Raw genomic sequence first — 142,496 nt, forward strand, 5'->3', positions numbered from 1 at the left:
CTCCCTTTGCTGGTACAGAGAGACCTGCTTTACAAGGGTGATAGATGGGAGGCAGAACAGGTTCTTGCAAATGTATGTTTCCGAAGAAAAGGGGAGGTGGGTGTGAATGCAAAGCCGTCATTCCCGGCAGGAGGGTGCTGGCCTGGATTGACTGTTTCCTCTCTGCACACCTGCGGGGCAGGGAATGTCTCCTTCTCGGGCTGTGTGGCCCCGCGGAGAAGCCCAGTGATTGATTCACCCCGGGGCAGTTGGGGCGAGAGGGTAGTTTCAAATCCAGGTCCTCTGCCTTCAACACCCAGAGTCCTTTGTCCCTTGCCAAGTTGGGGACATTAGAGGAAGGGGACAGACACCCGTAATGACTTGGTGCTACCTGTGAAGGGGAGGGAACATAAAGATGGATTTTGATGTCTCTGATGTCCAAGTTCTCTGAGAAGTCGTGTTTGCAATTTTCTCCTCAAACATGGCAATCTAGTGGCGATCTCACACACACACACACACACACACGCACGCGCGCGCGCGCGCGGACTCCACTTCTGAGAATGGGTTAAATAAGGTGACTACGAACACCGCCAGCACACATTCTCTGTAGCAGGTCTGTTTCTCCTTGCTGTTCCTCCCTCTGCGGGGAAAGCAGCCTTTCACGCAGACACCCTCCTTGGAGGCTCACTTGGGGGGTGAGCTGCTAGCCTTTCTGTGGGGACGTGCGTGACACACATACACACTTCCAGGAGTCCACTGTAAGAAAACAGCTCCTTACTCTAACACGTGTTGACATGCATAAAACCCCTCTAGATTCGGCAGCCACGGTTTTTATAAAGTGGTTTTTAAATTCAGCTGCTTGACAGTGTTTGCAGACCAATGGGGTAAAACGGGGCGGGGGGTGGGGGTTGTAATACGGGGACTCACCCCGCCTTCCTCACCTCCGGAACACAGAAAATGGGAAACGGGCTGGCACAGGGCGACGCTGTTTGCCCCTGGCTTTACCACCTGTACCTTTCCCCTTGGGGCACCCTCTCCCTCAGGGTGCTCTGCCCCAGGCTGGCGCAGGTCCCTTGCGGCCTCAGGTCCTCGGGCGGGACTCTGGGACAGCTCTGAGAAGCACCCCGAGAAGTCCTTGCTGGAACCCAAAAGAAGGGGAGTTTCAGGTACCCAAACCCGAAAAGCACCGACGGAGAGCTCTGTTCTCTTCCATCTAACTAGAGGGGAGGCTGGTTTTCACAGCAGGTGGCAGGGACCGCCTAAACCTTTGTGACACTCACTAGGGGTGACAGCGAAAGAATCCAGAGAATGGAGGAGGGGCAGCTTGCTCCTGAATCGCACTTGTGTTGAGGAGCACAGGGCGTCTGTCTGCCCTGGAGACCTTCTTCCCTCCTGCCCGGAAAACCCTAAACTCTCTCCACAACCTCCCTGCCAGCATTAACCCTTTCTCTGGGAACCAGCATTTTGAGTCTTTAAATCCTTTCCATCTTACAAGCCCTTGGAAACTGCTCCAAAGCTCCAGATGCCTCCAGGCAGTAAGGCAGCTAAAGCCACGATTCATCCTATGTTTCCACAAAACAACCAGGAACTAGCTGGGTAAATGAGAAAGCCGCTGTCTGGTTATTGAACACAATATTAAAAGACATTAAAAGAAAAGAGTCCAGGGACGCCTGGGTGGCTCAGTTGGTTAAGCAGCTGCCTTCGGCTCAGGTCATGATCCCAGCGTCCTGGGATCGAGTCCCACATCGGGCTCCTTGCTCAGCGGGGAGCCTGCTTCTCCCTCTGCCTCTGCCTGCCATTCTGTCTGCCTGTGTTCGCTCTCTCCCCCTCTCTCTCTCTGATAAATAAATAAAATCTTTAAAAAAAAAAAAAAAAAAAAAAAAAAAAGAAAAGAGTCCATTTTCCCACAGAGATAGTCGTCCTTGGTCGAATGCTCTCCGGGAATTCTAAGGAGCTCGCAGGAGGACAGGGGGCGCTCACAGGGGCGGTTCTCACGGTGCTGTCCCCGGACCGCCCTCCAGGAGCACGTTCGAGAGGCAAAAGCTCAGGCCTCTTCCCCAACCTACTGATCCAGAAGCCCCCGGGACAGCGCCCTGCAGCCCACGTTTGAACAACCAACCCCCCATGTGGTTCTGAGCTCCTCGAAAAGCTGACAGCAGCTGACTGAGACGGAGTTTAGGGCCGGGGGGAGCCTGCCGGGCTGAGGACGGAGAATGTGGGAGAACGCCAAAACCGAAAATCCAGAAATACAACACAACAAAGGGACGGGTCTGCAGGGTCAAACTAGTGGAACAGAGTCACCGGCATGTCGAGATGTAGGTGTAGAGAGACACACAGATAAAAATAAGTAGATGCAGATGTGGCTTCCAAGACGGTTATACGTGAACTGAATCCTATCCTAATCGGAACTGGAGATGATTTGTGTGTCAACGGAGAGGAAGCGGCCTCCTTTATTAAGTAGCTGGGTGTAAGCTCTATGAGGCAGTTACCGCGGTCTCCATCTATCCGATGAGGAAGTGGAAAGGCACAGAGGTCAAGCACCCTGCCCACGGGCTTGCGCAAAGGACGGGGAGGATTTGAACCTGGGTCCCCGTAACCCCAGAGTCCGTGTTGATTTCTCTGCACAACACCGCATGCCCAGACCCGGGGGGGGGGGGGGGGGGGCATGCATTTGGAGCACATAAAGCAAGGATCACCTATGTTTTTCATAACTGTCGGATAAAATAAACTCGAAATTTTTAAGATGTAAAAACAAACAACAGACGAACAAATCCAGCTGGTTTCTTAAGGGAAAGGAAAAGGAAGGCGGTAGACACATGTGGAGTGTCCAGGAAAACCCCAGGCTTCTAAGGAACACCTGCCAGGTCCGTGTGCACGTGAGGCCTCCCAGGATTCTGCTTTAGAGAGAGAACGGGGCTCGGGTGCTTCCGGCTCAGCTCTGGCCCCATCCCTTCGCAGTCTGAAGAAACTGGGAAGGCAGCATGGGTTCGTTCCCTCTCTGTTTCTGGGAAATGACCTGCTGCAGGTCATGTTGGCGATGATCTGCAGAGCTGAGGCCAGCCCTCAGCCTCGGACAGCCTGCTGCCCCCCCACCTCTGCCTGTCACCACAGAAAACAGAAGGATCCTGTGCTAGTCCAGTCTTCTTTCTGATCCGTAGTCAGACGCGTTATGCATGGCACCACTGGCCCACTAGTCCAGCCTTCTTAATGCCCAGAAGGACCCCATGTTGATTTCTTTATCCAATTTGTTTCACTTCCTCAAAAACTACCTTATAGGAGCGGCCCCCCAAGTTTGACAGCTAACCACACCTTTCTCGCTTTCTTTTGTGAGAACCAAGGATGTCTCGGGCAGAAAATAAACTCCAGGTTCAGGTAAAGCAGCCCAAGGGCAACCCTTCACTCTTTGTGCCTCCTGGGAGGGGGTGAGGGGGTCAGCATGTCGGGGTGCCCAGCACAGCCAGCGGTCCTTCCTGGGGGAGGGGAGTCGATGAAATCCCACACCTTTGACCTCACATTTCTTTCTCACGCTTCAGAGAGGGTGACAGTGAAGTCAATGAACCTTGCATCCTTGGTCCAGAGCTGGAGAGCGCGCAGACAGGACAGACCACGGGGGCTGTGGTGCAGGGCAGGCTTGGTCCTAGTACGCAGGAGGTGAATTCTGTCCCCTTCACCATTTGCCTGAGGCCCAGTGACCACACCCAACCCAAATTCAGATGGTCAGCGGGGAGCTGTTGCTGCAAAGGAGGCAGGGCAGCAGGGTGGGAATGACCCCGCTCAAGCCCATGTCCCTGCTGGGTTAGCACAGTGCCGCAGTGGCCCGACAACCATGATGGCTTCAAACCCGAAGTCCAGGGTACAGGAGGGACACCGAGCTGGACGTTGTCATGGCCACACATGCTGCCTACACTAAATTTAGGGTTTTTCCTTTTCTTTCTTTCTTTTTTTAAATAAAAGACTAAATGCATCCTTTCATGCCTCTGAGCATCGCTGCTGGCCCTGGACAACAGCGCGACCTCCCCTGCTTTTGAAGGCACGGACCCACTCCCGGAATGGCACGTCCTCGGACATGGGTGTCCCTGGATTGGCTCTCAAACCATGTCTCTCTCACTCAGTCAAATAGATAACCAAGAACTTCCATATAATAGAGACAGCCGATCGTTTTAGGACTGAGGTCACATCAGTCTTCGACACTAGAAAACACAGGTGTTTTTTGTGAAGTACTTAATATCTCTACACAGAGACCAGACTGAATTTCACTTCATAAATTCTGTGGTAAAACCAAACAAATTCACAACTGTTTGCTCCCGAGGAATACTGATAGCCCAGCAGGGGGACGGGTCTTAACGACCAGCCTCAGACACACTGACTGGACCACCCACCACAGTCTTTAAACAATAGGGATGCACTGAGTCAGCAGCACTAAGGACAAGAGAACTAAAAGTCATCAACCCCAGTAAGCCCCGGAACGCTCCCCTGGCACACTCGCCATTCATCTCGCAGGGCCAGCAGCGGCCAGCAAAGCTGGACGAAACAGAAGTCATCAATACCAGCCGATCAATGGCTCTCAGACTTTACCGACCATCAGAATCACCTGAAGACTTGATTAAAACTCAGATCCTTGGCCCCGGACTTTTGGATCTAGTCATTCTGGGGGCAAGACCTGAGAATTCTTTGCATTTCTCACCAACTTCCCGACGCTGCTGCTGGCCCCGAGTCCCCACTTTGAGAACCGTTGTAGACTATGACCAAAGCCCTACTGAGTTTGAACCCCTGTCCTCCCGAGCACTGAACCTTCTCACACCCCTGTTCTCGCCCCCAGGGAGAGATGCTGAAGCCAGCCCACCTCCTGCTGTTGCTGCTGCTGTTCCCAGGGGCCCCCCGGCCGGGCCTCTCCCAGAAGCTGTACAGAGCCAAGTCCTTCTTCGGCTGTATCAACCCGGCCCTGTCGGAAGCCAGGAGGAGCTCGCTGGAGGATGTACCACCGCTGAGCAAGAGAGGCTTCCCCTACCTGCCCAGCCAAGACCCCTCCTCAGGAGAGGAGGAGGAGGAGGAGGAGGAGGAGGAGGAAGAAGGCAAGAGCAAGAGGACCTTCCCAGGCTCCGGGGGCAGCAGTGGAGCGGGAAGCGCCCGGTACAAATACCTCCCCCCAGCTCAGCTCAAGGGCAGGCCGCACCAGGAAAAGGCCAAGAGTGACCGGCACACCAAGCTCACGCTGTCCCTTGATGTCCCCACAAATATCATGAACATCCTCTTCAACATTGCCAAGGCCAAGAACCTGCAGGCCAAGGCAGCTGCCAACGCACTCCTGATGGCACAGATTGGGCGTAAGAAGTAGAAGCAGAGACCAGCAGGAGGGCGGCAGCACACCAGGGACCGGGACGAGGTCTGGGTGGAGGGCGAGGAGCTGCCCATTCAGCCGGTTTGTATTTCGAGGGCTGGATCCTATTCTCGAGGCTGCTTCAGTGCTCGGCCCCCCTGCTCCTTCCTGCCTCCAGCCCGGCACCCTCCTCTGCACACACATGCACACAGGGCGTACCGTCCTACCCACACAGACACGAGCCCCTTCATGTCTCTCCCTAGATTCTGCATCTGCTTTCTTCTTCCCTGCTACGAGAGGCAAAATCCCGCTGTCCGGCTCGCCGCGCTCTTCCTCCATGGTCCATGCCTGGGGAGAGGGCGGGGAGCACTCCTTCCTGCCCACCCACACCCACGGCTCACCATCCTGACTTCGGACCCCATCTCTTCCCTCTCTCAATCCCATTAAAACCAATGGCTTCTGCAACCCTTGGGCTGGTTTCAGCTTCTTTTCCTTCAGCCTGTGGCCTTCACGTCTCTGAGCATGGAAAAGTGGAGGCGGACCAGGGAGGTAGCCGCGGAGTCCGTGCCTGGTCTCTTCCGGGGTGGAGAGGTTCTCGCAGTCCTAGGAGGGGTAAGAAAAGGCTGGGAAAAGCCAAGCTGGCAGGACTCTGGCGAACGTTGCTTAGGTTAGAGCCATGTGCACGGACTGGTCCAGCCCAGGAGGCCTAGCCGAGGGTCTGCTCTCGAGTGGGCACTGGGTTAGGTGGGGAGGGGGCTTCCAGTTACTCCCCTGTGCTGCCCTGAAGTCCGCCACGGCTGGGCGTGGGGGCCCATTTCTTGGCCCCTCAGCGATGGCCCAGCCGATGCCGGGCCTGGTGGCAGGGGCCGGTGGTGGGCGAGGCAGGTCCTCTGCTCTCCTCGAGTCTGCACACCGAGTGAGGATCAAAATAAATACACCAAGGGCTGTCTGAGCGACCAGTGGCTAAGCGATGGCAACCGGCGTAAAGAATTGTATGAGGGATTCGGAGATGAGAAGGTTTAACACGAGTGAAAGTCCAGTAAAAGGGGACATTGGCAAGAACTCGGATGGCCTCTGGCTGCAAAACCCAAGGGCCAGATTCCCGAAGAGGGACTGTGCTTCTACTCCCTCCTGCGGGGGGAGAAGTCGTGAGTAACAGGACAGGAACCTCCACATGTCGCCATTACTTTACGATAAGTGACGACACGCGGGCAGCCAGTGCTACCACTGCCCCCAGAGGCAAAGTCCAAACCCAGATGCAAAACAGATTAGAAAAATGCTTGCAGCTCATACAAAAGACCAAGGGCTTACCAATCAAATGCATAGCTGCTCAACACTGAGGAGAAAAGAACCGTGCCCCCAAACAAGCAAGGACAGGGACAGATTTGTCTCTGTTCTCTCTCTCGCACACATATTCAGACGATCTTTACACCTGTAAGGAAAGGCTAAACTTCATTCCTCTGAGAACTGCACTCATATCCAATTTCCCACCTATCAGACCAGCGAAAGTCCCCAAGCGTGACGATTAACCTAGACTCCACAGAGGATGATGGGGGTAATAATGAGTTCACGTTAGTGAAAATTCCCAACACAATCTCTGTTGGATGATTTGTGTTGATTTGAGCTCCCTTGAAAAAAATCATTGAAACTCTCTTTTAAAAATAAAACAAGGCTCGGGGCGCCTGGGTGGTTCAGTGGATTAAGCCGCTGCCTTCGGCTCAGGTTGTGATCTCGGGATCCTGGGATCGAGTCCCGCATTGGGCTCTCTGCTCACAGAGGGCCTGCTTTCCTTCCTCTCTCTCTGCCTGCCTCTCTGCCTACTTGTGATCTCTCTCTATCAAATGAATAAAGTCTTTTAAAAATAAAACAAGGCTCAAAAGCCAAGTGAACCTCCTCCAATAGACAAGAACAGTGGATGCACGATGTGACCTCAAACGTCCCACCACATAAGAAGCAAAGGGACCTGCTTTCTGACAGTGGCATGACTTTAAAGCTATAACTAAATAATCAGGGAAAGCTGAGCCCATCCAAAATTCTATCAGATATTTCATAAAATTCAAAAAAAAAAAAAAAACTTGTTCTGCTTTTGCTTTGTCTTATTGATGAGAGCCTGGTGAATTCACCCCACTGCTCTGTCCCTACACTCTGAAGCTAAACACAACTTAACACGTACGCACACACTCATGCACATGTACTCATCCACACACGCACGCACACAATCACCAATCTCACCTTACAATCCCGACAAGCCCACCATGGACAAAGCCCTCAGCAAAGACACTGCCACTCCCACTCTGACTACCCGAGACGTGCACTCATTTTCTTCTCTCCTCAAACTTCACATATTTCCTCCCCGTGTTCCCATCGTAGCTGGAGACCTCGCTTTTCATTTCACCAAGAATATCAGATGCTTCTGAAGCAAAATTTCACAAACCCCAGGCATCGCCATCCACACACTCTGCCTTCTACTCTAAGCTGGACGCACCACTCGTGGGCCCCGTGTCATGCCCAAAGTTCCCATCTGCGAGACACTGACCCAACAAAGCGTTGGGTCCTTTCTGCCGCGTCATCAGCATTACCCCCTCCACCGCACCAGTCATAGCAGCACACAAACCCACTTCACTTTTCCTGTGTTGAAAACAAACCCCCCAAATCCTTTTTTTTTTAAAGGTTTTATTTATTTATTTGACAGACAGAGATCACAAGTAGGCAGAGAGCGAGAGAGGAGGAAGCAGGCTCCCTGCTGAGCAGAAAGCCCGATGCGGGGCTCGATCCCAGGACCCTGGGATCATGACCTGAGCCGAAGGCAGAGGCTTTAACCACTGAGACACCCAGGCACCCCAAACGCCCTGAATCCTTAACTGTCACTCTTTCCACATCGTAGTGGACCACTCTGCTCCTCCTATGACCATCCACTGTGGGCAGTTATCTCTTGGGACTGTCTCTCACACTTTCTCAGGCTCCCATCCCTACCATTTCTCTGGATGGTCTTTTCTGAGTGTGTGCAATCACACACACACAGGCACGCATGCGCGCGCGCACACACACACACCCACACACACACACACACAAATGTCCTTCAGAATAGCAAAACAGGGACGCCTGGGTGGCTCAGTTGGTTAAGCAGCTGCCTTCGGCTCAGGTCATGATCCCGGCGTCCTGGGATCGAGTCCCACATCGGGCTCCGCAGGGAGCCTGCTTCTCCCTCTGACTCTGCCTTCCACTCTGTCTGCCTGTGCTTGCTCTCGCTCGCTCTCTCTCTGACAAATAAATAAATAAAATCTTTAAAAAAAAAAAAAAAAAAAAAAAAGAATAGCAAAACAATGATAGGAACTGAGGGGTTAGTTAAGCGTTCACTTGTGCCCTCTGGTGTCTGAAGAGAGAAACAACACATGCACATAGAACTAGTAAAAGTCTGCTAGTTCAAAACTCAATATAGGATATGCACATGAAAATATATATGTAATTCATTAATGACTTTTTTAAAAAGATTTTATTTATTTATTTGAGAGACAGTGAGAGAGAGCATGAGCGAGGAGAAGGTCCCATGGGGAAGCAGACTCCCCATGGAGCTGGGAGCCCGATGCAGGACTTGATCCTGGGACTCCGGGATCATGACCTGAGCCGAAGGCAGAGGCTCTAACCGACTGAGCCACCCAGGCACCCCTCAAATGAGTGTTTACTACATTATTTCCACTGCAGTGAGAGATTTCACAGTGTATCCCAAATGCCTCTAATCCTGGGGTGGGCGCAAATGGATACCCAAGAAGCTTCACAGGACAGGTGCACTGGGTTTGAAGGAAGTGTTCTATCACTCAGCCACAGAAGGAAAGAAGAAAGAAAGCAGCAAGAAGGAGCAAAGGCAGAGGCGAGAGAAGAAGAGGTGCTAGAAGTAGTGAGCTCCCCAGTGTGGATGGAATGCCGGGCAGCACAGGGAAGGATGGGGCTGGAAATGTAAGTTGGAACTAGTGGGGACAGGGCTCTGCATGCCATGGGCAGGGATTTAGACTTCATACTTAAGAAGATGGGAATCATTAAAGCTTTGAGCAAGGGGGCAAAATAACCCAAGCTGTGCTGTGGAATATCATCACAGGTGGGCTGGATGGGGCAGCAAGACAAAGGGAGAGGCAGAAAAGCCTTTGGGCACTAGTGTGCGGGCCTGAGCTAGGATGGCTTCCACAGGAAGACAAGGAAGGGAACGGATCCTGGAATCACCACCGAAGTAGAATTGCTAAGACCCCGGCTCTGTAGAAAGAAAGGCAGTCAAAAATGACAGCGTTGTTTAGAATCTGGGATGATGACAGAAATAGACAAGACAAAGCACTCAGGGAAGAGCAGATTTCTTTGGAGGTATAGTGGTAAGCTTTTCTTGGAAGAAGCTAAATTTAAGTGCAGGCAAGGCTATCTGAGAAGATAGCAGAGAGGCGGAAGTTTCGGTATAGAACTCCAGAGAGAAGGAACACTTAGTGTCTTCTCGGTCACTCACATGAAGCGAATGTGGTTGTGGACAACGGAAGTGAGAGCCAGAGAAAGGCACCAAGAGCATCTCCACCAGGAGCAGACATGGTGCAAGAGAAGGCTGCACAAGGCTATGTGATGTGAATGGAACTCTTGAAGCCACATCCCAGGGCAGTGATGTCAGTACGTAAGCGCATCGACCAGGAGGCCATTAGAGGTGGAGTCCCCATGCCAGCCAGGTCCACGTAAGAAGAAGGTGTCGCACTACAGTCTGGCAAAGCTCCCAGTATGACCCTCAGCTTGATGCCTTCAGCCAAGGATTTCGTGCAATTACCCTCAGATTATCTACCTGAACCCAACACCCTGACCATGTTAGGCAAAGAGGGTACAGATGGAGGACTAGGGCTGCAGGGGAAACACCACAGCTGAATGAGGCACCTGGAAAATATCTACCATCAGCTCAAGAGCAACACGTAAGGCCAAGCGAGTACCTTTGCAGGGTCTAGTTCACCTGAAGGCTGGTGACTAGTCAGACTAAAATAAACATCATGGATAATAAAAATGTGGCTGAAGGCTTTAATGCATTTATAACTACTTCTTCCACTTTAAGTTATAACTTGTTTGAAAGGATAGTTTAATTCCAAAAATGAATTCCTTCAAGTGTGTGTGTGTGTGTGTTTTAAAGATTTTATTTATTTATTTGACAGAGAGAGATCACAAGTAGGCAGAGAGGCAGGCAGAGAGAGAGAGAGGAGGAAGCAGGCTCCCCACTGAGCAGAGAGCCCAATGTGGGGCTCGATCCCAGAACCCCGAGATCATGACCTGAGCCGAAGGCAGCGGTTTAACCCACTGAGCCACCCAGGTGCCCCCAAGTGTGTTTTTTAAACTTCAGATTCTTAGGTCATGCCCCCTCCAATCCCCAGAGCTTCTGTACCTCAAGAATCTACATATTTTTTTAATTTAATTTTTTTATTTTTAAGTAATCTCTACAACCCCAAGATCAAGCATCACACACTCTACCCACGGAGTCGGCCAGGTGCCCCAAGAATCTGCTTTTTTTTTTTTCCTAAACCTCTCCACTGGTTCCAATGCAGGGTTCTGCTGGCTACACTTTGAGAACATCTCTTCAAGAACAGGGAGCTGAGAGAGATCCTTCTCACCTTCTGACCCACAGGAATACAGATGTAAATTTTTGAAAGACCCAAAAATATTCTTGCTTTTTGTTTGCATATAAAAAAAAACTGAGACTTTAAAGCCTACCTCTGAAAGAAAGAAAAGAATGATACTGAAATATTCATTATTTAATCAATGTACAAAACATAGACATGGGGGAAATAACATTAATAATTAACATGTGCTCCTTTACACCACAGGAAAGGGAATGGGAAAGCACTGACTTTAAGGTTTCATCATTTTTTGAAGGAGCAAAGAATAAAGCTAGCTTTCCATTCTAAGAAAAAAAAGAAAGAAACATGGACATGATCCAGAGGCTCAAAGGACCCCAAACCTAGGGGGTCCACAGGTAGCTAGGCTGAACCAACAGACAAGATACTGACCCATTTGACTGAGAGCTGAGCTTAGGGTCTTGTTTGATTGGGTTTCCAGTTTCTTCCAATCAGGGGGAACCCTACCCTCCAAGAGTACATAACGTCTTGAAAAAAAGCAAGACACTTCAACTTAACACTCATTCTCCTCGGCCATATTTCCATCAGGAACTTTGCTCCATTTCTTCATAATCCTTCTCCAGAGCGGCCAAGTCTTCCCTGGCCTCTGAGAACTCGCCTTCCTCCATGCCTTCCCTGCTGTACCAATGCAGAAACGCCCTCTTGGCATACATGAGGTCGAACTTGTGGTCCAGGCGGGCCCAGGCCTCCACGACAGCCGTGGTGTTACTCATCATACACACAGCCCGCTGGATCTTGGCCAGGTCCCCTCCTGGCATCACCATGGGTGGCCGGTTGTTGATGCCCACCTTGAAACCAGTCGGACACCAATCCACAAACTGCACAGAGTTCCTGGACTTCATGGCTGCAATGGCTGCATTCACGTCTTTGGGGACCACGTCCCCTCTGTACAGTAGGCAGCAAGCCATGTACTTCCCCAGCCGAGGGTCGCACTTGACCAGCTGATGGGAGAAGTCAAAGCAAGCAGCGGTGATGTCAGACACAGAGAGCTCCTCATGGTAGGCATGGTCAGCAGAGATGATGGGGGCCAAGGTTGTCACGGGGAAATGTATTCTTGGATAAGGGACAAGGTTGGTCTGGAATTCAATGAGGTCCACATTCAAGGGCCCCTCAAACCGGAGAGAGGCAGTAATGCAAGATACCGCCTGGCCTATCAGCCTATTAATGCTGGCGTAAGAGGGACGCTCGACACCGAGTTTCCGGTGGCAGATGTCATAGATGGCCTCGTTGTCCACCATGAACGTGCAGTCTGAGTGCTCCAGGGTGGTGTGCGTGGTGAGGACGGAGTTGTAAGGCTCCACGACAGCAGTGGAAATCCGGGGGGCTGGATAGACAGAGAACTCCAATTTCATCTTCCTGCTGTATTCTATCGAGAGCTGCTCCATTAGGAGAGATGTAAATCCTGATCCAGTGCCTCCTCCAAAGCTTCGGAAAATCAAAAATCCCTGAAGTCCACTGCACTGCTCTGCCTGGGGAAGCAAAGGAGAGGTGAGACCTGGGCCACATGAACCCCACAGTGGCAGTGGGGAGACAAGAATTTCCCCCGGACAAAACTTTCAGAAAGGACGAGTGTGCCTTTATTAACGCCCCAGGAACACACGTGAGTGGTTACCTGTGGGGTAGGGGAAGCACTTTAGAATTTCACTATAAACGAAGCATAAATATTCAACTGTCTTTAGCTGTCCTTCACAAATGTATCAGCTTGTGAGCTACAGTCTTTCTCAGTAACAAACAAAATGGCCAAATACTGAAGCAACCTACGCCTCCCGCTTCCCCCAGGAGATGAAGTACCTCTCACTTGTACATCCAGCCTACTATGCAGGTGTAAAAGGCATTGTGTGATTGAAGAGAATGCCAGACACCAATATGTGTACTAGACAAAGGATTCTCCAGATGCAGGTCCGTAAAGAAGAATTCAAGGTCAGGAACTAGAGTAACTAATCTCCTGGTGGGATGTGTCACCTGTTAACTTCACGAATAACGAGACTACAGGAAAAGGACAGGTGTCAGGAGGCTTTGGAGGTCTGTGAGAAGGTGAGCCATGTTGAGTGGGCAGTTGCAAGACTAGAGGGAGGCTAGTCATTAAAAAGAAGGCCACCCTGCCCTCTGTCACAGCATGGAGGGACCTTAAGGCCATTAGGCCAAGAGAGATAAGTCAGACACAACAGGACAAATACTGTATCATCCCATTCATATAGGTGGAATCGGAAAATGTCCAACTCATAAGAACGGAAAGTAGCACAGTATCTGGTGGGGGCTGTGGGTGGGGGAAACTGGGAGACGTTGAAGGACACAGACATCCAGATAGCAGATGAGTCCATTCTGGGAGCTAACAGACAGCACCGTGCTCTGGTTAGCAATTCTGTGCTGTAGGCTTCAAAGTTGCCAAGAGAGTGGATTTTAAACGTTGTCAACACACACACACACACGTTAACTGCACTGTGGCCATCACTGCGCAGTATCTCAATAAAGCAGTGGAAAAACCAAAGTCTTTCCTCATAAATCTAAAAAGAAAGAGAAGGGACGCCTGGGTGGCTCAGTTGGTTGAGCAGCTGCCTTCGGCTCAGGTCATGATCCCAGCGTCCTGGGATCGAGTCCCACATCAGGCTCCTTGCTCAGCAGGGAGCCTGCTTCTCCCTCTGCCTCTGCCTGCCATTCTGTCTGCCTGTGCTTGCTCTCTCCCCCTCTCTCTCTCTGATAAATAAATAAAATCTTTAAAAAAATAAAAAATAAAAAAATAAAAAGAAAGAGAAGACGAGGCTGCAGTAAGCGAAATGGAAATGGTTTCTTCCATGCATCCTCCATCACGAAGTGTCGTCCAAGCCTACACCAAGGTGCCTCCCAGCCTTGAGTGTCTGCGGGAGAGGCCGGGGGCGGTGACCCGGGTGTTGTGTGGAAGGCGGATCCCAGGCACTCAGGCACGGGCCCCCGCTAGGCAGAAAGGGGCCACTTGCCAGCTTTCGGATCCTCTCAAGCACCAGATCGATGATCTCGGACCCCACAGAGTAGCGACCGCGGGCATAGTTGTTTGCGGCGTCTTCCTTCCCGCTGACGAGCTGCTCCGGGTGGAAGAGTGAGCGGCGCTGGCCGGCCCGAATCCCATCTGCAGAGGGGACATGAGGTGAGCACGCTCCCTCCATTTGACGGCTAACCCTTTGCCAGTTCAACTGCCAACCTAATGCTGATTTCCCCAGTGTCACGGTAAAGAAAGGGTTTTCAACTGCTGAGCTGGCCTTCCTCAGTCTAGAACAGTATCATTACTTCCAGACAAATGGGAAGTACATTTTCCCAGTGTAGACCCTTTATTAGTTTCTCACAGCTGCTGTAACAAATTACAACACACCTGGTGGCTGAAAACAAGAGAAATGTTTTTTCTCGCAGTTCAGGAGGCCAGAAGTCCAAAGTGAAGGTGTTGGCAGGGCTGGTTCCTGCCGCAGGTCTCAGGGAGAAGCGGGTCCTCGGCTTGGGGCCACACACTCGAGCCTACCTCCATCACGCATGCCCACTCCCTGGGACTGGGTCCGCTCTTCCTCTCATAAGGACACAGACCCTTGGTGTTATGGTCAACACCAATCTTGTAGGACCTCAACTTAGAACATCAGTGGCAAAGACCTTATTTCCAAATAAAGGCATATTCTGAAGTTGTAGGTGGACACATTTTTAGGAGACACTCTTCAAACCCATCACACACCCTGTGATGCTCCGGCATTCTAAGGCCAGTATTTCTATCTACAAATCGCCGAATGAGTGCCAAAATAAGCAGGAAAAAGCAAACTGATCTAAATTATTACTAGCCCACTTTAAAAGAGGCTTTAACAAAGAAGGTGTGATGAGCTCAGATGCCCTCCCCAACTCAAATGCGGCTGATAAAAGCGCCAGTAGCAGGGAAATTGGGGTGAGCATGCTGGCAGTCTTCAACACAGCCAAGGGCAACTCCTGCCTGGTTTTCCTCCTTTTAAAAACCTGCTCAGGGGCGCCTGGGTGGCTCAGTGGGTTAAGCCGCTGCCTTCAGCTCGGGTCATGATCTCAGGGTCCTGGGATCGAGACCCGCATCGGGCTCTCTGCTCAGCAGGGAGCCTGCTTCCCTATCTCTCTCTGTCTCTCTGGCTGCCTCTCCGTCTACTTGTGATTTCTCTCTGTCAAATTAATAAATAAAAGCTTTTTAAAAAAAAAAAAAAAAAACCTGCTCAGCTTGAGAAAATACCAAACACACGTCCTCAGGCCCAGGTCCTGCTCCCCAGGCCGAGAAGTACCCAGATAGCCCAATTCCTACAGAATTACGCATCGGTGTTTGAGGGCCAAGCAGGCTCTGGGAACGTTGCCCAGCTTACGGCAGGATGCCATGCGGTGCAGCATTCACGAGCACGTATCTGAGAATCTGTTTGCCAAGTTCACGGTTTCCTTCCTCACTCGGCTTTCCAGCAGTTCCTTAGCATCCTTAAATCCCAATGACGTCACCTCACATATAAGGATAATGTTAAGACCTACCCCCTTGAGGTCCTATGAGGATTATGTGAGTCATAGAGCACAATGCACGGCCCATATGACAACAATTATAAATAATAACGACACAACTGGCTTCACGACACGTACATATGCTAACGCTGTATTGACTCATCACCAGATCCCTACAGATAGCCCTAGAAGCTCACTGCCTGAGAGGAAACACGCTCCATTTCTAAGAACGAGATGGCTCTCTCAGTTCACCTTGCTCTCCTGCCCATAACCACGATTTTCTTTTTTTCATTTTTTTTTAAAGATTTTATTTATTTACTTGACAGAGAGAGACACAGCGAGCAAGGGAACACAAGCAGGGGGATTGGGAGAGGGAGAAGCACTGAGCAGGGAGCCCGAGGCGGGGCTCGATCCCAGGACCATGGGATCGTGATCTGAGCCGAAGGCAGACTGAGCCACCCAGGGGCCCCTTTAACCATGAATTTCTAACCACAATTTTGCACACCACCAAATGTTTAAATTTACTAAAACTGATTTAAAGGACTCTTAAGTAACATACACACACCCAAAAAGTAACCAAAAGACAAATCAAAAAACCCACCAAAGTGAAGAGCTTTAAAAGATAAATTTATAAACAAGATGTAAGTGGGCGTATAATTCTGTGGACTATTTGCTTCTCACTTACAGCTATAAGGCTGAGTTCAGGCAAAGAAGGGAATTTCTGGAATTTTGGAAGCCTGCTTCTTCATGTCAACGTTCAGTGGAGATCCCGAGGGTCACTCATAAATTCTTTCGGTAAAAACCATTCTTGGAGATCAGTGATTACAGCACTACCATTTAGTGCTACCAGTAGCTCTGCTACCCAAGCTGTCCACTCTCACTTCCTGGCACTTTTTCTACTTTCCTGAATGACATGAGCATCTGACCCAGCATCCTGAACCAGCACCCTCACGGCGTTCAGTGGTTTTTAAACACGATTATTTGGCAATCCCGTGCTTCCTTACTTCCAATGCTATCAGCCCCATTCCTCTTGAAATCACTCACAACTGCCCCCCCCCATCCAAAACCTTAAAGTTGTGAAATCCTTTCTCCAACCAAACTTCCTTACTTCCCCTGCTCCCCCAAGACCCAGCTCAACAGTCTTGCCAGATTCCTGTCCCCATCACTCTCCTACCCACACCCTGTTCCTGTTCAAGGTGCACGCTCCTCCACGCCTCTGGGAAGCTGCCTTTGCTGCTCCCTCAGCTGAAGATGTCTGATGGCTCCCCAGCTGCTCACTCCTTCCTGGGGATACCACTGCATCTCATGGGCATTTCTATTGCTATTAGGTTGCATTGAAGGACGCTGGCAATTTTTAGGTAAGAAATAACCAACCATGGACAATTTCATATGCCTCAGATGAACACGTGTGTTGGTGTTGCTACGACCACTTACATTTTCTTCTCCACTAGCTTATGCTGCTCTTTTGTTGGAAGAGAATGGCTTTTTATTAGTTGGCAGACCTAGGGTCAACCCAGTTCTCCCCTCAACAGTTCAACAACCTAAGGCCAGTTCCATGACCTGCCCAAGACTCAGCTTCTTCATCTGTTAACGGAAGATGGCAACAAGGTTTCCTGACAGAATTGCTGGAAGGATTATAGGAAAACACCCGTGTGGTTTTTTGCTAATAACAGTGGCTTCTGCAGACTGAATGTTCGTGTCTCCCCAGGAGTCACACACTGAAGCCTCCCCTGAGGGTGTTAGGAGGAGGGGCCTTTGGGCGGGGGCGGGGCCAGGGTGGGGCCCTGGTGAATGGGGTTAGTGCCCTTGCAAGGGGCCTGATGTGAGGACACAGTGAGAGGGCAGCTGTCTGCACATCGGGAAGAGCGCGCTCATCCGACACCAGCCAGGCTGCCACGCTGGTCGTGGACTCCCGCCTCCAGACAATGAGAAATAAATTCCCATAGTTTAAGCCCCCAGTCTGCAATATTTTGTTAAAATGGTCTGAACTCACTAGGACAGTAGGAGGGAAGAGATGGACATTCGTTCCTCTCGGTGCTCGTCTCTACCTAGCTGGAATGAATGTTCATTGGATTCACTGAAAGATACTAAATTCTTTCTCACCTCAGCCTCCCCTTTCCACCCCTCCTCCCTTCGGGCTGGCTTCACCGGTCTGCTCGGTCTGCTCGCACAGCCTGGCCCTGGGATTAGAAGCAGACGCTTGCCGCCAGGCCCACATCCCTGCTCACCTGTCCACATACCACCGGCACCGCCCACCCCAGCTGTGCTGCCCGCCCCTCAGACCCACACCCTGCGCACCCTTCACACTTCCCTTGACCTTCGGTCCTCTTCTGCAAACGTGGATTAAACCTCCTGACCTTTCTCTGAGTTCTCACACAGCATCACCCCATTATTCCGATCACAGAACTCCTCAATGAGCACCTTCCTCCTTGACACAAAATCCTCAGTCTCTACCTCAGAGAAGGAGAGGCATGACCCACTCTCTCCATGCTTCGGGTCCCCTCACTCACCCACCCCGAACCCTCCTGCCCCTCCCTCTCTCCTTGTTCTGCCTACAAATATCTTCAGTAGAATTCTACTCTACAGACACAATAAAAACTCACCTTTCCTTCATTCTAGAACCATTTGGGCTGGCTTTGAACAAGACCAGCTACTACCACAGCTTTTGAGTTTCTTCTCTATAGGATAACTTCTCACTGAACCCCTCTGGTTCCCCCATCTTTTACCAGGACCAGCCTCTTCACATGCAAATGGAACTTACCTACTCCCACACACCTAGAACCCCCTCTGCAATTCCTACCTCATTTATCAATCTCATTATTCAAACAGTGAAATCTGACTGCCATCTCTGAATTCTCTCTAGAACATTCACTGACACATAATCTGTTGCTCTTGTTTTAGATGGAGGTCTCTCAAATCTGGGTTCTCTTCTCCATTCTCCCTCCACACATCACAAAAACCTTGTAACTTTCTCCAGTTTACTCTCTTTCTAGATTAGTACCTGGCACATAGAAATGTTGTATACATTAATGAATAAATCTCTGTGATTAACATTACTGAAGTATAGTTCTCAATCTGTCTTTTCCTTGCTCTTAAATCTTCACTGGCCCCCTATTTGTGATGAGTTTCACACCACACAAATTATTCAAAGAAATCCCATAGCCGGCCTCCACTCCAGTTGACGTCTTCTGTGAGTCTGCTGTATCAACATCTTCTCCCTTTTCAAGCTGAAACAATATGTTTTCCATCCTCTCTCACCTGTGAACTGTTAAACAAACTCTTACCCAGCCTTCAAGACTCAGATGGAGTATCACTTCGTCCATAAAGTCCTTTCTAGGCTCTTCCGGAGAGGAAGATGTCCTCACTTCCTTCAGATCCCTACATGTCACCCTCTCTACAAGGCCTTCCTTGGCATCCCTTAGGAAAAAAGCACCTCCCCCCACTCACACAACGTTCCCTATCCCTGTGGCCCTGCTTTTATTCTTCTCCATTCCACTGATGACCATCAGGCATCCCACTAGAATGGAGGGTCCATGAAGACTCAGAGTATATACACCTCCAATGTCAAGAATAGTGCCTTGCACGCATGAGGCTCTCTTATTTGTTGAATAGAACAAGATAAAAACAGTGCCTTCTCCTAAAGCCTGGAGCTTATGCCTCTCTGTTTGGGCCAGTTCCAGATCCTCAAAACTGCCCTCTCTCTATGCTGTTTTCTAGAGGACTGGGGAATTTCTTCTGGTCTCTTCCTGCCATGTATCTCTGCCCTGACATGCTTATTAGCTTCTGATTCCAGATCCTAAGCTGCCTCTTTGCCTAGCATCTTCAGATAGGCGCAAGTTAAAACGCCTGCCACAACATTCCGGACACCGAGATGTGGTCTCTCACACTACTGCTTTAGCTACATTCACCAAAGTCCTCTGGGGACATATTCTACTCTGCCCAGGTTTCTAGGATACGAGACTCTAGCTAATGCTCACAGCTGCAAAGCCCCATTTGTCTGAAACAAAAATTCAGATATTCTCTTCAGGCACTTAGAGCTCAAGTCGGAAGACAACATAACTGCCTCTCCTAGCCTCCATGCGAATCTCCCCAGTTCCTGAAGCCACCAATATTTCCTTATTTTCATCCTTTCTCACCCAGCAAACATGGAAGCGGCACATAGGAATCCTGGCTGAGGCGGTTCTGACCCTCCTCTTGTACTAACACTCCATCTTTTCCTTTCCTTGGTCGTTGATCTACCTGATCAGTTACCTGAGCTGACCTGGTTCCAATAAGGAAATGAAATCCAATCCACTGTGTACAGATTGCATTCTCTGAAGATGGCCACAAGAATGTTTTCCATTTCTTGTGTGCTTCTAGAACCTCGCTCTTTCCACATCAAGAGGTGAGGTCCGCTATTCCTCCCCTGGGGGGATCTCTGTAATGGTTTCAAGCCATCAAACAGCAACAGTGACACACTGGGACTACCGAGGCTAGATTACAAAAAATGCCACGGGCTTCTGCCTTGTGCTCAGGTGAGGCTTCCTCTTGGAACCGAGCTGCTGAGCCATGTTTCTGGACAAGATACTACAAAGTCTGCTATTAATAATCATAAAATTGTGCTGATTTCTCAAAGTTAGATTTGTCTGGTTCCTTGCCTCTTCAGAGTCATGGTCAGGTAATGCCAAATTTCAGATTCTTTGCTGGAATCTTCTAGCAACTGGCTTTCAAATCCAAAAAAAGACTTAATCTTCTGCGACCACAGACGTGTGGAGAAACTAAAAAGGTTTGAATTTGTTTCATCACACAGAGAAAGAAGGCTAAGCGAGTACTCCCTTTGGATATGTTTCATGCCGATCGCCATAAGTGGTCACGAATGAACTTCTAGGTCTGAAAAATATCCCCATGATCCTATTCAGACAGATTCACACAATCTGGTGAGCCCATCTCTAGCACTGGATTTGTTTGCTTGGAGTGCGGACCTGGTTATGTACAGTTGAATGCAAGCCTTACATTACCTATAACAGCGGGATCCAGATCCATGAGGAGTGCTCTGGGCATGTGCTTCCCAGCTCTCGTCTCACAAAAGAAGGTATTGAAAGACGCATCCATGTGCTCCATGTTCCCACTTTTCAGCTGATCGTGTCTACTACTGAGAACAACGCCGTCTGGCTGGATTCCATGTTCCAGGCAATAGAGTTCCCAGCAAGCATCCCCAATCTGGACGCCAGCTTGGCCAATGTGGATGGAAAGGCACTCCCTCTGAAATAAGCCGTAGGAGGTTAGAACCAACAGCCCCTGAAGATCACATGAGCTTGGTCCCTCAGTAATGCTGCTCACAGTCGATAGAAACCAAGCTTGCAGAAGCCAATGAGGGAAATGTATGATAAGGCTAATTAAGTGTCTCATGGAAACCAAAACCCAGGGCACAGGTACGCTTTAAGAACAAATGAACCAAGGACTCCCATTTTGCTGAAAGATTTCTTTCAGCATCATAATTTAAGGACTTACTGAATAACAGGCTAAGCATGTGAGTTAAGAATATATATCCATAATATATTATACATGTATAAAATCAAGCTGCCTCACCCAGAAAAATCTTAGCTAGTTACTGGAAAGGAAGAAAACCAAAAATCAATGTATAACCTTGACCTATATTAAAACCCATTACACTTAAAGATGTTACTTTTTCACATCTTGAGGTTTTATATTTACTATGCATATGTGTTCTAAAGAAGAAAGGATGTTCTCAGCAAAATTTACCAAGGAAACATGTAATAGATTTCACAACCCCAAAATGTAAAAACTCAATACTGCAATAAGCAAACAAGAATAATCGTTCATAAAAAATGATTGATATGTAGTTCTTCATATTAAGGGCTATCAATAGGGCAATTTTACATACATCAATTAAAAAAAACTTGCAGAAAATCTGGCTGGCTCAGTCGGTAGAGTGACTGTTTATTTCAGGGTTGTAAGTTCAACTTCATGTTGGATGAAGAAATTATTTAAAAATAAAATCTTTAAAAACCCAAACAAACACTTGAGATAGCCGGTAGAGAAATAGGCAGATGACATACACAAATGAATTATTAAAATTAATAATAAATGAATTATTTTTAAACATTGAAAAATGCAAGGATTTAGGCACAAGGGAATTCACAGTATTATTTATAAGAGTGAGAATCAAGAATCAATCTACATTCATTTATTGTTGGGCATTTGAAGAAAAGTTATGCAACCCTTAAAAGTTTACCCCCCAAATTTTATGACATGGGAAAAGCTTATGATAAAACTGAGGTAAGAGGCATAGAAGTTGTATAAGTCTATATAAAGTATGACATCAAATACACTAAAAAATAAGCAGAGAAAAAGAACCTTAAAATGCATCAAATATTAACTATCTTTATATCTGGGCAGTGATTATGTTCCCTTGTCCGAACTCCAGTGTTGTCCCTCACCCTCATCAGCCTCCACTCCCCCAGCCCACATTTCAGTCACCATTCATGTCCTTCTTTTTAAAGGCCAACACCTGTTTTGGTCATTTAAACAGACTCCTCTAAGAGAAGGAAAGAAAAGACCCAGAAAAACCATGAGGGCAGCATTGACACATTTGAATGCTGTGGGGTTTTGACGGCCAGCGGGCATGGGACAGGTCTGTGCAGGGGGGCATGGGCTCCCCTTCCAGCTGTTAGCCTGGTGAGCCCATCAGCAGCCCTGCCCTTGTCCAGGCTGCTCTTCCGCTGGACAAGGTCTGAGATCAACCACGAAAAGACCACTCGTCCAGGGAGGGAGGGAGTCACAGCCCTGCCATCCGACCTGGACTCTGTTCCTGCTCCACCACATCACGCCCTTGTACTCTGTCTCCTCGATTCACAAGGACTAACAGCCGTCTCTGCTTTATGAGGAATTCAAGTTCACTACTTGAGTAGAACTCCCCCCACCCGTGCCTTTTCCATGCAACTACGAGTCTCTCACGACAAAGTCTGTGAACTCAATTCAGGAAGCACCTCACCCAGGATCCCAACCTCCGTCCAGCACAGAAAAAATCAAACAGCTCCGTCATAAACGAGCTTCTAACGTGCTTGTCTGCAAAGCACAGCTTCCTTCCTCCCACACCTGCTGAACTGCAAACGATCTCAGTACAGTACAGCTACTGTCATCAGATCAAAACTCCCTAGATTTAGGTAAAAATGCTGAACGGGGGGGGGGGGGGTTCATTTCATGGTTTCCCCATCTTTTGAGCCACTTACATGCCGATTTCTCTCACAGCACCCCAGCTTACCGCCCAGGCTATGGCGGGTGCACACGCATCTGCTCCAAGTACCCAGAGAAAAAATAATCACCAACGTGGAAGAGCAGTTGCTGCTCTTTACATAGTCTGTTACCCAAGGGGTTCAGACATAGGCCTGGTATGGTCCTTTTCAAACTTGACAGGAGCACTTGGCTCAAGAAGGACCAGTCACGCCCTTCCCAGTTTGAGAAGCAGCTGAGTTTATGACTTAACTGTGTCATAAGAGGGCACAGAAGGCTATTTTCACCTTCTTCTCTTAGCCAGTCCCTCCTTTCCAAACTATCTGTTAAAACATTAGCCACACTAGGGGAGCCTGGGTTGCTCCGTGGGTAAAGCCTCTGCCCTAGGCTCAGGTCATGATCTCAGGGTCCTGGGATCAAGCCCCGCATCAGGAGCCTGCTTCCCCCCTGCCTGCCTGCCTTTCTGCCTACTTGAGCTCTCTCTCTCTGTTAAATAAATAAATAAGATCCTTTTAAAAAATAAATAAATAATAAGACATTAGCCACACTATAAAATGATTGTAAACTGCCAATTCAATATTGATATTATCAGCTGCTACAATGTTTATCTAAATTACTAGGAAGGCACAGTTTTCTAATTAACTTTTTATTTTGAGATAAAGGTAAGTAGTAGATTCATACACGTTTTAAGAAAGAATGAAGATCTCATGTAACCCATACCCATTTTCCACCCCGTTAGTATCTTGCCAGGTGATCCTGAAAAATATCATCCCCAGAATACCGAAATTTGGTCAAGCAACAGAACGTTTCCATGACTGCAGGGATCCCTCATGTAGGAAGGCATGATTTTTAAGAGCAAAATAACTTCAATATCCTTAAAATGTTGGAGAGAAAGAGTCAAAGGGAGTGAGACTATCAGATGAGAAAGCAGTATGAATTTAAAATTCTAAGACACCAAAAACCTACAGGGACTAGCACATAAGACATTAAAGGGAGAGTGGGTCTTCAGAGATGATCCCCAAACAGGAATTACTGTAAGTAACTATGTTCATTGTTGTCCCCCAAGAACGAAACCCAAGAGAGGACAAGGAGATGGCCATGCACTTTACCCTGTCGTACATTTATGAGTCTAGCCATGATGACTTGGGTCTGAAGTCCCCAGAAACTCTAAACGCATAGCTAAAAGTGGAGCAATTGGTTTCTACAGAAAAATCGGCACAGCAGGTCCAAAACAAGTGTAGAACCAAAGGAAGGAAGGGTTCCTGTTTCACTACTTCGGTTAAAAGCAGGGAACAAACTGCAAATTCACTAAGCTTTTCCTAAAAGCAGCAAAACCACAGGTGAACAGACCAGAGCTTCTCCAAGTCTGCCTCACACACAGTTACCAAAAGAAACAAATGTCTCCTTAAAAATTATTTCTCTTGTACTAAGAATATATTAAGGATGGTTGGGCAGGGAAGAGGGCCAAATACGGTTAGTAAAATTTGCTACAAAACCACAGCAACACTGATAACCACGTCCAAGAACCCCAGCCACTTACCATGCTGATCTGGAGGTGCCCCTGCTGGCCCTCGGTAATGACCAAGCTGCAGGCCCAGGTGGACTTTATCACCGGGCAGGAAATGACTCCAGCTGAGGAGGTGAAGACACCTGCTTCACTTAAAGCAGTACAGCCCCTTCCTGAATTTCCCGTTCTCTGCCCCAAAGCAGCGATGCGGGACCCGAACAGCCTGAGATAACTCTTGTACAACTACAGGTGATGTCATTAGAGCGTACCCAAATCTACTTCCAACTTAAACCTGTTCTGGTTAAAAATAACAACGGTCTTCTTTCAAAGATCCTCCTCCTGGATTAAGAATGTATTAAGCATGGATGGGGAAAGAGTAGGAATCAAATTCGCTGCAATAGCAAATAGCTTTTTCTAGCACATAAGGACTACATGAATATCTTCCCTTTAAATAAGATTCAAACAATTCCTGGGACAGAGAACCAAGAAAGTGTCTTTTTACCTCTCACCTCCTACTCATGTGCCTTGACTGTCACCACCACTTCCAAATGTATGGGGATTTCTATGTTTTGGTTATTCCTAATTTTATTATTTGCTCTATTTTAAATTGTGATATTATTATAGATAACATACACTTATACTGTTATTTTTGGTTATTTGAATTAAGATCAGAGAACATACTCTAAATGATTTCTCTCTTTATATATTTGTCAAGACAACCTTCATGTTCTGCTATATGGTCAATTTTTGAAATTGTTCTGTGAATGCTTCAAAAGAATGTATTCTGTAATTTGTTGGATGCAATGCTTTAGATACACATTTCAAACTGATTTACTATGTAGTCTAAACTTTGAGTATTGATTCCTTTCAGAGATGTGTTAAATTTTCCCATTATGATTGTTGATTTGTTTATTGTTTCTCTCTGACAATTTTTGTTTTATATATTCTGAGGCCATGTTAATAAGAACATGTAAATTTTAAATTGTGAGATTTTCTTTTTTTTTTAATTTTTAAAGATTTTATTTATTTATTTGACAGACAGAGATCACAAGTAGGCAGAGAGGCAGGCAGAGAGAGAGAGAGAGAGGGAAGCAGGCTTCCTGCGGAGCATAGAGCCCGATGCGGGGCTCGATCCCAGGACCCTGAGATCATGACCCGAGCCGAAGGCAGCAGCCCAAACCACTGAGCCACCCAGGCGCCCCGAATTGTGAGATTTTCTAAGGAACAAAATATTCTATCACTTTAAAATGACTATATCTATGAATGATTTTGTCTTAAATTCTTTATTACTGAATAGTAATATTACTACTTCAATATTATTTTCTTGGTTAGTGTCTGAATGATGTATTTTCTAGCATTTTGCATTCTTAAGAATTTAAAAACCTTTCAGAATTCTCACATTTTTGATGTGTCCTTTGTAAGCTTACATTACAAAAATTATGGGAAAATATTTTCTTATTTACCTTTTAATTGAAGAATTTAGTCCATTACATCTAATGTAATAACTAATAAAGCTGGGTTTAGATATCTTATTTTGTGCTTTTATCTTATATCTGTTTGTCCCCGTGTTCTAAGTTATCTGTTGGCATCCTTTCTTTTGTGCCAATGACATGTATTTAAGCCAACACGGCCTTATTGTTATTTCATAAAAATCAATGTTTATTTTACCACTTTCTTTGCTTTTCATTCCTTCTGCTACTTTTTTTTTTCCTTCTGTTTGAAGTAAATCCTTCAGAATTCCTTGAGTGAGGTCTTTCGATTACCTTTTTTTCCTTTTGTATCAAATGCCTTTAATTCACCCATCTTCCTGAAAGGTATCTCATTGGGTATGGAATTCTGTGCCAGCATTTCTCCCTGAGTCCACTGGCTTCTGGCCCCCACTCCTGCCTACAAGAAGTTGTCAGTAGAAGAGTTGCTCTCTTTAAGGTCTCTCTGGATGCATTAGAATTTATCTTTGTCTTTGGCTTCTTTAGTTTTACCGTAATTGTCTTTATGTGGATTTCTTTACCTGTCTGGCTTTGGATTTGTTGGTTCTAATGATCTGTAGATTCATGTCTTTCTGAGTTTTAGAGTTCTCAGCCATGATCTTCTTTGAGTATTGCTTTCCTCCCATTTTCTTTCCTTTTTTTTTTTTTAAAGATTTTATTTATTTATTTGACACAGAGAGAGATCACAAGTAGGCAGAGAGGCAGGCAAAGAGAGAGGAGGAAGCAGGCTTCCTGCTGAGCAGAGAGCTCGATGCGGGACTTGATCCCAGGATCCTGAGATCATGACCTGAGCCGAAGGCAGAGGCTCAACCCACTGAGCCACCCAGGCGCCCCTTCTCTTTCCTTTTTATTAGACATTTTTATATACTTTATACGTTTCTGAACATCTCCTATTTGCAATCTCTTTATACCTCTGTGTTATATCCTGCTTAATTTCTCCAGCTATCTTCCCCTTTATCCATTATCTTTTTGGGACTTTACCTAATCTTTTTTTTAAAGTCATGCACTAAGTTGCCAATTGTAATGACTATATTTTTTCACTTTTTGGAAGTTTTTTTTTTTTAATTTGCTACATCCAGTTTTGTTTTTTGTTTTTGTTTTTTGGGTGATTGACTATTTCCCCAAGATATCTTCCATCTTGTCTTCTATTTGTTTAGACATAGTAACTGTAGATGTTTCCTAATCTAACTGATTATTCCATGAAACAAACATCTTTGCAGGTCTGTTTACTTTGTCAGTTATTTTTTCTGATTCATACCAACGCTGGCTTTTTCCCCCTTATGTACTTGTTTTTGACTGTGTGCTTCTGGTTTTCTTTGAGAACTTATTTGAAGGGAGTCTTTGAGGTTTGGAATGAACATATTTCTCCAGAGACTATTTGCATTTACTTTTGCAAGTCATCTAGGGGGCATTATCTGTTTAAATTGATGCACTGAAGTTTTATTTTTCAGACTATCCAAGTGAAGTGATCTTAGGTTACCTTTTGGTCTAGGGCCATCTTGTGGTTATAATTCTGAGAGGCAATCCCTCCCAATGTCCTGCTTTGCTCAAGGCCAGAGGAAAAACCTTGCCGTCTCTTGGGTGTCGAGTGGCCTTACACGTATTCTATAAGTATTTGAGGAGTTCAAATTTATGGAGGAGGATCTCCTATGAAACTATCTTGGGTTGGGCATTGATTCCTCTCCCTTGGGCCCAGTGGGTCCATGAAAACTGATGCTTCCCTGTTTGGCAAGCACCTTTAACACAAGAAGGAGTTTCTGGCCTCCATGTATCTCTCTCATTCCCTCAGGAACTGGCCTTGAAAGGCTCTACTGTCTTATTCATCAGCGCTTTTGATATGTTCTTTTGTGTGTTAGTCGGCATTTTTAGTTTCACTTAGTGGTCAGAGGGGTCCAGCTAACTTATCCCAACATATTACTAGAGCTAGAACTCCAATTGCTTTTTAAACTTGTTGTGGATGTGTCTCTTGTAAGGATAGTGAGAGTCTCTGTCTCTCAGTGGGAAAATGTAGTGTGTTCACATTGCTTGTGATTACCAATATGCCTGAGTATATTCTTGCCTTACTTTACATTTTCCACTGACTAGGCTTTTTTTCTTTTCTTACTTTCCTCCAATTTGATAGCCTAATTGAATTCCCTTTGGGCACCACAATATTTTTCTAGTGGTTTGTAAGTTGTAGCTCATTTTCCAGTATTTCTGCTACTCTCAAAATTTTTTTTAATGTTTTATTTTTTATAAACATATATTTTTATCCCCAGGGGTACAGGTCCGTGAATCGCCAGGTCCACACACCCCACACCACTCACCAAAGCACACACTCCCCCCAATGTCCATAACCCCACCCCCCTTCTCCCTACCCCCCTCCCCCCAGCAACCCTCAGTTTGTTTTGTGAGATTAAGAGTCACTTATGGTTTGTCTCCCTCCCAATCCCATCTTGTTTCATTTATTCTTCTCCTACCCACTTCAGCCCCCATGTTGCATCACCACTTCCTCATATCAGGGAGATCATATGATAGTTGTCTTTCTCCGCTTGACTTATTTCACTAAGCATGATATGCTCTAGTTCCATCCATGTTGTCGCAAATGGCAAGATTTCATTTCTTTTGATGGCTGCATAGTATTCCATTGTGTATATATACCACATCTTCTTTATCCATTCATCTGTTGATGGACATCTAGGTTCTTTCCATAGTTTGGCTATTGTGGACATTGCTGCTATAAACATTCACGTGCTCGTGCCCCTTCGGATCACTACGTTTGTATCTTTAGGGTAAATACCCAGTTTAGCAAACTCAACACCCAAAGAACAAATAATCCAATCAAGAAATGGGCAGAGGACATGAACAGACATTCCTGCAAAGAAGACATCCAGATAGCCAACAGACACATGAAAAAGTGCTCCATATCACTCGGCATCAGGGAAATACAAATCAAAACCACAATGAGATATCACCTCACACCAGTCAGAATGGCTAAAATCAACAAGTCAGGAAATGACAGATGCTGGCGAGGATGCAGAGAAAGGGGAACCCTCCTACACTGTTGGTGGGAATGCAAGCTGGTGCAACCACTCTGGAAAACAGCATGGAGGTTCCTCAAAATGTCAAATTTTTAATACGCAAATTTGATTATATTTGTTAATTTATATATTATTTTAATCTTATATATTTTAGTCTTTTAGAAATCTATTACCCACCAAAACATGCACGCATGTGTGCATACTCACACACATACACACATATTTTCAGTCTTCCCCCTTTGTAAAAAAATTTTTAAAGATTTTAAGTAATCCCTAAGCCCAATGTGGGGCTTGAATTTATAATCCTGAAATCAAGAGTAGTATGTTCCACTGACTGAGCCAGCCAGGCACCCCTCAATCTTCCCCTTTTATGCTATCCTCACATCTCTTGCTTCCAAAATTGATATTATCTGAAATTTTGGTGTCACTAAAATAATTTTTTTACACTAGCCATTAAAAATTATTTAGGCATAAGCATAAATTGTTCTTGCTTCTTTATATACTACTGCTTCCTGTAACCCACTTAATTCTTTCTCATTGGATTTGTTAGTCATGTTGCTGGATTATACATGCAAGTAATTCTTTCAGTTATGTGGATGGTAATTTGATAGGTTCCTGCAGATTCAAAAATGTGTTCACCTTTTCTTCCCCCTTAAATAATAACAATGTGTTTGAATATGGGATTTTAGGTTCCAAACCATATGTCCTCAAACCTCTGAAGATACTGGCCATTATTCCTTCTTTCCATTAAAAAATATTACACTGCTCTAATTCTTTGTTCCTTATAGATAGGCTTTCTTTGAGAACTTTTATCATTTTTCTCTTTATTTCTTTGAACATGAAAATTTCCATGATGTGGTTCTATGTAATCTTTTTAAAATCACCTCATTCCATACTTAGAGGATACTTCTAATACTCAGGTCTTACTCTTTCTTGGGCCTGGGCTTTTTAGTTATTTTCTCCTCTCCATACTGCCTGTTCTCTCTCCTGGACTCTAGTTAGATAAAAGTTGAAACCTTTAGTGTTGCCCTTTTGACTCTGTATTCTTCTTTCATATTTTCCTTTCCCTGGGTCTTTGCATTGTGTTCTTGGAAAATTCTTCAGCTAGAACTTTTGGCCTATTGATTTGCCTTTCATCTGCGTTGCTTCTGCTATCGATGTGTCTTTTGGTTTAGTTTTATTTTATTCTATTTTATAGAATTTTTTAAAGATTTTATTTATTTATTTGAGAGAGAGAGAGAGAGAGAGAGCACAAGCAGGTAGGTGGAAGGGCAGAAGGAGAGGGAGAAGCAGACTCCCACAGAACTGGGAACCCTGTGTGGGCTCGATCCCAGGACCCTGAGATCATGACCTGAGCCGAAAGCAGACACTCAACTGACTGAGCCACCCAGGTGCCCCATTTATTTTTAAGTGACCAGAATTTTAGTGTATTTTCTTTTCATGGCTGAATTGGCATCTCACCTCTCCCTTTGAAGTCTTCTGTTTGTGTTTGTGAAGTCTTCTGTTTCTTTCCTTGTGTTCTAATTCTTGCCCCTTTAGGATTTTGATGTCCCTCTCATTGTGAAGGCTTTCCTTAAATCTTTTAACAGTCATAGTTTTATCTTTTATCCTGTTTTGTCTTAGACCTCTGTGTGCCTGCCTGTGTGTGCTATTTTTACAGCCTGTTTCTGGTGATACAGGTGGAAGGTTGGAATGTACTGCTGGAGTGGCTTCTATCTGTCTTCTGCTTTCATGTTCCCCATCTTCCCTGGAATAGTCCTGAAGCACTGCTCCATATCTCCAGCTTTGGGTCCCCACTCACTGCTTTAGCCAATGGGCAAGTATACTTCGCAAGCAGAGGAGGGGGAAGAAGCTAATTGACTCACCTGCTCCAAATGTACCTTCCAATTTAATGATTCCAAATCATTAAAACTCCTTCTGCATCTTGTATCTGTTGATTCTGCATGGGGAGCTCCTTTAAAATCATGTGTACTCCAGCAGTTTTCTCCTGAATTTATGAGTTCTACTTGTCACAGAATTTGATCTTCATAAAGTCAGTCCCATCTGTCTCTATCTGCCAATAATCCCCCAAATTTTTAGGGTTCTGGTAGTTCCATATAATAAAGGCAAAGAATAAGCCGGTTTCACTTTATAAAACCAGAATCGTGTTTATTTTGTTGCTGTGTCAAATTTCTCCCATTGGCCCCTGATTATTTTTAGTTTGACACAAGATAAGGGGAAATCAAATGATTTAATTACCTCTTTTCTGAACCACTGACACATTTAGCATGTTTCATTATTTTTTTTTAATTCTCAACCTCACTTAGAGCTATGATTACTTAAATTTGCAAAGGAATTAGAACAGAATTAGAAAAGTCTCTTTAGAAATATAACCTAAGAAATGCATCTTAGTATTAGTTTCTTTTTTCTTTTTTCTTTCTTTCTTTTTTTTTTTTTTTAGTAATTTATTTCTTCCTTGAAACACTAAATCCTAAAGGAATAAAGTTCCCTAAAGTAATAATAATTGGAATTTCAAGTCTGGAGAAGTCTTCTGTTGTGATGGTTAGTTTCATGTATCAACTCGGCTAGCCCATGGTGCTCAGTTATTCAACCAAACACTAATCTGTAACTGAGAAGGCACTTTGTAAATATGGTTAACATAGACAATCATTTGACTTTAAGTAAATATTACCCTTGATAACATGGGTGGGCCTCATCTAATCAGTTGAAAGGCCTTAGAAGCAAAGCAGCAGCAGCAGCTTCAGCTCCTACCCAAGAGTTGCCAGCCTTCCAGTCTGTCCTACTGACTTCAGATTTTATAGAGCCCACGTCACATAAATTCCATGAATACACTTCCATACACACACACATATCACACTACTTCATACCTCATATACATACAAATACATAAATCTCTCTTCTACATAAACCTCCATTTTTACATAAATATAGACATATATAAATATTTATTACTAGCTCTATTTCTCTGGTAGAACCCTCACGGACACATGGGTTAGCTGTTGTTAGGTCTTTGAAAGAGAGTGGAAAAAAAAAACTTGCAAGTATGAAAGTGTGGGGTGTATGGTTAGGATTTCCTTTCTTTACAAAGTTCGTCTCTTTAACTATTTTTCAATATAGGCTAGTCAACTCACTGGCTAAGTGATTGAGAAAAAATAACCTTCTAAGCAAGAAATTCTTCGGCTCTGAGAACTAATTCTTTCTGACTGATATTCTGACATTTGTGAAGATATCTTTGCTAATTCTCTGTTGGCAACCCAGGCTGCCACAGCCAGAATCACTTCCCATTGTCATTCCCACCCCTACTGTGCCCACCGCCCTACCTTCTACCCTCTCCTCCCACCTCCCTCCTCCCCCGCAACGAACAGAACTCTGTACTTTGAAACTTCACTGGCCTCCTCCCAAGACAGTCTAAGCATAAAAGCAATTTGCCTCAATCTACTTCTAATTTATTGTACTTCTCCTGGCCACACATTTTTCTTCCCAAGTTCCATTCCTCTTAAAGCCCCCCTCCGTCATTCCAGTTTCCAATTTAACTGTTTTTCTCCTTGAAATATCCAAAACCAAACCAAGATCGTAAATAGATGATAGACAGGTGCAAAACAATGACCAGCTTTCCCTTCCCCTACACACAGACACACATGATAGATTCGAAGAAACGAGAAGCCTGATTTCAAACAGTCTGTCCTGTTGCGCCTAGCAATACTCTTGCTGGTCAGATATGATGACTGGACAGTTTCTCCATCAGATACATTTACCATCAGAGTTTTCTCCATCAAATACATTTACCATCAGAGTAACTTTCCCATTGGCGGTTTAAGACTGCACAGCTTTGATATCTTTAAAAGTCTTTTCATTCTCATTTTTCTGCAAAACATGCGTCTGAGGGCTTGGGGAAAGAACTGAAGTATCCGTGGTGCAGAGGGGTCAGGCAGACTGCTGGAAGTTGCGAATAAAAGACACTGCGCTTTCCCAACATTCTCCCTCTACAACCCCACTTACATACAGCTGGTATGTACTGGATGACCTTACTGGTTGCTAAAACAAGCATGACAGGTATCATTTGGTAAGCAGTTTTACAAAAAGAGTTTGATTTATTTAGAGAATATGAGAGACTAGGTTTTAGAAGTATTGGTTTGTGTACTAATGCATACCAGTCTACTAGCTGTTGAAATAATCTTTGAGAAAGACACCCAAAAGAGTATTTGTAAATCTATGTTTGCGTGGAAACCTGCTCCTTAGGGGAGCCTGGCTGGCTCAGTGGGAGGAGCATGTGACTCTTGATCTCAGGGTCATGGGTTCAAGACCCCCTTGGGTATAGAGATTACTTAAATAAACAAACTTGAGGGAAAAAAGAAAGCTCCTTAGATAGCATTTCTGTATGTTTTATTCTAACTGCTGCAAAGCAAAACTTTCTTCTTTAATTTCCGGGGGAGAGTGGGGTAAGGTAGGATATCTCAACAGGATTCTTGTAACACAAGAATTTGTCCTCATGTTATAAATGCAATTCAAGTTCAGCATCTCATGATTAAAAAATCATGAAATACAAGAAAGTAAAACAAAATTTAATATTATAGTCTACTTAGTGAAATTTTAATACATTGATTGCATGTTCTTCTTTTAAATCTCTTATAATTCATAACTCAGGGTATACTGAATATACATCTATATTCCATGTTTTTATTTCAGACTTACAGTACCTATCCTATGATACACTTTATAGTTAATTTTTATTGGCTGAAAATACTCTTGCCAGTGGATCAACTATAACTAACCACTTCCCTATCATTTTTTATTTAACTCTCTTTACTTCTCTGATATTATAAACACCAGGGGGATGAACAGGGGAAAAGCAAACCTCGTCACAGGGACGCGGGAGCCCCAATAGGAGAATGAAGAGCCAAAGAACGGGCGAAGTCGGAGGGCTTTCACCCCAGGTCAGAGGAAGAGGCAACTGCAGGGAAAGGAGCTGAAATGTCCGAGAGCAAAGCAGGGCGGGGGTTTCTTTCACGAGCGCGGCTGCTGCAGGAGTCCGCCTCCCGGGGCTTCGTCCTGCCGCCCGGGTCTGTGCCGGTGGTGTTTCCTGCTGCGGGGTACCGGGAGCGCGGCGCTGCCACGCAAGCCGCAGCCGCCGCGCTCCGGGGGGCCGGGGAGTCGCTCCGGGGGGGCCGGGGAGTCGCTCCGGGGGAACCTCAGGGGGGACCGGGGAGTCGCTCCGGGGGGGGCGGGGAGTCGCTCCGGGGGAACCTCAGGGGGGACCGGGGAGTCGCTCCGGGGGAACCTCAGGGGGGACCGGGGAGTCGCTCCGGGGGGGGCGGGGAGTCGCTCCGGGGGAACCTCAGGGGGGACCGGGGAGTCGCTCCGAGGGAACCTCAGGGGGGACCGGGGAGTCGCTCAGGGGGAACCTCAGTGGGGACCGGGGAGTCGCTCCGGGGGAACCGGGGAGTCGCTCCGGGGGGACCGGGGAGTCGCGGCGCCCCTTCCGCGCCTGGCGTTTGCGCGCGCACAGCTCATTCCCGCCCCCGCGCCCCCGACGCGCAGAAAGGGACCTTTAACATCAAGGAACGAGCTAGAGAACGACCGTCTTTATACCGGAGAAGGTCCCTCACTTGCCGTCCGCTTTGTTGCCGCTTCCACAGACTTAGGGGATGAATGAAGACTCCCTCCATCCTCTAAGTCTGTGGAAGAGTCTGCGCGCGAGGGGCTCCCTCCCCCGAGGACGACTCGCGATCGGGTTTTGCTGGTTCCCTAGAGACGCTCCGAGAGCACCTTTCCGTTCCCTGAGGTACCTGGGATCTACCTCACGCGAGTAATTCAGCTCCTCCGTGGCCAACCGCCACAGCTCAGTTCGGGTCATCACGTCCGATCTCTCCCGCCGCCCACCCCCGCGTAGTAGGGCCGGCCTCGGGCTGCCGTTCGCCCTGGCCTGTGGCGTGAGTCCCAATCGGTGAGCCGGGAGGGAGGAACCCGAGGCCGCCCACTGTACTGCTCTCCGGCGTCCGCGCCCGCGCCCGCGGGGCGGGACCTCCCGTCTCCCAGCAACCGCCCGCTGTCTCCCGATTGGCTGGCCGCCGCACGGCCGCCATTTTCAAACCCCGGAAGATGGCGGCGGCGGTGGCGGCGCCCTCCTGACAGGATCTGCTCTCCGGGCCGAAGTGGTCGGGCGCGGTGCCCGTCCCAGCGGGTCTGCCGGGCACCCGGCCACCGCCCCACCCCCAGGCCCCCCCCGTCCGCGCCATGGAGCCCGAGCTGGCGGCCCAGAAGCAGCCCCGGCCGCGGCGGCGAAGCCGCCGGGCCTCCGGGCTCAACGCGGGCGGCGGCGGGGAACCTTCGGCCGACACCCCCAGGCCTGAGCCGGACGGCCGGTAAGCGCGCGGGGCGGCAGCGACGGGGGACCCGGGCATCCGCTCCGAGGCCGGAGTGGGAAGGAGGGAGAGGGGAGAGAGGGGAGGGACGCGGGGGGGGCGAGCTGCCCACCGCCCTCCTCCTCCTCCTCCTGCGGACCGTCCTCGGCGGGGGCGCTCCTCACTCACCTCCTCGCTCTCCGGTTCCTCCGGCGGGGACGCGGGCTGCTCACCCTCTTGCTCCTCCACATCCTCCTCCTCCTCCCGGCCTCAGTCGGGGGCGCGGACCGCGGAGGTGGTGGGCGGGTTCTCCCTCCGCTGCTGGGCCGGGGCTCGGCGGGGCGCGTCCTCCGTGCACGCCCCGAGCCTGAGCCTGCCCTGGAGCCTGCGGGCGCCGGGCCGAGCCGAGCCGCGGTCTCCGCGGGGGCACGACGTGGAGCCCGGGAGCGAGCGTTCGCGCGGGATGCGGTGCGGATGCCGCAGTTCCTGTGTCCGAGTCCAGCCGCGGCCAGCGTCCCGGCGACGAGCGGCCGGAGGGGGCCGCTGAGCTCCTCCTCGCCGGCGCGTTCCGCACGGGGCGCGCGTGTCCGCACGGGGCGCGCGTGTCCGCACGGGGCGCGCGTGTCCGCACGGGGCGCGCGTGTCCGCACGGGGCGCGCGTGTCCGCACGGGGCGCGCGTGTCCGCACGGGGCGCGCGTGTCCGCACGGGGCGCGCGTGTCCGCACGGGGCGCGCGTGTCCGCACGGGGCGCGCGTGTCCGCACGGGGCGCGCGTGTCCGCACGGGGCGCGCGTGTCCGCACGGGGCGCGCGTGTCCGCACGGGGCGCGCGTGTCCGCACGGGGCGCTGGGAGCGAGTGCTCGGAGCTGCTCGGAGCCGCGCTCCCCGTCGCGCTGCTGGAGGCCGCCGGCCCTGTCGTCGCTCGCGTGACACGACGGCAGTGCCCCGTCCGCAGTGCAGCTGGGTCCGAGGATGCACGTCCCCGGCGCGCCGAGTCCCTGCACGGAGAGCGCTCGGCGCTGGTTAACGGCGGCCGCCCGCGGCTGTCCGTGAGAATTCCGCCGACGCCCGTCACTTCGGAAGTCCCCGAGGCCCATCTCACGTAGTCCCCTGCGCGATTCATCGTCCAGCCCTACCTGCGGGTCCTGTCCGGGGCCCTTCTTGGGAGCCACGACGGCTTCCTTTAATCAGGAACGCATTTATAAACCCATTGTTAAGCTGCTCGGCAGAAATCTAGGGTTTGGGTTTTTTGGGTTTTTTTTTTCCCCCATTAGAAACTGATTTTTTTATTATTTTGAAGTTTAAAGGACTCCTTGTCTTAGTGTACTCTGTAAAATCTTGGTACTGATCGCAGCCTCTGTTTAAGAGGTAGTGAAAGAGCGGAAGGAAAGACCGGCTGGGGAAAGCAGAGTTTCAGAAATAGCAAACAGGCGCCCTAAATGCATTCCACGTTCCCTCCGTAATACAGTGGGGCACCTCCAGGGTCCTCGATGCTGGCGGTTCTGGTGAAGAACACAGGTGAGGTCCCTGCTCTCAGGAAGCTTAAATTCTGACCGGGGGAGAAAGACAATAATCAAATACATTAAATGTCAGGTGGCCTGCTGTGAAGAGAATTAAGGCCTGCGTAGACGTAAGGAAAGGGTAGCATTGGTTTTTTTTTAAAGAGCTAAATAAAGGAAAGGCCTCTCTGATGATGATGACATTTGAGATCTGAATAAACTAAGGAACTAAGCCATGGACTATTTGGAGACAGGGGCAGCACGTGCAAAAGCCTTGAAGTACAATGCCATGTGCTATGTTTAAGGAACTGCAACGAAGCCAGGGTGACCGAGTGCGTGAGACAAAGGGAAGAAGGGCAGAGGACGAGGTCAGAGAGATGGCTGGGACCAGATCAGGTGGGACCTGGGAGACCACTGAAAGGACTTGAAATTTGAATTAGTGGGTTGGGAAGCGAGAGGACATGATGTGATGTGTATTTACAAGGACCGCGACTGCTCTAAGCAGACACCAGCTAGGGAGGGCGCTGCACTGAGACATCGTATCACAGTGGGACATGTGGAAAATACTCATATTTGGGATGTGTTTGAAGACACAGCTGACAGAGTTTGCAGATGGATTAACTGGAATTAAAGGAAAAAGTGGAAGGAGCTCTCTTGAGGTTTTTGGCCTGAGCCCTAGAACAATGGGTTTTACTCTTCTCGGAAAAGGAAGACTATGAGAAAAGTTTGCTTTGGGGTAGGTTATGAGGCTCGTATTAAAGAATTCATCACCATTTTTTTCCTTTTTCTTTTTTCTTATATCGAAGTGTCATCAACATGGAGTTATTAGTTTCAGGTGTACAATATGGTGATTCAACAATTCTATACATTATTCTAGTCATTACTCTCTTTTTTGCTTTTTTCTCTTCTTTTAACCTCTTATTGAACTATAAAACTTGAATGAAAGGGTACAAAGATCATTAGTGTTTAGCTTGTTAAATTTCATAAAGCAAACCCACCTGTGTAACCGGATACAAATTTGAGAGTTGTGAGCAAACAGACCTGAAATCATAGATAGTGAGTATAAAATAAAGAAGAGTTTGAGGACTAACTGCTGAGGCACTCCCAACATTTAAAGGTCAGAGTAAAGAGGATACTCAGGGAGCAGCTGGTGAGGTAAGAAAAGAACCAAATAACAGAATCTAGGAGGGCAAATGAGGAGAATATTCCAAAAAAGAGGATATGATAGACTATGTCAAATGTTACTGATAAGGACTACAAAGTCTAAGTTAGGTAAGGAATAAAAAGACCGTTAAATCTGGCAATCATAGACTAGTTAAAATATTGAATTTAGAATGTTTGCAGGGTTTAAGAAGAGAGTGAGGTATGATTTACTCAGGAAATATGTAAGACACGAGAAGTAGAAGATGGATATCCTTACTTTAAAGAAAGATAAATTAATAATTATAATAAGTTAATAATTATAATTGTGATAAAAGTTACTGTAGAGATATACACAGGATGCCATAGATGCAAATAAAAGGGACACTTAAGAAAAGAACAGAAAATAATTTCCTGTTGAAATCCGTGAGTCTTGGAGGACCAGTTCGGAGAGGTGTGAATGGGTGATTTCATATGGGGGAGAAGCATGCTAAAAGGCTGTGAGTGTGAGTTTGAAGTAGCATACCTGGTAGGCTGTGACTGGATGCTAATTGTGTAGGTGGAGGACTTAGGGATAGTGATGCAAGATTATGCTAAAGAGATAAGAGCCACATCTGGAATGCCATGAGAATTTGGGTTTTATCTTCAAGGTGATCTTCAAGATCTGCATGCCTTGAGAGTTTGGGTTTTATCTTCAAGGTGATGGGGAAATACTGAAAGACAAGCCAATGACATGATCATATTTGCATTTTATAAAGTCATTCTGCCTTCCTTGAGAAAAATAGGTAACATTTGAGGTCATTACACTCTTTAAGTCTTATAAAAACGATTCCCAAAAAAAGTGCTGATGTACATAAAATATCAGATTTGTGGTCCCTTGCAGTCCAATTATGGATACCAAATTAAAAATCCCGAATATAGACATTGACTTTGGTGGGAAGTCAGTCTGCAGTATCCTGGATGAAAAATGATGCGTGTTTGAAACTGAGAGCTGGCAGTGATCTTGGAAAACAAATATTGAGTGTGCATTGTACTTCGAGAAGTTTCCCTGCAAAAGGAAGGCAAATAATGGAGGGAGACAACAGAGTTTTGTGGGGCAGACTCTTTAAGGGATAAACTTGGTACCCTTGGGAGATAGGTAGATGGAGACGTTGAAGAGACCAGAGAGAAGGGGTGATTAAGCAAGAAGGCAGAAAAGGATGGAATTCAAATTAAGTGTGGAGAGAGAATTTAGCCTGACTAAGAGCTATGGATGGTATACTTGGTAAGTTTTGGGGAATGGGGGAGGTTGTGAGAAGGAATTTGAGGCTCCCATTTTTTGTGTGTGAGGGTGGAAATGAGGTCTGCTGAGGAAAAGGTGGTAACACAGGCAGCATGAGGATAGAAATGAAGTGAGAAGAACTTGGAGACAAACCATAAAGGAAAGTAATTGATCCATATTCTATTTTCTAGAAAACATAAAATATGACAGGGTGATATCAATTGATAATGGAGCAAGAAATAACTAAGCTGATATCAAATCCAGAAATCACAAGGAGAAAGACTAGTAAATCAGTTAAATATAAAACTTTTTGTAGGTAAACTCACTGTACACTAATTTGAAAAACAACAGAAGAAAAATGAAAGTATGATTGACTTTTTTTAACAGCGTTCACATACATACAATTTTACCCATTAAAAGGTACTGTGTATTTCTATGTGTTCAGGTATGTGCAGCCATCACCACAGTTAATTTTAAACCTTTTTTTTTTTTTCACAGACCTGTACCCCCAAGACAAATAATACATGTTAATAAAAAGAAAAAAAAATTTTTTTAATCTTGAAAAGAAACCCCATCCATGCCTTTCAGTTATCCCCTCCCTAATACCCCTCCCTCCTCCTTTATCTTTCTGTCTCTGTATGGCTGTGTCCTGGATATTTCATATGAATGGAATCCTGTGGCCATTTTTGGTGGGCCATCCTTTGCCCGTTTTTTTAAATTGGGTTATGTGTCCTCAAGTCCTTTATCAGATATACGATTTGCAAATATTTTCTCTTATTCCCTGGGTTGTCTTTTTAGTTTCCTGATGTTGTCCCTTGAAGAATAAAAGTTTTTGATTTCAGTGAAGTACAATTTATTTACATTTGTTGCTTTTTCTTCTGGTGTCACATCTAAGAATCCTTTGCTAAATTCAAGGTTGTGAAGGCTTACCCCTAGATTTTCCAGTTTAAGCTCTTTTATTTAGATCTTTGATCCATGTGAGCTAATTTTTAGATATGATGTGAAGTATGGAGGTACTGTTTCTTTTTCTTGTGCCTATCCAGTCATTCCAGCACCATTTGTTGGAAAACCTGCTCTTTCCCCCATCAAATGGGCTTGGCACGTTGTCAAAAACCAGTTGCCCATAGGTATCTTAGTTTATTTTTGGACTTTTAATTTTATTCTCTTGATCTGTATGTATATCCTTATGCCAGCACCACACCTTATTGATTATCATTCCTTTGTAGTAAGCTTTGATATCCAGACATACAAGTCCAGCTTTTTTCTTTTTTTCATGATTGTTTTGGCTATTTTGGGATTCTAGCAACTCCATGTCAATTTTATTTTATTTTATTTAAGATTTTATTTACTTATTTGACAGAGAGAAGTCACAAGTAGGTGGAGAGACAGGCAGAGAGAGAATGGGAAGCAGGCTCCCTGCCTAGGAGAGCATGATGCAGGGTTAATCCCAGGACCCTGGGATCATGACCTGAGCGGAAGGCAGAGGCTTTAACCCACTGAGCCACCCAGGCGCCCCTCCATGTGAATTTTAGTATCAGCCTGTCAATTTTTACAAAAGTCAGCTGGGATTCTGATTGGAATTACACTGAATCAGTTGTGGGGGATATTGTCATCTTAGCAATGTTAAGTGTTCCAGTCTATGAACAAGGAATGTTTTTCCAACAATTTAGCTCTTTAATTCTTTCAGCAGTATTTTGTAGTTTTCAGAGTATAACTTTTGTACTATTTGTTCAATTTACTCCTAAACTTTTTTTTCTTTCAGGTCCTATTACAAATGGAATTTAATTCTTAACTTCATTTATAATTTCATAATTTCAAGTGTATAAAATTACAATTGATTTTTGTATCCAGCCCTGTTGCTGAATTCATTTATTCTAATAAGTGATGGGGGCTTTTTGGTGAATTCTTTGAAAATTTTCTACATACAACATTATGTCATCAATGAGTAAAAATAGTTGTATTTTTTCTTTTCCCACCTGGATACCTTAATTCTTTATCTTCCGTAATTGCCCTCACTAGAACCTCCAGTACACTGTTGAATAGAGTCCTCAAGACTGGAAATCCTTAGTTTCTGATTTTAGGGCTAAAGCATCCAGTCTTTCACCTTTACTATGATGTTAGCTGTGGGGGTTTATAGATGCCTTTATCAGACTGAGAAGTTCCTTTCTGGTCCTAGTTTTTTGAGTGATTTTATCTTGAGAGTATGTGGGAGTTTGTCAAATGCCTCTCTTCCCCCAACCCCAATTTTGGTCTTTTCAAAATTTACTGAAAAAACTAATTAATTACATTAATTTTTAGGTGTTATAACAACTTTGCCTTCCTGATAGAAGTCCTACCTAGTCATGGTGTATAACTTTTATACTGTTAGATTCAGTTTGTTCATATTTTATTTAGGATTTTTTCCATCTACATTCACAAGAGATTGGTCTGTAAGATTTTTCCAGTATCTCTCTGGTTTTGGTATCAGGGTAATACTGGTCTCATGAGTCTTTGGAAGACTTAATGAAGAACTGGTTTTAGATGTTTTTTTTTTTTTTTTTTCTTTAAAGATTTTATTTACAGAGAGAACAAGAGAACACAAGCAGGGGGAGCAGTCAAGGGAGAGGAAGAAGCAGGCTCCCTGCCAGGGAGCCCGACCTGGAGGACTGGATCCTAGGACCCCCGGACCATGATCTGAGCCCAAGGCAGACGCCTAACCATCTGAGCCACCCAGGCGCCCCTTGGTATTAGTTCTGTAAGTGTTAGGTAGGAGTCAGGGATAAAGTCATCTAGACCTGGGCTTTTCTTTGTGGATAGTTGTTTTTTTTTTTTAATTTATTTATTTATTTGACAGACAGAGATGACAAGTACGCAGAGAGGCAGGCAGAGAGAGAGGAGGAAGCAGGCTCCCTGCTGAGCAGAGAGCCCAATATGGGGCTCGATCCCAGGACCCTGAGATGATGACCTGAGCCGAAGGCAGAGGCTTGAACCCACTGAGCCACCCAGGCACCTCTCTTTGTGGATAGTTTTTTGATTGCTAGTTTAGTCTCTTCCCTTATTAAAAATGTACTTCTTAAATCAGTTTCAGTAGTTTGTGTCTTTTAGAAATTTGCTCATTTCATCTAAGTTAATATTGTTGGTATATAATTATTCATAGTATTCTTTATAATCCTTTTTAGTTTTGTAAGGTAAGTGGTAATGCCACCTCTTTTATTTCTGTTTCTAGTAATTTGGGTCCTATCTGCCTAGACATTTGTCCATTTTGTTGATCTTTCCAGAGGACCAGCTTTTGGTTTCATTGATTTTTCTCTACTGTTCTTTTATTCTCTCTTTCAATAATTTCTGCTTTAACCTTTATTATTTCTGTCCTTTTGCTTGCATTAGGTTAAGTTTCCCTTCTTTACCCATTGTCTTAAATGGAAAAGTATTTATTTGAAATCTTTTTCTTAATATAGTTATTTATAGCTATAAATTTCCCCTCAAGCACTGCTTTAGTTGTATCCTACAAGTTTTGATATTTTGTGTCTTCATTATCACTCATCTCAAATTATTTTGTGATTTCCCTTTGCTTTCTTCTTCGCCCCATTGATTGTTTAGGAGTGCTTTGTTTAACTTCCACATATTTATTACTTACCCAATTTTCTTCCTGTTGTTGATTTCCAATTTCATTCAACTGTGGTTGAGAACATATTTTGTATTTATATCCTTTTAAATATATTAAATTTATATCCCCTTAAATATACTAAATTTTATTCTGTGCCATAGAATATAGTCTCTCAAGGAGAATGCTTCATATGGATTTGAAAAGAATGTATATTCTTTTGGATGTAGTCTATAGGTAGCTGCTAGATCTAAATGGTTTATAGGGTTGTTCAAGTTTTGTATTTCCTTGTTGATCTTCTAGTTATTCTACCATTATTGAAGATGAGGTATTGAAACTATTATTGTTGAATTGTCTGTTTTTCCCTTCATTTCTGTCAGTTTTTGCTTCCTGTATTTTATTTTGTTATTAGATACACATATATTTGTAATTACTATTCTTCCCTGATGGGCTGAGCCTTTTATTATTATAAAATTGCCCCCCTTATCTCTGGCAACTGTTTTTTGTTTTAAAGTCTAGTTCGTTTGATACTAATCTAGCCAGTCTAGCTTTCTTGTGGTTTGCTCCTTGCATGATATCTTTTTCTTTTTACTTTCAAGCTATTTGTATCTTTGAAGCTGAAGTATGTCTCCTATAGGTGGCACAGTTGACCCTTGAACAACATGGGTTTGAGCTGCATGGGTCTCCCTAATACATGGATGTTTTACAGTACTGTAAATATATTTTCTTTTCCTTATGATTTTCTTAATAACATTTTCTCTAGCTTGCTTTATAGTAAGAATGCAGTATAGAACACATGCAACATACAAAATATGTGCTGATCTACTGTTTATGTTATAGTTTAGGCTTATTTGTGGTCAACACAGGCTTTTAGTAATTAAATTTTGCAGGAATGAAAATTAAACATGGATTTTTGATCTCATAGATGAGGGGTCATGACATCCTCTTAACCCCACGTTGTTCAAAGGTCAATGATACATAGTTGGATTATGTTTCTTTTTTTTTTTTTTTTTTAAGATTTTATTTATTTATTTGACAGGCAGAGATCACAAGTAGGCAGAGAGGCAGGCAGAGAGAGAGGAGGAAGCGTGCTCCTTGCTGAGCAGAGAGCCGGATGCGGATGTGGGGCTCATCCCAGGACCCTGGGATCATGACCTGAGCCTAAGGTAGAGGCTTTAACCCACTGAGCACCCAGGTGCCCCTATGTTTCTTTTTTTAAGATCCAAGTTAACAGTCTATTTTTTGATTGGGTGATTTACTCCTCTCAACATTTAATGTTAACTATTGATATAGTTTGATTTATGCCTGCTCTTTTACTTTTTGTTTTATATGTAACCTTGGTTTCTCTGTTCGTCCTTTATTGCTTTCTTTTGCATTAAGTGAATGTTTTCTACTTTATGGCATTTTAATTTCTTTATGAATTTTTTTTCTCATTTAAACTGATTTTATTAGTGCTCTTTATTTTTTTGGGTAGATTCAGATTACCATGTAGGCTTCCTTGCTTTTAGCCTGAATACTTCCTTTAATATATGAGTCAGGTCTACAAACAGCAGATTTTCTCAGTTTTTGTATCTGATAATGTCTTTAGTTCACCTTCATATTTGAAAGATAGTTTTGTTGGATATAAGATTCTTTGTTGATAGTTTTTTTTCTTTGAGCCCTTTGACTATGGCATCTCACTGCTTTCTGGTTTTTGTAGTTTCTGCTGATAAGTCAGCCATTAATCTTCTTGGAATTACCTTTAAGTAGCAAGTCATTTTTCTCTTGCTCCTTTTAAAATTGTCTCCTACATTTGACCATTTTTACTGTGGTATGTGTTTGGATCCTCTTGAGTTTATCTTACTTAGAGTTCACTGAGCTTTCTGGATGTGTAGTTATTGTTTTTCTGTAAATTTGAGAAATAAATTCTTCAAATACAGTTTCTGTTCCTTTCTCTCCTCTGGTACTCCCATTAGATGAATGTAGAAGAAATTTGGCAGATAAAACAAAATTTTAATAGTGCATATATTTAAGCTGAGCGCTGTATGTATAAGAATTTATATCTTAGGAAAATAATGGTACAGGTATATATGGGTGTATGTGCAAGACAATATATTACAACACATTTTTATAGTAAAAAGGTTAGGAAAAAATGGAAGGAAATTAAATATGTTATGATATTTTTATGCAGTGAAATTTATTAACTATAATAGTTTTAAGTCTTTTTCCATAATTCATAGGGAGTTTATCTGGTATATTGTATAAGGTATATTTTGGTGTACATTTTCTTTCTGGACCTGTACAGGCTTTTTCTAGGGCAACAGTTCTTGTTTTTGCATTGTCACAACTTCTGTACCCTTTTTAAAATTGCTGAGGACACCAAAGAGCTTGTGTTGATGTGGATTATATTTATTTAAAATGATTAATTTCTTAAATTTCTTTTAGCAGTCAGACCCACTAACAACATATTTGCAAAATCAACATATTTTTTAAAACAAAGATTTTTAAAAACAAATTGGTGAGAAGTCTGGAGTTTTTATAAGTTTTGCAGATTTCTAGTATCTAACTTAACAAAAGATAACAGGATTCTTACATTTGCTTCTTGCAGCATATAAAAATGAAGTTTATAGAGAATGAAGTGTATGAGTTTATGCAGAAAATCTACCCTGACACAGATTTTTAGTTCAAAGTGCATGAGCTCTTTAATAGTCTTCTCAGACAATTGTGGATATTCTTTGATAATATACCAAAACTTGGCAAGTGGTGGTTTCTTAAAGTTTGGCTGCAGTTTGGAATCTGAAATGTTGGAATGAACTCTTCATTCTCTGTTACATTAAAATCCACTATCTTTTAAATTTTTTAATAGGCCTGCTCTACTTACCATGATTTTGTGACACTATGTATTTGTCATTTAGAAAGTATTGGTGTACTGAGTTATGTAGCTCTTCCAAAGGTTGATACATACTGTTACATGTTATCAATAAATCACAGTCATTTATATAATCACCAGTCTCACTTGAAAAGCTTTTAAGTGTTGAGATGTCATACTCACAATGATGGATACTGTTTTCAAAAATTCTAATTTTCATTTGAAAGCACAAATTTTTATCATTGACAGCAATACTTCATTATAGAGTAAATGCCTGCAAAATACCTAAGTCCAAATAATCATAGTTTGTTAATAGTTCACTCACGTAAAGATAGTCTCTGAAAATGAACAGCTAATTCTGTTCACAAATCCATTGACCACACAATTGCTTTTCCTTAAGACTTTATTACACTGACTATGTGCCCTTATTCAGGAAGGATCTTCCTCTAGCAATTTTTAAATTGTTGGAATGTCTGTTTACATTTCATAACTCATTATTCGGTATTTTTTGAAGTTACCGTGTTTTGTCTTTGGCTTCTTTTAGAGTAGTAAAGAGAATATATAACCCAGTGTATAAATGGAAGGTTTGGTCTTAGTTAATACAGCTTATACATTATAACAAAAAGAGAAGACGTTGTTTAGGGTGTATCGGTAGATTGAACAATGTAAATGTGGGGGATATAATATTATAAGATGCAAAGTCATAAGCTGAAAGTGAGGTAGGGTTGAGGAGGGCATATTGGAAGAGTAAAGAGAGAAAGGTTTGAAATAATTACTTCCAAGAGTAGGAGAAGAAGTGACAAGGTGGAGAGGAAGTGAGAAAAGTGACAAGTAATAGCATTGCTGGGCTAAAGTGAAGACCTACCTGAAATTTACAGTCAGGAGTTTAAAGTGAAACTAGTCAGTACAGAGTGTGTGTGTGTGTGTGTGTTTGTGTGTGTGTGTATGCACGTGCATATGTACGCATGCATGCCCACCCTTTAATCAGCCTGACGCATAGGTCTGGAGCTCACTTCCACCTATACGCATTACTAATAATTATTCCTGGCCTAACAAGAAATGGGCTAGATCAGAGAATAAACTACGCAATAGAAACAGCTAGGATGTACAGATCCGGGAGAGATAGAGGACTTACTGTTTTTAAGTCTGTACCAAGTTAAATATAGGATTATATACCTGGTTTGCCTCTGCTTAATGTTGATTTTGGGTTGGAATATATCATATGTGTGGTGACTGCTGACTGATATAGGCTGTGGCAGGGGAGAGAGATAATTAGGGGGGAGAAAGAGTAGAAATAGCTAGAATCCAGCAGAGTGCAAGCTTCTGTATAGGTTCTGTAGCAGATTTCTCAAGTCTGCTCTCCCCTTCTATCCCTCCCTTTTGTTCTGGAGTAGCAGGAAGGGACCTTGTCTACTGACAGCCCTAGGCCCCGCCGTGGGGTTCCGAGCTCAAGACGCCTGCTTTCCTCGCCTCGTTTTCCTGATGCTGAGGCTCTTCTGGCCCCAGTTTTGAGTCACCTGATTGTTTTCTCTGGGAATGTACATTCTTTTAGACTAAGACCCACAACCCAATAAAATACTAGTATTTAAAGATCTGAGGCTTTACAGTCAGGCTTCCTGGGCTCAGACTCTGTCTGGTTCTTGAGACTTAATCTCTTTAAATCTTACCTTACAGTATCTATCTCATAAGGTTGTAAAAATTACCCAACATAATTTATATAAAGGGTTAGAACAGTACCTAGACATAGCAAATGCTCCATGAATATTAGGTATCATTATTTGTATTTTTTGCAGGAAACACTAGAATTATCACATATATACTGTCTATCAAAGAATATTAGCAATTAGCTCTCTTGACAGCTCTTGTAGATGTGATGTAGTATACTTTTTAACAGCATAGTGCTAGACCAGACTGACGGGATATAAATCCTGATACTGCTATTGACATCTTTGAGGCCTTGACCAGTTTCATTGATGCGTGCTGCCAGCCTCTTCATTATACCTCATTTATAAGTACTTGCCTTGTAGAGTTGCTGTAAGGATTATAAGTCAATGCATAGAACTCATATAAACATCTAAATGCTTAGAATGGTGCCTGGAACGAAACAGCCATTCCCTAAATTTCTTGCTGCTGTTATTAACTCTAAGAAACATTGTCTTGTTCATTTTAATACCGAGAGGGTCTTAGAATTTAGCACAACTTCTTTTATAGAGGAGAGTGTGAAGCTCTGAAATTTCACAGCTAGATACTAGGAGATGTTTGTCCTGTATTTCCTAACTCCTAATTTAATGTTCTGTTTGCCATGTTTCCTCCACAGAATGTCTCTAAAGGGATGTATTAGTAGCATTAACCAGCAAAACAATTACCATCATTCATGTAACCACATTTAAGGAGCTTTTCTATGCAAATACTAAGTTGTTAGATGTAAATGACATTTAAATAATAATGTTTCTGCCCTTTGGGACCTTAGGAGGATCCACTGAATATTATACACTGCTTGAATAACAGGAGTCTGAATCTATACTGATCCTTTAAGGATTTTATAACATACTCCTTTTAACAGATTTGAAATAATGCTCTCCATAGTAGAAAGATAATACTGTGAGGCATCTGGGTGGCTCAGTCAGTTAAGCCACTGACCCTTGATTTCTGCTGAGTTTATGACTCGGGATCCTGAGATCAAGCCACTACCACCACCACCCCTACACTCTGCCCATGCTACCCTGCCAGTCTCTGCACTCATCCCGAAGCCTGTTTGTCTCCACCACCCCCTCCCCCCACTATCGTGTGCACGCATGCACTCTCTCTCTCTCGCCCTCTCTCTCAAATAAATAAAATTTTAAAATTTTTTTAAAAAGATAATACCGCGCCTATGATCTACCAGTAGTGAACTCTGTAAATTTTGTTTTTCTAATAAAATTGATGAATTTGTAGAATAATAACCAGGGTTAAAGGCCCAGTCTTAAGCCAGGCTAGCTGTAGTATAAACTCAGATCTAAGGATTCCTGTTCCCTGTAAGGGAATGTAACTTTTTGGATAGGCTATTTTTCAAAACGTATTTTAAACCAAATTAGGGCATTTAAACAAATAATTAATCCAGTTCTTGATAACTCAAGATTGTCATATTATTAATATTTATGTAGTTGCTAAAAATAAAATGATACCCACATTAGTTCCTAAGGTTATTTGTTCCCACATCAAATGACAACTTGTTAACAGTTTTATTGAGATGCAATTTGCATATGATAACATTTACCCATTTTAAGTGTGCAGTTCAGTGAGTATTAGTAAATTTATACAGTTGTGCAACTATTACCACAATCCACTGAAAGAACATTTCATCACCAAAAATATTACAAGTTTGTATGCAGTCAGTCCCCACTTCTACCCCCATTCCTAGGCAGCCACTTAACCTGCTTTCCATCTGTATATATTTGTATTTCTGGACATCTCGTGTAAATGCAATCACAATATATAATCTTGCAGTTCATCCATATTATGGCTTGCATGAATATTTCATTCCTTTTTATTGCTAAATAATATTCCATTATATGAAATGAATATTCCACATTTTCTGTGTGTATGCTGGCTTACAGCATACATTATAGATGCTCAGCTGCGTTCTAGACTTAGAGATGTTGCAAGATGTATCTGCTATTTGGGGCTCACAAATAACAAAGTTGAAAAAACCCTAGTAGGATAAGGGATAATAGTCTACATGAGTTTGGGCTCCTACAGAACCTTTATAATGTGGGAGAAGACACAATTTCTTAATAGCAAAGATGCTAAGTAGTCAAAACAGTCCACTACATTGGATGTTTTACCCAAATGAATGAATGGCTTCAGTAACATTTGTCATTGTTTTTTGCCTAATTTGCAAAGAAACTGATAACCTGAGTAGTTGAGTGCCCTGAATATCAACAAATGTTCACTACAGAGAATAGTTTACATCCTTATTTCTACATTCATGGTACCCTTGGCATTTACAGATTAAAATTTTAAATTTTAGCTGTTTGTGAGGTATGGATAGTAGTTTGTGATTAGGACCAGGCATTAATTTGAGTTGCACTGCTGGTGTGTGGGACCGGCTTCCTTAGTCTAGCAGCACATTTCAGCACTACTCTATTTTCTTGTTTTACCACATAGGAACTAATTCTCCTTATAAATCTGGAGGTATCACACACAGTTTTCAATTATACCGTGTATATTTTAGGTGTCCTGTGCCTCAAGTCTTCTTGCTGATGTCAGTAACCTCATCTGCTATATTGCTATCTTTAGTCCTTCTATTTTGCTTGGTTTTTTGTTTTTGTTTTGTTTTGTTTTTTGCTAAGATTTCATTTATTTATTTGAGAGAGAGATAGCAAGAGAGCACAACGTGGGATAGTGGGGGTGGAGGTGAGGGAGAAAGAAGCAGGCTCTCTGATGAGCAGGGAGCTCAGCTCGGGGCTGCATCCCAGGACCCTGGGATCATGACCTGAGCCAAAGGCAGATGCTTAACTGACTGAGCCTGGTGCCCCTTTCGCTTGCTTTTTAAAACGATTCCTTTGCTAAATCATTTTGGTTGTTCTTTTGGAAACCCCTAAATATCTACCTTATTATAAGGCAGTATCTTTACATTTTCTTCCTTTTTCATTGGAAGAATTATCTCCTTTATGTTGTCAGTACATTTCCTGAAAATGTTCATTGAGCTACCTTTCTGCTATTTTTAATTATTTGCCATGACAGAGGAGGGCAGTGACACAAATCATAATTGAAAACATGATTTGGCTTAAGAATAAATTAACATAATTTTTCTCTTTACCATTGTAATTGTTTTGTTAGACTAAAAGTAGTTAGTGTAAAATCATTTACATTAAAATAAAATCATTACATTGTTTAAAAACACACCAAATGACAGGAAAAGAAGTATGGATGTTAGGCTAAGGAACAGTCACAATGGGGTTAATAGGAAACACAATTTAATACACCAAGCTAGTTTCTACATGTATTAGTTTATTTTCTGCCTGAAATGTTGTAATTGTTTAAATATATGAAAAAAGGACTGGACAAAAATTATGGAAAAGATGAAGGACTGTCCTTTCTTATATCACCCTTTAATACCTCTTGAAATGAACTCTGCTTAGTATCTTCTGGAAAGGCCACTTACAATTTTAACGTTTTATGAAATCAAAGTTTTTTTCCCACAAGGATTTAAAATAGCTATTACATTTGGAGTCTGACCCCTGTGAAAGATGACTGTATGTCTTTCCAAGATTTTTAAAAGTTGGCACGATCTTACATGGTTCCTGGGCACAACTTGTTTATTGAGTTCTTTTTTTCCATGGGTATTCAAAATAAATAGGTACTTGTTATTGAATTGGGAAAAAATAGCATAACTATAAAACTGATTATAGCTTGTACTGGAAAGAATCTTGCCATCTGATTGGAAATATTTTTCCAGTTTGTTGACCTAGTTGAAATTCCTAAGAACTATTTTTCTTTCCAGCTTTCAAACATCAAATTCATTCTGAGGTCAGTTTGGTTGATTCTAGGGACTAAAAAAATGAATAACTTTGGTTTTGTGTTCTTAAAACTTAAGGACATATTTACTGAATATTTTAACTGTCACTATGATTACTACTCTAATGAATATTTGCACTGGATTAAAAATAATCTTATGAGAAATCATAATTGATGCTTCTCAACTCAGTCCCCACTGTTGCTCTTATTAAGCATGTAGTATGTGATAGCACTTAACCTAGAGTCCTGTTTTTAAACAGCATGATCCATGGATACATATGGTATGAAGGTCCTGTTTTTCTTATAATCTTTTAGCATTGTTTATGATACTGTATCTTTGTATTGTTGAGACTTGTGAATTCTAAGGCATTTCAGATGTCATGTTGGTTTCACCTAAATTCCTCATTCCAGTGTTTTATCAAAAATCATTACTGTTTTCTTCATCGTTACTTTTTCAGCAGTGGCAAGAAAAACCAATTCCTTGGGTTATCTGGCTCCACTGAAGAGGCTTTTGGGGGAGAAATACGAGCTTTAAGAGTAATAAAAGGCTCAGTGTGCTTTAATCTTTCACAAATAATTATTTAGGAAACGTTTGCTTAATTATCTTAAGCTCTTTCTGCATCTATTTCTAATTATTATTAGTAGAACCGTATTTCACTATGCCAGGAACCTTGGTGGAAACTGAGCTGACATAGGGAGGAAGAGGGAAAAATCTGCCAGTTTTGTCACTGAGCCCTCTTTTTTTTTTTTTTTTTTTTTTTTTAAGATTTTACTTATTTATTTGACACGCAGAGAGAGATCACTAGTGGGCAGAGAGACAGGAAGAGAGGGAGGGGTAGTAGGCTCCCTGCTGAGCAGAGAGAGACCAATGAGGAGCTCCATCCCAGGACTCTAGGATCATGACCTGAGCTGAAGGCAGAGGCTTAATACACTGAACCACCCAGGTGCCCCCATGCCCGCTTTCTAATGTGCTTCTCCTAACTTTGTTGCTATTGCTTCAGCCCCTTGGTGTCTATTGTAAGCAATATGGGAGCTGCCTCCTGACCAGTCTTCCCAACCAGTCCTGCTGCCATCCTTCTTGTTACTGAAAATTCCATAGTGGATTGGGGCCACCATACATTCAAGATCAAGTCCATACTCTTTATAAGAGTCGTTTATGTAAGGCCTTTTAGCTTGCCCTTCGTTATTTCTCTTGATACCCAAACATAAGGAACTACTTGCAGTTCCCTGAATGTAATTCATTTCACTCCTGCTTAACTTGTGCTGTTCCCTTTGCCCTAAAAGCCTTCCTGGCTCTCATATGCTTTGCTAATTGCTATGTCTCTTTGATTCAGCTTAGTATCACTTAAATATTAATTCTTCTGTGAAGTCTTTTGACATCCTCCTTTTTCTTGTAGCCGTCTTCCCTATGTTCATATCAAAACATAAGCAAACTTCTGCTTTATATTTAGCTTAGAAAACTACCTTATATTTGATTAAGCTTGTAAATTCTTGCAGCTGCAAGAGCCATCTGTGGTATTACTGTAACCTAGAATGAACAAAGACCGTGAGGATCAAGGGTGAGAAGTGGAATGAATATACAAGTGGAGAATGGCCTTACAATCCAGAAAGCTGAACAATAACTTTTTTAACAATCAACCCACAGTGGTTAGGACTTGATTGATAACTGCCAAGTTCCCTAATTTTTATCCTTGCTTCCAACTTTGAACTAATCAGAGCAAGCCAAATATATACCCCCCTACCACTCACAGAGGATATCCCACCCCTGCTTCGCTCACCTTCAGCTTCCCATGCCAACAGCCTCCAATCAGGGCACACTTGAAACCTTCCCTTTATTCCACTGTGAAGCTTTCGCATTCTTCAGCCCGCCTTTGAATCTGCCTGAACACAAGTGATCGGTGGCTTTTTTTCTCACTTATTTCTATACAAGGGGGAAACATATTTATTTTAGAATTATTTATATCCAAAGAGATTAGTGGTAAGTATAGTTTATAACCTGTATTTCTTGTGCTAACTATATTTTGTGATTTTTCTGCATGTTTTATAAACAGAGGTTTATATTTTATAAAAGCAAGGACAGGTTTTTGTTAAAAGGATTCTCTTGAGTGGAAAGATAAACAGAAGAAAAATCTGTCACTTAATAGTAACAAAATCCTAGTCAAATTTTAATCTTACTTGAGATCTTTGTCTCAGATATAATTTTTAAAATTCCTTATTTGGTTAATTAAACCGTAATTTTTAAAAAAAAAATCAGTACATGGAAGAGATTTAAACAAGAAATTCAAATTAAAGGCATTTGAGTTTTATTTATTATGTTGAGCATCCTTTATTCTTGTTTTTAAATGTTAGGCAAGAATGCGTAATTTTGTTAAATAATTTTTGCATCATTTACTGCTTTTTATTTAACTTATTAGTTTAATATACTATATAAAAAATAGATTTCTTACTATTGAACCATGTATATGTTCCTAAAATAACCCTGCTTGGTTTGGTGAATTATTTTTAATATGTCCACTAATTTTATAAAGGCCCTTTCACTTTTGTAAAGATTCTAAAAATGACCAGGGGATAAATCCTGATTTTTTTTTTTTTTGCATCCCTTCTTTATATTTCTACAATTGAATGACTAATAAAGTTACTTTAAATAGTTTTGAACCTATGAGAAAGATAGCTTTTTTTCTGTCTAGAGCTTTGTTTTACTAAAGTTGCTCTCGGTTAACTTTTTGCTTGAATTTTCTTTTAACAGACATTCCCTTCGGAGAGGTAGCTCCTTCACATTTTTAACACCTGGCCCTCACTGGGACTTCACCTTGGTGAGTACCTGGGTATTTTATGTCAAGACATTGAGAGAACTAATTCCTAGGTTGTCTTTCAGTCTTGGTGTACAACTCAGTTGTCTGTACTTCTTGAATATCTTGAGATACAGAGTTTCTGTCGCCATCTTTGGCAGCCTAATTTCTTTTTTCTTCTGCTAACAAGCTAAAAACAAATTTTATTTCAATTAAATATAAAATATTTTGAAAAATAGCAGATCTTTTTTTTTTTTTTTAAGATTTTATTTATTTATCAGAGAGAGAGGGGGAGAGAGCGAGCACAGGCAGACAGAATGGCAGGCAGAGGCAGAGGGAAAAGCAGGCTCCCCGCCGAGCAAGGAGCCCGATGTGGGACTCGATCCCAGGATGTTGGGATCATGACCTGAGCCGAAGGCAGCTGCTTAACCAACTGAGCCACCCAGGCGTCCCTCTATTTATTTTTAACCTTATGTAATCCTTTTATTCCTACAGTTTTAAAATTAAGAGAATATATTATGAAATATGAAGCTGTTTTTATGTACATACTCTTAACAGCTTGTTTCTTGGTTGAAAAATATAAAAATGATTGCAGATGATATATATGATGAATGAATTATTTTCTGTTATTAATCATCCTAGTATCCTCCTCTCATTATTTTTAGAATGAGACTTTTACAGAGGCATCTAACCAGACAATTGGTTCTTTTTGTAATTAAAAACTCATTAGCTCATAATACTCATAAATAATGTATGTACAAATAGAGCATGATTCTTACATTTTCTTATTTGGAGGAAATAGCAAAAATCATTCTGTTTCTAGTTTGCCAAGTTTTACCGGATCGTGTACTGATGGGTTCAGCAATGCATATTTAATTTGCATTCTGTTCTTTTGTATTTAATTTATATCTCTGTTGGGGACTTCTGTTTGAGATTTTTTTGCTCTTACCAGTTACTTATATTAATTGGTCAGTTACGGATTCATACCAAGAGTCTCCTGATTTTAATACAATACTCTATTCTCCTTGAGACTTTTTTTCATCTTGATTTTTTTCCTTTCATAGTTGACAAGCCTAAACTCAAACAGAAGAGAAGTGTCTCCAAACTTAATTTTGCAAACCTATCAGCAAAAATATTTTGAACACGAACCCTGCTATGTTTAGTTAGGATTTTTATGTATGGACCAGCTTTATTAGCTAATAAGTCAAAGCACAGTACTCAACCTCGGGTGAAGTTCATGATAGTGGATGTAAGTCCGTATTTCAAATAGCCATGACATTTTCACAGTGTGAGGTCACTTTCTGGGAACTGATTGGATCACTGTTGTCTAACCTTATAATGTAGATGATGATGAGTTCATCATCTGTATATTAAATATTAGTAAACCTTATTTTTAAGGATTAATAAATACATAGATATTGAAGTTCTAACATTTTCCTCCTGCACTCCAGGGAAGATATCTTGCATGTCCTCTGGGATGGTACATCCCTCTTGGGGAAAACATATTTGTAGAGTTCTCCCATGATAAAAGAAATAGCTCATGGTTCATGTGTTAAAACATTCGGAATGTGATTAAGGAGTACTAAGAGAGAGATTAATAAACTTTCACATACCTAGATTGAGAAAAAAGAGGACAAAAAGTAAGCATTTGACTCAAGTAATTAAAGAAGGAACAGTAGAATGAACCAAAAAAAATAGATGGAAAAATGAAAATGGATAAAAATAAAATCATTGCCCAGTCATGATAAAATTCTTGGCAAACTGGGAATAGTACAGAACTTTCTTAGCCTGAGATCTTCCACAAACAACATGTTTTGTAATGATAATATGTTAGAAACATTTCCTTAAAATTTTGGAAAAAAGCCTGCTGTCACCATGTCTATCCAGAATTTTACTGGTGCTTCTAGCCAACATAGTGAGACAGGAGAACAGGTGGTATTCAAATTAGAAAGAAAGAGACAATAGCATTTCATCGCTTAGGGACATTATGACTATCTACATGGACTATCCCAGTGAATATTGATAGCAGCTATTAGAACTAAAAGTTCAAACAAAATTACTGGCTATAAAATTTATAAAAGGGATTCAATAAAATGTGTATATACACTGGTAATAAACAAATGTAATTTGTAAAGATGCTTCTATTGAAGTAAAAACAATTTTTAAAACTATGAATAAATCTGTGAAAAGAAAAAAAAATCTGAAAAGATCTGTGAGATTTTTGTTGGGAAAATTGGAAAGCATTAATAAAGAACATAGACACCAAATTAAATGGAAAGATAGGTGTACAAGGAAAGACTCAATAACCTAAAAATGTTAGTACTTCCTATATTAATTTATAAATTCAGTGTAGTTCTGATAGAAATCCCACTAGAGTGTAAGAGATCTCATTCTAGGGATGCCTGGGTGGCTCAGTTGGTTGGACGACTGCCTTCGGCTCAGGTCATGATCCCGGAATCCCGGGATCGAGTCCCGCATTGGGCTCCCAGCTCCATGGGGAGTCTGCTTCTCCCTCTGACCTCCTCGCTCATGCTCTCTCTCACTGTCTCTCTCTCAAATAAATAAATAAAATCTTTAAAAAAAAAGAGAGAGAGAGAGAGATCTCATTCTATAATTCAGAAAGAAAGTAGAAAGCCCAGAGCGCGGAAGTATTGTGCAAGTCAGGGAACATTATGACTTTACCTTATTAGCTGTTAAGGCTTCCTCCACAGGTACAGTGATTATGGAATCACAGTGTGGATGAAAGTCTAGGTAAACAGACCAGTGCCATAAGATTGAGAACCCAGAAACTGACATATGTATGAGACCTTAACGCATTGTAGACATTAGAAGGAATGGTGCCTGCAACAGTGGTCTTAGCGGTGGGCACGGCTAGCTCTGCCGTCTCATACTATATACAAACAAACGAATTCTGGATGGACTGAATATGTAGGAAAAGCAAAACTTCAGAATGTTTAAAAGAAAATATAGTAGAATATTTTCAAATCTGTTAAATGTCTTTCTACATATGCAAACACATGTACAGAATTTTATATAAATGTGTAAGTATAATCATGAATGAGCTTTCCCCTCAGTACACTTCTTTTTGTTTGGCAGTTTCCTCCTTCCCTCTCTCCTCCCCCGTCAGTCCTTCCGTCCCAGCCTCCACTCTAACCTGTGTCAGCAGTACCATGCCTGTTCCTCTGTTTGGCTCGTATAATTATTTACACACACACACAGAGACTCACAAATAAGATACACATAAATGCAGGATCTTTGCTTTGTTTTTTTCAGAATTAGGATCATATTACTTATTTTTCTAGATCTTCTGGATATGACCTTAAGATCAATAAGGATTTCTTGTCACCTCATTTTTAGTTTTTTCCAATCCTGATTTATATTTTTCTTTCAAGTCTTCTATCATTTTCCTAATGCCTTTAGCTAACTTTGGAATAGTATGTCCTAGTTTTGCTCTGCTTCTTTGAGCATTTCATTCCAGAGTACTTTCATTCCCTATAGGGATATTATTCTTCCCCTTTCCCTTTTTTCTTCGAGTCATTTGTGTAGGATTTGACTTGGAGAATTTTCTGTTCATTTTAATGTGAATTTAGTTTTTCTGAATTTTACAAAGAGGCCTGGTTCAGATAACTTTTCTAACTTAACAGAGCTCCCTCTCTTTTTATGGTTCCTTGTTTCTGCGATTTCCAGGCTCCATCAATTCCCCACTTCCATCTGGACTCTGTCTTTCCTTTTCTCCAGTGTCCCTGTCCTGCTCCATTCTGATTCCACTACCACCAGTTTCTCCTTGGAGTGGAGTTAGGTCCTGGAAGGGAATCCTAGCTGGTCAGTTTTGAGAGTTCACAAGAGCTAGACTATGTCCCAGGTAATCTGAAAAGTTATTTTGAGTTGTGAGTGGGTGATGTGTTACTTAAGAATTCTTCTTCAATAGTGATGAAGGACAGAGATGAGATTGTATACATTTTCACCACTACAGGCACCAGGAGGGCTGAGTGAGAGTGATGAATGGTAACTCGGAGTATGTTGTCTTCCAGTAGATAAATCCTGCTTCTGGCAACAAGTCTTAATTTACTTTGGGCCATGAGAAAAGGGTATTTTTTTTCTAGTGAAGACCCTCCCCCCTCCATAGGATAAATAATATGATTTTTAAAAAACTCGTCACCTGTATGTTTAAAACATATTTTACTTTTTCTCTCATAAATACAGTTAGCCCTTGACTTACTAAGATTTCTCTTCTGAAAAGACTTTACATAAAGTTTTCTGATAGGGTGAAACTTGGCAGCATGAGATGATTCAGGCCAGGGGGACGATTTAAACAGTAAATATGCTAGAGATAATTTATGATCATCCCTCAAAAATAATTTTTTTTCAAAAATAATTATGAATAGAGCTTCACTTTTTTAAAGTGATTTTTCTGGTTTTATGGAGTCTCTGTTTAATGAAGTAACATGCATTCCTTCTATATAAGAATGAAATCTTTTTTTTCATATAGAAAAGAAAGCGGAGAGCGAAAGATGATGATGTCATAAGCCTTAACAGCCTTGATTTAAAGGTAAGCCTTTCTTCTTGTCAAAGAAAAGCATTTAAAAATATGCAGATAATATTTTATTTTTGTGCTATAAGGATGATGAATGCTAATTTTTAAAAAATTTTAAGTTCAAAACTAAATAATATGGACTCTTACAGATGTCTTTTTTCTGTTGTACTTTGTTAAGAATGAGGTAAAAGCCTCCCTAAGAACAGTGTTAGGCTTTAACTAGTGATCTCACACTCAAATGTCTGAAGAGGCCCGGCCTACCGTGTATGCCAGGTAGAAGGAAGCGAGGGACCGTGGTGGAGAGAAGAAACATACCCTCCTGCAAGAGGCAGCTGCTCCTGTGCTCTAGCTCACAGCTGCTTGTAGAACTGTCAAAATCTGGGTTTTTATGTGAAAGCTCCCAATCTTTATATGTTGGACCATGCAAACCAAACAGCTCGTCTGTAGGTCAGAAGTGTCTGTGTTTCCAATGTGTGACCTGTGACAAACCAAAATCCAATGCACACTTAAAAAATGATTATGTATCCTTTATGTAAAATTATATTTAAGTCCCAAAACTTGGTATCTGTGGAATTACTTAGTCCATTTTTGTCAACTGGCAAATTTTACAGAACCATCTTGGTTTTAAGGAACCTTTTTAAAGATTGTTACATAAAGGTTATACATTTTTTAAGTGAGATTTTAAAAATGTTTGACATCATGTCTAATGATGGCAATTTTTATAGGTTTGCCCATCAACATTTTACCAAATCCAGCAAGCCAGATTTGCAGGGGAGAGGGTGGCATGTGTACATATGTAATATGTTTATGGGAGAGCTCTGTTTTAAGTGTTAAGGCTTTTTGCAAAACAGTTTTAGTTACATTTAAAAATCCTGTATTCAAAGAAAGAAAAAAAATGAAATTACAGCCCTGAGTATTTTTAGGTATGCTTCAAATCAGATCACATACAGAAGTAGACAGTATTTATAGTTTGCCACAATAAAATCCATGGTCAAATCTACTGAAAAATAATCCTCCTTTTGTTTATCTCAACTTCACCAGTTCCCATCATGTGATCAAGTTATTGTCATTTTATCTCTCTGTTTGCCGCCTCTGCCCTAGATTATTTTGAAGAAAATCCTTTATGTTGTATCATGTTATCTGTATCATTAGATTGAGTGTTCACACTTCCTTGATTTGTCTTACACCTTTTTTGTTTTGGTTTTGTTCGTTTTGTCTGTTTGAATTGGAATTTATATGAGGTCCATACATTGTGATTATCTCCCTTCACTGTCTTTTAATTTGTAGGTTCTCTCTCTAGCTTTTCTTTTTTTCTTTTTCTTTAAGAGTTTTTTGTCGTTGAAGAAGTAGGCATGTGTAGAGCCCTTCACATCCCGCATAGTCACGATCGCATCTCTCTGGTGTCGTTTCTTCTGTTCCTCTCTCTTCCCTTTATTCCGGATAAACTGGTAGATCTAGAGATTGCTTTGGGCAAAATTAATTCTCATTGCCTAGAATTCTTTTATCATTGAGGGTTGCAAAGTGGTAACATTGTGCCTTTATCAGACATTTTTATTAACTAGATTACTTCTGTAAAAAGAAAACTCCCCTTGCGGTGTCCGAGTGGCTGACTCAGTTGGTTACGCATCTGCCTTTGGCTTGGGTCATGATCCCAGGGTGCTGGGATGGAGTCCCACGTCGAGCTCCATGTTAGGCTCCCTGCTCAGTCGGGAGCCTGCTTCTCTCTCTGCCTCTCTCCACCACCCCCCCCCACCCCGCTCATGCATGCTCTCTCTCAAATAAATAAATAAAATCTTAAAAAAAAAAAAAAAAAGAAAACTTTCCTCACCAACCATCTGGTTACTACAAGATACTTAAACTAAAAGTAGAACAAGTGCATGATTCCTTTTATCAGTTTTCAAGTGATGTGTTTTATTCATTAAAATTCTCTAAAAGTAATTAGTGATTTTTTTTCTTTTTAATGTGATTATGAACATACGAATATTAGCACATTTGTAGTGTTTTAATCCACTTCCATTATTATGCTTACAGTGCTCAGATTCCCCTATCTTTGGCGTCAGAATGGTGCCAGTGTCCTTATTTCCCCGTTTCATTATATAATCGACATTTAACATGATGTAAATGTAAGGAATGCAATGTATCGATTTCCTGTATCCTTTAACATGAGCCTCACTTGATATCTAGAAGCTAAATGGCCTCCCTTTCTTCCAGGATGACAAGTTCTTCCAGGCCCACTTGTATATTTTGTTGATGTTTCTGCTCCATACCTGGAAACAGCCCTATTTCTAAAAACCCTGCTTTCCTTAGGAAATGGTAGAGGCTTAAACCTGAGCATTATGAACAGTCCTTGCTGCTGTATTGATTCTTGTTTCTGTGCCTTTTTAATGGACAAATCTTTTTCAGATATAATAAATTTTGAGTTTGTACTGATACTTCAGATTTGAGGTTACAGTGTTTTTTACTCAGTTGCATTAATCTTCCTGTCTAGATCTCTCCAGCCACACCAAAAATCTAGGTCTTGGGACACTGACATAACTATTCACTTGATTTACTCACAGTTCAAAGACAACAGTCTGCATTACTGCAGATTGTTACTGCTACTATATTAATATAAATGAGACAATTATTGAAAACATTGTATGTTTTATTTTTCAGGATTTTTGTTTTTTGCATATTAGTTACAGTATGTACAGCTTACTATGTTAAATTATTGAACTATTCTTTTTTTTTTTTTTAAGAGAGAGAGAGTGTGAGTGGGGAGGGACAGAAGAAGAGAGAAAGAGAGAGAATCCTCAAGCAGACTCCCCAATGAGTGTGGAGCCCAACGTGGGGCTCAATCCCAGGACCCTGAGGTCAGAACCTGAGCCAAAACCAAGAGTTGGATGTTTAACTGCACCACCCAGGTGCCCCTGAACTAGTACTTTTCTGTGTGTAATTATGGCAACAATTTACTTGTTCCTTTTTATTTTCAATTTTTAAGAACTACTTTTTAAACTTAATTTTTCTTAAAATCGTGTAACAAAACTGTATGGAATTTCAAAGTCAGGTCTACGGGATTCTTGTTTCTATTCCTGGATCTTCTACCCTACTTCTTTCTTCCATAAAAAATCCCTTTTTTTGTTTTTTAAATTTTAGGTTTATTCTTTCACTTTTTAAAAATAGAAGCAATTGCGTGTATATTTGTGTATCCCACTCTCTTGGCTAAACAGTAGAATGCTGTCTTTATTATATGCTCTATTTTATTCTTTCCTTATTTGTTTTGCTTGTGTGTTTTGCTTTGGCATGTCTTTCCATATTTAGGAAGGTTCATGTTTTTGTTCTCTTGGATATTTTTGCCTTCAGTTTCCCCTTTTTAGCTATTGTCAATTGGTTCATTCCTATGAGCATTATTATAATCAACTGACACCTCTTCTCTCCCTCCTCTCCTTCTCCCTTGTTAATAAACTAAAGTAATAATCCCTTTATTCTAAATTAATACATTTAAAGTATTAAGTGCTTATTTTACTTTTCATATACATTCACCATTTTCCATTTCTTGAATGTAGTTTTATTGTATCTACAAAATCATCGCAGATTGTGCTGTGTACCCTGGTACCCATTTTTAGGCTTTAGTTCTGCAGATAAGTGTATATTGAATGCTGAGCACCAGTTCTAGATTTTTGGTTTTCTGAAACTCCTTTTCTAGCGAAGGGTCAGTTAGCTATCAACCCATGTCTGACCTGCTCAGTGACTTACATATATTGTTAATGGTTGCTTTTAAAAACACTCCAGTGGCAGAGGTTAAGTAGCAGTGACAAGGACCATCTGACCTACAGAGACTGAAATATTTACTATTTGGCCTTTTATAGAGAGTTTGCCAACCCCTGCTCTAGACTTTAATAAATTCAGATGACTTGTTCTCATAGTTTTTGTCATTTTTTTCTATTCCATTGTTTTCTGTCCCCTTCCTGATTTTTACTTAGTTTGGATTTTTTAATCTTTTATATTTATCATTTTCTCTCGAAATATTTTCTCTTTATCTTTTTTTTTAGAAGGCTCCATGCCCAGCGTGGAGCCCAGTGCGGGGCTTAAACTCGTGACCCCAAGATCACAACCTGAGCTGAGATCAAGAGTCAGATGAGCCACCCAGGCTTGTCTTCAAGCTTGTCTTCCCTTTTGTATTCTTTTTTCTCCTAATTCAATAGGCATTTTTTTTTATTCTAAAATAATTCTTATATTTTTAGTTCTTTTTTTAGTTCTCTCACCTCGTTGCAAATCTTCCTTTCTCTACCCACCTAATTTCTGTTTTATGTTCTTTCATGGCTTCTGTAATTTCCTAATTTATTTTATGCTCAGAGACATTATTCTACTTCACATTTTCTGTATTCTTATAATAGTTTTAAAGGGGATTCAAGATTATTTTCTGTTGCTCATTTTTTAAGTGCAGTAAATTTTCCGGTCTTAAAGATTAGAGGAGTGCGCCGTTGTAGCCTGTCTTCACCTTCATGGCCCCAGGGCTCCCTCTTCTGTCGTCTTCACCAAGTGGTTTATAACAACACAGCCTCGTGCTTCGGAGAGCTTTCTTTTTTGCCTCCCCTTCTTTATCTGAGTTTTTTTCTTGTCTTTGCTTCTATTGCTCGGTTCCACTCAGTTTGGAATAAGATTGCTAAATAGATGCAAAACAAATTAATACCCTCATCTCCATCTCTACCTACAAAATGTATTTACGCTGCTCTCAGTTTTCTACAGTTAACATCTGCCCTTACAGAGTCCCAAAACCTGGTCAGTAACAAATGGTGAATCAGACAGGAGGCGTGGCCCTAGAAGATGAGGTCATCCACGGAGAGAACATGCAGGCATCCTTCACTGCTGACTTCAAGCTTTGGATATTGTGTTTTATTGCTAATTCCTTCCTTAATTTTGCCACCTTTCTAATTTTGATTTATGCTCTTTTATAAGCTAGTCTTGGAATATTGTAGGTTTTTTGTGAGCATGTTTTTCTACCATGCTTTTATTTTTTGTAGGGATATTACCTTTTCCCTTATAGCTTTTTCCTTATGAAAACTTCATATGGGATTTGACTGTGATTCTTTTCTATTGGTCATTACCACATGAAAGTGGCTTTAGAAAGGGGGCGTGAGTCAGGAAAGCTTTTCTAGCTTTATAACTTTAAACTTCCTCTTCTCTTGTCTTAAACAAATAATAAAAGTAGACACACTTTGAGTTCTCCAGGACCTGTTTTCCTCCTCAACTTTTATCGGACCTTTCTCTTTTCCTGGATGTCTGTCACGTCTATTCCACTTGACTTGAATCTGTTCCCAGAATTTACACCACAGTGTAGGGCTTTGTCTTAGAAGGGAGCTTTGAAGGTCCTAAACTCATGTGTTCCAGCCATGAACCCCTTACTGCTACCCTTTAGTAGATAAAACCCTTCCTGGTTTTAATAGCCATGGTCACAATGACACACCTTACTCTGCAGCTGCAGCATGTAGCTGTCCGTAGTTTCCTGATTCTTCTCTGGTCAGATGTGGCAGATATTTTATTTTTCTCCTTTCTCTTCTGATGCTATATAAGTCTTAGAGTTGTTGGTAATTTATCCACATTAACTTGTATTTTGGGGTTCATGGGGATGCGTACCTTGTCACATAGTTCTAGACATATTGACCTTGGGGTTTTGGTTTTGCTGTCCTTGTTCTGTGTGTTTTCATGGAAGGATTTGGAAAAATTGTAAAAACTATGTCGCTGCCATCACCTCAGTCTCAGAATTATGACTCCTGCATTTTATTCTCAATGGTGAAAAGCAAATTTAGCTTTCTTCTGAAACCAATATAATTTTAGCAGATTTTATTGACATTGAATTTACTGGACTTATTTGAATTGCTATAATTTTTAGCATAGATTGTATATTATGCACTGATACTAATACTTATCAACAAGCCAAAGATAAACTTTTTATTGTCCTTCAAAATTTGTCAGGTTCGGGGCAGTGGTTATACATTTGCATATACTATTGCTATGTTCTTCAAGCTGTGGAGTTATACTCAAGAAAAAAATCTTTATAAAAGTTTGGTTACAGGGCACCTGGGTGGCTCAGTCATTAAGTGTCTGCGTTCAGCTCAGGTCATGATCCCAGGGTGCTGGGTTCAAGGCCCACATTGGGCTCCCTGCTCAGCATCTGCTTCTCCCTCTCCCACTTCCCCTGCTTGTGTTCCCTCTCTCTGTCTTTCTCTGTCAAATAAATAAAATCTTAAAAAAAAAAAAAAAAAAAAAGGTTACATTAACCAGACCTACCTGTATGTCATGATATAGTCTCCATTTCTTCCAGACCTAAGGAATTATGTACAACTATGATAAGAATGAATTTGAAATAATAATTTACTGAGTATCATCTTTGTTTACTCAAAACTTCACTAAGTCTAAATTCTTTTACTCCTTTTTTTTTTTTTTTTTAATTCCACAAACATTTTGTGGGGCACCCACAATGATTCAGGTCCTATTCTTAACCTTAGAGATAAGACTATGTCCAAGCCAGAAATGAGACCCTCTGACAAAAACATACCTGCATAGTTACACAAGTATGATAGTGTTAGGAAGAGGAACAGGAGGGAGAAATAGAAGATTTAGGGAGGTTTTGATTTGGAGTTGAGTTTTTATGGAAGTGAACATGAACTGGGAAAACCAACCCCAGATAGAGAAGGGGCGTCTACAAATGGCAAGAATTAAAATAAGTTATGTGTGTGTCAGGAATGATAAATTCTTTAGAAAGAGTCAAATATATGAGGAAGAACTAAGAAATGAAGTAGTACAGGGGGTTAATTGGTCACTCAGTTTGAAGGCTGGAAATGATTGGCTGAAGAGTTTATTGACCTATGAAAATCAACAGAAAGGATATTCTGGATTCTTGAACAGATTTTCCGCAGTTATAGTCCTTCCTTCTCTGTAGAAAGTACTGGTTAGTGAGGACCTGGTAGAGTGTCTGGAAGCCTGGAAGGGGAGTGATGACTGTGGAGATGAAAAGAGCATTCCTAAGGTTTCATCTTCATCAGTTTTTTTCTTCTTAATGATCTTTCTTTGGAGAGCCCCTTCATTCACTCACCAGATTCAGCTTGTGTAACTGATGACTCCCTTCCCTAATCTGAATCTTTAAGCCAGATCACAGTCTGATTTTCACATCCTTTATTCAGTTGCTTACAAGTTACAGCCTTGTAACTGGCCTCCCTGACTGTAGCCTCTTTATGATGCCATATTGATTTTCTTTGATCTTTTTTTTAAGAGGTGGGGGCATGTACCTGTGCGTGCAAGTGGGGGAGGGGCAGAGGGAGGGAAAGAGAATCTCAAGCAGACTCCGTGCCCTGGGTGGAGCCCAATATGGACTCGATCTCATGACCCTGAGATCATGACCTGAGCCAAGTCAAGAGTCCAGATGTTCAACCGACTGACCCACACCCAGTCCCTCCTCCTTGGTCTTGCTTAAATTCTTTCAGTAGCTATTCATTGCTTTAAAGATAAGACCCAAATGTTACTTAACATATAATCCCCATTATGATGAGCTCCCACTCCATCTCTCCAAAATCTCGCTCTCAGTCATATCCCTGTTTCCTTTCCCTTATACATCCTCACTTGGTTTAATTGCCTGGAGATTTCCTACCTATTCCCGCTCATTATATCCAGGAACCCTTTCCAGAGTCTTACCCCCTCCCTGAATCCCACCCCTACCAACCTAGCCTGGTTACCCCTCCCATAATCCCTCTAGGTAGGGAAAATTGAATAGCAGGAACAGTTTAGGATTTCATGAGGAAAAAAGAAGTCAGCAGTGAAGTTGTGATGATAACAGTAGCATTAAGCTATATTTATGTCTTGAAAATAATTATTCAACTCTGGCTATAAGTCAGAGTTACCTGGAGAGTTTTTAAGGGAGGAAATGTGCTGCTAAGCCCTATCCCAGACTACATGAATGTGAGGAGATGGGGGAAAGAGGATAGGTGCCTTTGGGACCTGGGAACATCTGAGTTTTGTTTTTATTGTTTTAAGTTGTCCCAGCAATACTTAGGTATAGCCAGAACTTAACCATTAAGTTAGAATGTGACATTCTTAAAGTTGTCCCTCTCCCCAAAAACATACCCTGAAATGGATACTCTGCCAACTCTCCCAGCCCTGTGTTTTGTATGGCCTTTCATCTAAATATAACAGTTATTATGTAATATGCTAAATATAATCCGTTTGTATGGTCTTTTGAGGCTCTTGTTGGGAGCCATTGCTTTATTTACCTCTGTGGTTCAATCCTCTAGCCACCTGGCCTGACACATAATAGGTGCTCAGTAAATATTTAATGAATAAACAGATAAAGTAATAATGGGTCATATGATTCAAGTAAGACTTTGGACTTAGGTAAACATATAACATGAGCATTGCATTATATATTTTGATTTTGGATATCTTACATTAAGAATTTAATACTGATGTTAAGGATTTGTCATGTAGGGGAATCATTGGCTCCTTTATTGTGAAGTTGTGGTTGCTTTTTATCAAATTTGTCTCCAAGTAAAATTTTAGCACTATCTTTTATCAGGTTGCCTTACTACTATATTATGTATAAAATTACTCATCTTAAAAGGAACATGACATTTGTCTCCCAAAGGTGTTTCTCATCTCTGTTTGTTAGCAACCATAACCTTGCTCTTTTCTTCTGATAGTAGAGTCCAAAGTGACTTTTTACTTTGTTCATGTAAAATAATACTGAGATGAGTAAGACTGAGTCATATTTTTATGACCAGACTTCTTTAACTCTGTTAGTACTCAAAACACAAACCAGAACACTTCAAAAGAAATGTGTGTATGTGTGTGTGTGTGTGTATATATGTGGCTTTTTCTTTTTCAGAATGTTCAGATTTGGGGATTTCATTTTCTTATAAGTTAAGTAGTATATTGAAGTGTTATACTGAGTATTGGTATACTATGTAAATTTTAGATTAAACACAATAATGAGTTATGTATGTTATTCCTTATAAATGATTTTTAAAACATTTGTGATTATTTAGGATTACAATAAACTTTTGTTAGTTCCTGGATTCATAAAATCTCACTTTTGGCAAACACACCTCTTAGACCATGACTGGATATTGGTAATTTTTCTGAGGCACAGATTTGAATAATTTGAAGCTAGATGGCATGCTAAAGCTAGTGACTTACTTAACTTAGTGCTTTTTTAAAGGTTTATTTATTTGATAGAGAGAGAGAGTGCAAGGCAGAGGGGCAGAGGGAGAGCGTATTTAAGCAGACTCTGCACTGAGTAGGGAGCTTGACTCGGGGAGGAGCTTGACTCCGGGATCTATCTCACAACCTTGAGATCATGACTTGAGCAGAAACCAAGAGCCAGAGGTTTAACCTACTGTGCCACCTAGGCACCCCTAGCTGCTTACCTTATTAATTACTGCCCCCATCTTGAATTTTGATGTAACCTATGATCTCTGCTGGTGCCCTGTAAGATAATAGAATAAATCATTGTTTTTCTGTGACATAGGTCAAAAAAATAAAGCCACTTGCTGGTACAGGTGATGAAAGTGAAGAGGAACAGAGGATAGATATAAGAAAATGGTTCTTCTTAGCCAAAAAAATAAAAGTTAAACATAAAACAGTTACTCCTGATAATGCTCTGAGAAGCTACTGAAGTATCCAGAGCTGTTTATCATTAAGGTTAATCATTCCCAGATCACTGTGAATCATTCCTACGCTGCTCTGGCATGTAAATGCTTGTGTCTGCTTTTTAATTATAAAAGTAATACAAGAATACATTGTCTTTGTTCAAAATTAAACTTTTTTTTTAAGCTTCCTTGTATCGCCTTCATCCTCTGAAGTAACTAGTTATTATTTGATGTGTTCCAGATTCCCTTCTGTTTATTTACATAATTCCACACAATGTGTGTAATGGTGACCTGTATATGATCATACTGTACATGTGCTTCAGCTTGCTTTTTTTCTCTTTATCTCTTATCAATACCATATAAGGCTACCTCATTCTTTTTAGATTGCCGTATCATATTCCATAGTGTAAAGTACCATGATCTACTTAACCAGTCCTTGAAGAATGGCCCTTTAATATATTTTCCATTTTTTCACATTAAAAATAATGCTGCATTGTGTTTTCTCCTTCTGTACAAAGGAACCTCTAATGCAGATAGCAAGAAATGGAAATGCTGGGTTGCAAGTTTCAGTTTTGATAATGTTGTTCACTTGCCTTCCAGTAGTTTTACAAATTTATACTTCTCCATCAGTTTATGATAACGTGTCTTTACATCCTTCTCAACCCTGAATTTTTGTAATCTTTTAAATTTTTGCCAATTGTGATAGACAACCAGACAGAAAATTAATAAGGAAATAGAGGACTTGAACACCACCATAAACCAGTTGGACCTAACAGACATCTACAGGAAACTATCCAATAAGAGCAGAATATACATTTTTCTCAAGTGCGCATAGAACATTCTTCAGAATAGAACATATAAAGCCTTAATCAGTTTGAAAAGATTGAAATTATATAAAGTATTTTTGTAGTCACAATGGAATAAAACTAGAAAGAACAGAAGGAAAACTGAAAAATTCATAATTCTGTAGAAATTAAATAACACAGTGTTGAATAACCAGTGGGTCAAAGAAGACATTACAAAGAAAATTGGGAAGTGCTTTGAGACAAATGAAAATAAAAACCTAATATACCAAACTAGTGGGATGAAGCAAAAAACTAAGAGGGAAATTTATAGCTATAAACTCTTACATTAAAAAGGAGAAAGATCTTGGAGCACTTGGGTGGCTCAGTTAAGCATCCAACTCTAGATTTCGGCTCAGGTCATGATTTCAGGGTTGTGAAATCAAGCCCTGTTTCAGACTCTGCTGGGTATGGAGCCTGTTTAAGATTCTCTCTCCCTCTCCCCCAAACTCCTACTTACGTGCTCACTTGCTCGCTCTCTAAAAAAAAAAAAAAAAAAAAAAAAAACTTCAGCAACCTAATGTCATGCTTTAAGTCACTACAAAAAGACAAATAAGTTACATTCAAGCTAGCAGAAGGAAGGAAATAGTAAAGATTTGTGTGGGTTTTAATTAAAAAGGGAATAGAATAATGGAGAAAAATCAATGAAAAGATAAAACCAATGAATCTTGAGGTAAATTGACTAAAAAAATAAGAGAAGACTCAGATTACTGAAGTCAGAAATGAAAGTGGAGACATTGCTACCAATTTACAGAAATAAAAAGGATGATAAGAGAGAACTGTGAACAATTATACACTAACAGATTGTATAACCTAGATGAAGAGAATAGATTTCTAGAAACCTACCAAGACTGAATCACAGAAATCATCTGAATAGTTCTATAACTGTTAAAGAGATTGAATGAGTAATCAAAACACCTCCCAGGAAAGAAAAGCCACGGACCAGATGGCTTCATTGGTGAATTCTACCAAACATTTAAAGGAGAATTAATGCCAGTCCTTCTCAAATTCTTGGAAAACATTGAAGAGGAGGGAACAGTTCTTAACTCCCTCTATGAAGCCAGCAATACCCTGATACCAAAGCCAAAGATACTACAAGAAAACTATAGACCAATATCCCTTGTAAGTATTCTTCAAGAAGATACCAGCGAAGTGGATTCAGCATATTATTAGGATTATACACTAAGACCAAGTGAGATTGATTCCTGGCATGCGAGGGTGCTTCAACAAATGAAAACCAATTAATGTAGTTTTTAAAGTCCACATTAACAGAATTAAGGAGGAGAAAAACCTCATGATCATTTCAATTGATACAGAAAAAGTATTAGACAAAATCCAACACCCTTTCATGATTAATTAAAAAAAAAACCAACAAACTAGGAACAGAAAGAAACTCCCTTATGGATAAACAAGATGTGATATATACATTCAATAAAATATTCAGTTTTAAAGAGGAATTGAATTCTGATACATCCATACAGCATGGATGAACCCTGAAAACATTATGCTAAACAAAATAAGCCAGACACAAAAGGACAAATATTGTATAAGTTTGCTTATATGAAGTACCTAGAATAGTCAAATTCATAGAGATAAGACATAGCATAGTGGTTACCAGGGGTTGGGGAGGGGGGAAATGGGGAGTCACAGTTTAATGTGTACAGGGTTTCTGTTTGGGAAGAAAGAGGACAGAAGCAAATCATGGTGGTGGTGGTTGCACAATGATGTGAGTGAATGCACTTAATGCTTCTGAGCCCCCGCTACTGCACGGTACCCTTAAAAATGATTAAAATTGGGGGTGCCTGAATAGCTCAGTGAGTTAAACACCTTCGGCTCAGGTCGTGATCCCAAGGTCCTGGACTAGAGCCCCGTGTCCAGCTCGGTGCTCAGGAGGGACTCTGCTGTCCTGCCTTTGCCCCTCCCTCCACTCATACTCCCTTCTGCCCACTCTCTCTCTCAGGTAAATAAAATTTTTTTGAAAACGATTAAAATGGTAAATTTTATATATATTTCATCACAATTTTTTAAATGGGGAAAAAGGGAAAAATAATTTAAGTTCCTTATGTTGTATGGCTCATAGCCTCTGATTTATTATGTATATTGCAGTGTTTGGAATGTTTTTTAGTCTCTTGTTTTTGTTTTGTTTTTTGATGCAATCATTTATTTAATATTTTCATAGTTTGAGAGTTTTCCTTAAATTTTTTATTCATCCGGTTTGGCATTTTTTAGACCCTCTAACTGTAAAGAATTATATTTATTTCAGAAATGCCTTGTGAAATTTTCTCAGTTTTAGATTATTTTCATCCTCTTACTCTCTAGTTGTTGCTTCTAGAACTTGGGAAGATTTTGGAAAATCTGGAATTATTTTATATGTTTATTATCTCTTTTTTAAATTATTTCCATCTCTTTAATATTGTATGCTGTTCTTTGGGAGAATTCCTCCATTTCCTAGCTTGCTAATTCTTCATTAGTATCTATTTTACACTTCTGTATTGTCAATAAATAAAATTTTGACAGTTTTTTTACTTCTAAGATCTCTAATTTTTTGTTTTTCCATAAGAATCTTTAGTTTCATTAATGTATTTTCCTCTGTTACCTTTCTGAGAATATGACTTCTATTTCTTTTAACATATCCTTCTGTTCAGTCTGTATAACCATAAATTAAATTATGCTAGGGCCAGTAATGATTGTTCAGAAGTTGCAGACTTTTTGACTTAACCAGTTGTAAGCCTCTGTTTTCTGTATTTAATGATAAAATTTTAATCTCAGATTTTATTCACAGCTTTTTATTTTCCTCAGCATATTCAGTCTTCATTCATTCATCTATTATATTATTGAGCTCCTTCTGTGTGCTAGACACTCAGAGAACAAAACATAGTCTTTGCACTCATGAAGCTTACATTCTATGGAGGCATTCTCTCTCTCTCTGCAGGTCATATCTCTCTGCAACCCTAGAAGTCTGTAGAGGAGATATGTTTTCTGTTTATTGCCTGCCTCTTCTTCCTGTCTTTTTGAGACCCAGACTCCTCCAAGGGAGAAGGGAGAAACAGGGTCATGTCTCTTCACCCGACTGGATGAGATTAGCAATCCTTTTCATTTTGGTTTGTAACTTCTGTTCTATCTCATCCTCTTTGGGATCAGTGAGAAGGAATAATGGCTCCATCAAATCCTGCTAATGAGGGATCCATTCCTGTGAAGTTCCCTGAGGTATCGGTGGTCCATCGCTAGGTTAGCCACAACTTCTGGATGCTGTCTTGCCAGTAGGATACCATGCACCTTCCAGTTCATGCTGTTCTTTGGCCACCTGGATGCAACCATCCCAGCAAGACCATGTCCTCAATCTCACCTCTATTCTTTGTACTAGAGGAACCAGAAACTCATGTGGGGTCAGTGCCATGTTGGCCCTCTGTCCTCTTGAAAGTCCACAAGGGAAGGATAGCTTGGAGAGAGGAGAGAATAGTCTCTTTCCAGGGAAACTGCAGGACCGTACCAACAGCTTTCTTTCTCAGTCCTTTTCTGATGAAGTGAGATGCTGTTGTGGGCATGAATTGTTCATTCCCTGATCAGGCTGTAAGGCATGAATCCTGCAGGGAAGCCATAATTGAAACACATTCCCCTACTCCTGCACCACCCATAACAGGTTTTACTCACCCTGAGCCAGTGGCTAGTGCCACTTGCTTATGCCTTCTCAAATTAGAAATATGGGTGTCTTGGGGCGCCTGCGTGGCTCAGTCAGTCAGGCATCTGACTTCAGCTCAGGTCATGATCTTGGGGTCCTGAGATTGAGCCCTGCATTGGGCTCCCTGCTAGTGGAAAGTATACCTCTCCCTCTCCTTCTGCCCCTCCCCCCCACTCGTGTTCTCTCTCTCACTCACTCAAATAAATAAAATCTTTAAAGACGGGGGTGGGGGGAGAAATATGGGTGTCTTAGTCTGGGTTTCCTCCAGAATGTAGAGGCTGAGGAGGCAAGGCTTATATGTAGATATTTTATCAGGGGAAATAAGGGGCTGGGAAAAGGAGGAAAAGTAAGCTCCAAGGCAAGTTGTTGACTTGGCAGCTGGGCCCCTGGGGAGTCAGAGCATCCTCACAGGCAGAGGAGCAGCATTTCCTCTCCTGGCCCCGTCCTCCATTGGTCCAGATTCCCTGTAGGGTACATTCAAGAGGCCCTAGAGCAGAAAGAGTGATCTGTAGTGCAACTAATGAAGGGGTAGGGGTATAGAATATGAGAAGGAGGCTGCAAATGCTGGTTGACACTGTACACTCTGTACTGCAGAGATGTGCTCATATACTCCTTTAAATCCCATCTGTCACAGGGGCCTCTAGATCGTGGCCAGCTGCCATCTCTGCGAGTTCTAATAGAGAGAGCAAGGCACAGTGTCTGCTGCTACACAGAGCATAACTGATGAACATCTTCCTCCACCACCACTGGAAGAGATTTCCTTCACCCTTGGCCAGCACTTCAGTGGGTCTGGCTTGCTTGCCCCACCTTTGTCCTTTGTCTGAGCCCCTAGTGTGTTTACATTTTTTGAGTCTTGGTGGCTACAGAGAGCCAGGTTGTGCCTGGGAAACACCACATCTGGGAGTGCTGATGTGAAGGACCAATTCTTCCACCCCTTGATTCCTAGTTTGATGGCTCTTGAGGACACAGGACCATATATAGGCGGTTTCACATGTATTGTGTTCTGAAGGACAGTGTTCCAACACTGCAGAATTTTAACCCTGAGCTGCTGCAGTACCTGAATCTTCAATAAACAATGCCATCGCTCTGTTATGCTGTCCGCTTCTGGAAACAGGGAATATAGGAGAACCAGTGGATCAAGTGATTCTCTTTCCATTGTTGTAACTCCTTTGCTACAGAGTGCGTCCTAAAGTCTGAGGCAGTGTTGTGTAGGATCTCATGCAAGTAGTGCAGGCACTGTGCAAGCCCTTTGGTGATGGTGCCAGCAGGGCCCAAAGATACAGAAAGACATTCAGTGTCCAGCGGAGATGGCTGTTGCAGCAGGGGTGAATCCCTGCATACTGTACAAGTAGGGTCTGATGTAATCAACTAGCCACCAGCTCTGCCCAGGAAACAACTGTATGGCCAGATTTCAGCATCATTTCCCAACTGCTGGCAGGTGGGGCATTCTTTAGGGGCAGAGGTAAAAGAGGGCCCCTGCTGGAGAATCTGTACATACCCTTGATACCTGTGCTTCGGCCAGTCTTTGTGGGCCTCTTCCAGAGTGCTGTGATGGTCTAGGAGAGAGAATTGTCAATATGCATAGGATAAATCACTGTTTTTACCTGGTGCCTACAAGGCACCTAGTACCTTTGTACTCTTGATAACAGGAGACAAAGATCCTCCCACGTTGTGCACAATCCATAGGTCCATTTATATGCCTCTTTTCCAAAATTTCTCTCAGCCTTTTTTTTTTTTTTTTAAATCTCGTTCCTTCCAAGCCCCTGAGCAATTAGCCAAGCTATTCGCCACCTCTCAGGAACCTGTATATATCTGTACTTCATGCACTTGCTCCCTCCATAGAAATTGGATGACTGCCTGCAGCTCTGCCTGCTGGAAGTGTTTCCTTGTACCAGTGTCCTTCAGGATGACCCCTAAATGGCACTGTAGTACAGTAGGGGGTTCCGCAGTAGTGCTCCTAACAATCTACCCAGAAACTAGGGCAAGTTTTTCTCCTCTATCAGTTGGTTACCAAGAACCACCACCAAATGAAGAATTGAAGGGCTAGCCATCAGGGTACTGGGATAGCTGGGGACACCTACTTATGTAATTTACTTGTGCCCTTTGGTCTTGTTTAGGCTTAATTCCAAATAGGCCATTTCCACCATATAATGGGTTGCCACTGTACCTCCCCAAACCTGTAACTTGGTAGGCTTGACTGTGGTTCATTTTGGACACCTCTGATTGCATTAGTCTCATGATGTCCCGTGGACAGATCCTCAGTCTTCACTAGGGCTGCTATAGCACTCCAGGAGCTGCTGTTCACAAAGCAGGCTGTTTCCTACCATGGAAAGCCTAGCCTAGCTTCAGAACCCTAGGGACCTGCATTGCACTTCTTTTCCTAGCTTTGCCAGAGACATCACATGGCCTCTTTGTCTGCCATAGAGCTCTCAAGCTTTAGCAGATATGCTGGGTCACGTGTTCTGAGCAGCAGGACCGGCTTGTATCACAGCCTAGACCTGCTACAGAGACTTCTTCTGCTCTGGATTCCACTCAAAACTGCATTTCAGATGACTCCATTAATGGGTCAGAGCAGAATTTTCAAATACAGGTAAAGTCTTACCTAGTGCTGTGCCCCTTCCTAGTGCTAGGGAATGCAGGTACAACTTGTTCTTTAGCTTGGAGGAGAGATCTCAGAAAGCCACAGGCCATTGGACCTATTAAAACTTTTCTAATGTGGCAGCCCCAGAATTTTCATGTCATGCATGTCAACTTCCTGGGGTGTCCAGAATACTTGCCATTTCCTGCTCACCAAGTCCTATTTGACTGATGTCATCAGTTTACTGGACTAACATGATGTTTTGCGGATCACAAGGCCCCTTAGGACTCTGACAGAGGAGAAAAGTTAACGGGCTCAGGATATGAAATAGAAACTGCTCTCCTTCGCACAATATAAGCTAACTACTTTTGATCTTCTTCACTAATGGGAATTGAAAAGAACACACAGGCCATATCAAGAGCTGTATACCAAATGCTAGAGGATGTCTTGATCTGTTCCAATAAAGGATCTACGTCTTGTCCAACAACTGAGATTAGACCTACCACTGAAATTTACAGTAGTCCACTGTTAGCTGCCACAGTCCATCTCATTGTGGGAGTCCTGCAGATTAATTGAATGGAAATGAAGTGGAGACTCACTACTGCCTGCTGTAATTTTGATGACTATCTCTGTGTTTTCCCTTGGTATGCAACACTGCTTTTATTTATTATCTTGACTTCAGTGTAGGGGATAGAATTTCAGGGGCTCCCACTTGGCCCTTCCTGCCATAATGATTCTGAGAACATTATGAAAGTTACCAGCTGCTTTTTCAAAGCTTTTAAAGCAATTAACAGAAGCCAGCCAACTCTACAACCTTTGCAGTTAATGTTAACCACCCCCCCATGTTTTTCATGTGCCACAACCCCTGTAGGAGCCATTGCTTCATTCCATCCATACCGATCAATAACTACAGACCTTACCACCATTTTTCCAATGAGCGACCCAGTTCCAGAATCTCATTCTGTGTGTCTAGTGTCCAGGGCCAGTCTCCGTTTCAGTGTCCTAGCCAGGTTCCTTCCAGAAATCAGCCTGAGACATGAGCTCATTGACAATCTGTTTTGAGGTTTGGTCCCAGGGACGGGGAATTGAAACAGAAGGAGGCAGCTAATACCAAGTATCTGCATTGAAGCTGGTCACCATTGTGGGCAGCAGGCTTATTTTTGCCGGAATCTTCAGAAGAACCGTGTAAGATACACTGCAGAACCGTCTTGTGAAGGGACTGAGGAGGGAGCTTCTATCCACCAGCACCTGTGCTCCATTAGTCAATGACTACCCCATGGTACCTGTGTAAATGGCACATTCCAGTACTCAGGGAGCCCAGAGTAGACAGCAAGAGCGACCTAGAACAGCCGATTGCTGGAGCCATGACTGATGTAAAAGTGAGCTGAGGAAACATGGGCACAGGACATAGGACCGTTACTCTTCAGATTTGAGCCTTAGCTGAGTTTCAACCTCCTTTCATGAGAAAAATCCCACTCAACATCCCCTTACACAAGCCTAAGTGATCTTACATTACACTGGAAGTTATTTGCTACCCTATGTCCTTGAGATAAAAGTCACCACTAAGAGCACTGATACCGCATTTTTTTTTTTTTTTTTTTTTTTGCAATTTGTATTATTGCGAAAAGGACCAGGGTTTTGAGAATACCAAACTTCTTAGCCCATTAGGAATTCTGTTGATAGTCATGTTAATAGTATAAAGATCTGAACTGATCTTTTTCCAAACCCAGCTCTTAGTAAAGCTTGGAGACAGTCAAATTTTTAATCCAAATGATTTTTTAAAACTCAAATCTATATGTAACTGTATTACCAACTTCTTTCATGTTCATTTAGTCCAAGTAACTGCCTTTTTGTTGTTTTGTTTTAAAGATTTATTTGGGTGGGGGAAGTGCAGAGAGGATGTGGGGCTCCATCTCCCAACCAGGAGATCATGACCTAAGCCAAAATCAAAAGTTGACCCACTGAGCTACCTCGGCGCCCCACCTTTTTGTTGTTTTTAACCAGTTCCTAAATATTTTGGAACTTGGTTTTTTAGAAGTTTCTTTTGGTTCATGTTTGAATCAGTGTTTCCTTCTTTAGTAAGATTTAAAATTCTCTTTTAAACTGAGTTGTTTTTAGTGAAATACATAGTAGTTATTTGTAATCTTAAATTCTAGAGGTTTTTGTTTGTTTGTTTGTTTGTTTGTTTGTATTTTCTTAGATTTGTTCATTTATTTGAGATAGAACTCAAGCAGGGAGAGGGAGAAACAGATCCCCTGATGAGAGGAAGCCCTCTTCGGGGCTTTATCCCAGAACCCTGGGATTATGACGTGAGCTGAAGGCACACACGTAATGGACTGAGCCACCCAGGCACCCCAAATTTTAGAGTTTTGAAGTGGAACTTAGTTTTCTTGTATTTAGAAAAAGCCCTTAAAATATTTCTTGTGAACTGTAGCAACTTTCATACACTTATATGCTTTAAAAACATGTTTAATTTAGTAATATGAAACATGAGAGCTACACAAGGGCTGAGGAAACAGATGTTATCTGTACTGTTATCCATATTTCTCTACAGATTAAGATTGTTGATATAGCCATCTACATAAGATCCTTACAAACATAGTTACAAAGTTGAGAGAAAGCGTGTTGGGAATTGCATTTCAAAATATATCCTGCAGAGGTCAGCAGAGAGCTTAGACTTTGTTTTCTCTTTCTGTAATAGGGCTTTCCTCGCCTAATTTCCAATTACTTATTATTCCGGGCAAAAGTAAATAAAAACAAGCAGTATCCAGACCAGAAAAAGTAATGATTATTCTTCAACTCTAGTTTATCTGAATTCCAGAATTCTGATTTCACCTTAAAAAGAGGAGAAAAGGTAAGTAGCCTTTCTCTATAGAAGGGAAACCATGTTCTCTTTACCTTCTTCATATTTTAGGAAAGAAAGCATCAAATGCTCCATACAAGCAGAAGAACAGAGGTTATAACTATAACTGGTCTTTGGAAACCTGTATTTTCACCAAAAACGGGTATCTTTTACAGGCTTAATTATTCCCAGAAAACTCAGTTTTTAAGTTTATAAATTCTAGATTTTCTGTGCAAAGAAAAGATACTTAACCAATCTGTGCTTCAGTTATGCAATTAGTAATATTTGTAAGTCATGCCTTAATAAGCTGTGAATAACATTAAACAATTGAAATAGGACCGCCTCTAAAACTGAAGCAGAACTATTTTATAATCTTTTTACTTACTTGCCTTGTTATAAAAAGGCTATAGGGCAAATAATCTCTCAACTTTTTTATGATTTCCTTCTCTGCAAAGTGTTCCCATTTATTTCACAAACACTAGCTGGGACCAGGAGACCCATCTCACAGAAGGCCGGCCAGCCGGCCCTGACTGAGCACCGAGTGTGCACCGAGTGTGCACCGAGTGTGCTGACGGCGGTGCATTTCCCATCTCACCTGGAAGGTGTGCTGTATCAGGAGCTGGCAGACCAGACTCAAGCCTGTCCAGCCACTGATTAACTCTGCAGCTTTGGACATGTTTCTTACTCTGAGACCCGGCTTCCTCCATCTGTAAGATGGTACTAGTAACACACACTTCATAAAGCTGCCCAAGTAAGTAACATGCATGAAGCTTCTAGCACAGGGACAGGACCCTGTTTTCCTTTCTTTTTTTCACTGGTGTTCTTCAGTTTCCTCCTAAGAAAACAGAGGAGGAGAAGTTAATGACCTCAAAGGACCCGTTCAGCTCTCTGGTTTTATGGAGCGTTGTTGGCGCCAGGATCCTCCCAGGCTCATCACTCAAGTGCTTATTGAACATCCTCTGTTTGTCGTTGCCTTGTAAGATGCTGTCTGCAATCGTCTCAGTTACATTTGGAAGACAACCCTGAACATTCCAAATGAAATGAAGATTGTGGGGTTGGTGAATTGGGATTTTTGTGCTGTGACTCTCACCATTAAATCCTTTGTGGCTCCTGTAGGCTTTCAGTTTTTACATTTTCCTCAGCTAAAGGAGAGAAATGAGAGAAATCCCTATCTTGGCCGTACCTCTTTCAGAACTAAATAGAAAAACACTGGAAAGAGATGTCAGGTAATAGACCCATGAGATCACCCTAGCAGCTTCTTCCCTACTCTCCCTGAGTGTAAGGACTGTATTCCCTTATGAAACTCAGTGGCCATCAGGTATGGGCCTCACTTGGATCATTTTAAGCCAGTGAAACTGAACAAGACTCATGGGTTCTAGCCTTTCCTCTTTGAGGGCTTGAGCAGGTCGATGTTCTTACCTATAAGTTATGAATCAGGGAACGGGCTCTGCCCATCGCTTAGCTCCTTCTGCTTCACCGCTGTATAGTACTGGCTTCTCCACACCGTCAGCCGGCCTTAAAGCCAAACATATCCGCCTATGTGTGACAAGCATGGGCAGGTAATAAAGGATAGATGATGAAATATAGCCAATCACCATTATTTTTTTTTAAATATCTCAGCAAAAAGATGAATTATTATCATCTTGACTACAAAATACATTGGTATTTATAGAAGAGCAGCATAATGCTTCCTATAAGAAGTTATACCATCCTGCAAACCTTAGTAAATTGTTTTTTATAGATTATTTGTCATTCTAAATAGTCTGTGCTCCCTATTTATTCTGCTTGGTATACCCTCTGTCTTTAGTCCACTGAACTAGCACACTCCAGGGCCTCATTAAACTTGTAATCACTAAATCCATGCAGCTTTTCTTACCCTTCTTAACCTTTTTGCTGTAATTAACACCTTTTCTTCCTTTGGCATCTTGCTATGTTGCTTTTCTGCTGACTATTCCTTTTGCATAAGTCTTTTTTCCCTTGGCATCTCTCCAAAGTTAGATCTTTAGACCCTTGTTCTTTTTGTCCAGATTTTCTCTCCCAAGCATCTCATTCACTCCTAGCTCCCACTCTGATCCCTGTGTATGTGACTCCCCAGTCCAAGTCTGCCCTCTGGCCTCTTTCAAGTCTTTGTCCAGCATTTCCAAGTACTAGCCCAGTATTTTCATTTTCATGTTCTTCCACCACGTCAGTAGATCTAAAAATGAAACTCGGAATTTTCTTTCAAAGCTCATTCTTCCGTATTTCTTTATGTGCATTAATAGTTCTCCTCCTAACTTTAAAATTGTGGGCATCTTTGACTTTTCAGTGTGTGGCCCCTTGCATGTGTCCTTCTCCTTTCCCACTGTCCCTACCTTAGGGTAACTTCTTGGTAACTGATGGTGATTTTTGTATTATGTTGCCAGTCGTTTTTCAAACCATCTGATAGATCAACCTACACATAACATAACTTCTGTTCTCTCTCACCTGCTCAATAAAATCCTCTGCTCATCTGTCTTCACCCACAGCCCATGACTGCAATGTGTGAGCTCACTCCTTCATGCCCTTCTGGGAAATCCTTGCACTTTTCCCTTACTTGGGCCCATGAAGAACATAACGTGGCCTTCCAGCTCCAGTCAAATAACATCATACAATGTCTTCTGTCCCATGTTTCCCAGCCCTGTCTCTGCTCAGAAGACTGCTGGAAGCGGCTTCTCCTGCTGAGCGCCTGTGGCACTTGGTAGCTAGCTGTACAACTGACGTGGGAATTTTCAGAAGCTGTCTGACTTCTCTCTTGGGGTAGCCTACGTTCACATAATGGTCTGTTAGCACTTTAGGAGCAAATATGAAATCTATTTCTCGTCTACGATATCTAGAATAGCGCCTTCTCCGTAGATTGCTCAGATTTTTCTGATCCTAATTAAATCCTGAGAACAGAAACTTTTTTGCAAATTACTGGCATTGTATCAACCATAGTAGTGTACAGTTAAGATAAAGTCCTCCCTTCCAAGATAGGGTACGTACATTCTGTTGAGGAAAGTCTGCTGCTCAGCAGGCCTATCAAGTCAACATAAGCGGTGTTTTTCCGGAGAAGAGGCCGTCATTAATGTGTGACCTGAGGTAAGCTACTTCACCGCTGTGGACCTCGTTTCTCTACCAGTAAAGTGCAAGTCACCTTTCTAAAACAGCCTTTTGACTCTTTTAGGACCCGATCAGGATTAGTCATTTCCGAATAGAGCAGGATTCCGTTATTAGAAATCGCCTTTTTGTATTCAGGGTGTGAAACATGTGTCCCACGGGAAGCGCGCTTCTGAGGCACACAGGGAAGGCATGTGCCCCTGCGGGAGAGCCGGCTGACCGACCGCCGGCCGGGCCCGAGGACCGCGGAAGGGCCCGGCGGCTCTGGCGGTGGGGAGTGCGCTCGCACCAGAAGCGCCTCGCATCGTCCGGCTTGTCTGGCGCGCGCTTACCGGGCCTGACTCTCAGCTCCTGACTAGAAGTTGTCAGGTTGCCGCCGCTGGGTCTCCTTCCGGGGGACAGGGTCTGAGAAGACACCCGTCTGTGGCGAGCGCTGGAGCAGGTAGCGCGGACAGGCGGTTCGTTCCCTTCCGGAACGCCGCCGAGACCAGGAAAGCCTGGACAGGGACCCAAGGTCCCCTCGAGCCTGGAGGGGCTGCAGAAACCCCCAAGCTCCTGCAGTCTCCTGGAGCCGCCTGCAGGAGGAAAGGGAGCGCCAGGGGCCGGGTCCGGCACGCCGGGTCCGGCACGCTGGGTCACGTGTGCGCAGGCTCCGCCCCCCGCCCCGCCCCGCCCCCGGAGCCCCGAGGTCTGGGTGGATCGCGCGGCTGCGGCAGAGCGGTGGCGGCGCGAGGGAGCGCGGAGGCGGATGGCCGCCCGGGAGCCGGGGCCTCGGAGGGGAAGCCTGTGCGCCCGCGGGGCCGCGCGGTAGGGCGGCTCGGCTCCCGGCGACTGAGGGTGTGCGGGGCACCGAGGGCAGCATGGTGGCTCATGACGAGGTGGGAGGTCTGCTGCCCATCAAGAGGACCATACGGGTCCTGGACGTCAGCAGTCCGACCTTCAGAGAGCAGGAGGTGAGTGCGCGGCTTCCCGAGACCCGGGCGAGTCCCCCAGCTTGTGAGCACGGTGACCCTAAACCGCACTGCGGGCCTTCGTGGCGAGGCCGGACTCGGATTTCTGTGCGGGCGTGAGGTTTCGACTCAGCGAAGCCGGAGTGTACTCAGACTTTTATACAAAAAGGACTTTAAATGCGTACGCGGCTAAAGTTGGTTAAATTGGTCACATTTCTGATGCTTAATACTTTGTTCTTTTTAACTTGCGCTTCTATTACCTAGTCTGAGGACCTGTGTTTCGGGGTAGAAGGAAAATAAGAAAACCTTCGGTGCAAGTTTCACACCAGTGAACAGATGGAAACTGAAATGCTGTCTTGTTTTTATTTTTCTCTCCATATCTGATAAGTTTATGTGTGCAACTTTTTTTTGAAAGGAAAAAGTTAAAACACTTAAACCATGAAACCATTATTTCGGTTACTTCTCCCCTTCCTGCTTTAATTGTCTGAAGTCATGGTTTTAAAAGTATTTATGAACACTTAGAAAAATAAGTCAGGTGATTTTTGTGCCATTTTATTTAATTTTGACAGTTGATCGAATACTACATGGATCCTCCTATTTTTACTGCTTACTCTATGGTATATGCCACATTATCACCTTGAGGACAGTTGGTGTTCCTGCGTTCAGTTAACTGGATACTTCTTATCTACATTGTGCTAATAGTCTTGCGGTTATGTACTGGCATCCAGACTTACCGAATGGTACATTTTCAATACGCGTGGTCTGTCCTGTGCTTCAGCAAGCCATGTATCCGACGTACACACATCTTCTGGTAGTTCCAGTGCTGCCATCTTTAGGAGTTATGCTTTCATTTGGTAGAGTTTAGCTTTGGGTTTTTGTTTTGTTTTGTTTTGTTTTGTTTTTCCCGTTTGGTTTTGGTTTTTACTTTTATGTTTCAGTTTTCTCAAATGTGTAAGCATTTCCTTTGAGTAGGGCAAATCATACATGGTCATCAGTGTAAAGACTGAAACTGATCATCTTTTGGACCATCAAGAACTAGTCTTTTTTGGTTGGTATTGGGCACCAGCCATATTTCTGGCATATATTTATACCAAAAATTTAAAACACAGGAATGTTATTAGGTTCTTAGTACTAGCAATAACAGCCTTTAAATAAATGACTAAATTTGACTATTTCTAAGTAGAAAGCAAAGAAATCCTATGTAATTTTAACTCTTTTATCCTTTTATAAATATTTTTTCTTTTCTTTTTTCTTATTTTAAAGTTCTTGCCAATGAGAGATTATGCATCCAATAACCCAAACAAATAAACCCAGATATATACTGGATTTTTTGTTCTTGTTTTTAACTATGATTTTTTTTTTTTTTTTTTAAGTAAACTCTGTGCCCATTGTGGGGCTCAAACTCATAACCCCAGGGTCAAGAGTCTCATGTTCTACTGACTGAGCCCCTATTTTTTTGTTTGTTTGTTCTTAAGTGTTGATTTGGTTGACTATAGAAGAGACCCTCCTAGTCTCTTTCATGACGTTAGTAGAAAAAAACTTTTTATTTAAAAAAAAAACTGCATTCACAAGTTTTCCATGTTTTTGTTTTTATGTGCAAGGTACATCCTAGTAAAAGACTTAAAATGCATCTTAACAATGTTCTGTTTACAACTGGATTAGCAAAATAAATTGGTTAAAAAGTCAGTCTAAAAACAGATTCGCCAAAATAATGCATGTGATTGCCTGGCTGAACTAGATAGTCTGGTTAAAACCTCGCCAAAATAAACAACATAAATCTATGTTCAAGGTATTGGGGTATTTTTCCATCTCTGTGAACTTTGGCCCTGGTGGAAGATTGGCTATAGGAGAAAGTTCTTGTGTATGGAAATCTTGTTGGTATTCCTTGTTTATTCTCCTAGATGTTCGGAGTGTCTTTTGAGGAGAGTATATAGTTTCACCATCTGCACTGGCTCTTTTTAAGCTTTTTGTATTTGCCACGACACTGTTAATAGCACTGCAGACTGGTAATAACAGCAGCAGTAAAACCTCGTAAGCCTTATTTTTGTGATGGTGAAACAGGTAGACTCCTGCCCCTCTCTGCCTTCCTTACCTTGAAACACTGTGCCTGCATCCTGTGTGTGCAAAGTGGCAAATGTGGATGTAATACCAGTTCTCAAAAAATTCTGTCTTTGAAATAGTTTTGTGACCAGTGCTAATGTTTAGGTTCTTAATAACCAAACCAAGATCATTTGGACAGTTCATCTGGATCTCTAAAGAAAAACTCCTTTTGGTTGTAGCTTACATAGGTGGAATCCTAACCTGTATTTTAAAAGAAATTTTTGTTCCGTCCTTTAAGGTGACCCTATAATATAATAGGTGACTGCCTAATCTGTGTCACTTCGCTACAGAAATTTCTTCTGTGTGATATTTTTTCTCAAATACTGTATGCGTATCCTAAGGTTAGAGGTGAACCATCTTCAGCTTTACATTTCAATCATACTTTTTAAGTTATTGAAATTTTTCATACTCTTGAAATATATATTCTAAAAGTTTGTGTTGTGTCTCCTAAACATTCATCGCATATGTCCTTTTAGGGAGGGAGTGGGTCCTTTACTTTTGGATCTCCAAAAACATGTGTGAAAAGTACAGAGGTAGCTACCCCGCCCCCCATTCCTGATTTAGTACTGCTCTTACTTACTTACTTACCAGGGCATTTGAAGAGTCTTTTGCTCTAGTGACTGAGCTAGCCTGGAACTCTTACCAAGACAGTTGAGATCAGATGAACTAAGACTGTCCTTTGTGAAGATGGGAGATAGATGGCTTTCTGAAGAACTGTAGAACGCATTTAACTACCAAATACTGCTCACCGTAAACAGCCCACCACCCTAAGTGGACTGCGTATTAATTTCAGAAAGATGTTTTAGATATATTTAACACCTAACTTTTTTTTACTTTTAACTTTTTATTATTTATTAACATTTTATTGTTTATATAATTGTTATATAATAACTAACATTCAATTAAATCTTAATTCTGTAGTCTTAACTTTAAATACCACATAATTTTGAGTTACCAGGAAATAAGTAGTTGAACAGTAACTGATCCTATAAAGATAAGAATTTTTTATCATTAACCTGATTTTAATAAAATAAAATAAAATGGGCCCAAAGCTCTTGTCCTCCCATCCAAACTAACTTTTCTTTCCAAGTTCACTGGGAAGAGCACATTTCCAAAGATGTGTTAAGTTGAAATGACTGATCTTGTGACTTATTAGGAAGTCAAATTTGTTACGTTTTAAACAGGGAAGAGGAATTAACCCGTGTTTCCAAAAAGTAGAACAGAACCTTCTGACAACTGCTTTGTTTCTAGTTAGCATTGGCATATCTTACTTTGTGAGGAGGTAATTATATCTCTGCTCAAACAGAAGACTCTTTGTACTGTCTTTACTAAATAGAAAGGAATGCCTTCTGCCGGACCTTCTGCCCATGCATGTGTCACTTCAGTCTTGCACAGATGTGTGTTGTAAAGGCATCCGCACATGTCCTTGGCCACACAGTGTGTCATTTTACTACATATCTTGAAGGCTTCTTTTTTAGTTCATTTAACATTTGCACATTAGTGGTTTTATATTCAAAGTTTTACTTTGGGGTTAATTACTTTGTTGGGAGAGAGTTGGTCTATAACTCTACCTCTTAGGGCCTTCAAAGACCGGAGCTGGTCTTTGAAGGCCTTATCTGCCCAGTCTCCTTACTTAGTAAGTCACATTCCCTTCTGATATGAATGTGTACCTTTAGGAGTTATAATAGGTCTTGCGTCATTGAAGATTCAAATCATTGAAGGTTCTTTCCAGAGAATTTTAACTCTTTTCTGCCATTTTATTCTTAAATTAGTAGTAAGAGGACTATTTTTACTCCATTTTCTCACCCCTTAGTTTTTTATATGACATTAGTCATATCAAAGAATTTTTAGAAGAAAAGTTTTCATCTGTCATTTCTCAACGGTAATTTTTACATTTTATTTTTATTTTATTCTTTATTTTTAATTATATATCCTTCTGAATTATCATCAGAATTATTTTGTCAAGTATGCCACAGTTGTCAAAAGCACCAAATACAAATAAATATATTCCTTAGACATGTAAAAAGACAGACCTGCCTGATGTTCTTTATTTCAGTAGCTTTAGGAGTCACCTAATGCTGTCCCTCCATTTCCCTAGCAGTAAAATTAAAATAATGTGATCTGTTAAGCTTTGAGATTCTTGAATGATTAAGTGATGTGTTTACTAAAGTATTATTTTTGAGACAATATGTGTAGAATAACTATTTCTTCTCAGCTTGTATTTGTTTTTCCTTGAAGTTAACAAATTAAATATTTGAAAGAGAACCTAATTATTCATAAATCCCAGTGTTTATGTAGTAAGTGGAAATATCTCTAAGAATGTTAGTAATAGCAGAAACTTAATGTGTTCTAGGCATTGTTCAGGCCACTTAAACATATCTTACTTAATCTTCACAACAACTGTAGAAGAGAAGGTCTGATATTGGTCCCATTTCACATATGAGAAGACTGAGGCCCAGGACATTCCCTAGCAAGTGCTAGAACCAGGATTTGGGCCCAGTCGGTCTGATCCAGACCCTGAGTTCTCTCCTAACCCTGTCCCGCCTCTGCTTGTGTACATCCCACAACAGGGATGCTCTTCCTTCCAAGTTGGCCCGTTCCAGCAGCAGATAGGTTTATTTAAAAGCTATTCTCTAACTGAAGTACTTAAGAATGAAATGATATGATGTCTGGGATTGGCTTTAAAATAGGTGAAGCAATTCTCACACCAAAAACTGCTGAAGCCGAGGGATAAGTACTGGGATCCATGATGCTGTTACTTTTCACTTTTGTGTGTGTTTGAAATTTTTCGTAATAATAAGGTACTTTTTAAAAGTGACTCTCTATATTAAACTAAAAAGTTCTATAGAATTCTGGAATCTAGTGTCTTTGTTTTCATTTTAGTTTTTCTTTTGTGCAGTGATAATATTTGTTCTGTTCTCAAAGTGATACTTAGCTGGCCTTTCTCATACCATTAGTTTTTTTAATAGTTTACTGGTTACTCAATAGTGTTCTTAGTATTTTAACAATAAAGGACAATATTCATTTTCAGAGTTTCATGTTTCTCTATTTTATAATGTACAAATACTGGTTTTTGAGAGTGTTCAACTTTGTCCAAACTTGTTTGAAACCATTACACCTAAATACACATTTAGTGTAATCTGTTTTTGTTTTTACAGGAGCCAAGCAATAAAAGAGTTCGACCTCTCGCTCGGGTCACATCCTTGGCAAATTTGATCTCTCCTGTAAGAAATGGAGCAGTCCGGCGCTTTGGTCAAACAATACAGGTAAGCAAGGGATGGGGCTGAGAGGTGAGTAATGTAGTAAGGGGACTTTGTACAGAAGCCTAAAATTTGTATTTTTCTTTGAGTTGTTCAAACAGTTTTACACTGTTATATTTGAACATAAAGTTTTGGGGTTTTTTTTTTAACATGCTAGTAAGGAATATTTTTACGAGAATGGTATTTATATAACTCCATTATATTACGTTACATCTTATATCAAAGCAGTCTTAGGTAGTTTTTATTCCCAGAAATGTAATTTTGGCTGATAAATATTTTAGAATGGTAGATTGAAGCTTGAGAAATTCTCAGAACTTTGTTTTTAATTTGTCTATTTTTTTTTTAAGAAAAAGGAATAATTACTATATCCTTTAACTCTCTCTTTTGTTCACCTCTTTTTCTTTCTTTTTTTTTTTTTTTTTAAATTTTAAGTCATTTACCCTTCGTGGTGACAGCAGATCCCCAGCTTCTGCCCAGAAGTTATCAAGCAGATCAACAGTCCCAACACCTGCCAAAAGGAGAAGCAGCGTCCTATGGTCAGAGATGTTAGACGTCAATATGAAAGAGTCTTTAACTACCAAAGAAATCAAACGACAAGAGGTAAGCTGGCTTATACTTAAAAAAAAAAATCGTCCCTGTGTTTTAAACATGTGTTTTGTCAGAAGAATAGCAAACTAATGCTTAAGGCAGAAATCAGCTGTGCTTTAATATCTCAGTCATGACCCATCACCCACGCTGGGCAGCAGCACTCTGAGTAGTGGTGGTCATTAAAGTTAACTCTAATGGAGTGAAGTTGTAAGACATGATGGCAGCCTCTTATTTGAGATTCCATTCTGAATGATAGTTTTCACACGGAGTCACTTTAAAAAGCACTCTTCAAAACATCAGTTAAATAATGATAAATAGCCATTGCCTATAATTTTCCTTTCTCAAAAGAAGGAATGACCTATAATGTTTGCTGGATTTTTTTTTTCCTCTTTAGGCGATATATGAAATGTCCCGAGGTGAACAGGATTTAATTGAGGATCTCAAACTTGCGAGGAAGGTCAGTAAATAACTTTTTATCACATGCCCTAGTTGTAAAAAAATATATTTCACAAATTATAAACTTCTTATATGGCTTCAAATCTCTTCAAATATGAATATCAGTAAGAGAATGTGTTTGAGTAGTTTATGTATCACAAATAGAATCCACGCGTGGCTTTTATATAGTTAGTCATGTTTGCGTTCAAGGAAGGTCTCTCATCATGTTTTATTTGCTTGATCTCTTTGGTGACATACTTCTCCCTTCTGATAGGCCTACCATGACCCTATGTTAAAGCTGTCTATTATGTCAGAAGAGGAACTCACCCATATATTTGGTGATTTGGATGCTTACATACCTCTCCACGAAGGTAAGAGATGCCATTTAATTTTCATTCGTATCTGAACAGCATTAACGGAGGTAGTTGTTGTGGTGGTGGTGGTTGTTTAGAGAGGGCAAACTGGGTGTGGTGGGAAGGGGCAGAGGAAGAGGGAGAGAGAGAATCTCAAGCAGGTTCCATGCCCAGGACAGAGCCCGACATGGGGCTTTTTCTCATGACCCTGAGATCATGACATGATCTGAAATCAAGAGCCAGATGCTTAACCAGCTGAGCCACTCAGGCACCCCAACACAAGTTGTTTTAAATATAAACTTCTGATTTAGTGCTAAATTATTTATTTTCTTAAATAAATAAATAATAAATAAATTTTTTATTTTCCTAAATAAATTTGTTATTGATATTTCTGCCTTTTTTGCATTTCAGACTTACTGGCAAGAATAGGAGAAGCAACCAAACCTGGTGGAACAGTAGAGCAAATCGGTCACATTCTTGTGAACTGGGTATGGAGCGCATTGCTTACACAAAATAGTTTTTTACATATATGCCAAGTAAACACTGTGAGAAGTTATGGTGTTTACTTAAAAAAATACTTTATGAATGATGTGATTTTATTTGTTTTAAAAATATGTTCCTCTTTGGACACAATTCCCGTGTTAATCTGTTTTGTTCCATTAACGTTTGAGTGCCTGCTAGATGCTAGGTGCTATTCTAGGAGGGACCACTGGGGATTCAGTGATGACAGACGTCTCTACATTTATAATCTAGAGAAAGGATCGTCAAGTACATACACAGTCTCAAGGGTGGTGGTGCCCCTGGTAGAGGAACTCAGATGCCCTGAGAATAGAAAAGACTAGCATCAATTGAGGCTGAGAGAAAGTAGAAGTCATGGGTCTTCAGTTGGATTTAGTCAAATTACAGGGAAATTAGAAAAGGACATTCTGATGTTGGCTCAGAACACTACCCTCCCCAATTACCACCTGCAGGGAAATTTTCACAGCTTATTTAAACTTTGAGAATGAGCTGTAAATTCTGTGTTTGTTGTTTTCACAAAACATGTATCATACCATGTTTTCTCTTACTCTTCTTCAGTTGCCAGGCTTGAATGCTTACAAAGGCTACTGTAGTAACCAGCTGGCAGCCAAAGCTCTTCTTGATCAGAAGAAACAAGATCCACGAGTCCAAGACTTCCTCCAGCGATGTCTTGAGTCTCCTTTCAGCCGAAAACTTGATCTTTGGAGCTTCCTAGATATTCCCCGAAGTCGTTTGGTCAAATACCCTTTACTGTTAAAAGAAATTCTTAGACACACTCCAAAAGACCACCCTGATGTTCAGCCTCTGGAGGAAGCTGTAAGTCCAGTAAATGATTCATATGTTTTTCAAGTTTATGTATATTAGCTGGCCTTAGAAAGGTATACAGCGATACTCTCAAATCTTAGGCATTGGGCAGCATGGTGAAACATTCTGTTGTTTTTTTAAGTACCCAATACAGTAATGCACTAAGCAATAAAGAGACCAAACGCACTGTATACTTACTTGTATTTTAATCAAAAGACTAGATGCTAATATCTGCTCTCTTCCACTAGCTAGCTGTATAACTTTGGGCAAATCATCTAATTTAGCTGAGGCTGTTTTTTCATCTGTAAAATGAAGGGACTGACTACTATCAGATTTCTAGAGTCCCTTCAAGCTTTTAAGTCATCTTAATAGAATGTTTTAGCCCTGCAGGGAAACAGAGTAAAGTTAATATGCTGAAAATGCTTCATTGATTTCTTGATTTTTAGATACTGATAATACAAGGAGTTCTCTCTGATATCAACTTGAAGAAAGGTGAATCAGAATGCCAGTATTACATTGACAAGCTGGAGTATCTAGATGAAAAGCAGAAGGATCCTAGAATTGAAGCGAGCAAAGTATTACTCTGCCACGGGGAGCTGAAGAATAAAAGTGGACACGTGAGCATATTTTCATACTCACTAATCCGAAGCTGTTCTTTCATCCTTCTGCCTTGTTCAGTTTTTTCTGCCTAAGTCATAGAGCAGGCTTTAAAGTGAGTTCATCAGGCAGTGAAAGAAGGGCACCGGCTCTTATTTTACAGCTATATTAGAATAGCTTATTTTATATTTAGCTTTCATAAAGCAAACTTTGGTTTCTTTTGTGACAGAATGACTTAAATGTCTTGGTGGAGAGCATTTTATACTTTATTTTTTAGTTTTGAATCATAAATCAACTTGTTTGGCTAGGAGTTCCTTTCTAAATAAATTACTAGTTTTATAATAAAAAAGCATATCCTTCAGAAAATTTTTCAAAGAGTATATAGTGATGGAAGTAGCTTTTAGCACTACTAAACAAATTTCTACAGTAGATTGAATGAAAGCAAACTAATTTTTTAAATATTAATTATAAAAGTACCTGCTAGAATAAAATGTAAGCATGGAATTTTTCTTTTTAAGATTTATTTATTTATTTGAGACAGAGAGCACCCAAGCTGGGGGAGGGGCAGAGAGAGAGAGAGAGAGAATCCCAAGCAGATTCCATGCCCTGCGTGGAGCCTGACATGGGACTCGATATCATGACTCTGAGATCACGACCTGAGCCAAAACCAAGAGTCAGACACTTAACAGACTGAGCCACCCAGGCGCCCCAGTGGAATGGTTTTTTTTTTCATTAGGTGCTTTTCAGGAAGAAGCCCAGTTATTTGGGTTTGGGGTTTTTTGGGTTTTTTTAGGTTTTTATTTTAATTCCAGTTTGTTAACATACAGGGTAGTACTAAGTTCAAGTGTACAATGTAGTGACTCGGCAATTCCGTACACCTCCAGTGCTCGTCACAAGTGCGCTCCTTCATCCCCATCACCTGTTTGCCCGTAGAGACCCAATTTATAAGTTGAGGTTCTTTTTGGAAAAAGTTGAAACCTGACATCTCTGATTTCTATCATGAAGCCTAATTGTTCTATAAAGCTTACACTTCTGTGGGACAAGAAGAACCATTAACATTTTGCAGCTTGCATTTTTTTAATCCTTATTTTGTTAGAAAACTGGTATACAATACTGGTGTTTCCAGGTGTGTTACTACTGGTAGGTCTTTGTGGTGCATGGAGTTTAGTCAGTTTTGAGTAAAGGTGAATCCTTAATCTAATGTTACATGCTGATAAAAATAAGTTTTATATCATCTGAGATCAGAAAAGTTCTCCAAGTAGAACATGCATAGCCTTGAAATCACGGTCTTTATGGGGTCATTTGTAAGGATGGATTTCACTCACTTAAAATCACAAAGTTTCACATTTAGGATGTATTTGTTTCTTGTTTCTCTAGAAACTTTACATATTCCTGTTTCAAGACATCTTGGTTTTGACTCGGCCTGTTACACGAAATGAGCGTCACTTCTACCAGGTTTATCGGCAGCCAATCCCTGTCCAAGAGCTGGTCTTGGAAGACCTGCAGGATGGAGATGTGAGGATGGGAGGGTCCTTCCGAGGGGCTTTCAGCAACTCAGATAAAGGTAAAAATACAAGCTTTAAGGTAGTTTACATAAACAGAAACTCAGAATGTAAATGAATTTAGCTTTAATCTTTAAGAATTCTGTCCTTACACAAAAAGTTGTTAACGAAATGGATTTCATTGTCCTGTACCTACCTGTTCCGCCCCTGAAACAGTTGTCAGGTTCTTTGCTGCTCTGACACCCGCAGGCGCATCGCATAAGTGACTGGTGGTCTTTACTGGATGTGTCTGCCTAACGGGCAGGCCTGGCATAGGAACGCCACCACCCATATTAAGACTGTAGGCTGACTTTATTGTTCAATAAACTTTTTAAAAAGTCTTTAACATTTTTTATTCTTCTAGCTAAAAATATCTTCAGAGTTCGCTTCCAAGACCCCTCCCCGGGCCAGTCACACACACTGCAGGCCAATGACGTGTTCCACAAGCAGCAGTGGTTCAACTGCATCCGCGCCGCCATTGCTCCTTTCCAGCAGGCTGCTGGCCCAGCCGAGCCGCAGGGCTTGCCGGAGCTCCACGAGGAGGGCGAGGAGAACAGCCCCTCTGCTGGGAACGTCCGAGCCCAGAGAAGGGTGTCCACGGCATCTAGTGTGACTCAGGTCCAAGGCGCTGGAGACGCTTCAGAGAGCGGCTGCCCAGGGCACACAGCAGAGGACATGAAGAGTGCGAAAGTTCGCCAAACGCAGCCTGGCCTCCGAAAGGCGAGAGACAGAGCCCAGGTCGATGGCAAACGGAAAGAGACTCTGGTGTAAAGGAAGTTCTGTGTATTAACTGGTGGGGAGACTGTTTATTTATAAATGTGTACAGTTTGTTTTTCTTATAATGTGAGCATCGGAGCACTGCAGGACTGCTTAATACCAGTCTTAACATTTGTTATGTTTTTGGTTGGTTTGGGTGGTTGTTCCTTTTTTTTTTTTTTTTTTTTTAATGGCAGCTAAAGATACGTGCAGATTGCTATTAAACTGTAGCCTTTTTTTTTTTTTTTAAAGATGTTTTCCCCAGATTATGTAGAACATGCAAACCTGGTATTTTTAATCAAATGAAATATTTATGAAATGGATTTTCTCCTTATCCTGCATTCATCATGATTCTCTAATACCAGCCAATTGTGATATTTACAATATTTGCCAAAAACCAAAGTTTTGCAAATACTGGGATTTTACCAGTGTTTCTCTGATAAACTTTGTTTGCAGATTTGAAATTGTAGCATTGGCACCTAAAATCTTCCTGCAGTGTATGTTTATGATATTTCAGAACTTACACTGAAACATAAAGTCCTTGGAGAACAAAGCATAAAACTCATCAAGTTTTCCATTTTATCAACTGGAATGCCTTATATTTGTTTTTCACTGCACATTCCTTATTTTTCATCCGTTTAACCTGCCAATTATTTAATTTTTTTTAATCTGTAAAGTAGTTTTTAGTGTCTGCTTTTATTTTTTTACTTTGATGCCTTTGCCTTTTCAAATTGGCATGTCTTTATTTTTCTTCTTTGATTAAAAATGTGTGTGTATGTATGTGTGTGTATATATATATATATATATGTGTGTATATATATATATATATATATATATCTTTTTTTTAATCATATTAACTTTACCAAGTGAAACCAAGCCATACTGTTTTTGAGCCAATTAAGAACATTGCAATTTTTAAAGTGTAGCACGTCAGAGTGGTGAATACACGGGAAATGACTCCCATGTATTCGGGACTACTGACAGAAAAACGCCATAAGGTTTTTGTTGGATGTTTCAGAGGGAAGGCAGTTGACTGATAGTAAGTTTAGAAAAACTGTACACACAAAAAAAGAGGGCCTAAGAGAGTGAGTAGTTTTGTCTTAAAGTAAAAATGTCTGGTTGCACCAGAACATGAAAGGAGATAGTAAAAGCTAAACTTGAGGGTCTGTAGTAAGTCGTAGAAGGCTTGGGGGAAGTGACTTTTATTTGCCTTGGTTTGTGGGTTTGAAAGGAAACAATGAAATATGTTGAAAATTTGGCCATATTAGATCAGTTTTGGTGGATTTATTCACAAGAGGGGAAAAAAGACTAATGAATCTTTTCCTGTAAAGTGTTTCTGTTCAAATGAGGCATATTATTTAAGGAAGGAAAACTAAAGCCCTGTGTCATGGCAGATCTATATTGGTGATCCACTCAAGTAAATGTTGACTATTACGTGAACTCGGTCTGGCCAGTGGAAATGAAAATTGAAAAAGACTGTAAATAGATAATCCAATGATTTCTCTGTATAAATGAATTATACAATTAAACAAAAAAAAAAAAAAGCACACACATAATCACCTTAAGTTTTCTTTGCTGGACGGGTGGATATTGGGGGACATTTGCCAGGATGTGCTAGTTCAGTAGAAGAGGTAATGGCAAGCAAGCCTCACATAAGTTTTTAAAAATCATAAACAAATCCTTGAAATTCACTAATAGTAAGGGAAAGACTGAATTATGAGGACAAGTTTTGTCAATTTCTTACACCATTTAGAAAATAGTATACTCAGAAATAGCTATTGGATTGCAGACCGCTATAGCCACATTCTAGATAATATTAGTAAAGCTAATAGCAAAGCATCCTGATTAATTTCAGATTTTAATTTAAGTATCTCCAGTTTCTAAGTTTGGAAATGCAAAGTCAAAAGTGGAGGTTACATCAACCGTTGTGATCTGAAAAGTCAGAAAGCAAGATTTCTGATCATTTCTAGAGATGTTATATACAATATTCCTTCCAAAATTACCTTGATCAGCTTCTGAAGTTACAGAAACAAGTTTAAGTGCTATTAGTGGAATGATTTTTTTTTTTTTAATCAAAAGCTCTATTTTCTTTTGGTTCATACAAGGGAGAAAATAATTATATGGAAACTGAATAATTACATGGAATGAACACTTCATAAATTGCATCTATATTTGAGAGCATTTGATGATCCGGCTAGTAGTTTTCAAACCAATATGGGCATCAGAATCACCAGGGTGCTTTAAAAAAAAAAAAAATGTAAGTGGGCCTACCCCTAACTCTTCCTGCAAATACCCATTTCACTGATTCAGGATCCCGGGGAGAAGGTGGTAGGAGTGAGGGCTGATCATCTGTATTTGTGAACACTGTAAACCCTCCCTCCTAGTAACTCCTTGGGTCAGCACTTCTAATCATGGATCCAGCCAATAGCCATTATGTACATGAGACACAGGATCGGTTTCTATTTACTGACTTCTCAGTTTGCCTTAAAACTACTCAGGCTCTGTTGAAGTAAGTCTGATTTTTCTTCTCTTTTCCAACTTCATTCAGTGAGTGTGCTTATATATTTTGAGCAAAGTTAGTCTCTGCTTGGGAAGGTCTTTTTAAACTCAGTGTGTGTGCATGCAAGGTGGGACAGGAAAGCAAAGGCATCCACCTGCATTAACTCGGGCAGTCCGCGGGAAGCCGCTGTCGTCTGGTCACCCTGGAATCTGTTGAGACGGACATTTCCTCGACCGATTCAGGTGACCAGTCACTTCTGTGCAGCTCGGTCTACTTTCTGTTTATGCTTTTCTCAATATGCAGATCTCTCCCACAGTACTTAGTTATTCAGTATATATATATATATAACTGTAATATTACTAAATTAATTTTGCAAACATCAGCAAATGCCTGGTTGAGGAAGGCTTCCATCTGCCAATCTTGGTAACTGAGATGCAGGCAAAGCGGACCTCTTACAGTTTGTCTTCATCATACTCATCAGTTACAATTCCTGCCTGTCCTTAGAGATGAAACTGGCCTTCATTGTGCTCAGAAGTCCAAGGGATTCAAGGTACATGATACCTCAGTCTCCTTGGGCTTTTCTCAAGCAGCATTCAAGAACACCTATGAAAGAGTAAGTGTCTCTTTGTCCATTGAGCCTGATTCCCCTGAGGGAAGTGTCCTATCTAAGAAAATCTCCCTCACTTCAGAGGATTCCAGAGTCTCCTAGATCCAAAGGAATTTTGATTGTTGCCGGCATATTTGAACAACTCCAGAACCAGCCGCAAGTCTGAGGATGTCTTAGATGTAAGTGGTTCCTCAGGTCCACTCAGATATATCTAAGTTAGACCCTGAGTATTTTGAGACTCCAATACAAGCTGTGGGCCCTCTTCCCTCCCAAAAAATTGTGTGTGTGTGTGTGTGTGTGTGTACATATCCACACAAATTAGGAGGTTTCAGGGATATTCCCTAAACCTATCTATGGATCTTGAGTTAAGCTTTGCTCAAGTCTGTCCGGACCAGGACTTTGTTAAGGGAAACATGGTATGGATTCTCACTTTGGAAAATCCAGAAAATAGAATAAAAAAATTGCCTCAGGGGAATAAAAAGACTAAAGACTAGGAGGAAATATTTTCGAAAGCCCCATCTGATACAGAACTATTAGCCCAAATACACCAAACCCACAACCACAAAAACTTCAAACTTTACAATAAGAAAATGAACAAACTAGTTAGACACTTCGCCAAAGAAGATACACGGGGACGGGCCCAAGAAAAGATACTCCCCATCATGTAGCATCAGGGAAGCACACGTTCAAACAAGATTTTGCTCCAGCCTGTTGGAATGCTGAGGCCCAGGCCGCTGGCAACCCCAAACACCCATTCTGCGCCACTGGGAACGCAAAATAGTGGGGCTATGTGGAAGACCCTTTGGCCATCTCCTACTAAACTACAAACTACAACCCACCATATGGCCCCACAGTCATGTTCTGGTGTTTACCCAAAGACGTTGAAGACCACATTCACACAGAAACTTGCACGTGGATTCTTACAGCAGCTTTATTAATTGCCGGAACTTTGAAACAGCCAAGATGCTTTTCTTGGTGATGAATAAGTAAACTATGGTGCATTTAGGCCTAAATAAGATATTCCAGCACTAAAAAGAGATGAGCTATCAAGCCCCGAAAAGACAGGGAGGGATCTTCAATGCATGTTACGAAGGGAAAAAAGCGAATCTGAAAAGGCTCCACACTATAGGATTCCAGCTTTATGACATTCTGGAAAAGGTACAACTGCAAGACAGCAGCCGTCCGTGGTTGCCAGGGCGTGTGGGTTGGGGACAGGGTTTTTAGGGCAGTGTGTGTGATACTATAAGGGTAGAGACATGTCATCGGGTATTTGTCCAAACCGATAGAATGTGCCACACCAGGAGTGAGCTCTAATGTCAGCTGTGGACTGGCTGATGGGACAAGGTAGGCTCACTGACCGCTGCCCCGCTCTGGTAGGGGATGTTGCTGGTAGGGGAGATGTGGGCGTATGAAAGCAGAGAGTAATGGGAAATCCACACTTCCCACCCAATTTAGTTGTGGACCTAAAGTTGTACTTAAAAAGTCTATTTTTGAAAAAAGAGAAATCACCTGGGCCCAGGAAAAAATGTGCAGTTAGGAATATATACCTTTCAAGACCTATCTACAGAGACCAAAATTGGAATACCACTGTAGACGTTCTAAGACATCGGATTTAAATGCTCAGCAAAGAGAAAAGTGACCTGTGTGTCTGGATGTCTGGGCCACAAGCCTTTGCTCTCAAACCACACCTGCTTAGAGAAATTCTATGTCCAGAGGCCAGGATCCCAGTCAGGTTCCAACACCAGGCCCGGCCACCCAGAGCAGGGCACCTCCAGCCCCAGAAGAGTCAGGATCTCAGGCATAAAGGTGTGTGAAGCCAGTCCTCCTCCAGTCACAGGGGAAAAGGCAAGGCAGGCAGAAGGTACCAGAGTCGGCAGCTACACCCCAGCCTGGTGGGGAGGGGAGCTCCCAACTCGGTTTGTCCTAGCCCAGCTGAGTGGGATTGGAGCTGGACTCTGCTTCTGGCTAGCCTGGGGCCCGCCAACGTGGGGCAGAGGCCCTGCCTTTGCACCTCTGCCTTCCCTCCTCTGCGTTTGGTGGGCAAAGAAAGCAGGGCCTGTCCTCCAGCTACCATGACCCCCCCACAAAGGCTTCATACGACCCTGGCCCTCACCCCAGGGGGGTTGAGGGTGAGATGGGGGGCCAGGCTGCACCCCTCCCGCTGGCCGGTTGGACGTACTCTCTTCCCCCAGGCCCCTCCCTGCAGGTCCAACTACTACTGTCGGTTGAACGTGACTTGACAGGTTGGCGCCAGGCCTCCCTCCACTCCCGGAAACTGCTCCAGGGCTGGAAGAGTGTTCTCTGACATCACCTCCCTTTGCCAACCATCAAGCATTGACCTTGTGTGTCTTCTCCCAGGCCGACTCCTCCCCAGCCCCCAGCACACCCTGCCTACGCCTGCCTGTGTGTGTTGCCTTCTTCTTGGGGGATTTCCAGGTGTGAGCTCAGCCCTCAGCTTCCACCCAACTGCCCAAGAAACGTGGGATCTCTGATGACTGGGGGAGGGACGGAGCATGCCAAGGGGGACTGTGCGCAGGGGGGAGGGGCAGGGCAGGTGACACGCCCATCAACTCAGAAGATACGGGGGTGCCAGGCATCAGGTGGAGCTGGAGCCCCCCCCCACCGCCTCCCCTGTTCTCTGTCCTGTCTCAGATGCTCCCGTGCAGTCCCTCTCCAGGGACAGCACATGAGGGAGGGGCGTAGCCCAAAGTCTCTGCCCCAAAAGAATACGCAATCCGAGACAGATGGCAATGAAGCCGACCATAGGGCAGACCTCACAAACCACACGTATAAGTAAATAGCTGGAGCCTCACTTTTCCTAACATCAAAGGTCTCATGCATTTTAGAGGGTGGCGGAGGTAGGTGGAAACTCAGCACAGGCTTTAAGCTCTCGGGGTCTGGGCAAGCCTGTCGTCACGTGTGCTCCTGCGGACCCCTGCGCGCGTGCTCACCCCAGGGGGCAGCGCCCTTTTCCAAAACAAAGGAAATGGCACACGGGCGTGTAGATACACACCCTCGCACACCCTATCTGAGCAACTGGGGAGGAGTCCCCGAAACCCCGAAATCATGTTTGCCTCCAGGCAAGGAGCATGAGGCAGTCTTTTCCACGGTTGGAAACTATTTCTGTGGTTCCTGCTGTTCCAACTCACAGCCAGCTCCTCCAGGCTTAATCTCCCCGCGCTTTCCAACAGGCTTCTTTGTTGCAATAACAGACAAGTGCAACCTGGGCCTCTGCCTGCCTAACAGTACATTCAAAGGATGTGGAACTTTCCACTGGTTCTGGGAGGTTCTAAAATCAGAGCACATGGGAGAAGTGACATCCTCAGAGGACCGTGCTGAGCCCCCCAACCCCCAGCCCCTGCCCCAGGTGGCTTGGGCTCTGCACTGGTCACAGGGTCTGCCCGCCTGGAATGCCAGTCCTCTCTCCTCTCTCCCTCCCTCGGCCTGCAGACTTCCTCTTCCTCCCTCAGGACCTGGTGGGCCTTCCCTGTGCTAGGCAGCCTTCTCTGACTCCCCCGAAGCGTTCCCACCGCTCGCTCCGGTAAGCATCCCCGCCCTGGGACACACAACACTGTCCAGCCTGAGCATCGCCTTCCCCGCCGGTCTGCAATTCGGCTGTGTCTTGATGTCCCCAGGAACTACCACTTCTCCCGACACGGAGAATGTGCGTGAACGTGATTGTTGAACGCACCAGAATGCCGAAGTGATCTCGGCTCTGTGTCAAGGAGTCAAGGAGACTGCCAGAATCTCAGGCCTGGGCGCGCCCTCCCGAGGGCCCCTGAAGAGCCCCACCTCCTAGAATTCATACCGTGCCAGGTCCCTTCCCACGGCACAGCCCCACTGGTCTGCACCACCAGCAGAGTCAGACGGACGGGACGGCATGTGACTTCCAAGCCCCTTCTGCTTGCTGCGTGTAGGGTCCCCCGCTCCGGAGGAAGCCAAACACCGGGCCATCAGGACGCTCAAGCCAGCCCACGCAGAGGCCCCAGGAGGCAGAGCTGAGCCCCCTGCCCACCGCCCACACCCGCTGGCCAAACTTTGGGGGGTCTCCTGGTGGCAGACCCTCCAACACGGACTCAAGCCTCACCCTCTGGCTTCCTGACTCATGGAAAGTGCTGACTCAGGACCACTAGCTAGGTTGCTCCCAGAAAAGACTGAGATAATTTGTGTTTATGACGGTTTTGAGCCATGAGGTTTTCCTATCGTTTGTTACACAGCAACAGGTTACTCCCTCAAATCCTAAAAGCTCAGCAGGGCTACGGCTACAGCGGGGAGAGTCCTGGGCAGTCTGGCCTGGGGGAACTCAGCTGAGCCTTGGGGTTTGGACCAAGCCAGACAGAACAAATAAGCAGTATCAGGAAGAGAAACCAAGGCTCGTCTCCTGGGGCCCAGAACAGAGGCGTAGGTCACACAAACACTGGGCAGACGTGGCTGTGGTCTGAGCCTGAGGCCTGCCGCCCTCTCTCCCTGAATCGTGCATCCCAGCGGACAGAACAAATAGGCTGACCTTGACTGCCCCGGTCTTACTCAATCACACTTGGTCTTACCGCCAGGGACTGACTTGCCCACCCCCTATGGCGGTAGAGCCGCCACCTGGAGAGATGGGCCCGGCGTCTCTGGCCCCAGCTCGGCCTGCTTCTGGCTACACTCCACACAACTCCCCCCACACGGCAGGTGCCGGAGCAGCTCTCTCATCTTCTCCTCCCGCTCTGCCTCCCCTCCCCCACCTCTCTCTCCCATGTGGATGCGGTTTGTAGACGCAGAACCATAGCACAAGATTGGTCAGACTCGTGAGCAGGCTGGTTCACCAACAGGATGTTGAGAGCGACCATTTCTCGGGTGCCCACCACAACCCCGCCGCTCCTGCTGGCCTCCAGCCTGCAATCTGTGCCCTTTGCTTCCTGCACAGCCCCGTCCTGCACCGGGAGGGCCCTCGCACGTGCCCAGTCCGCCTGTCCAAGTTCTGTCCATACCCACACCCCCTCTCCCCACAAGCCACTGCTCCTTGGGCCAAAGGGTGCGAATGGCAGCCCCCAGGCCAGACGCAGACAGGCCTCGGATGTGGGTGCAGGGTCATCTGGAAGGGAACTCTACGTTTCTCTGCACCAGGAATATGATCTAAAAGACGGGGTGGGGCTCTGGCTGGCAGGACCACGTGGCCCAGAAGGGTCCTGACCTCCTGGGCTTGACAAGGTGGAGAGACACCCCTGTGGCCTCCAAAGTAAGGAGCTCAGAGCAGCGGCCCTGATTTCCCAGGCCTGAGGCCAATGCCATTCCAGGCACTTGACACACAACTGGTCCTTTTCTTTACTCCTGGTGACTGACAGCATCTTAAGGTTTGCTCAACTGTGTCCAAAGGCAGAGACAAGGCTCCTCTGATCAGGCAGGAAACCCCAGTGCCACCAGCCCACAGACCGGCTTCTGAGCCTTCTGGGAGCCAACGGTGTGGTGGCAAGCTGGTCAGGACACCTGGCTGGCAGCTGGAGGAGAATCCAGTGACTGACATGGAGTCACTGGCGCACCAAGCCCAAGGCCAGAGTCCCAGACAAAGTCAGGAGAAAGGGTCCCGAGGCAGGTCCTGGCAGGCAGGGGAGCCCGGGAGGGATTAGACGGTGCCCGCCCGGCGCCCCCACCACGCTTTGCTATGCATCCAGGGCCCTGCAGACTCCGACTCAGGGTGCAGGGAGCAGCCAGCCAGACCCAGTCTGGCCTACTTTGGGTCCCTCTTCCGCCTCAGATCACTAGTCTCCCCATGCGCTTGCTAGAGTTAGACAGAGCTCCCCGAAAGCAGTAGAAGGGCCTCATCTTGGGCTGTCCTGAGCCTGCCTGACACCAGCAGGCAGGGTCGGAAGGCCCAGAGACCATGGCCGCGTGTGGTCGCCAAGCTGGGGAGACTGAGTCACACACCTAGAACCCTCGATTCTGCAGGGGCTCCCGCGTGGCAGCCTCCTTCAGCCAAGAAACGTGGAGCCGGGTGACGCTTAGCACAGAGGACGTGACATGGGTGCCCCAAGACCCGTGCTCTGCTTCAGACGACAGGGCCGCACCGGTGGACGAGGCGGTGGCTGCCAGGAGCCTGCCATCGTGTGTTTGTCCCGACTGTAATTCATGTGCACCCCCAGATGCCTCGGTGCCGTTGCTCTGGCCTGTTAACTCTATTTTCATAATGTGAGCAAACTGCTCTCTCCTCCAGCCTCCCGGGGAAACGGCTGGAGAGGCTGGCTGCAGGGGTCGGGGCTGGAACGGCCTGACCTAAACTCTCGGGCTAGGTATTCTGGGAGCTTCAGGGAGCATGGCGGACGTGCAGCAGACCCCTCGGAGAGACCGACGGTGACCCTCAGCAGCTGCGCATCGCCCCAAAGGGACTGTAAGGGGGACACACGTGCTGGACGTGTCAAGATGCCACGGACGGACGTAAGAAATGGGGACTTCGAATATTCGCCGCCAGTCGAAGTCACGATCCCGGACGAGCTCGGAGTGGCAGGCACAGGTCTGTCACCGAGCCTGGTGGCCGCAGGCCGCGCGGCAGCCGGACGCTGCTGTAAGATTATCCGGGACGAGGAGCGCAGCTGATCGGGATGAACTGATGGGATAAATGCGGACGAACCGTAACCATCTGCCTCCGCGGACCTCGGTATGGGTTTTATTTTTAAATGGTTTCCCTGCCCAAGTGCATGGGGGCCGCGGAAATGGCGGGGAGCTGCTGCCATGAACCTCCCTTAAGGCACGTTCCCCGGCAACCTCGCTGCACCGGCGGGAAAGGAAAGCTTCAGGCCCGGGACGGCTGCAGTCGGGAGCCCCCTTCCTGCACACGAGCGACCTTGACACCTCAGACTGGCTTCCCGGCTGGCCGCGCCCTGCACCCCTGCCCCCCCGGCCCCCAGCTCCTGCACCCCCAGAGCAGAGCTTGCTGTGTTCAGAAATGTTCCTCCCTCAGCTAAGTGCAGGCCAAGGGTAGGCTCCTGTCTTCCGGCCATCCTGAGCCCCAGGGGGAGCTGTCCCCTCCCTGCAATTGGCCCCCATGTCTCGTCCCTCCCACATGCTGCTAGTTCCTGCATCTTACCAAGAGGCCGCCTCAGTGTCGGGCTAGGTGGCGTCCACCTCCCAGCAATTGTCCCCGTGTTTCACCTGGGAGGACCCGGGGGACCTCCCAGACTCCACCGTGCCCCTTCCCACCCCAACCCCAGCCTGGGCAGGACAGCCATCGCCTGGAGTGACAGGCTCACCAGAAAGGTCTGCTCAGCACCAGGGTGGCCCGCCAGCTGCCGGCCGCCGAGCTCGTGTGCATGCTGGAGGCCAGCAGGAGGACGAGAGGCAGACAGCGCCGCCCTGCAGGGCACACCTGGCCACAGCACGCCGCCGGTGCCTGTCTGCACTCCTCTTTATGCCTGAAGCTTCCAGAAGTGACTGGCCCAAGGCCCTGGTTCCAGAGCCCGAGCGCGTCAGCCACAGGTCCGTCTGTCCTGGGAGCCCCTGCCAGACGTCCATCCGTCCTGACATCACTGCAGCGCACCTGGGTTCTCTGGCGCTCCTGGACTGGGCAGACACCAGTGTTCCCGGCTTCCCGCGGCTCTGCCTGCCGGGCCCGGGCAGAAGGAGAGCCACAGGTCATGAGACCAAACGCCGCTCCGGGGTTTTTCTTGATGAGCAAAAACAAAAGTTCTGAGGCCTCCAGGGAGTTTTCAAAACCTCTGATCAAATGAATCAGAAGATTTGGAAGCTCTGTCTTTAGGGTCCCCTCTGGGCCGTGACCACATTTTGGCCTCCAGCTCGAGCCCTGAGCCCCTGCTTCTCCCTGGGCAGCTTTGCAGGTGACATCTTCTCCCCCTTTCTCTGTTCCTACTGTTCCTACTCTGTGTCCCCCACGCTCCCAGCCACCCACACTCATGCCCACATCCTCGGGGACCACAGTCAGACCCACCCCTCGGTGCCCTGGGTCCTGTCCTCCAGGTTCTGGGTGGGGGGCGGTGCTTGGTCCCCCCCTCTCTGGGTCGCTGCCCAGAGAGCCACCGTCACGACTCCGTGTCTTTTGCATGCTTCTCTGCTGGATGTGTTTCCACCTCCTGGTTCTGTATTTATTCTAAAAGACCCCATTATGTCCAATTATTAAGTAGAAAACCAGCTTTCCTTGCTACAAATGGGAGGAAACAGTAACAATCAATGTTCTGAAAACAAAACCATATTAACAAGTCTTGCCTAGATACCAAAGGGAGGTCTGTTCTCCCCTTTGTTGTGTCGTTCTGTGTCCTAACTTCAGCTCAGGGCCCAGGAGCGGTCAGGGCCCAAACTTCAGCCATCAGTGCCTTCAGCGATCTTCGGGGTGCTTTCAGAACGACCATTTGAATTATTGATTTTTCTGTTTCTTCCTTCCCCCTCTGCCCCGCCGTTTCCTTCCCAGAGGTTTGTTGTAACTCCCTGTGATATCACAACATACACACAAGCACAATCCTCTGGCCTGAAAACTTTCTTCCCCCTCTTTTGCCAGTGCACAGAACAAGGGGCCAGCACTGTTTGGGGAGAGACAACAGGCTCCGTTTCCACCATTTCTCCCCACTGGCCCCGGGGGACACCACGGTGGTTCCTGCCAGGAAATCCCCTTCTGCCTCATGGAGAACCCAGAGAAGGCAGCGGAGCAGCCCCAGGGACGCTCAGGCTCCGCCCAAAGCTGCAGAAGTAAATCACCATGGCCAGCCTGGGTCCTAAACCCAGGGTCTCGGAGCAGCCCCTGCAGGGACCCCCCCCCGGGCCTGAGGGAAGCCACGCGAGTGCCCTGCCTCGTGAAGCTGCCCCTGCACGGGGTGTCAGCAGGTCCAAAGTGATCTCCGTGCTGACAACTGCAGCAGCTCTGCAGAGAAAGAGGCATCGCGCTCTTTGATGATTTTCAAACAGAAAAACCAGGGCCAAGAGACTGTGCCCAAGATCTAACGCAAGGTCAGTGCCAAGGTCAACGTCACTCCCTTCCCCGCCCTGCCCACCCCACACATGGTTGTTGGCAAAGCTCGCGGGATGTACTGCCTGTTTCTTCTAGAACTCAAAAGCTGAGCTCTCTAGGGCCACCAGGGAAGGTGGCCTGAGCACGTGGCCTGGGAAAAGGGACAGTGCACGGGGAGGTGAAGGAAAGTCTGGTCTGCTACAGGCCGGCCTCCTCGGCCTTGAGGCTCCCACCCCGCCCCACCCAGCACACACACGTCCCTCCCAGGCGCCCTGTCCTGGCGGTGGGTGGCACACACTGTCCTGGCGGCCGGTGACACACACTGTCCTGCCTCCTCTGCTGCCAAGGACCAGCCGGGCGCTCCTGTCCCTCCCCGCCCCAGCCCGGTCTGGGAAGACTGCGTGGGGAGAGAGGGGCGCAGCCCTGTGGACCGCAGGCTTGAGCGGCCGCCGGCCATCCGCGGCCCCAGTCCTTCTCGAGACCGGGGAGCCCTACCCCAGGCTCACTGTGTCTGGCGGGAAAGCAGCAGGGGGAGCTGGGTTCCAGATGGGCCCCTCTGGGGACCCACGTCCCCACCCTTCTCCCAGGTCCTCCCTGCTGGCTGCCCCCGGGCCCCGGGGAGCCCTGTGCACCCTCCAGCCAAACCTTTGTCTACCCAGGAGCCCTCATTCCTAAGCTGTGATTTTGGCGCATAAACCGTAATCGCTGGCCGGCGCTTCTTTTGTTTTCCTAGATGGTGGGGAGCCGGGGTGTGGGGAGCCCACCGGAGCCCATGCAGCCGCAGAACTGGGGCCACCCTCTGCACTGAAGGCGCCCCCAGGAGCCCATGCGCCCCCTTCTCTGCTCCTCTGTGAGGCGGACAGCTTTGCCCCCCCGCATGTGATCCCTGAGGACGGCGGAGGCAAATCACCACTAAGTGAGCGGCCCGGGACCCCAGGGCTCACCGCAGTCTCTGCCCCATTTCACACGGCCTCTGCCCTCTGGGGCAGGGAAAGGCCAGTCGTTAAGTTTCTGGAGGCCGGACGGGGAAGGACACCGATCTGCGGTGCATCTCGTTACCTCCAGTAAAACGAGGACCTTGAGACTGACTTGGGCAGTTAGGGAATGACAGAACAGCAGAAAAGGGAGGAGTATCCAGTGTCCCCACAGCCAAGCCTGCGGGAAGATGAACGAATCTCCTTCCCACCTCCAGAGCAACCACAGAGCCTGGGGAGCCCCCTGGGGAGCACCGTCCTGCTGAGTCAAAACCCCTCCGTACACCCCCCAAGCCCCACTCCCAGCCCTGATTTTAGCCCTGGGGCCCCTTGGGGCAGGTCTGAGTCCCTGGGGTGGGAAGATGCTCCTCAGGGATTCAGCAGCCCCTGCTCAGGTCCAACAGCCCCCTGCAGCCCCCGCAGACACCCCCCCCCCACCCCGGGATCTTCTAGATCATTCTCTGAACAGGTCCCAGCCTGTCTCCACCCCTTCCTTTAGAAGGGGGTGCCCAGAGCTGGAAAGGAGGGCCATCTGCAGGCTCCTCCTTCCTACAGAATTGAGTCCAGCGCTGGGAGACCAGCAACGAGCAGACAGACAGCGTCCAGCTGCCATGAAGCTCGTGCTCTGGCTGAGGGTGGGGGATGGGCGCAGGATCAGACGGGGTGCTCTTCAGCTTGATAGGCGGCCAGGTGGCCTCTCCGAGGGGCTGACATTTATGCCAAGACCCCAGCGATGAGAAGAGCAGCTGAAGCCAGGGCTCTAGACAGCAGCAGACACTTTCTTCGCAGCCTGTCCCTGGTGCCTCCCCATGCCCGCTGTCTCTGCCCCATCCCCCGGATGCCCCCGGGCTTCTTTCTCAGGGCCAGCAACAGAGATGGCGCTGGGAAGGAGGTTCATCCTTAGAGAGAAAATTCCAGAATTCCAATGACAGGGAGAAGAGAGGATTACATGGCTGCTCAGGCAGCCCATCCCTCTCCCCTCGGGCAAGCCGTCTGGGCAACCGAGTGCCTCTCTCAAAGGCGCGGATCTGTGTCCAAGCAGAAAGACAAGCAGACAAGGTGCCCGAAGAGGGGAGTCCAGCAGCTGGCCCCAGCCAGCCCAGAACTCTGCCCTGAGCCCTGAGTGCCCACCAGCCGGTGGTCTGCAGGGCCCCCCAGGGGCCAGCAGCAAGGCCCAGTGGAGATGTCCTGTCTGGCAGCCTCTCTCCCTGTGGCAGGGTCAGTCCCAAGATCCTGGGGGTGACAGGTCCCCCAGCGGGCACTCCTGCCTGTGTCCCTGTCCCTGATGGAGACTGCTGTCAAGATGGGCACTTTCTTGGTCAGCAACACCTACCGCTGTGCCTGGAACAATCGTGCCTTATACAGGTTTGTTGAAAGGAGAGCCAAGAGGAGGGAGAGAGAGGAGGAAGGAACCACGGAGCCTCTTCCACACCCGCCCCCACAAGAGTGCCCCAGGAGTGCCCTAGATCCCTGTGCACACCCCCCTCCCCTCCCCCCTCTTCTTCCCCTCCCCCCCTTTCCTGGAGCAGGTGCCTGAAGTAGCCCAGAAGTCCCCTTCCCCACAACTGAGTGTGTCGGGGTCGGGGTCAGGCCCTTTCCTGGAGGGAGGTGGGTGGACAGAAAGGCTTAGGGACACTTCTGTTTTGGCCCCCACAGTCCTGGCCAGAGGGGGTCCCGAGCTTTTCTTCCCTCTGTTTCTGGAAGCTGGACAGGCCCCCCGGGGAGTTTGATGAGCGGTGCACTCTGTCCTGTTCCGACCAGAGCCTGAGGCTCTCCCTGTGGCATCAGGATTCTGAGAACTGAATGTGTTTTTGCCATTTGGCACAGCAAGAGGCCTCACCGGTCCAAGGGTAGCCGGTCCTCTGACAGCAGCAGGAGCAGGGGTAGCTCCCGAGCCTCGCGGCCCAGGCATGGTCCTGCCCTGGTGTGGCTGAGCCCCTCCCCACCTGCCCCAGTCTCAGGGGGACACAGAGTCGGCCCCACCCAGAGCCCTGCCCTCCCTCTGGGGTTCACCAGCCGCAGGGGCTCCCCCAGCCCGGCTGCCTGCCCCCTTCCCTTATCAGCTCAGGCTCAGTGCCTCCTCGGGGACCCAGGTGTCCGCTCTGGTTCATCCTGCACGCTGCGGAGAAATAACCTTCCAGGAGCACCGCTGTGCCCACACACCTCCTCTGATTAAAAACCTTCAGCAAGCCTCCAGTCGATCTTCTGGAAAAAAAAACCAACGCACTAACAATGCACAGATTACGCTGCGTCTCTAAAGCAAGCTACTCCTGCCCCTGCTGCCAGCTCTCTCTCCGTACGGCTCCCTTGGGCCTCACAGCAACATCGACAGAGACATTATTTCCTCCCCATTTTACAAGGAAACTGAGGCAGGGGGTGTAACAGACTAGTCCCAGGTCACGGAGCTGGGAAAGGCCTCCAATGGTACTTGAAAGGATTTCCACACTCCGTCCGTCACGGGCCGTCCGTCATGGGGCTCCAGGCTCTCCCCTGGCTCCCGGGCTTTGGGACGCCCCCAAAAGGCATGACATGTCCCCACCACCATCCTTCTACTCTCAAGGTTCCTCTGCCAAGAACGTTCTCCCACCTGCTGAGAGCTCCCCACCCCCAGCACCCAGCCCGGGGCCACCCTTCACCCGGCACACCCAGGACCCTGGAATCCATCGAAGAGACACCTGCTACCCGTTGTCCTCGCATGTGGTGGTTCATGCCCACATCCCTCTCCCTTAGAGGGCAGAGGCCGGTGTGACATTCCTTCTGTGTCCTCACACACCCGTACGTAAGAAGGTGGGTGGTCCAGGAGGACGCTGCGGAATGAGTGAATGGATGGACAGATGTCACCACCGCTGTCACAACCACATGCTCTGGTGCAGGGAAGCACGGCTCCTCCAGGAGACTGGGGAAGCTGCCGGCACCAGCGTCTCGGGGTGGCAGGGTGGGTATTGGGGCTGGCAGGTCCCCAAACACAGCGCCATCTGTTCCCAAACAGAGTGACTCAGACTCGACTTGTGCAACCAGCAGCCTCCCACCGTGGAGACCTGTAGAGACGAGTGCCTCCTCCCCCGGATTCCTCCCCACAGGCCGTGCCTATCTGCCCAGTGGGGCGAGGGACGAGTTGGGGGGGTGGGCCCCTGGTGGAGTCATGGATTCCGGGGACCGGCTGAAGCAGCACTGCTTACTCTTGGCTTCTCCATCTTGGCCACGCAAGCACTTGGGAACGTAAAACAGATGCTCAAACCCGGGCCACTGGCCCCGCTGGAGGGTCAGGTCATCCGTCTCCCCAGGCCAACTGAGGGTCAGAACCCTAGGGTGCTCCAGACCTTCTGGAGGTCAGAATGTCGGGGGATCCACACATGGCCTTTTTCAGCAGCTCTCGAGTGCATCGTTGTTTGGTGGAGGGAGGCGTCGCTGGCCTTCAGCCAAAGGCAGGTGCAGGGGTTCCTGGGGGCCTGCGTCGGTGAAGTGTCTGCCTTCAGCTCGGCTCCTGATTTCCTTGCTAGCAGGGAGCCTGCTTCTCCCTCTGTCTGCCGCTCTCCCTTCCTGTGCTCACTCTCTCTGTGTGTCAAGTAAATTAATTAAATTTTTTTTAAAAACAAACAAACAGAAGCAGAAGACGGCAGGCACAGGCTGGACCGGGGGAGGTGAGATGCGCGGCGGGGGCCAGTGCCTTGGGCGTGAGGCCGTCCGCAGCGGGAGACGAGCCCGAGGATGGTAAACAAGTGTAGATCAGCAAGAAGGAGCTTGCAGAACGGGGCGTCTGGGTGCTTTCCCAGATGGAGGAAAACCAGGAGCAAGGGCGGGGTGGGGGGAGCAGGGGTGCTCCTGGGGGGGTGGGCGGTGGCTGGGAGAGGCGGGCTGTGCTCCCTCTGGAGGGTAACTGAGCAGTTCAGCACGAGAGGGGCTTGGCAGCCACACTGTGGACCTAAAACTCAAAACCTGGACTAGTTTATGAGCAAATGGGACAAGGTGTCCTATCTAGATGTTTTCCTGCGACTCTGGGCCCTGCAGGCCCTGTATCCGGGGGGCAGAGGGGACAGTGCCCTGTGAAGAGCGCTGGTGCAATGGCCTGACGTCTCACCTCTGGTGTCCTGTGACCTACGCCACCCGGACGCTCCCTGTTTCCACACCAGGAACGAGTGAGCCTATGATGGTTCATTCTTGCTGTCTAGCTCGGCTGGACCACAGGACCCCCAGAGGGCTGGGTGTATGGGATGGGGGGGAGGTGGCCTTCCCCAGGGTAGGGGCACCAACAGTCCATCCAGGGCCCACAGAGATCAGAATGGCGGAGGAAGGGTGAGGTCACTCCCGTTCTTGAGCCAGGACAGGGGCCCGCCTGGATCTTGGGCTTCCAGACTCAGGCTGAGCGACACGGTGGCTCAGGGGACTGCTCGGCCACCATAATCACATGAGCCAATTCCTGTAGCAAACGTCCTCTTACATCCCTCCTCTACGTCCCCAGAGCACCCTGGCCGATGCAGGACTTTCAGAAATGTATATCCTGGATGTGGGAGACTGACGGCAGGGAGGTGCCTCTTGCTCAGTCACTCCGGTCTTTTCTCGAGCTGTGGAGCAGACAATGCAGAGGCCCCATCCAAGCCAGCAGGGGTAGAGGTGAGGCCTCATGGGGGAAGGAGCCCGCCGGGGCACGCGGCACCCAGGGCAGGCGCGGGGAGGGTTCGCGACTGACCAGCCACTCTCCTGGGGTCCCCACACCCTGGGCTCAAGGGCAGGTCCCAGTGTGATTGTGGACTAGTTTGCATTATTATTTGGGGATCTGAGAAAGAAGACTGGGCCTTATTCACAAGAAACTATAACACAAGATGCACCTCAATGAGGGAGAGAGTCAAGCCTTCACTCTGGCGGGTCTGTGTAGGACTCGCCGCTGGCCAGGCCTGTTCTGGAAGGCTTCCTGGAGGAGCAGGCATCTGCTACGGACCTGAAAAGAAAGGCCTGTCAGGAATGGATGTAAATCGGGATTTTCAAAAATCCGGGGACGATTCAGTGAGAAAATGTATTATTCAGTATGTGGAATTTGAAATCGCCGTTTTGACCAGGAGTAGAGTAATTCATCTAAAACCCACGTCCTGGTGAATGTCTTGAAGCGTCTGGGGAGGACTTGGCTTCAGCTCAGACTAGTTTTGCTTTCCCCGAACGCTTCCCCCACTAGACTTCTCAGTTGGGTTCCGCTCCGCTGAGTGTCCAGTCCGTGGCTGGTCACTATTTCAGAGGCCGAGCCTTTACCGAATACCGCCCAGAACCGAACACCGAAGCGTCTGTCTGTCCGGGCCCGTGTCTGTGAACCAAGGCAGCGGCCTCTGCTGAAAACCTGTGAGCAGACAGACCTGCCTGTCCACGGCCCGTAGACTCCGGCCGCCGGAGGCCCGCACGGCTACTCCGTCTTGAAGAGACGCTTTTCTCGTCCCCCCGAGTCATGGGCCCAACGGACGAAAACGAACACAGGAGCAAATGAGAACAGGACACAGAGAACGTCCATCTTTGTCCGGTGCTGGGGCGACGTTCAGGTGAACCTGGTGATGGACCAAACCAAACAACTCCAGGAAGCTCAAACCCTCAACCGGGCAAGGAAAATGCCACAGAAATACTCCAGAGTGTTGAACCATTGCATCCAATATGAATCCCCGTAATCCTCATAAAGTGTTTTTACAAACAAGTTTTGTTTTTTTTTTGTTTTTTTTTTTTTAATTGGGAAATACCAGCAAATAGGCCAGGGGCAGAACCAGTCTTGGCAAATGGACGTCCAGGGAACTGACTCTCCCTGAAGTCACCCCAGGCTGCGTTGGCTCTGGGGACGCCTCTCGAGCTCCTTCCCGTCCTCCCCAGCGCTCTAGATTGGGGCCGGCGGCTTCCCAAACTTGGACTCTACCCTCGAAGGTCCTCCAGGAGATGGGAAGTCGCTGCTGAGGCTGTTTCTGCGCATCTCCTCGAGGCCAGGTGTAGCCAGAAGGTCGTCAGCCTCGTGGCCTTCCAGAAGACGCTCCTGTGGGTCCTGACCAGGCCTCTCCAGCAGACCCCCCATGCCCGAGGAGTCCTTCCTCCTTGGGGTGGGGCTGCCAGGGTCCAGGACGGAAGAAGCTCTGGGGGGAGAGGGGGAAGGGGCCGCCTCTGAATCCTTGAGGTCCACACACATCTGTCCCTCAGGGGAGACCTGAAGTGAGTCACTTCTTTCCCCAGACCCTCAGATTCCCCGTTCGTCCTCAGAAGCAATAGACAGAGAGACACTCCTGCTGCTCTGTTCCTGCCTTCTGGCCCCACACCCTGGTCCCAGGAACAGCTCGTGAGGGAGCGACCTCAGGCGCCCCACCTCCTAGCCCCCGGGGGCTGCCAAGGGCTTCACATCTCTCCCACCCTCCACCAGCTCCAGTCTTTCTAGCGCCGCCTGCATAATGCTGAGCTGGGCTCTTTGTAGACATCTGAAAACACAGAGAACAGACGAGCTAGCCGCCCCGAAGCGGGCAGCGAGCTGGCAAGGCGTGGGGGACGGCCCCCGGGGCCCTCGCCTCCCTGTCCCGAGCAAACAGCAGCAAACAGCAGTCCTGAACACGCAACGCTGTTGATGGTGGGAGTTTTCTCTTCCTGTGCATGAGCCACATGTTTGGGGGGGAGGTATTGTATTTTTTTTTTAAAGAAAGAAAATCGATTTTACACTCCACCCCCTCCAGCAGCAGTTCTCAGACATTTGGGGCCGGGGGACAGTGAAATACCCACATTCACTGGGGGCACTTTATAAGGACTCTTCATTTTTCAGAGTAAGAACATGAAAAAAACAAACAAACAAACAAACAAAAACCTCACAGAACCATCACCAGCCATCATAGTGGCTTCATGGAAGAAAACACATTTAAAAAATACAGAATGAAAATACAGAATGAGCGTATTCTCAGAATTTTAAACATGGCATACATTTAGGCTAGTTGGAAACATCTTTATTTTTAGCTGTTTCCACCCAGAGCCTGGAAACCTTCACCTTGGGTCAGCTTGGCATTTAGGACTCACTAATTTAGAAACTCAGACCTCTGTGACCTATGTCCGTCAGGGACAGGGACTTTCTGTAGGGAACCACCCCCGTCCTGGACCCAGGAGTATTGCTACCACTCCTTTCCTCACCACACCAGGCCTGGTGGCTACCTTTGCCCCTTCTTATTGTCACATCCGAGCCTCCCCCAGACCCCACACCTCTGTCATGTTGCTCCCCGGTCCGTCCCCTGCCTCCCTCAGAACCTTAGGGGAGCTGAGGTTTCCTGCCTCAGAGCCTCCCCAGCCCACCAGCTCTCCCAGTGCTCAACCCTGTTTGGACACAGGGTTGTCCTGTGTCTGACACCTGCTGGGCTTCATGATGGGGGGGGGGGGGGTCTGGCCGTACCTGGGGACTTGATCTGAGGACAGGGCTGGGAAAGAGATAGAAGCGTGTGAGGGTCACAGGAGACTGAAATGACCTACGATGATGCCCAATGGGAGAAAGAAAACGGAAAGATGTCATCCGAGCCGCAGCCCCCCCCCACCGCCCCCGGATCTGTCCCTGTCCTGCCTCACTGGGGTGCGCTGGGCAGGCTCTGCCACTCGCCCCCGCCCTCGCTGGAATGAGGGGCAGGCGGGGAGGGCGGGAGCCGGTATTTTGCAATACCCCCGCCTCCCCCAGGGAAGCTGGCTCTGTCTCCCCACCCTGGGCTGAGAACCACTGACTTGGCACAGCTAGGATAAGGCACAGTCAGTCATCGCCAAAAGTAAAGGAAAAGCTCATATCACGAAGGAGGAAGCAAAGCCCGCCATCGCACGGCACCGGGGCCGCACAGCGGGTTGCAGACGATGCCAGGAAACCCTGTGTGCTTTCCGAATCCTGAGGCCTAGGGCTCGTCTGCCTCCCCTACAACCCCAGGACCTCAACCCAGTGCCACCCGGGGCCTCGGTTTCCTCCTGGCGGATCGCCCTTGGGTTGAGCCCCACCCCCCCTGAGAACCAGGACGAGGAAGGGAGCCTCGCAAACTGTGACCGGCAGCCTCCAAGGGGCCTGATCCTGGGCAGCCGCACTGCAGGGCCACAAACCCCGTTCGAGCGCGGTTGGGGCAGCAGAGGATGGCGATGTGCAAAGGATGCTAACGTTACCGTCTGTGGCGCGCACAGTGTCCCTGTCCCAGGCTCCAGCTCCAGCCTCCCGTCCGGACCCGGGAGCTCAAGCAGAAGCAGAACCTTAAGGCAAAGAAACGTGCCTCTCGGGCCCCCTCCCAGCCCGACGCACCCCTCCCGCACCTGTTCTCCTCCCCGGGCCTCTGGGAGACGCTGCGGGAGGACTGTGGGGCCGGACCAGGCTGGTTCTCCCCAGTGGCCCAGGAAAGGGGTCAGAGGCGCAGAAGAAACCCAAATACCGCCATCCGGAGGCTTCGATTTTCCGCCTTCCCACCAAGCACTCAAGCACCGGCACACACCGCCCTCGGAGCTCACACTCCTTTTATTTCAACCTCCATTGCCTCGGGTTTCCTCACGACAGCCCAGTGCAGCGGGGGATCCCCGCTTCTCTACAGGAGCCGCTCTGAGGTCTCGCCGGGCACAGAGCGCAGACCCCAGGCCCGAGAGAGAGTGGGTAATCCGCCCCCCACCACCGCCCAGACCGCCCCCGGACGTCCCCGCCGCAGAAGCGGAGGCCCCGAGAAGGCAGGAGGAGCAGGAGACGGGCCGGGGCGGGGCCTCACTTCTGGGAGAGGATGCGCAGGAACTCCTCGTAGTCCACCTGCCCGTCCTTGTTCGTGTCCGCCTCCTGGATCATGCCCTCCAGCTCCTCCTGGGAAAGCGTCTGGCCCAGCTTGGCCATGGCCTGCTTGAGCTCGTCCACACTGATGCGGCCGTTGCCGTCCAGGTCGAAGGCACGGAAGACCTCCCGTATGTCCTGCTCGCCGCCCTGGGATTTCATCCTCTTGGCCATCTCTGCCAGGAACTCCTGGAAGCTGATGACGCCGTCGCCATCCGTGTCCACACGGGCGATGAGCTCCTTTAGCTCCGCTTCTGACAGATTCTTGCCCAGGGCCTGCATCACGGCACCCAGCTCCTGGGTGTCGATGGTGCCGTCCCCATTCTTGTCAAATCGGGAGAAAGCCGCCTTGAATTCAGCCACCTGCTCCGCAGACAACTCCTCGGCCATGTCGTCACACCTGTCACGGAGCTGCCGACCTGGCTGCCGACCGGCTCAAAGGGCTCACGTCCGAGCTGGGGACCAGGGACCGGGACAGGCAGGCCAGTCTGTGTGAGGGCAGAGCTCCCGTGGCAGCCTTGCCATGGGTTGGGAGCCCCCTCCTTTTCTGCAGTTGGAGCGAGGGAGGGGTAAGGCTCTCCGCCCTCCCCATGTCCTTGGGCGAAATCCTCCTCCCAGAGAGGGACAGACCAGTGACAGACCAGAAATGCAGGAACCGGAGTGGCAGGACCCGCCCTGGAGATGCTGGAGCAACCTTGCGTGGGGGCCATCGGAGGCCTGCCAGCCTCCCTGCGCCCTGAGAGCTGAGGTGCCCCCTTGGAAGCTTCTCACAGAGACCATGGCTGGGAAGGGAAAGAGAACCTCCCTTGGTGGCCACAGCAGGTCCTGGAGGAGAGGGGGACTATCTGGCCTTCCTTTCTGTGCTCCTCTGGGGCTGCTGTCAGGCTCTCCTCCCACAGGGCAGGCCAGTAGAGGCGGATATAGGAGAATTGCTTGGAATTCTACCAGGGTGGACCCATGGCATCCTTAAAATTTCCAGCCCAGGGTGGCATCCAGATCTATAGATGGAAGATGTGGCCCGCTGCTGCTGGCATCTCTGAGCAAGCGAGGGGCCTGGACGCACGCAGAACCCGGCGCCCGGTGGTACTGTTTACGACACCAAGGTTCCATGTGTGATTTCGGAGGAAGGGGCTTCTTGTCCCCCCAGAATACCTCTCCTCGGGTTCCGTGATTCCTCTGGGCTGCTCCATCACTAGGGTCAAGCTTTTCGTGAGGACATGGGGGAGGAGTGCGGAGTCCTGCCCGAGAGCTGTGGGGGTGCCAGGGAGCATGTGGCCCCCAGTCTTCTGTGATCTCTGGAAGGAAGCCATCTCTGCCCACTGCTCTGAGAAGCAGAGTGTAGACCAAGAGCTCAACCCGCAAGGACTATTCCCAAGTCCTTAGCAAGTGAGACCCGAGGCTCTGAGGGGACGCTGGCACTGGAATCCCTGGGGTGTCTTTCTCAAGCACATCTCCTCTTGGTCCCTCCACATCCCCAGGACTTCCAACCACCTGTGCCTCTATCTATGAAATGGGGTCCTTCACTCTCCCGAGGAGCTGTATAAATTTCAGCTCTCTCTGGCTCAGCCCCTCAGACAGACGGAGTCTGTCCTTCCCTAGACGACAGCCAGACGAACACCTCCCTCGGCGGGGCACATCGGCCTCCCCAGCCCACTCCCGAGCCAGGGGACCCAGATGGAGAGAGAGACACACAGGGCAATGTCCCATCCATCTAACTTCTTTTACACAGGGCAATGTCCCATCCGTCTAACTTCTTTTGCAACGAAGTCTTGATGGAGGATTGCTGTTTCATCTCTGTGCGGGAACGGCACGGAGACCTCAGTAAACGTTGAGCAATCCGGGTCTCAGTGAAACCGCCAGCGGTGTTGGGTGGAGAACGTGGTCTCCCTGGGACGCTCCTGCCTCGCACGTGACCTGGGACGGGTGGGGCTCCCGACAGAGAGGACCTGCTCTTAAGGATATTTGAAGATATAAATCTGTATTTTACATCGTCTTCTTACCTTATTAGGAAGACTGTGATTAAAAGTCCAAGATGCTTAACATTTTGTTAGTTTCCCTTGGTGTCAGAGGATGCATCGAAAACAAGGAAGAACTTTCCAGATGCTATCAGGAGACGAAAGCTCTTGGTTCTAGCTCCATCACAGATTTGGAAACTTAACTTGGGTCTTAATATCTTCATCTATAAAATAGGACAGTGTGCCCACCATCTATGATCAGGGCACTCGAGATCAAAGATGAAAGCAGCTTTGATCAACGGAAGGCATTATTATGCTAGGGTAAAACTCATCTCCGGGAACAAACTGGTTTGTGTTTGATGTGAACCAACACTCAGGAAGAGGAGGACCTCAGTCTCAATTTTGTTATTACGCCTTTCTCGATGGGACTGATAAACTAGACTCGTCTGCCTGCAGGTTTTAGTCACATCAAACAGTCCGAGGCCCAGACATTAGTCGGCTCTCGGACATCGGCCCCAACAACGCCGTTCCGCAACGAGCAGAGACTCGTATTTCGAGAGAGCATCTGGCGAGTGTCCTCATGGGACTGGAAGGGGAGAATGATTGTCACTCCCTCTCCCCATGGAGACAGAAGGAGTCTCAGGAGGGACAGGCCTGTGTCCAAGGCCACCCAGTAACTGGGGAGGCAGCCGCAGCTCTGGTGAGTACCTCCCCACCCTCGGCCTGCCATTTTGGACCCTGCTTCGTCTCTGATGGGTGTGTTCTCTTCTCAGAGCATGAATCCAAGTGGAAACGACTCCCTCCTCCTCCCCACCTGGCCTCCTGCCTCAGCAGGTGAGTGCCCGGTCCACTGCACGGCCGCATCGGGGACCGCTGCTCCCCAGGGACCAGCACAGGGTGTCTGAGAGCTGAACTCAGGCCTGGGAAAAGAGGATAGATAGCCCGGCAGGCGTCACGAGAACCTAATCCAGCTGGATGAAGTCCCCTTCTTCCTCCGCAAGAGCCCCGCTCGGCTCTTTGGAAGCAGTGGGAGGGAGCTGGACCCTCACGTCCAAGGGTGTCTCCTCAGGGGGCCACACCTCTCGCGGGGCTCCCTGTCCGTGGGATGAAGGTGTCCATCAGGGATGAGTCTGAGGCTAGGAGACTGTCACCTAAAGCACACACAGGAAGACACATCATACGAAGCATACGTAGGCCCCTCCCATCAGCCCATGGGGTGTCCGTGTCCCTCCCCCCCACGGAGTGTGAGGAAGGAGAAGAAAGGCTGCCTCCCAGGGGGTATAGAAGGACCACGTCTGAGTGGGTGGGGGGGACCCAGATGGGCTGAGAAAGGTCCCCCGGAGCCAATGAGAACAGAGAGCAGAGCCAGGCAGCGCGGAGACCAGCAGGGGGGCTGGAGAGAGCCCTGGGCCTTCCTGGTGTCACCTGCCGGAGGTCAGCCCTCCTGCCCAGGACTCCCTCCCTCTCTGACCCCTCTCAGTTCATCTCCCCGACCCTGCTGCCTGGGACGCTGGGACGCTGGGACGTCTCCCAGTGAGAGCAGCCGCCCCCTGGGTTGAGGAGGGATCAGGGAGGAAGCAGCCATCCCCACAGGCAGCAGGGAGGGGGTCCTTACTCCCCACTGCTCATGCAGTAGCCCTGCGTGTGCATACATGTGTGCGTGTGTGCACGCGTGTGTGTATGTGCACATGTGTGTGCGTGTGTGTGTGTTGGGCACCGGCGTGTGAGGTGGCTGGCCTCTGGCTCAGGCCCTCACTACTGACGGCTTCCCCAGGAACAGAAGCACACTCAGCCCTCCCTTCCCCCTTCTCCCGCTGGCTCTAGGAGCCAAGTACTCCTGAGAAACCAGTAGGACAGGTTTGGGAGCCTCCTCTGTCTCCTCAGACTTGCGGGAACCTGCTAGGCCCTTCCTCCTGAGCCAGTCTTTGGGGTGGGCACCTCCCCCCAGCTTGCCTGGAGCTCCCTGGGTGTCCATGTGAGGCTGTCTGCGCCCAGAGCTCCCGGAGCCGGATCCCAGAACCCGCCCTCCATCAGGCCCTTTGTGGGTGGTGAGCAGGAGAAACGGTGAGCCGGTGAGCCACTGGGCTGCCTTCACGGCCGGCGGGCCCTCCGGAGTCCCCACAGTGTCCAGAACCTGAAACTCAAGTCACGTTGCCCATGGAGCCGCTGGCCTTGGCACCTGGGAGCTGTGGGCGTCGTCCTGGCCTCCCAGGGCAGAGGCCACATGGCCTGATGCTGGTGACCTCAGCATAGGAGGACCCCACCCCTGCCTTAGAAGGGTGAAGCCCACCGGAGCCACAGGAAAGGCACTGGCTCGGGCCGGGCTCAGGAGCCCCACTGTCTTGGTGCCCATCACCCAGCTGTCGGCTCCCCGTGAGGCCCTTCACCAGACCCTGGCTTCCTGCAGGCAGGTGCTCGCAGGCCAATGGACAGAGAGCCCTGAGCGACCCAGTGGCTGCTCCCAGTCCTCAGGGAAGTCTGAGGCCAGTGAAGCACCAGGCCTCACCGACGCTGGGCACCGTGTCAGGCTCACTCCCCACTCCTGCTCCTATCCCTGCCGTGAGCAGGTGCTCCCGGTGTCCAGTGACTTTGGTAGGTGACCCTCATTCCGCAGCAAACACTCACATGTTGAAGGCTCAGAAGTCAGAGATCACCTTTCCATTTTATTTATTTTATTTTATTAAGAATTATTTATTTGTTTCAGAGAGAGAGAGAGAGAGAGCACGCACGCACGGGCAGAGGGGCACAGAGAGGGGGCGAGAGAGAATTTCCAGCAGAGCGTGGAGGCTCAATCCCACAACCCTGAGATCATGCCCTGAGTGAAATCAAGAGTCAGAGGCTGAACCCCCCGAGCCAGCCCGGCGCCCCTCATCTTTGCGTTTAGATCCTTGTCCAAGCAAAGGCGGGATCCTCGGGCTGCAGTGGGTCACGGGGAAAAGGGGGGAGGCCCCACTGTCGTGGGCTCGCGTTCAGACGAGCGGCTTTGCGTCGGATGGCTGTGCCCTCAGCACCGCTTGCTGGGGGGGGCGGCTGTGCCGGCGGGGCCCACAGTTTGCCCAGACCTGCCGGGTGGTTGGCAAGCGCTGTCCTTCCCGCCGCTTCTCCGAAACACGCCCGGGGGCTCAGCAGGACATGCACACACGCGGGCAGCCCGGGGACCACGCGATCCCCCGCTGGCCCAGAGGAAGGCGCTGTCCCCAGGACGCGGAGCATTTTTACTTTAACCACCTGCGCCGGAAATCTAAGAGGCACCAGGTGTGCCATTTCCCACCATTCTGGACAACAGTGAGGTGCACCGTGGGTCCAGCAGCGACAGATGAGAAACGGGACCGTGGTGGTGTCCTAGCGTCGCCCCAGCCAGCCGTAGGACCAAGAGCAGGTGTGGGCGCTGTGCGCTGGACCACGGGGCGGGGGGCACTTTCCCCGCGGACGCGCCCCCCTATGGCCCATCTGCCTTGGTGTTCACCCCGCGGGCCAGCTCCATGTCCCCCTAGTGTTGCCCTAACGAGGTAGAGCCAACATTGTCAGGGGACGGGAGGTGGAGACCTGACCAAACTTGGAAATCAGCGACTCTAATTATGTAAAAACAGTCAAAAATTGGGGCACCTGGGTGGCTCAGCGGGTTAAAGCCTCTGCCTTCAGTTCAGGTCACATCGGGCTCTCTGCTCAGCAGGGAGCCTGCTTCCTCCTCTCTCTCTGCCTGCCTCTCTGCCTACTTGTGATCTCTGTCTGTCAAATAAATAAATAAAATCTTAAAAAAAAAAAAAAAGTCAAAAATCCAGGCACCTGGGGAGCTCAGGCAGGTCATGATCTCAGGGTCGTGAGCTCGGGATGGAGCCCCGAGTCAGGCTCTGTGCTCAGCGCAGCGTCTACTCAAGATTCCCTCTCCCTCTGCTCCTCCCTTGTCGTCCATGTGCTCGCCCTCTCTCTCTCTCTCTCAAAAAAAATTTTTTTTAAATTTAAAGAAAAGTAATTTTAAATTTACTTTTTAATTTAATTTAAAATAAAGTTTTAAATTAAAAAAAGAGTATATATAAATTTAAAGAAAAGCAGTAATAAATCAATCTCTCTGAGATGGTGCCCGGTGCTTCTACCATGTCCTTTGGTGCAGTAGATTCAGGCGAGACCCTAAGGCGTCAGGATTGCCGTGGCCTGAACAGGGCTCAGAGCCGCCATTCATTCCCGCAGACTCACCGGCCTCAGCTCCTCCCCGCCTCCTTCATTGCATCCATCTGGCAAGAAATGAGGGAGGGAGCAGCCCCAGGACATTGCCACAGACCAGAGGAGTGACTGGGGCGCACCCACGCATCCCACTGCCCTGCTCAGAGGGCGTGAATTAGGTCGCAGTGCTCCCAAAGTGCTGGCCCCGGGATCCCCCTCCGCACCCACTGGGCTCCTTGGGAGAACTCAGGACACCTTTCCGCCATCCCTCCACTCCTCCGCCTTCCCGTTTGCCCTGAGGGGAGCCAGGCAGCAGGCTAATCGGGTCTCTGTGCAAACATGCCCTCCCCACTGTGGAAATGACCATACAAAGTGGGTCATAACGTCCTGTGTTGCCGGGCAGAACATTCCAGAATGTTTGTGACAACCTCCCACCCCATCTCGCTCTCCTGTGCTGGCTTGAACACACACACATCCACACTCACAACTGACACTACCAAACCATCCACATTTTATCTTGCCCAGGTAGGAAGGGCATTTTCTTAAAATGATCTTTTCCTTCACCTACCATTCACCAAAAAATTAAGAATGGCCTTCTAGAGAAAAAACAGTTGACAAGTTTATATGAACTCCTCTCTCAGTAGGTAGCTGAACACTCCCCAGCACCGTCAGGCACCAGACCAGGGACTGACCTTTGGAATCCCCGGGGGCAGGCACAGCACAGGGGAGTAGCGGAAGGGCGGGCCCAGCTGCTAGAGCTTGGAGAAGGCAGTCTGGGGGGGGATGGGGGGCCAGGAGATAGGTAGGAAAGGTGGGGTCTCTAGATCCCTGGAGAGACAGCTGGTAACAGGAGAGGGAAGAAGGGAGCCCCCAAACCAGAAGCTAATTATGGCTTCTTCCCCATGGTGTCAGAAAGACCAGGACACAGAGAAATAATCCACCTGTTAGAGGAGAAAATAAACAGCCACTATCACACCCGTATTAACGGCTGCGACGCGGGGACAGAGGCAGCCTTCAGGGAGTTTAGCTCTGACTAAGGAAATGCCAGCAGACGGGCGCCCCAAGTCAGAGGGGGGATGGCAGAACTACATTTACATAATTCTGGAAACGCCAACATTAGAAAAGACTATGCTAAAAATAATACTGACGACGTCAAAGAGTACGCTGTTCCATGAGTGGCAAACAGTGACGGTCAACAACAAGAAGTTGGTGTCTCCTCTGTAGGCCACCGTATTTTTAGTGTCAGACCTTAGAAGAAGAAATTAAATATCTCATTTGAAGCCTTGGTCATGCTGAGAACGCAAACAGCTTCTTTGGGATGTTGTGGGGAAGACAACCTGTTTACGCCAACAGCTGTTCTAAGCAAAACGGATGCATAAAACGCGTTATTTCTCCCAGGAAACGTGGCCATCTGGAGACGGCCAAGAAAACATTTCCAACTTCCCTTGCTCTAATATAATTAGGCAAATAGTTTCTGGCCAAAAAGATGTAAGCAAATGAATTGTGGGCAGCCCCTGGGAAGAGAGGAGCTTGCCTTTCTCCAGCATTTTCCAGAATTGGGCTGTGCAGGATTCAGGCTTGAGACGAGGCCTTGACCTACCCCCTTGGGTCAGGAGGTGGTGTAGAAGTAGAGATGGAGTTACAGAGCCCTGGGTCCCGAATGTTCTGAAGATGCCTTATCACACCAGACTGATCGCCTGTGGACTTCCTTTCTACTTACAAAATAAAACCCTAGGGGTGCCTGGGTGGCTCAATGGGTTAAGCCTCTGCCTTCAGCTCAGGTCATGATCCCAGGGTCCTGGGATCGAGCCCCGCATTGGGTTCTCTGCTCAGCAGGGAGCCTGCTTCCCCCTCTCTCTCTGCCTGCCTCTCTGCCTACTTGTGATCTCTGTCTGTCAAATAAACATAATCTTTAAAAAAAAAATACTATATTGTTGGCGGGGGACAGATCTGGAGGAACAAACAATGGGCCAATGATTTACTATATGAATGAAGAGCTCTTGAATTTTTCAAAAAACCACAATAAAATAGCAACACCAGCCAAGGATCCGAATGCAGGTCACAGAGGAGCAGATCCAAATGTCCAAACACACACTGAGGGACCCCGCAGTTCGGCAGGAGATGGAGACGTACAAATTAAAGTGATGACGAGGTATCCTTTTATACCCAGTCTGGGTGGCAAATGTTCGCGGAACGCTCTAACGGCAGAGAGGACGCCAAGAGATGGGCATGGGCCCAGGCTGCTTGTGAACAGGGCCCGTGCGGCAGCCTTTGTGTGAGAAATGTGGTGCACGTCCTGCAGGCAAAGCCGTACTGGGCTTACAGGAGCAGGGTCGCAGGTCTAGGCCGTGAGTGGTGGGGGGTGCCGAGAGACAGGAAACGGAACTAACACGAGAAGGAAGAGATGGACAGTCAGTGCGAGTCTGTGCACACGTGCGTGTGCACGCGTGTGCGTGTGTAAGAGATCAGCAGCCGTCCCTTGGAAAGGACCATTTCTGGAATGACTCATTTATGTTCCTCACAATCTCAGGCGTCACAAAGCTTTCATTTCTAAGACGGGAATTAAGAAAATCACACTTGGCAGAATCAAATTTAAAATCCTGGGTTTCCGCGGCAGAGGAGGCCTGAGCACCCCCCACTGCGACCTCGGGGCCTGCGCGGGGCGCCTCTGCGGGGTTCCCTCTCCCCTTCCTCTTAGATCCGAGGGAAGGCCCTGCCAGCGTCTCAGACTTGTCCAGGACTTGATCAGGTCTTGAATTTTTTTTCAATTTGCAATTTGGGATCGTTGAGTGTCACCAAGGAAGCCTTTAGGGGAGGTCGGCTCTGTGTTAAGTAATCACATTTAGGGAAACTCTGGGCCCCTTTGATGAGCAAAGTTGTAGACTATGTGGGTCCTAAACGGGCATGGGGGAAGAGGTTTGGCCCCCACAAGCCGTAACCATGCAGATGGAGGTAACGCTGGACATGGCACTCCCTAAGCCCAGGGATCCCGGTGCTTGGGTTAAGGAGGAGCCTGCCCCCATCGCCCCCACGCCTGCTGTGGACCACCAACCCTGGTAGAAGGAACTTCTATATTCTCAGGACAGGACGCAGGGTGCTGGACCTTGCGAAACAGGATGGGGCCTCAGTCCACCCCCACTCCTACCCCCTGCCTGTCCCGGGAGCTCCACGGAGGCACAGACAGAGGGCAGTGGCCTTAACCAGGTCAGATCCTGGGACCGGGTGAGCAGGGCCCGCCCTGTCCCCGCCAGACAAGCCCATTGCCCAACCTGGGCACGGCCTGGGTGACACACACCTGGGGGAGGGGGAAGGGCGGCTCCCTGTGACTCCTGCCGGAAAGGCTCCGTCATCCCCTAGGGGACGGCCCCTGATGGCCCAGTTTCAGCGGGGGAAGTGGGCCTGATATTCCCCCCAGTCTCCCCACGGAGGGCCCAATAATGGGGCATCAGCAAGGCTGATCATGGTAATGGGGTGTTGGCGCGGCTCCGTCACCTCAGGTGGCCACCCTCCGTCTGACCAGGCCACACTGGCTGACCTTCCAAGGGTTCCAACATGTGACCTCATCTCTTAGTCACTCAGTAGTTGGTTCCTGTTTTGCAGAAGAGGTGAGCGGGGCTCAGACACAGGACAGAACCCGTTCGTGGCGCAGCTGGGACCTGGAATGCAGGTTCCCTTCCTCAGCCCGTCCTCATGTCTCAGGCCTTCAGCTGTCCCTCCTGTGCCCCTGAAAGCAGCCACACGCGGCTCCGGCTACCTGTGGTGGCCTGTCAGAGCTGGCAGCCAGGGCCCTCCCCAGGCAGCCGCGCCCCGGGTGCCGAAGGGCAGCAAGGCAGGTAAGGCCGTGGAAAGTGCCAGAAGGAGCTGGCGTTTCCGCGGACGCCCCGCCTCTCACCCGCTGCCTGGCTCCGGCACACGCTTACCGGATAGCAGTCAGTTTTGCATGTCGTATGGATCTATAGAGACAGAGATAGAATTCGTTTTGAGAGAGAGAGAAAAAGAGAGAGCGGGGAAGGGGCCGAGAGAGAGAGAGAGAGAGAGAGAGAGAGACTCTCAAGCAGACTCCGCCCCCAGAGCAGAGCTGACACGGGGGTCCCTCCCACAACCCTGGGATCCTGACCTGAGCCAAAATCAAGAGTCAGACACTCAACTGACCAAGTCACCAGGTCCCCCAGTTCTGCATTTTAAATTGGGCAACTCGGCAAATGCATTTGGTACACACACGGTCCTTGGGGCACATTCGTGAAATCCTTGGGAAGCGTTTCTCCAGAAGCCATCGCCCATCGCCAGGAAGCCCGCACCATCCCGTCCGCTCACCCGTATTCACCCGAGTCCACCAGTATGCTCCCATTTGTCAGGAACGTCGGGGACAAGCTGCCCTGACTCTCGCTTGACTCTCTCTGTGCCGCATCTACACCCATCTCTTTACTGGGGCTGTATTAGTTCCCCTACTTTCATTCCAGGTTCCTCATCTGTGTGTTTGAATGTCTGTGCTCCCCAGTTAACACAGGGAACAATGATTTGGTTTTTAAAGATCTCTAGCCTTTAGCTTTTCCTTAAGAGCTTGCTTGCTTTCTTTCTTTCTTTTTTTTTTTTTTTTTTGGGGTCTATCTGATTACTTTCTGGCATCTCAAAAAGAGAGCAGAGCTTTCCCTCCACCCCGCCCCCTCCTACTACAGCGTGAGTAACCTTCTGCTTCCTCAGGGGAGCTCTGCTCAGCCCCCCGCCCCTCCCAGCACACGGGCCACACTCTCCAGCCTGACCGGCTTCCGGGCACGATCAGAGAGCAGCTGTCGGGCTTTTTCACACGTTATTCTCTTCTTGTCTTGCACATACACGCGGCCACAGAACAACCTCCTTTTAGAGCTAACGTGTTGTGAACCAGGTCTCGGTATTTGGGTTCATGGTCATTTTGTGTGTTTGTTTCCTCAAGCTGCATAGTATTTTCCCTGTGATGCATTTGAAATTCTTTCCTCCAGGTGTACCAGACGGACAAACAGACATGTAGATAATAGACAGATAACAGAGGACAGACGACGGGGAGATAGTAGAGGGACGACAGATAAGTAGGTGAGAGGGAGGGGCCATTGTTCAGGGGCTCCCTGTTTCATTTTGGAAAGGAGTTGGGGGGAAGCGAGCAGCGGGGCCCACATGACGGGTCCCGCCCAGGCGTCCTCGCGCGGAGCATCCGCCATCTCATCCCTGGTGTGGAAGCAGCGCCTGCCCCGCACCCTCCTTCCCAGGGTCCTCCGCACTGTTAGGTCTGGGACGGGGGCTGCTGAGACCCTGACTTCTCAGGGAGCCAAAGCCACTGCTCCCTAGAGCCGCAGACGGAGACGTGCCAGGCTCCCAGCAGGCAGGGGAGGGACAGCTTTCTGGTGCCACCTGGTTGCCCAGAGACGGCCAGGAGGCTGATCTCCGCGGGCGTCCTCACAAAGGAGCGGTCCCAGCTTTCTCTCACCCCTTGTTCATCAAGAACTCAGAGCAGGCACGATGCCAGGGACGTGTGGGGCTCGGGGCAAGGCGGGGGGTGGGATGTCAGGCCCCTGGGGCAGACCCCATCCCGGGCTCATCCCCCACCATGTGTCAGGCCTCGGGCAAACGCCTTCTTCTCGCTCACCCACGGAGCTGCCCCATGGCCCGCCCTCGAGCACCCCAGGGGGGGAAATCTCGGAACTGAGCAACTCCCGGTCCCTCCTTCCTCTGCCCTTGGACTTCCCCTGGGGCTCCCTTGGACCACACCACACCGTTCTCTCCGCCCCTTCCCCATCCTGATCAAAGCTCCTTTCCAAGGTCTTCCCTTCCCTTCTCCGGGTCATCAAAGGTGGCCTCCTCCGGGCATACAACGCTTGGTCCTGGGTGAGGTGCCTTGGGTCACCTCCATACTCCTTCAGAGACAGGTCAGGAGCTGTCTGCTCTCTCCCTCATACAAATGCAGAAACACCGCCGGGGTCGACGTCGGTGGCACTCTGAGTCAGGGCTGGACCTCGAGAGCGCTGGTTCACGCCGAGACGCTGGACCCCTGTGGTCGGTGGCCGCCGTGTCATGAGCCCTCCTGCCCCATCCCCCCTACCACACACGAGGCGCCACTTCTGGGACCAAGCCTTCTGCCACCTTCTGCTTCCCGGAAAGCCTGCATCTAGCCCAGCCAACTGACCCTGGTCGAAGCCTTCACCTCTGTTCGGCAGATGTCTCTCAAATGCCTGTTAGTGCTGGGGCCGTGCGGGACTTGGGACACAGAGGGTCTCCACTGTAAAACCCTCTCCCTGCCTTCCAGGGGCTTGAGGCTGATGAGAGATTCTCTTAGTAAGTGGCGATGGCCCTCAGGCTCTGTTGCTTGCAGCAGAAAGAGCCTGGAGACCCTCCTGCTAGGCCCATTTTTGTGGGTCACAAAGTAGTTGCCTAGTCCTGGGTAAAGACTTAAGTTGGATGGGTTATGAGGTCCTCATCTGGCAAAGAAGGGGTTTAGACTAGAGGGTGTCTTTCAGAAATCATTAGCCATGGAAACCATTTTTCAGATGAAATCTTCCCTGCATGGTAAGTGATTGTTCACCTTTATTGAGCGCTAACTGTTCTAGCCACCGTTCTGAACCTGCTGTGTTCATCTGTGGTGCCCTATGCTACTGTTGTATCCATCGTACGGATGAGGATCCCAAGCCACTAGAGTCACAACTTGCCCAACGCACGTGAAGCAGTTAAAACCAGGGCTTTACTGGTTGGCAGTGGGGACAGGGAAGGAGTCCAGGCACCCCGGGTCTCACTCACCACCCATCTCTGGAAGGACCTTAGCAGAGTCCAAGGGATTCAACAAACAAGCCTAAAGCTTGTTGACTAAAGTAAATGACTTCCAAAGGGAGTTCTGCCCTTTGCTGAACCCCTTTTCTTCCTTCAAATTGCTTACCTGAGTGCAGAGCCTGTACCCCAAACCCCCCCGCATTCTCCACGCCGCGCCGCGCCCCAACAGACTCGCCTGTGCTCACGTGGACACCTGACGCCCAGGCAAACACGAGCTCACACACGTGGCTTTCTGCAGGGAATGAAAAGGTTTTCATCACAACCATCAACTTCAAAGGCTTGGAACCTGGAACAAACGCTCTCCCTGCCTCTTCCGGAGTTCTGCACCCCTCAGGCGAGAAGCTTGTTCTCGGGAAGGTAACTGCCGCACCCCTGTGACTGCGGGGCTTAAAGTAAGGGCGCAGCCGGTGATCAAACAGAGCTGGGCACCAGGAGGTCTGTTCCGTGTGGTTCTAGGCCCTCGGCGACATCACCTCATCAAATATTTTCTGTTGGTCAATTTTTTTTTTCAAAACATAGAATATAAAAGAAAAAATTTTTTAATAAAAATTGGAAAACCACATCAAATATCCGATTTGAAAGGCCGGTGGGTCACACAAAGGAGCCCCTCCAGAACCCGGCTCTGCCCTCCTCCACGGTGTCTTCCCCAAAGCCAGTGCAAGAACCTTTCCCCAAAGCCCAGAAGTTCAGGGGAGGCACCAGTGAGCATGGCCAGTGACCTGGGCTAAGTCACCAATCCCAGCAGGTGTCATTTGGAAAAAAAAAAAAAAAACACAAAAAACAAAAAGCCCTTTTCCCAGGAGAAGAGGATGTGTGAGAAGAGATGTAATTTAATGGGTTTGGCTGCATTTCATGTGGGATTTAGTACTAATTTGCTTTTGTCTGGGGTGATCACTTAATCTTGGTTTGATCACAGTGGCTGTCAGTAATTACATACAAGTCACATTGCCACCCTCCTGTCGCCTCCTGACTACATGCACTGAGCGCGGTGCTGGCCACGCAGCTGCTAGGGGCTGGAGACCCCGAGCAGTGGCGTCGGCATGGGGTGGGAGGGGGCGCTCCGGAAGCCTTCCCCGAAGCCTGCTGACCTGAGGACACACTGACCCAAGGAGATCCAGGAAACTTTCAAAACAGTCTCCTGATTGCCTCCCGGTCCTCGGTGCCCTTCACTCTGCAGGTGAGGCCTCTGGTCATAAAAGCCAACCACTCCTTCCCTTTGTGGCCCAGCAGGTGGTAACGCACTGTGCCCGGTGAGTACTGGGAGCGGTCTTCTCACACCCCGCACCAGCGTCCTAAACCATGATGTCACCTGGTTGCTTATCAGATTTCAGTGAAACAGCTCCCAGCCCCCGTCAGAGCAACCGTCTCCTCCTTGAACTCAAACTCCACTCCAACCCAGCCCAGCCCAGGACAGCCCCGGAGGAACCTGGGTGATTCAACCAAGACTGACCAAAAGTCATTCCGAGACCTAGGTCACGCACCAAGGCTAGAAGCCGCCCAAGTTCGTTGGCATTGGTTGCAGCGGCCCGAACCCATGGAGACAAGTTGTTTCCAGTCCCGCTGGGGGCTGGCTGACGAGCGACCGCGGGGGCTGGTGAATGACTTCACCCAGAACTCACGGCCACGCTCAGCCCCGCACGTCCTCACAGGGCACGGGCATGGGAGGGCCGACAAGCCTGAGGAGCCCTGATGTGTCTCTTCAGAGTCCCCAGCAGCGGCAGCAGATCCCCGAGGGGGCTGCGTGCACTCTAGTGACACCACGGAGAGAAGAATGGAGCGTGGGTTCCTGTGCTCTCCAGGGGAAGGCGCTACAGCACGCAGTGCCTCTGGTGGGTGTCCTCATGAACAACGGGGAAGATTGGGGTCTTCATTCATGCTTAATAATCTATTGTCAATAATACTTAATAATTCTCTAGGGCCAACATTCCAGCGTCCTCAGTCCCTCTGACCTCCAGCTCAGGGAGGACTAGACTCGGTTCAAACTTGGTTCTCAACGCTCCACGGGTGTGGTCCTCCAAGAGTGTTCCAGGATCCACGGGGGGTTAGGGTGACCCGAATACCCTTTCAGAGGGCCCGGGAGGTCCAAACGAGTCTCCTAATAATACCGAGACATTATTTGCCTTTCTTACTCTGTTGACCTCTTGCACCAAGGCCAAAGCAAAGGCGCATAAAATCACAGCCCCTTAGCCAGGGCCCAGGCCCCTGTACTCACAACCATTATATTCTTCGCTGCCCCAGAATCTCAATTAGGAAAAAAAAACAAAAAAAAGCCTGTTTCACTTTAAGAATGTTCTAGAAGTAGTGAAATAACTTTATTAAATTTCCACCCTTGCATGCACATCCTTAATACGCTACCGAACATGGAGAGACCGTAGGAAAAGCACCGTGGGCGTCTGTGAGAGACGGGTGAGTGAACCAATACTGTCCAAATGACTGATCGCGGCACGACAAAATCCCAAAGCACGCGAGTGACCAGTGGATTTTAGTGACAGTGCGAGAAGGTTCATTGACATGAGTTCAGATTCCACTAACTTTGGAGAAACCACCCTTGCCCAGAGTTGATACAGTATCGAAGAAAAACATCCAGAGACCTGAGTCATTTGCATGATCTCTCCTTTTCCCCCTGCGTACCTGTGCGAAGCCGGATCATTCACGCCTCACGGCAAAGCATCTGCTCACTGTTCACTGTAGCAGCGGACCTGCTCCATAAACCCAAACTTAGGAAGAGACATGCAAAATTTATTTTTTTTTTTAAGATATTATTTATTTGTCACAGAGAGAGCACAAGCAGGCAGAGTGGCAGGCAGAGGCAGAGAGAGAAGCAGGCTCCCCACTGGACAGGGAGCATGATGTGGGCCTGGATCCCAGGACCCCGGGATCATGACCTGAGCCGAAGGCAGCGGCCTAACCAATTGAGCCACCCGGGCGTCCCGCCAAATTGTTTTTAGTAGGTGCCACTCGTCTCCTTTGGGCCTCTGCCTTTGGCTCAGGTCGTGGTCCCAGGGTCCTGGGATCAAGCTCCGCGTCAGGCTCTCTGCTGGGCAGGGAGCCTGCTTCCCCCCCCCCCCCCTCTCTGCCTGCCTCTCTGCCTACTTGTGACCTCGGTCTGTTAAATGAATAATAATAAAAAAAAAAAAATTTAGAAATAGAACTATTTTTCATAAAACAATATTAGGTTCGCATGAGTTTTTGATTTCTGTTTTTCTCAAGTTGCACACCAGTATAGAAAAATATATTTTAAGATTTAACGTTTTTCCAGGTGTGATTTCGAATCCTGGGAATATTGATACAGCCCACGTGAACAAAAAGCTCTTTGGGGTCCTCAATCACTTTAAGTGTTTAGATGGGTCTGAAGATCAAAACCGCGTGCTTGGGGAAGGCTGCAGGGAGCGCGGCAGAACCCCAGGAACTAAGCACTGGTTTCCTGACGAGCGAGACGCCCTGGTGTAGCCCATCCCAGCGCTCTGCTTTGTGAGTCATGAGTCACTCTGTTTAAAATCCTTACGGAGCTCTCTCTCCGTGAGCTTTTTTGAAGAACACGCTTAGGGCGAGGGCTGGATGTTGGAACCACGACGCCATAATCCAGAAACCTGCAGAAGCCCGCCGGCCACGTACCCCCTTGTGGGTGCAGTAGGCAGGAAGCAAGACCAGACGGTATGCGTCCATCAGGGGGACCAACCACAGGCACGTGCCCCCCGGTGACGCTAGCCCCTGGTTCCGCAGGACGGTGTGTCACTTCCACGCCTGCTGCCCTCATATGGTCTCATGCATACATCCCTTTGGGGGTGAGGTTTTGGCTTATGAATTTGGGGCACACATTCAGATATTAGCATCTAGTTCGTCCATTCTTTCCTTCAAGGACTATGCCCTTGATGTCCTATCTAAATCCGCCCCAGACCCTGGACAAGCTGGTGTCATTGCCAAGCCCAAGGTCATTCAGACTCTCTATGTCATCATCTGTGAGTTTTATGGTTTTGCATTTTACATTTTGTCTGCAATCCATTTTGAGTTACTTTTTGGGGAAGGGTGTAAGGTCCGCGTCTAGCTTCACTGTTTGCACATGAATGTCCCGTTCTTCCAGCATCGTTTGTTAAAAAGATGATCTTGTATCCCTCTTGCTCCTCTGTCAAAGATCAGTAAGCTGTATCGTGTGGGTGTACTTCTGGGCCTTCTATGCTTCTGTTCCATCGATCCTAAAAATGGATCTTGGGCAACCGTGCCATCTTGATTACTATGGGGTTACAGTGAGTCTCAAAGTCCAGCTTTGTCCTTTTCTGAAGTACCGTAGGGGTTCTCTGGGGTCTCAGTTTGAATTTTCGTGGATTCCCACAGGCAGGGAGAGGGACCCTTTCTCACTCAGTGGGTGGTCAAGTTCCCAGGCTTCCCGGGAGCTGGGAGCAGGAGTCTCTCTCTGCCTGCCTCTCCGCCCTGGACAAGCTGGTGTCATTGCCAAGCCCAAGGTCATTCAGACTCTCTATGTCATCATCTGTGAGTTTTATGGTTTTGCATTTTACATTTTGTCTGCAATCCATTTTGAGTTACTTTTTGGGGAAGGGTGTAAGGTCCGCGTCTAGCTTCACTGTTTGCACATGAATGTCCCGTGGGATTATCTCCCCTCTCCCCTTCTGAGGAGTATCTCCTCTTAAAAACACCCCTTTTCTCTGCTACCCCAAAACGAGGGATCCAGACTTTCAGACATGACTTTACGTATCTTCCCATCGATCAGAGAGAAAAACGCGAACCCCCACCACCTCTCCCCAGGCCTGCATGTGTGCCCTTCCTCATGTCCTTAGTCCCCGCCATCCACCAGGCTGCAGCCACGCTGGCCACCCCACTGCCAAGCCCTCTCCCACCCATGGGCTTTGAGCCTGCTCCGCTTCCCTGCCTGGACAGTGCCCTCCCACGCCGCCTCGAGGAAGCCTTCCTGGACCGTCACTGCGGAAGTGACCTACCCGTGTTCTCCCCACCAGCACCCTTTCCATGTTCTTCACGGCATTTGTGACAGTGTCCAAGTATCGCACCTGTTCGTTTGCTCACTAGCTAGCTGGCTCACAGAGGGAAGAGAAATTTCTGGAGGACGGGGAGCTGCCTGTCTCATTCGTGGCTCTTAGTCCCAGCTTCTAGAACAGTCCATGCACAGAGTAGGCCCTCGGCCCATACATAGGAATGAAGGAGTTGGGGGAAATCCGCCTCCAGTCATGTTTCTTCTGAGGATAAGAAGACAGTCCGCTTCCTCTTGAAGAAGAAAACCTTGTTCCTTCTCTGAAAACCCTTTTGGGAACCTGGAGGCTTTCAGGCTTTGGAGAGCCAAGACAGGGGGAGGAAGTTCCCTTCAGACAAAGGCAACTTCTGCCTTTCATCCCACCCTGAACCGCCACAGAAGGGAGGCTGGCTGTTCTCTGGGCCGCAGGGTCTGAAGACGGCACACGGGGGATTCCAGAAGGAACAGCCCAAACCAGTCTCTGGAGGGCTGGGCAGGCTGCCCTCCCTGTGGGAGTCCTGCGGGGGTTCCTGCCGGCTCCCAGAGCGGTGGGCAGGGAGCCGCGCGCACGCGCGCACACACACACACACACGCGTGCACGCACACGCACACACAAGCACACACAAGCACACACACACACACTGGTGCTGGCGTCAGCTCAACCCTCGGCCAGCCTGGTGCCTGGTGCCGGACTCCTGTTCCAACAGCACCCGGCCTGGGGCAACCACGGGGCGGGGAGTCCGCATGTGAGCGAGAGCCCGGCTCCTTCTTAAGCGCCCGCCAGTCAAGCCCGGGCCAGACGGCCAGCCAGCCAGCCGGCGCCCCACACTCCGCCACCTGTCCTGCGGCTCCACCGGCCGCCACCGCCACCGCCACCGGAGCAGCCACCACCCAGCCTCCATGGCCGACCAGCTGAGCGAGGAACAGGTGGCCGAGTTCAAGGAGGCCTTCTGCCTGTTTGACAAGGACGGGGACGGCGTCATCACCACCCAGGAGCTGGGCACCGTCATGCGCTCCCTGGGCCAGAACCCCACGGAGGCCGAGCTGCGCGACATGGTCAGCGAGATCGACCGCGACGGCAACGGCACCGTGGACTTCCCCGAGTTCCTGGGCATGATGGCCAGGCAGCTGAAGGGCAGGGACAGCGAGGACCAGATCCGCGAGGCCTTCCGCGTCTTCGACAAGGACGGCAACGGGCTGGTGAGCGCCGCGGAGCTGCGGCACGTGATGACCAGGCTGGGGGAGAAGCTGAGCGACGAGGAGGTGGACGAGATGATCCGGGCTGCGGACGTGGACGGGGATGGGCAGGTGAACTACGAGGAGTTCGTCCACATGCTGGTCTCCAAGTGAGGAGCCCGGCCCGGCACTGTGGCTTTGCTGCGCGAACCCGGGGCCGGCCCTGCTCCCGGCAACCCTCCGGCCCCTCTGGGCTCCGCAGCTTCTCCGTTCCAGGTGATTCCGCCCATCTTTGTGCACCTCCCTTTGTCGCCTTTTTCCTGCCACCCCTCCCCCGCCTTCCCAGCCGGGCCACGCCTCCCCCAAGCTCAGAGACACCCGGAGCAGCAGCGACATCACTCTGCCTGGACAGTGAACAGAGGACCAGTGCAGTCCCACCGGCCAGGCACCTGGGGAGGTGCAGGGTGACATCACAGAGCCCTGGGCTGGACCCCTGCGGGGCACTCAGCACTGGGGCCGGGTCCCTAGCCCCCTGAGCCGGGGGAGGGGTTCCGGAGCCTCCGTGACCTGAGGGCACCATGTGCTGCTGGACTGGGGCAGGTGGGAGGGACCTGGCCTGGGCGAGGGGGCTGCTGGAGATGTCGGCACTTGAAATCAGGCTTCCCTGAGAAAGAGCACCCCCTTTCCGCTGGTGCTCGATTGTCTGATTCATCCTTTGCCGCTTGGAATAAATCCGGGGTCAGTTGTGACACGTTTGCATTCAGCTTCAAGGAGGGAAATTGGAGCGGGAGGGAGAGGGAAGCGCGGGGGAGTAATAAAATGCTCGTGTCCCCGCCACGCCTCCTTCTGTTCCGCGTCCCCCTGAAATGAGCCTCTCTCCGTCCAGGGTTTAGACGGGGCAGGATCTCCATTTTCGTGGTTTCTGAAAAGGCCACGAAACCTTGCGTTGGAGAACACAGTGAAAGAGTGAAGCCTACAGAAGGCGAATTTTCAATTTTATTTAAAATAAAATGGGGAAGTCAGTAGAGCCCCTGGAGCCGCGAGCGGATTACAGGTGAGAAGGCACCTGGCCGCGCGTATCCATCCACGGTGGTCGGACAGCCGGGGATTCCGGCCTGGGGACAGTCGCCGGCCGACCGCCAGCAGCACGTCTGCAGGAAGCGAGCGGCCCCTCCTGCAGGCTCCCCCCGGGTGCCGGGCACAGTGGCGAGCCCTCTGCGTGCACAGTAGCTCACTGCCACCCCGAGCAGTGGGTCCTGCAGTGGCTTCCCTGTCTCAAATGAGGACGCTGAGACACACCGAGCTTTAGAAATCAGTGCAAGGCCCCCAGCTGCAAAGTCCCAGGGCTGGGATTGCACCTTTGCCCACACCGTGAGGCCTCTCCGCAGCCCCTTTGCCTCCACGGGGACTGAGGACTAGAACACTGCCTCTCGCACGAGCATTTGCAAGAGGGTTAGAAACCATCTCAACGTGCCGGGCATGCAGTAGGTGCTTAATAAGTGACAACTACTCTTGCAATCGCTTTTAGGAATCCCCTCCAGCTCTAACACTCTGAGGCCTGGCAATGGACTTGCACCCTTCAGTCCCAGGGGGCAAGTGCTGAGGGGAGGCCCGGGCGGGGTCTGGGACAGGACGCCCCCCAGGGCCCTGCAGCTGTGGAGACCCCACCAGCCGCAGGAGCTCAGAAGCAGACCTTGCTGCTCTGACCCCAGGCCCTCGCTAGCTGAGCCTGTTTGAGTCAAGCCTCACAACCCTCTGCCGTCAGGATTGGCTGAAGACCGCCAGGTGTTCTGTCGGCAGCCAGCCCCTCTGTGTGTGCCGGACGGCCTGGCAGAGCGGATGGCCTGGCAGAGCGTCCAGATGTCGCGGACGCTGCTCCCTCACAAGCTTTGCACAGAAGAGCCAAGCCAGTCGTCCCCTCAGAGGTTCCAACATGCATGACGGTCCCACCTGCCAAAGGAAAACCTGACGTCACCCCCAGAGACAAAAGGATTCCGTCTCAGTGTTTTGGTGGGAAAAAGGCTTCAGGAAGCCAAGAACCAGGTAAGGACGGGCTGGGTTCTCAGGTTCCCTCCCCTGCTGGGGAGTGGGCGTTTAACCCCTGCTTTCCCTGGCATCAACCTCCCAAGGCCCTTGCAAGTACCGCCCGATTGGCCTGCGGACCCTCAGCCAGAAGGGAAAGAGGCGTCTTCTTGTACCTTCCACCCAGCTGCGGGGTCGTTTCGCTGAGGCAGGTCTCCCAATCCTTGTAGGCAGCCTGCGGGACCCTTCCCGCCCTGTAACAGGCTTCCGAGCCTTTCCTGGAGAGTCCGTCCAGGGCAGGAGCCCGGCGCTGTTAAAACCCCTGCCGAGCCCCTCGCCTCCGTGTTCCCGCAGCCGGGCTGTGGACGAGGGGCCGCAGTGACAAGCTCCCCGTGGCCCCCAGAGACGGCGCAGCCCCTCAGACCGCAGCCCCCTGTCTCCACCGCTTGTGTCTGGTGCTGAGCAGCAGGTAGGAAACCTGTCCCTGGGAGCCCTCGCGACAGACCCCTGATGAAGGGGGTTCTCTCCTGCTCGCAGGTGGGAAACCTGAGGCGCCAAGGGTAGGGTGGCCCCACAGAGCTGACTGCGCTCCCCCCCCCAACCCCTTGGTTTTACTTCCCTGAATACAATTTTTAAAAAAACATTTGCCGTTGTCCCTTCTCATCCAAGCAAGGTCATCGGCCAGCTTGGCCACGTGGCCCAGCCCTTGGCCCCGCTGCGGACTTAGGGACAGGAACGCCAGTTCTGGCAGGGACGCCGCCGGGCGGGTGCTCTCAGATTCGGTGAAGGCGCCTGCTTTGGCGGGTGGGTCCAGACCTCACGGTGGGTGTGTGAGCCTCTCGCCGTGCCTGGCACACACGCGGGTCCCTCTGTGTGTCGGGTCACACGTCAGCCTCAGGCCCCTTGGGACACCTGTGTCTGTCTGCATCTTTCGTCACCACAACTGGCAGGTGTAGGTCCCTGGCCTTGCGGAGTAGTGCAGGGGGAAGCCGGGGGCTGGAGCACCAGGGAGGAGCCCCAGAAAGTTCCTTGACTGGAGCGGGTCGCTGAGAGTGTAAGGAGGCCTGCAGGTCCGCTTCCTTCCCTGGGTCTCTGGGGAGCAGACATCCCGGAGGCTCCTCGCCCACGTTCTGTCATTGAATAATTGGACTTCACCTTCCTTTAGCCCCCAAAAAGGTGCTGTCTGCGGCAGCTCAGAAGAACATTCCACCCCGCCCCTGGGGAAGGAATTTATAAATATTACCACAGGCTTTCACCAAGCCGCTCATAAATCAGGGCTCCGGGCTCCTGGACCTCCCAGGCTAGCCGCGCTCCTCTGCCTCCTGTGTTTCCAATTTTAAGTCAAACCCAGCCCAGCCCCGCCCTGCCGGCTCCCGCTGACCCTCAGAGATTCCAGGGACCTGTTCAAAGGCTCCCCGAAGCAGGCCGCTAACAATGGCTCTGCTGTTCTCCTTGGAGAAATTTAAAATTAAAACTCATGCATGAGGTAGAGACTGCCCCAGGGTGAACGGAAGCGATGGGTCTGCCATGTTTGTTTGCACAAGCAGACAAACACGTGAGCTCTCAGAAGCTCTGGGCCCAGCCCACCTGCAGACCTCCCACCAGCCTGCTGCAGTCACACCGGGGCCAGTCCCACCCAGAGCGGGCGGGGGAGCTGGGCCTGGAGCAGGTAGAGCTGTTCCCTGGCCCTCCTGCCTGGTGCTGGGTGCTGCGGGATGCAGGGGGGTTGCCTGGCTGCTGCGGGATGCAGGGGGCTGTCTGGTGCTGCAGGATGCTGGCTGTCTTGGCTCAGAACCTGGTGCTGCCCCGCAGTGCTGGGGAAACAGCATCAATGGAAAAGCGGCCGTGGAAACAGCCCAGGCGAGCCCACCAGCCATGCATGAAGCTCCCCCTTCCTCCCTCCCCACTGAGCTGGTCTCATCTCTCTGCCTGCTGTGGCGTGTCTAGCAGACTCTGGTCTGGAGGGCTTCCCCATGATAGAAAAACAGCGCTCCCCAAGGACGAGCTTGCACACACCCCCACTCCGGGGACCAGGACCCTGTGAGAGGCCAGCCCCGCGCTGCAGCAGCTCATTCCAACCACAGAACCGGTGGGTGCAGCAGGTACATCTATTCGCCCGTTTTAAGGAAGGGAAGACTGAGACCTCAAGAGTTTAAATAACTTCCCCCAAAGTCACACAGTCCAGTACATTAGAGTTTGAATCTGGGTCTGACTGGCTCCGAGGCTCCATGCCTCCCACCGCCGACAAGGACCTTCTCGGAGCAAGCAGCCTGAGTCTGAAGGTCAGCCAGTCTTAGAAGTCACAGGAGCTGTGGCCGAGCTGCAGATGGCCTGCCAGCAGAGAGACAGGGACAGGAAAGGCCTGGCAGTGGTGCTGTGCTGGGCAGAATTTGGGCAGATGGGACCTAGAGAGAAGAAAGACCTCAAATGGTATGGAGGGGCACGGGAGCCATGGAAGCCCCTAGGGCAGACGTTAGGGGGTGCCGTCGAAACGGCCCACAACCCAGGGCCCCCCTTGCCCTGGTGCTGGCTGTGAGCACCGGTTCAGGGGCGCCGTGGTCCCTAGGAAGTAGAAGTGGCCACCACCAGCAGGAGAGAACTCAGCCCTGGCCACATCTTTGGGATGGTAGACGGTCCCGCACGGTTGTCTCTCTGGCCAGAGCTGGGCCTAAGCCTGGGTCATTGGTGTGGAGCGGCTGGAGCGGCTGGGCCACGTCTGGGCCACGTCTGGGCCTCTCAGCGTCCTTGTGGAAGAAGGCTCGGCCTCCCATGCAGACCCACATCGTGCTGTGGGCACGTGCTGTGATGGGCAATCAGAAAAGACACATGTCTTCCATTAGAGGTTGAATTCTTTCCCCCCAAAATTCACATGGAGTGAATTGGAGTCTTGACCCCCCAGAACCTCAGAATGTAACCTTTTTCGGAGATAGGGTCTCTGTTGAGGCCGTCAAGTTAAGACGAGGCCCTTAGGGTGGGCCCCGATTCAGTATTATTGATGTCCTCCTAAGAAGGGGACATTTGCAGACAGAGGGACGGCCCTGTGCAGACAAGGAGAAGACGAGTCTGTGCACAGGAGAGCAGCTTCAGGAGAAGCCAGGCCTGCCCACAACTGGACCTCCGACTTCTGGCCTCCAGACGAGAGACATAACGTCTACTGCTTAAAGCACCCAGCCTGTGGCCGTCTGTGACAGAGCTCCTGGCAAATATGTCCCCAAAGGGAGATTGGAGGGACCCACAGACTGCTTTCTTACCCTGGGACCCAGGAGGGCTGCTGGGGCCCCGGCCAGAGCTGGCTTTCTGCTGGGCTCTGGGAGCAGTGGGCTGAGTCATACGCCCTGGGTTCTGGAGAGACCCAAACAAGGAAGGCAGGGGAGAGAAACCATCCCCGCAGCGCAGGGAAAGGCTGTCCACAAACTCGGGACTCACCATTGCTGTCGAAAGCCTGGCCTGTCACTCCCAGCCTCAACACTCCAGAGGACCAGAGTCGGCGTGATGGTGAGGCCCAGTGAGGTCTGGGGTGTGTCCTCTCCATCTCCAGGCATGGACGCAATGGGGCCTTCTCCCCACAGGGCCCCAGGTGGAGATGAACTCACACCTGCGTAGTCTTCAAGCTGCACACCCTCTTAGAGGCTCTCTGGCCTAATGTGCCATCCAGGACCCAAGGCCTAAAGGTCGCGACCTCCTGGAGAGGTCGCCCCTTTGCCTCTCCTTGGGATGTGCCCACGGTGGGGAGTTCAAGGCCAATTGTCCAACGGTTGGATAATATTTATCCTTGGACAGGGTTTCCTTGTTGGGTCTGAAATGTGCCCCCCTGCAACTTTGCTCCCTGGCCCCTTTCTCCCTCTTGTCTACATTCTAGACAGATTCTAGAGCACCGCAAGATTGGTCCCTACTCAGGACTTCAAAGAGCTGTGGCCACTACTCGCCCAGCAGCCTCTCCCGTCCGGGTCAAGCAGCGCTAACCCTTCCCCGAGTGGTTAGATGACGTACCCTCTTGACACAGTTCAGCTTTCATCCATCCCTCACAGCGACGCCTCCCTGAACACCAAGTCTGACCCGTGCCGGTGGCGATGGGGCCACCGCTCCCCGTTCCTGGACACAGCAATTCTAAGAATGAAGTGGGGGTCCAACCAGACTCGTGCTCGGGCGACGCGCCACTTCTCTGGCCGCGGTTGTCGCACGTGCGTGTGTGCCGGGCTTAGGAAACACAGGGGTGAGGATCAGAACACAAACAGCGCATGAGGGGGGCTATGGAGACATGCTCTGGAAACATGGAGAAGGAGCCTCGCACACGGAGAGGCAGCCAGGAGGACGCAGTGGGTGAGGAGGAGGCGGGCCTGGGTTTGCTGTCCCCAGGCTGCAGGGACAGCATGGGACAAGGTGCAGGGGCGCGGAGGGGCACAGTGTCTTTCCGCCTCGTCTTTGTGGGACCATGTCCTACCCCACCCTGTGCACTCCGGTCTGATGTCATCCTCCAGGAAGGCTGACTCCCACACCCTACCCTCCCGGTCAGATCCGCCACCTCCTCTCCACCCTCCACGAGCCTCCCAGCCTCCCCGTGGCCTCCGCAGCTGCCCGATGATACCAGCCTGACCCGTTTGTTCCCCATCTGCCCACCAAGCGGCCAGCCCCTTGGGCCCCTCGCCGCTGAATGCCGGGCACGGAGCCCGGCCAGACTCCGTGTTCACGGCAAGGGTGCTGCACGGATGCCCGAGCCGCCAAGCGCATCCCCGCGAGGCGTCCTCGCCATTGGAGGAAGGTCGGCGGCTGGGCAGGGTGACGCAAAGCCCCCTCCACCTTTCTGGGGGCCGGGGCTGGGCTTGATGCTGCTTGAGGCGGTCCTCTGCTGGCACGACCCTGAAATTCCGAATGGTGCCCGAATTATGAAGGACACCCCTGCCGGATCACGTAGCTGGTTGCGTATACTGTGACAGCCTCAGCTTCGTGGCGGGGGGGTGGGGGGTAGCCTCGTACGGTGACGGTTCGGCAGGTGGGCGGGGCATCGGGTGCCTACAGAGGACACAGAAGAGTCCTCAGAGGGAAGAATCCCTATGGGGGCCTCAGGGTGGGCGGGGCGGCTCTGGAGAGAAGCCTGTGCTTCACGCCCTCGGAGGCCTGGGCTATGGGGACGGTCACCTCCCAGCCCCGTGGCGCCCTCGGCCAGGCCAGCCAGCCCAGGCCTTGGAGCTTTCCCTGAGCTGCATCGGCCAAGACGGCAGATCTAGGTGGGGACAAGGCCTGGGGACTCTGAAGGTGTGACCAGCCTGGCCCGAGACGGCCGGTTCTCCCCAACAGACCCCGTCTCCCACTGCCGTCACCACCACCGAACAACGGAAAGAAAACACTCCCCAGTGGGCGAGGGAAGGTCTTTCAGTGCAGACAGGGAGACGAGACAGAAGCCAAGAAAGCGTTGTCCTTTTTCCCGCGTAAGAACGGAACCCCAGGAATGGTCCGAAACATCCACACGCAGGATTCTGAGGAGTCACGACGACAATTCACGGTGGCGCGTTTGAGAGGTTGGCAGAGGAGAGCACACGGGAGGGTTAACCTGTGGCGTGCTGCTCGAGGTGTGTGTGCATGTGTGCGTGTGCGTGTGCGTGCGTGTGTGTGTGTGTGGCGTGGGGAGGGGGTCTCTACAGAGACCCCGTGAAGCCCCGTCGGCCGCGTGGCCGGGCTGTTGGGAAGCACGTGCCCGGGGTGAGGCATCAAGACGTTGTCAGCCTGTCCCCAGAGACAGGCCACATTGCCGGGAAGCGGACTGTCCACACAGGACTCGCGTCCAGCTTCTCTACCTCATTGCAAAACTCAGATTTCAGGTCTGGCGCCCAGAGTCTGCGTGGCCCTTGCGGGTCCCAGCTTCTGCACGCCCCGGCCGAGAAGTCCCGCGGCCCGAACGACGGGCTCCGAGGACGCAGCAAGACCCCGCCGGCCCCACGGAACCTGGGAGGAAACCAGTTCCGGTGCCAAAGCGAGGTTCCGCTGAAAGGGATCGGAAACAGTCCGCGAGGTCTTGCGGCCAGAAGGTCTTCTGCTGGGATCCCCGCCGGACGCCGGGAAACCCCAAAGAGCAGCTGAGAAGAGATTTGTTCCGCCGAGAACGCAGGGGCCTCCCGCCGCGAGGGCAACCGGGTGTGGGAATGGGCTCTGCCTTCGTCATTGGGGGGGGGGGGCACGAAGCTGGGTCCCTCGTGTGGGATTATGTCCTCAGGGCGATGCTTGCTTTGGCTGCGGTGAAAGCGGAGCTGCAGGCGTCTGCAGAATGAACACGCAGACCCCGATTTCCATGCGTACTTCGCTGCTTCGTCACTCACGAGTCTTACTGTCACGGGTCGAGTGTGGCCGTCCTCCTGGAGCCACACGCAGGTGCACGGCAGACATCCGGGCTCTGTGGCTCTGTGGCTCCGTGGCTGCAGTGGCGACGGCCCAGGCTGCCTGACGGCATATTCCCAGGAGAGGAGAGCCTCAGGTTTGATGAGGCCTCAGCCCGACGTAAATCCTGTCCTTCCTAGTTTGTACCTAGTGGTTGCGAGAGTTTTCCCCGGCCCGGCTCCCAGCTCCAGAAACATCAAACCTCATTTCTCATGTGCTGCCCCGTCCCGCCGGGGCCCGGCCTTCGCGTGACAGGAGGACCGCAGGCACGGTATCTCCGTGTCCTCGTGGCAGGGGCGGTAAGTGCTCCTGAAACCGTGCCCCGACCGGGACACCTGTGTTCACGGTGGCTGGAAAGCCCCTGGGTTAGAGAGAGAGAGGGGACCGCAGTCCCCACGGCACTTCAACAGCTATGATCTTTGCAAATGGTGCGTGAGCGTGTGAACAATCGTGGGGCGCCTCCCGGGGCTGTGGAAGGGGTCCCAGGAGAGGGGGCCCCGAAGCAGAAGCTCGAGCCTGCTTTCATCGAGGCAAACACATCTCCGGGCGAGGAACTG

The 142,496-nt window shown here is 47.1% G+C and overlaps 5 protein-coding genes and 1 long non-coding RNA gene across 8 annotated transcripts in view; 3 read left to right on the top strand and 3 right to left on the bottom strand.

Annotated features, from left to right (window-relative positions):
- UCN3 (urocortin 3) overlaps positions 1–5,559 on the top strand; it is a 6,004-nt gene extending 445 nt beyond the window's left edge. Inside the window, exon 2 of the mRNA XM_059183713.1 lies at positions 4,799–5,559. Within this exon, the coding sequence (XP_059039696.1) occupies positions 4,805–5,314 (510 nt within the window). The 5' untranslated portion in view covers positions 4,799–4,804 and the 3' untranslated portion in view covers positions 5,315–5,559. The remainder of the gene's footprint in view (positions 1–4,798) is intronic.
- A 5,478-nt stretch (positions 5,560–11,037) lies between these two features.
- TUBAL3 (tubulin alpha like 3) lies at positions 11,038–24,239 on the bottom strand. The gene is given in 5 exon segments (XM_059183712.1): positions 11,038–11,465; positions 11,467–12,403; positions 13,889–14,041; positions 20,391–20,634; positions 24,167–24,239. Coding segments are annotated over 5 exon segments (1,371 nt in total). The 5' UTR covers positions 24,170–24,239; the 3' UTR covers positions 11,038–11,431.
- A 10,500-nt stretch (positions 24,240–34,739) lies between these two features.
- On the top strand, positions 34,740–94,256 carry NET1 (neuroepithelial cell transforming 1). Of its 2 annotated transcripts, XM_059183701.1 has the most exons (12): positions 34,740–35,002; positions 53,555–53,621; positions 58,087–58,146; positions 87,015–87,122; positions 87,549–87,716; positions 88,099–88,161; positions 88,414–88,510; positions 88,904–88,980; positions 89,570–89,827; positions 90,262–90,432; positions 91,790–91,976; positions 92,318–94,256. In XM_059183701.1, exons 1-12 carry the CDS (start codon positions 34,875–34,877, stop codon positions 92,722–92,724), a joined length of 1,791 nt encoding a protein of 596 aa, XP_059039684.1. In that variant the 5' UTR covers positions 34,740–34,874; the 3' UTR covers positions 92,725–94,256. The 2 variants fall into 2 exon arrangements, with proteins under 2 accessions (XP_059039684.1, XP_059039685.1); XM_059183702.1 differs by lacking the exons at positions 34,740–35,002; positions 53,555–53,621; positions 58,087–58,146 and adding an exon at positions 81,500–81,759.
- Positions 77,025–81,433, bottom strand: LOC131838057 (uncharacterized). 2 transcript variants are annotated; one of them, XR_009356448.1, is made up of 4 exons: positions 81,139–81,433; positions 79,112–79,228; positions 78,288–78,527; positions 77,294–77,685 (listed from the first exon to the last, which is right to left on the bottom strand). It is a non-coding gene; the product is annotated as an uncharacterized LOC131838057 (long non-coding RNA). The 2 variants fall into 2 exon arrangements; XR_009356447.1 differs by having other exon boundaries at positions 77,025–78,527; positions 81,139–81,430.
- A 19,950-nt stretch (positions 94,257–114,206) lies between the features above and the next one.
- On the bottom strand, positions 114,207–117,464 carry LOC131839863 (calmodulin-like). Its single transcript, XM_059187554.1, has one exon. It carries the CDS (start codon positions 114,871–114,873, stop codon positions 114,424–114,426), a length of 450 nt encoding a protein of 149 aa, XP_059043537.1. The 5' UTR covers positions 114,874–117,464; the 3' UTR covers positions 114,207–114,423.
- Positions 117,465–131,939: 14,475 nt separating this feature from the next.
- On the top strand, positions 131,940–134,297 carry LOC131838058 (calmodulin-like protein 3). The gene has a single exon (XM_059183714.1). The coding sequence runs from the start codon at positions 133,273–133,275 to the stop codon at positions 133,720–133,722; it is 450 nt and encodes a 149-aa protein (XP_059039697.1). The 5' UTR covers positions 131,940–133,272; the 3' UTR covers positions 133,723–134,297.
- Positions 134,298–142,496: the final 8,199 nt, after the last annotated feature.

This window comes from Mustela lutreola, chromosome 8 (genome assembly GCF_030435805.1).
Source record: "Mustela lutreola isolate mMusLut2 chromosome 8, mMusLut2.pri, whole genome shotgun sequence".
NCBI classification, from domain to species: Eukaryota; Metazoa; Chordata; class Mammalia; order Carnivora; family Mustelidae; genus Mustela; species Mustela lutreola.

Excerpts from the sequence above, each read along its gene's own strand:
- NET1 (XM_059183701.1), top strand. The coding sequence starts at position 34,875 with ATGGAGCCCGAGCTGGCGGCCCAGAAGCAGCCCCGGCCGCGGCGGCGA. Across the intron at positions 90,433-91,789 it reads TGAAGAATAAAAGTGGACAC|AAACTTTACATATTCCTGTT; the intron begins GTGAGCATATTT and ends TTGTTTCTCTAG. Across the intron at positions 91,977-92,317 it reads TTTCAGCAACTCAGATAAAG|CTAAAAATATCTTCAGAGTT; the intron begins GTAAAAATACAA and ends TTATTCTTCTAG.
- LOC131839863 (XM_059187554.1), bottom strand. The coding sequence starts at position 114,873 with ATGGCCGAGGAGTTGTCTGCGGAGCAGGTGGCTGAATTCAAGGCGGCT.
- LOC131838058 (XM_059183714.1), top strand. The coding sequence starts at position 133,273 with ATGGCCGACCAGCTGAGCGAGGAACAGGTGGCCGAGTTCAAGGAGGCC.